At 41.3% G+C, this 144,179-nt stretch overlaps 4 protein-coding genes, 2 non-coding genes and 1 pseudogene across 6 annotated transcripts; 3 read left to right on the top strand and 4 right to left on the bottom strand.

The window, feature by feature from the left end:
- Positions 1 to 1,108: 1,108 nt before the first annotated feature.
- Positions 1,109 to 27,431, bottom strand: CWF19L1 (CWF19 like cell cycle control factor 1). The gene is made up of 14 exons (XM_090278403.1): positions 27,335 to 27,431; positions 24,159 to 24,243; positions 23,281 to 23,359; positions 21,967 to 22,068; positions 19,523 to 19,737; positions 17,465 to 17,583; positions 13,550 to 13,634; positions 11,880 to 12,020; positions 10,500 to 10,614; positions 9,677 to 9,756; positions 5,701 to 5,910; positions 4,769 to 4,888; positions 4,236 to 4,333; positions 1,109 to 1,497 (listed from the first exon to the last, which is right to left on the bottom strand). Exons 1-14 carry the CDS (start codon positions 27,355 to 27,357, stop codon positions 1,353 to 1,355), a joined length of 1,617 nt encoding a protein of 538 aa, XP_090134529.1. The 5' UTR covers positions 27,358 to 27,431; the 3' UTR covers positions 1,109 to 1,352.
- Positions 5,080 to 5,228, bottom strand: LOC150010495 (small nucleolar RNA SNORA12). The gene has a single exon (XR_016511583.1). It is a non-coding gene; the product is annotated as a small nucleolar RNA SNORA12 (small nucleolar RNA).
- A 3,336-nt stretch (positions 27,432 to 30,767) lies between the features above and the next one.
- On the bottom strand, positions 30,768 to 35,763 carry BLOC1S2 (biogenesis of lysosomal organelles complex 1 subunit 2). The gene is made up of 5 exons (XM_090279529.1): positions 35,674 to 35,763; positions 35,194 to 35,310; positions 33,398 to 33,517; positions 32,434 to 32,538; positions 30,768 to 31,106 (listed from the first exon to the last, which is right to left on the bottom strand). The coding sequence occupies exons 1-5, from the start codon at positions 35,726 to 35,728 to the stop codon at positions 31,075 to 31,077; spliced, it is 429 nt and encodes a 142-aa protein (XP_090135655.1). The 5' UTR covers positions 35,729 to 35,763; the 3' UTR covers positions 30,768 to 31,074.
- A 1,749-nt stretch (positions 35,764 to 37,512) lies between these two features.
- On the bottom strand, positions 37,513 to 70,165 carry PKD2L1 (polycystin 2 like 1, transient receptor potential cation channel). The gene is given in 18 exon segments (XM_090279530.1): positions 37,513 to 37,952; positions 38,258 to 38,290; positions 38,293 to 38,384; positions 38,595 to 38,713; positions 39,464 to 39,590; positions 40,524 to 40,645; positions 40,854 to 40,952; positions 41,777 to 41,897; positions 42,207 to 42,388; positions 42,573 to 42,743; positions 43,351 to 43,579; positions 43,750 to 43,974; positions 44,589 to 44,842; positions 45,306 to 45,433; positions 69,345 to 69,487; positions 69,573 to 69,580; positions 69,734 to 69,780; positions 69,931 to 70,165. Coding segments are annotated over 18 exon segments (2,511 nt in total). The 3' UTR covers positions 37,513 to 37,776.
- Positions 70,166 to 81,049: 10,884 nt separating this feature from the next.
- Positions 81,050 to 81,179, top strand: LOC150010498 (small nucleolar RNA SNORA33). The gene has a single exon (XR_016511580.1). It is a non-coding gene; the product is annotated as a small nucleolar RNA SNORA33 (small nucleolar RNA).
- A 17,369-nt stretch (positions 81,180 to 98,548) lies between these two features.
- On the top strand, positions 98,549 to 114,714 carry SCD (stearoyl-CoA desaturase). The gene is made up of 6 exons (XM_090278404.1): positions 98,549 to 98,969; positions 99,500 to 99,782; positions 103,677 to 103,807; positions 105,291 to 105,496; positions 107,199 to 107,431; positions 110,393 to 114,714. The coding sequence occupies exons 1-6, from the start codon at positions 98,943 to 98,945 to the stop codon at positions 110,590 to 110,592; spliced, it is 1,080 nt and encodes a 359-aa protein (XP_090134530.1). The 5' UTR covers positions 98,549 to 98,942; the 3' UTR covers positions 110,593 to 114,714.
- A 13,008-nt stretch (positions 114,715 to 127,722) lies between these two features.
- On the top strand, positions 127,723 to 127,866 carry LOC150010500 (U1 spliceosomal RNA; annotated as a pseudogene).
- The last annotated feature ends 16,313 nt before the right edge of the window (positions 127,867 to 144,179 follow it).

A 144,179-nucleotide genomic window follows, 5' to 3' on the forward strand; every position in this document is an offset into this window, starting at 1 on the left:
TGGTTTCCTATACTTGCTTGGTATTAATGGAGCTATAATATCAGACTTGAAGGTGATTGTAAATGGTACCTCCAAGAACTCATCTCTTAGAGCTGGGCAGACTGCAGTGATGATTGTGATGAGGATTGTACTAATAGTACAAAGTCCTCATTTGCTAGGTGAACAGCATAGCTAGCACTGCAGTGTCTGATCTCCATAGATGGGATCGAAATCTAAGTCCTTCTTGGAAGAGCCGGAGACACACTGAGGACCTGAGGATTCTGAAGACTGGCTGATCCTAAGTGGCCATCTTGCAGGAACCTGGTTGTTTCCCATAGTTTACTCTTTGGCATCCCCATTCGCCTGGACATTGCATTGTTTTTTAAAAATTCTGGGATGGTTGACCCCAAGCTCCATAATCTTTAAGTTTGCAGGTCTGCTTTTTCCTGTATAAAATGGAGGCAATAATACCTACCTCATAGATATTTTGTTACGATTAAGTGAAATAGGTCTGGGCCGTAAGCGCCCAATACATAGGAGCAATTATTTTTCTTTTGGCTTCCAAGATATGGCATTCTCCTGTGATGTCTCTCTGCTCCTCCATATACTTATTGGATCACTCTATTTCCAAGGTATTCATCGTCAGCTTAGGACTGGATTCACCCTATCTTGTTTTCATCCATTATCATCATTTTACCTGTGGCTACTACCCTGATGATCCCCAGAACCCTGTCACCAGTCCAGATCTTCATGAGTTTCACAATCCAATAGCACACTAAAACTCAACATATCTAAAGCAGAAATCTTAAATCGGCCCCTTTTCTTCCCAATTAGACTGTAAACTGGGACAATAAGAGACCATGTTGGGACGTGGCTACATTCCTAGAGCCTAAAAAAAGCCCTGGCACATAGGAGTTAAATATTTGCTAAAAGACTGAATGAGCTTTTTTGTATCAGTAAGTTGAGTTCTATATAAATGGCAAAGGCATTGGGCTCCCTTCTCCATCCTAGGTTGCTCAAGGGGAATGCACCTGTAAGATGCTTGGATAACAGCTGGGACTAAAGCTCTGGTTACACACATACATCATTTCGACGGTTATAGGTAACATAAAGATAATGCACCTCCCAATCATGGAAAAGTATCTAGATTTTATTTGATAATTTAAATGTTTTTGAAAATATTGATAAACAAAAGCTGTACTTGGAGTTGGATGACAAACATGCTTTTAACATAGGATTTTTATCCTAGACTGTGACTTTTTCTGAAAAATATTCAATTTTAGGCCTCTTGGTGCAGACAGGTTCCATGGGAATGTAGCAAAAAGAGGCAGGGAAACAGTCCCCATAGGAGACTGTAGTTTCTTTTAAAAACTTCATTCATCCACAGTGAAATCAAAGGGTTCAAAGTCTTTCCGGAAGCGGCGAGCCAGGGTCTCCTCCTCTTCCTTACTGATTTGGCACTGCCTCCAGTCTGACTTGTCAGGAATATTAAGGATGGCTTCACTTGCCAGGACTTCCCTGCAGAAAAAGCACAGAACAAGTCAAAATAGACAGTATTAGTTTGAAACCACGCCCACTGCTTTCCTCTCCAGCCAGAGCTCTCCTCAACATCACCCAAAGGCGGCATGCAAATTCCTGACTTTACTCATACCATTTCTCTTGCTCCGAGTACCATCTCTGCCATTCTATTAAAATCATACTCATTTTAAGTGACCAGCTCACGTTGTACTTCTTTGTTTCTTTTTTTTTAAAGATTTTATTTATTTGTTTTTAGGGAGAGGGGAAAGAAGGGAGAAAAGAGAGGGAGAAAATATTGATGGGTTGCCTCTCACATGCACCCAACTGGAGACCTGGCCGGCAAACGCTTTTGGTTTGTGGAGCGATGCCCAAGCCACTGAACCACACCAGTCAGGACCTACCTCTTTCTTAACCCCCGAAATCCCATTTACTTCTCTGAACAACTTGAAACTACATTTATTGGTACTTAGAGAAGCAACATGGCACAGAAGAATGAGGGCAGGCCCCAGTGCCAGAAATATCAGAGATGATTCCATTCCTAGCTCTGCTACTTGCAGTCTATGACTTGAACAGGTAACTGCAACTAAGTCTTGCCTATGAAATACAAAATAAGGGTTTTGTAAGATACGGAGATAACATAAAGCACCAAACTAGCTGTGATTACATCCTGCCTTAAACTATAGTTTTGTCATCCCAATTAGACCATGAGTTTGCTAAGGGCATGGTGCAGCTAGGCACCTAGTACCATAATCCACTCTGACTTTCTGCCTCTCCTTTTAGGGAATTCAGGGATACACAGGCACAGCAGCACAGGCTCAATATCAAAAAAAATAAAAAAACAAAAACAAAAAACTACATACAGACACATATACAAGCTAGCTTTTAATTGTCACTGCTTTATATTTATTTATTTTTACTTATTTTGCTATACTAGATATAACTCTTCACACATCTATATGGTTCATTTTCCACTTTGAAGTTACAATAAATAGAAGAGTTGAAAACAAATCACATGAGCCTTCTAAAGTCATAGGACCTGAGTGTAATGTCTAGCTGCCTGGGCAAACCTTGAACCTACTTCTTTGCCTGTAAAATGAAGAAAGAACTACCTTTCTTATCCAGCATGGGAAAAAAGTCTTTTCATATATTTCATTCACTATAAAATACTCTATAACAGTAACTTAGCACATTTTTAAAATTAACTATCATGAGCATAAAATCAGAAAACTCCTCTTTTGGAGGCTTATGTGCCTGAGTGTATCTGCCATCATGTGCCTATGTCATCGGTGTCCACATCCGCATCTGTTGCTAAGGCAACAGAAAAAAGATAATGTCAAATGTTTGAAGCTTTTAACAGTTATTTGTCATCTTTCTGAAAATGTAGACAACTACATCTACTAGACTTATCCAATGGTGGCAATGTATTGGAAGCTTTCCAAATTAGGCCAAAAAGGGCTCAAGATTGACTCAAAGCTCAGCTCTAACTGGGGGGGGGGGGGGGGCAGCTGTAAATTACAGGCACCAGCATCAGAGCATTTATTCTCCACATTTTTGACTTCCCTCAATACTCTCTCTTCTGGTCAGGAAATTCCTGTCTTCGGTCTTTGCCTAGTTCATACTGCTACTCCCTGTATGGTGTTATAGTTATGTTCTGCCTGATATGAGAAGAAATGAATACTCATCCAAACCTTTAGGACACTACAGAATAATGAGTTTAAGACCTCACATTTTGTGGTCCAACAGGCCAGGATTTGAGCCTGCCACTGTGTGACCATGAACAAGTTCCCTAACCACTCGAGAGCCATGCTGTAGGAGCCAGTACTTAGATACAGACCTTTAAATTTAAATTCAAATTAGTTTAACTTAAATTAAAAATTCAGTTCCTCACTCACATTAGCCACATTTCAAGTGTTCAGTGACCACTTGTGGCCAGTGAGTACTCCACAGGATAGTGCAGATTTATAGAGCATTTCCATCATTGTGGAAAGCTCTACTGGGTACTGCTCTAAAGCCTCATTTCCCATACTGGTAAACTGAGATGATAGTACCTACCTTACAGAGCTGGGAAGATTAAGTGAAGCAATGCATATAAAGTGCTTGGCATGGTGCCTGACACAGAGCTATGTTTAGTTAATGGCAGCACTCTATTCCCTCAAGTTAGAATTCTGACAGTCCAATGTTTGCCCTCTAAATCTCTCTCTCAGGCTCAACCTCAACCCTTTCATGAAGCCTTTCATCTATCTGACATAAGCTCTTCCTTCCCTGAATTCCCAAAATACATTGTTCCTCAAACTTTGTTGGGTACTTTTCACATTACTGTCATACATGTAAATATCTGACTTGCCCTAAAACTATTGCTTCCTTGGGGCAAGACCTGTTTCTTATTTGGCTTTTTATTTAACTGTCCATTCAGACCACTACTTTGTTCAGAGACGGTCTAGTGAAAATACATTTAAAATAAGAAAACTATGCCCTGGCTAGTGTGGCTCAGTCGGTTGGAGCCTCATCCTGTAAATCAAAAGGTCACAGGTTTGATTCCAGGTCAGGGTACATGCCGAAGTTGTGGGTTTGGTCCTCGGTCAGGGCACATACGAGAGGCTACGGTGATGTTTATCTCTCACATCAATGTTTCTTTCCCTCTCTTCCTCCCTCCCTCCCCTTCTCTCTAAAATCAATAAGCATGTCCTCAGGTGAGGATTAAATAATAAGTAAAAGTAAAATAAGAAAACTATACAAACCTTCCAAACTGCAAAGGAAAATTCTTTTTAATTCTGTGGAAAAGCTTCTCTCCTGTGTCAAGTTCAACATAAAAATATGCTGCTCCTGGCTGTGCAATCTAAAGTAAACAGAGTTGCATGAGGACATACAATAGTACTTGAAAAACCTAAAATCCATCTCTTAAAAGCTTTAATTTGGCAAGGAATTCAGTCTAGAAGCACAGAGGATGTAAGCAGCTATAGATCCACAAGCCACTCAGTGAAACTAGAGTTTAAAAAGCCAAACTGGAAGATACTACAAAGATCTTCCAAGCGGCACCCATCTTTCTAAATTCCTGCCTTATGAAGTTTCTAATTTCTTACTCTTCCCAGGAAAGTACAGAGGCATTGGTGTAATGCCATCTTTGTCTCCAATTTAATCAATATTCCAAGCTCTTGTTCCAAATTGTCACCTACTTAACATTTTTGGAATGCCTTGACAGTACCTCAGGCTCAACATGTCAGAAACCAGCTTTTTACTTCTCCCTGCACATCACCTTCCGCTCCCGTTTTACCTGCTTGATGTCAGAGTGCTCTGGGATCTCCAACAGTTCTATCTGTTGCTCCTGTGCCTGGGTAATGAAGGCATCTTTAATGTCATCCGTAGTGCAGCGGCTGAGTGGCACAGGAATGACCTGGGGTGGGGGTGGGCAAGATAAGAGAAATTCTTCATGCAGGTCCCAGAGAGGTCAAGCCTCCTGTAGTTTCTGAGAAAGAGCAAATCCATCACAGGGGTGAGAAGTACCCCTCAGCAGAGATTCTCCTCAGGCCAGACAGGTCCATGTCAGCCTGTCTGTAAGGACTTAAACTTATGAGATAGCCAGTCATGTGTGGGAGCCAATTTCCACATGCAGGAAAGGCTAGAGAGCGATCTCTATGTCAGCAAGCCTTTGCCAGCTCCTATATAATATATGTGGCAGAGTCAGGCCCATTTGAAAATTTAACAAATGCGCCAGAAAGAAAACCACCACAACTACAAACAAATTAACCATAACAATCTCCAAATGACTGAGTGGCTAGCCCCACGCAGGCTCTGAGACTATTTCCTACCAATGAGCAGTCACGTTGGGCTTCACACAGAATACCCAATCTCTTCAAAACTCTACCTATCAAGGCCCAAATCTTTCTTAGAACCTCCCTCAACCACCCATTCCTCTTCTAGAACAAGGCGCTTACTGTGTGTGTAGTTCACTTATACTGACAATGCACCTCCCTGTGAAATCTCTGGAGCTACCACTAGACTCCTTAACCTTTTAAATGAACATTATTTAAATATTAATGTGACAATTCATGTTAAAGTTTTAAGTATAAAGTATTTAGATTTTTACTGGAATCAAACACTTAACTATTAATCAAATTAATTATTAAAATTAACATTATTTAAATACTTATCAATAGCTAGGTCCCCATAGGGCCCTTTCCAAGTTCATGGGCAGAGACCACCTACCTGGAGTTGGAGATGATGGCTCCTATAATTTCTCTCAAATAGAATACACCGTTTCCCCCGACTCTTAAAAAACCTCCTTAATGTAGCCTTATATTTCTCCACCTCTTCCACCACCTCTGCTGAAAGCTCCACCACTGACTGGTAGTGTCCAATGGGCAGGATAAGGACATGGTCATCAGATAAGCCTCCTTTGGCCAAGGCAAGGTAGCACTGAAGATGAAGCACACAGAAGCAAGACATCAATACTGCCTGTATGAGCCTTTGGGGAGAAAAGCCTGTACAAAGAACAAGACTGAGGGGTGTGGAAAAGAGCTAAGAGGCTATTAATAGAAATTTTCCAACTCTTTAAAAATCTGATTTTAGAGATAATAACAACAATGTTCTCAAGTACCTGCTGAAGAATGAGATTAGATGCAGCAAATTTCTATGTAAGCATCAAATGAACTGGGAGCAAATGAGAAGCACAAAAACAGGCTTTCAGCTTCCAACACACCAGAGCCGAAGGCGGCCAGAACAACAAATAGAGCCTATCACCTTCAGCCACAGAAAGATACCACTTCTGATTTCAAAATGAATACTGTCCCTAAAGTAACATCCAATCTAACCCCAAACACACCCCCAGGCTCACAAAAAGGACTAAGGTGCCGTGATTAGCATCCAATGTCTCTACAGCCTTAAGCTGCTGACTAACCTCTACAAAGTGAAAGCAAACATATAATGGGGTAGAAAGGAGGAGAAACCTCAAACTCAAGCATAACCAAAAAGTTAGAAAGCTATGGCTGGTTCCAACAATGAATGCTGGCAGCTAAACAGCAACTAAAAATATTTCTGTCAAAACCAAAACATGTGAGACTGCCCTGTACTCAAGCATCCTTTGAAGGAAAAAACCCTGTGAGTAGAGAAAAGCCAATGTATACCAATGCATGCAAATGAAGGTATCGGAGCTTTAGAAAGAACAATCCAAAGTTCACTTTCAGTGTGGTGGGTTCAAAGTTAAGGCTGAGGGAAAGAGTCATTTATTTTTCATTTACACTGAGAAAGCCCAATAGAATGACAACATGGGTAGCAGAAACAAACTAAAGCATGACCCTCCTTGATCTACTCGGCACAGAGGATTGAGCACATCTACAAAGTTACTCTTCCAGATGACTAAAGTTCATTAAAACCTTATAAGCACTAAAAGCATTTTCTTAAATTTTTAAAAAAGATTTTATTTATTTTTTAGAGAGGGAGGAAAGGGAAAAAAACATCAATGTGTGGTTGCCTCTCGCGTGCCCCCAGCTGGGGACCTGGCCTGCAACCCAGGCATGTGCCCTGACTGGGAATTGAACCAGTGACTCTTTGGTTCACAGGCCAGCGCTCAACCTGCTAAGCCACACCAGCCAGGGCATCTTAATTTTTACAATAACCATTTTTGATTGTTTCTTTAAAAGCTTACTCTAGAAGCCTGAGACTTCTAGACTTTTCTTTACATCAGAAGGTCACCACCATAAACAGCAGTTTTTATATTCTGATGTGTATTGAGGCTATTGAAGCTTTCTAGTCTAGACTACTCAGCAATCGCCTTCCTCCCTTTCAAACTCTCACCTTCTCATTTGTCCTATACTTGAATTATCTCTAACTGTATCTCAAACGTATAAATAGGACCCGAATGAATGCTTCAACCATAGTAAAATGTATGGACTCTGAAGGAGTTATTCTGAACTCTTAGCAGCCTTCCCCTCCTTTTACCAATTTGTGGCCATGGGTCATTAGCATAGTTCTATGTATGTCCCTTGAGGAATGCATGGCAAAAACAAGAGTAAGCAGGAGGCGGACAGTAATGAGATTAAGTAGAATGGATGTAGAGAATGGACTCCAAACCCTTTGCCAGACACCAGAGATCACCAGAGGTTCCCAAGAGGTTTCCACCAGACAAAGGACAGTGTGAGTGAGTGTAGAGTTGATTACTAGGTAGGTGCTAAAATCTTCATGTGGCCTCCTACTTGGGGTGCTGGGCTGGGCCACAGTCAGACCTAGGATGCTTTTTGCCCCTCTAGCTTCAGGCCTAGATGAGAAACAAACAGGTTTCCTCCATTATCCCTTAGGCTCACGCCCTGGGCAATAGAAAGGTGACTGGAAAGGAAAGATCATTTGTCCCTGAGGCCAAGAGCACAAATCTCTTTTCCCCTGCATGGCATTTTGAACCTATTGAAGCTTCCAAAAGAGAAAGTAGTCTCAAGCCTGCCTTACCATTCAATGTACGAGGAAGAGAGGAATGGCATAAACTAATCCAAAGAGGAAAACAAGGGCCAAAAGAAATAATCCAAAAAGGGAATTCCTGTAAAAGCAAGAGCTTTTCAAGTTTTCTCTTCCTCAAACTGAAGAGTTCATCCACAGATTCCATGGTCCAACTGTGTCAGCCCATCAGCATTCCCCCAAGAGATAGGAGCGTGCCAATAACAATGACATAAAAATTAAATGTAAAAGACTGGGACTATTCAATCTCAAACCGCAAACGCAGGAAAGGGATGTGACTTAAAGTGTAAGATGAAATTGAGATTCTAGTCGGTCAGTGTGTAGAAGGCCACAATAAAAGACCCTCAGATTGTCAGGGTAAATTGAGGAAAAGGTCACATTCAGAAACAAAAATTAGAATAAATCAATAAAAAACAGATGAAAGTATCTGTCTGCAGAAGCAACACACACTAAGAAATGGTTGTAAACATTTCCCTCAGGAGCATGGACAAACAGCTGATTCTATTCATGAGTGACAAGGGGATAACTGTGACCTGAAAATTAAGCTTATTCATTCTAAGTAAATGAAAAGGGATCTAAGTCTATATGGATCCCAGTGGAATGAGGTCAAAAACTAGTGTTATTCAATACCAAACGGAGCCCTGCCCAAGGAAAAATATCTGGGGAAATCTGAAATAGAATGACTACTGTGAGACACAATACTTCATCACAGCCTAATAAGTAAGATCATCCTCAAGATCACCCAGTTCTCATAGTCTGAGTCAGTGCTTACCAAGCAACCTCATAATTACTACTTAGGTTCCCAGATACCCACACCAGGAATGTGGATATGGGATTCCTGTCATTAGGAAGCTATATCCTCTCCTACTAGGCAACACTGAGAATTTATTGCTTTTTAGTAGTATAGAATAAAAATGTAGAGTTCAAAAAGTATCTAAAAGCATCTCCTTAGGAGATCCACACCTATTTATCAGAGAGGGAGGAAGGTGGGGAACCATCTTGTGAAACTGGCACTATAAAGCCATAGGAGAACTGCTATAATCAAAGACAGACAATAACAAATATTGGCAAGTGTGTGGAAAAACAGGAACCCTTGTACACTGCTGGTGGGAATATAAGATGGTACGGTCATTTTGGAAAATAGTTTGGCAGTTTCTTAAAAGGTTAAGCATAAATTCCACTCCTAGGTTTCTCTTCCAAAGAAATGAATATGAACACAAAGACATGCAGGCAAATGTTCAGAGCAACATTAATTCCTAATAGCCATAAAGTGGAAACAACCCAAATGTCCAAGTATTGACAAATATGTAGACAAAATGTAGTATGTATCTATACAATGGCATACTATTTAACAATAAAAAGGAATAGAATACTGATAGATGCTACAACATGGATAAGCCTCAAGAATATTATGCTAAGAAGCAAGACACAAAGATCACATATTCTATGAATTCACTTACATGAACTGTCCAGAAAAAGTACACCCATGGAAACAGAAAGTAGAATAGTGGTTGCCTGGGGCTGAGGGTGGAAATGGGGATTAACTATAAATGGGCATGTGGAATCTTATTGGAGTGACAGACATGTTCTAAAACTGTATGTGATGGTTGCACAGCTTGGTAAACTTACTGTTGAACAGTACACTTAAAATGGGTAAGTTTCAATGTATTTTGACTCAATAAAGTCATAGAAAACAAATGGGTGTCTCCTCTGTAAAAGATACATGAAAGTAACTTACATGTGTGCCAATGTTAACCACCAAGTGCTTCTCCACTTCAGGGCTGGCAAGGCAAAACCAGCAGGGTCCTAGAGGCTGAGCTTCATGTGGAAGAAAGCCAAATGTCACTATGGTCCAAACACTCCAGCATATAACCACCCTTTTCTGACCTTTATATCCTGCAAAGACTGATCTACAGCACTGCTGCAATGGTCTGGGCCTGTTGTGTTCCCACTATGACTCCTACTCCATCACCACTATCAAAGAAACTGAACCTCTATTAGAAAAATTCTGAATTGGTAACCATTGCACAAGTAGGTGATCCATAAGTGATAACCACCTATTGACTAAAGTAGCATGTAACTGGCAACAGGTTGTAATGAAAGAACACTGAACTGGGTGTCAGGAACCCCAATTTTAGTCCCAGCTTTGCCACTAGCTAGCCATGTGTCCCTGGGCAATAAGTTTTCCCAAGGTCAGCGTCTTCACCTTTGAAATGAAGGGGGTAGATAAAAAGGATCTCAATGAAATAGCCTCAAAGTCATTTCTGCCATTTTGATTATCCTATTATTTTATAAACAAACATTAGTTTTTGTAGGCTCTTTACCTCACATTTTACAGACATAAGTGAAAGGGGTTGTTCCCATAATTCTCATAGGAATAGTCTCAAACAGTCTCCAAGTCAGGCCGTCTTTGTATTATTTCATTTTTACTATGGGTCCCAATGACTCATTGTACAATTCCCACTGCCAAAAGAGGCTCTCTTGGTGATGCTGCTTCCCAAACACGAATCGAAATAACAGTTCTTGCTCACATAGGAAACCTCTGGAACCGAGGTACTTACGAGGTTTGCGAGGCTGCTTTGGGTGAGGAGAAGTCTTGTTATCTCTGCCTGTGGATGACCGCTTCCTTCCCTGCCTTTCATTTAAATCAAAGAAAAACTGACAGGTTGACTCTTCCTGAAATTGCCAAAGACAGAAGTGTAGATGTTACTAAACTAACCTCTAGACAAGTACAAAACAGTTCTATACAAAGGAACATTCCTGCCACGTAATGTCTATCTTTTCTCCCAGTCCTTTCTGCTTATTGTAGAGAAGATACCTGGACTCTCAGTCATATTTCTCAACACTTATCCAAACTGCCACCAAATTCATCTCTTTGGAAAAGCAAGTTAAAGTCCAAGTTATACAGCAATTCTTACCTAAAACAACAATGTGAACTTATCCAAATTCCTTTCCTTTTCTCTCTCACTGCAGTTCTATACTTCACAGGTCAAAGAACTCTAATTGAGATTTAATTAAAAATAAAAGAAGATTGATCATAAAGAAAAAAAAGTCTGAGAAAGCATACTAATTTTTCCCTCATTTGATATTCCTTGCTGTAGTGAAGGGAAAGTTTCAGGAAAGTTTGCTATTTAAAAGTTTCCTCAGTGTGAATCTTATTTACCTACTAGCACTCATTATAAAATCACAGATTACACTGTTACCAACAGTTGTTGGATCCATGACTGGAAAGTTAAGAATAGAGGATCAACTTTGGATTAAAAAAAAAAAAAAAAAAAAGACAAACTATAAAACTGTTAAGCCCAACTACAATTAAAAAAACAAAACAAAACCACCATGGGAGAAACTGAAGTGGTAAAGGGGGGAAAGAAGGGGAAGGGTCTAGTTGGGAACTAGTACAAATGACCCATGGACGTGGACAACAGGGTGGGGAATGACTGTGGGAGAAAGGGGGGGTGGGGTAGGGGAGAGGAATGGGGGAAAAATGGGACAACTGTAATAGAAAAATATTTTTTTAAAAAAGAAAGAAAAATAAAGCACACATGCAAAATAAAAAAGAAAAGAAAAAAGAAAGCACAAGCATTTAAAAAAGAAATTTAGTATTAAACCTATAGGATGTAGGATCAGTATGTAAGAAATGACTAAATGCAAGTAGACCTGTTTTATTTTAAACTATTGCACCAGTGGGAAATATCACCTCACACCTCAACTGTGATTTTGATTTTCAATAATAGAACACCTATAAACTAAAATAAAAAGAAACAAACAAAAAACAAGACACTGAGCTTACTTAAAATCTAAGGCTTTCTAAATACTACCATGATTTCCTAAGGGGGGAAAAAATTAAGAGTCTGAGGATTAAACTCATCTCACGAATTAAAACTATAACACGTGTAGGGGCAATGCTGCCCAGAAAATGCCACCTCTCAATCAGAACATACCTCAGGGGCAGGAATTTGTCTTTCCAGGGATGCTTCCTTCCCAGATTTTCTGTAAGGGTTTTCAGTGACATCTGTAGGCTGCTTTACCAGTTCTACAGTATCCATTAGTTTCATGGGAACAATACTAAATGCATAAAGATACTACGAAGAAAAACAATATAGTAACATTAATGGAAAAAGTTTATCCAAATGCAATTGATCTATTTTATTGCAAAGATTTCACAGAGGCTTTTGAAACTAAGGAAAATTAAAAGAGCAGCAACTGGCCTATCTGTGGCTCGGAGAATGCCTAGTAAATCAAATGCCAATTCAGTTACCTCTGCAGGGTTAACCAAGGGCTGACAAGTAATAAGCAACTAATCAAAGTCCCCATCCTTACACTAAACAACCATCACTCCAAAGCCCAGTAGGAACTTCTCCATAACCTCTGAAAACAAACCGCTCCGTCTCTGAGTCCTGTATCTTGTGTACTTAACAGAATTCTGGCACTGCCACTCTTTTTTCTAAATTGACAACTTCGTGTTTCCCTCTGACATTATACAATTTCTGCTGTATATGCTGATAAATTTTCTTAGGGACTAGCAGCAAAGAGTTAAGTAGTCATATGAATATCTAGAATCTCAGACTGATTGTGAAGTAATTGAGAACTTTCGATGAGATATAAATAGATGCTTAACCTCACTACTCATCACAGAAATGCAACTAATTAAGAATGATACAACGTCTTCACCTATCACTTTAACAAAAATTTGACACTACCCAGTGAGAATGTGGAGAAAAAACCAACGGAACAAAATTTTTAGATGAATTTAACAATGCTTCTCAAATTTTAAAATGAGCATATTCTCTGATTGAAGCATGAGTTGCTTAGGGCTGAGGCTAACACATCCCTGAGAGTAAAGCAATATGAAATACTATGAGTAATATTCAGCCTTTAAAAGGCAGTAAAAAAAATTTAGAAATCTAAACTTGCTAAGAATGCATTGGGCTTAAAAGCTTAATATATTATGGAAAAGATAAAATATGTATTTGCTTATCTTTTGCATGTACACTGTTTATGGCATGTTATAGTGAAATAAATCTCCAGATTATTTATCTATTTTGCCACTTGACTGATTGTCCTGATCTTAGCTGTCTCAATCCACAATATCCTGCTTGTGGCCCTACAAAAACAGAGACTATCTCAGTGAAGTAAGAAAAATAATGTGCCTTTCTGGTAATAAGTCTCTTTCATTCACCTGCACTGTTTTCCAATACAAAAATAGATTCCAGGTATGTATTACTAAGATTTCTCAAAGCCAAGAAAGGCTTAGGTGAATTCTTGGGAGGATTTTATTATTTCTGCTCAATAAAGTTGCTAAAAGAAGAAAAGCCAACTCATGAATACCTACAGAGACAACCAGACGGATATGGGGAGAAAGAAACGACATTCACTTGAAATTTTGTCTTTGTTCCACTGGGCCTATTTTTCCAAACGCTTCTCTAAAATCTCCTACAAAGAACCCAAGAAAACCTAACCTTTTATTACCATATTTTTACAGAGCAGTTACTGAGGTGCTGAGGCACTGCAGTTGGGGAGAAGAGAAGACCTGAATGCCAAACTGGGAAAGAGAAACATTTATCAGGCAGACAATGATGATTAACCTACCCCTAAATATTCAAATCTTTACCTTTTTCTTTTCTGGATTTCCAACATTTGCCAAAGCTATGAACCTGGTGGCATGCTGTGCATTTTCTTGCAGAACGATGTGGTTTCTATAATATATTTGAGAGACAACAGGTTACCATCAAACTTAACTTAACTTTTGATTTACAATTATAAAATATGTAGACTCCATGAGGCCATGAAAAGTGTCCTGGGTCCATCACTACCTGTAACATAATTTCAGATGTTACCTGTCCATCTAATAGAATAGTCATCCCTACCTCCCAGGGCTGTTGTTAGGGAAAATAACATCATGAAATCTGAAAAACATAAAAACTCCAACTTCTGGTTTTAAAAGAGTTGTAAAATTGGTGAAATGTTGGTAGTTGCTAAAGTTAGATGATGGGTACAGGAAGGTTCATTATACTGTTCTCTCTTCTTTTTTGTAATAAAAAGTTGTAATAATAAAAACCAAAAAGAAATTAGTTTTAAGTGGGAAAAAAACATAGTTCAAATAGTAATATATACGATTTAATTTTTTTAGGAAAAAATATAAAAGTACATGAGCGTCTATTTTCATAGAAAAAATATGGGAATTGCATATGCCAAAATATTTTTGAGCTTTCCTATGTTTATAAGTATTCTACATTATGCAATTTAGAATTTAGAATTTTTAAAAGGCATGTGTCCTGACTGGGAATCAAACCAGCGACATTTTGGTTTGCAGGCCAGTGCTCAATCCACTGAGCCATACCAGCCAGGGCTTATTTGTAATTTTTTAAAAACAATAGCTTTATTTATTTATTTATTTATTTTTAGTGAGGTGACCATTCATACAAATGCCAATGCTTAAGAGTTCTTTCTTCATACCTCAGAAATTTCCTGAATCTATCACAAAATATAATTTCATTTTAAAAAATCTAGTATACCATTTTATATAAATAAATACACGAATACACGTTTTATATTCACATTATTGAAATAAATAAATCACAATACAGTCTGTGACAACTTGTTTTTTTAAAGAGAGTTAAGTACATTCATATTTGGTAAATGGAAATGATGTCGGTATAAGGTGACCATCAAGCTGTTTCATATGCAACTTTCCCCAACTTTTAAAAATGACTGGGACAAGTTTACTCATAATTAAACGGAAGCTTCAACAATACATAAAGATACTAAGGAATAAAGACATTAAGGAATATCCTGAGAAGTGTCTTTCTTTAGTGCAAGCAATGACCAGTGCAGTGACCTCAAGAACTGCTAACACTTTACACTATTAAGCCATCCAGGTGTAGTAAGGAAAATAATGGCACCCCCCCCCACACACTCCCCGCCAAATGTCCAAATCCTAATCCCATAACCTGTGAATGTTAGCTTATACAGCAAAGGGAAATTAGGATGACAGATTGAGTCACTTGTTAACCAACTGACCTTAAGACAGGGAGATGGTCCTGGATTACCTTAGTAGACCCAACATAACCACAAGGGTCCTTAACAGTGAAAGAAGGAAGCAGCCAGTCAGAGCAAAATGGCTATAGAAGAAGGTAGGAAGGATTCAACCAGAGTTTCTGGCTTTAAGATGGAGCAAAGGGGCCATGAGCCAAGGGAAGTAGGTAGGTGGCTTCTAGATGCTGAAAAAGGCAAGGAAACTGCCTCTCCCCTAGAACCTCCAGAAACAAACACAACTGGGCCAACATTTTTACCTTAGCCCAATGATTTCTCTTTCACATTAGAGAAATAACAAGTTTTCAACATCTCACTTCCTATCTTTAGGTCTTTAGATCACAAACTTCTGACCTACAGAACTGCATGATAATAAAATTGTATTGTTTTAAGCTATAGTTTGTGATAATTTGTTATAGTAGCAATAGAAAACTAATATCACAGGGAAATTGCAAGTACAGATAAAAAAGTTGGGAAGATGTTTCCCTCATTATTTGAAAATAAAAATGGTTGATGCAGAATGCTACCTCAGATGTTTTTAATCATAACTAGCTCCTCAAAGAAGGAAGCATAAGACTCACAATACAGGGATACAAAGCATGGACTGACGTTATTCTAGGTGCAAACATTAGTGGAGATTTAACTGTATTTTTATTATGATAACTAAATGGGTTTTTGGTATAGCTCTGGTTGAAAATTTATACAGGATTTTTTGTTTCTTTAAACAGCTTTATTAAGACCTAATTCAAATACTATACAACTCACCAATTTCAAGTAAATGATTCAATAGTTTTTAGCATATTCACAAAGCTATGCAACCATCACCACAATCTAATTTTAGAACATTTTCATTATGAAAAAATGGAAAACTCTACCTATTAGCAGTGACTCACCATTTCCCTCCAACTAGTCCCTGGCAACCACTTATCTACTCTCTCTATGGATTTGCCTATTCTGGACATTACACATCAATGGAATCATATAATATGTGGTCTTCTGTGTCTGGCTTCTTTCATTTAGAATAATGTTTTCGAAGTTCACTCATGTTGTAGCATATATCAATTTTCCATTCCTTTTTCTTCCTGAACAATACTCCATTAGTATGGATATTCTTCTTTTTACTTATCCATTCATCAGCTGAAGGATATTTGGGTTGTTTCCACTTTTTGGCTGCCATGAATAATTACAAATAATGCTGTTATAATCATTTGTGTATAACTTGTGTTTTCATTTTGCTTGGAAAAGGAGTGGCATTGCTGGGCATATGGTAACTCTACGTTTAACCTTTTATAAAAATGCTTAACAGTTCTTCATTTTACATTCCCACCAGCAACGTACAAGGGTTCCAATTCCCCCATGTTGCCTTGCCAATCCTTGTTTGTTTGTTTTTTAATATTGGTTTGGAGAATTTATTTATTTATTTATTTTTAAACAATTTTGTTTGTTTGTTTTGAGAGAGAAACATCACTGTGTGGTTGCCTCTCATGCACCCCCAACTGGGGACCTGACGTGCAACCTAGTCATGTGCCCTGACTGGGGACTGAACCAGTGACACTTGGTTTGCAGGCCAACGCTCAATCCACTGAGCCACAGCAGCCAGGGCCAACCCTTGTTATTATTTGCCTTCTTCATTACAGCCATCATAGTGGATATGAAGTGGTACCTCCTTGTGGTTTTGATTTGGATTACCCTGAGTTCTTCAGAGAAATGTGTATTAAAATCCTTAAAATTTGAATAGCTTTTTAGTGGCTTGTTCCCATAACCTTTGTTTTTAGTGCATGGTTTTAGAGAACAAGATTTTCTGGATACACATATGGAAATAATAACAGAAAAAAACCTGTATTACCTATGGTTATATCTTATACTGTGGTACTATGGGGAAAGGGCAGGTTATTTTCTTCTTTTTGATCACCTATATTTTTTGAACTTTCAATAAAACATATATTACTTTTGTGTAAAAAAATTTTTATAAGTTATTTTAGGGTTTATCCATGCCTTATACAGTGAAGATAATTCAGAGTTATCTTTATTTAACTCTATCACTTATAAGTCACCGGCTTTATTTTCTCTGCAATACATCCTTTAAAAACTCCACTTTCAAATTCAAACTATAAAAATAATTAATTGATACAAGTTCTTGATTCTCAAACTGAAATACTTCTAAAGTGATTATACTGAGATTAAGATTATACAAAGATTACCTTTTGACCTGATCAAAACAGGAGTAACTGTGTTACATCAGGCTACAATGATTAAACAGCATTGTTACTTCAGACCCTCAAACCTTTAAAAGGCTCTATATAGTATAATACCATATATTTCAAATTAGGAAAAATAAGCTCAGAGAAGTTGAATGATTTGAGTCACTCATATCAGTCCCCAATTAACTAAAAGGAACCAAGATGCTATTATGGCTGAAATGACTATGAGAAGTTAACGCAGAAGGTCCAATGCAAATTCTTCAAAAAGCCAAAAAGAATAAAATGCTACTCACCGATATGGAAGCCTCTCATAATATGTCTTTTCCAAAGCAGCAAAATGGTATCTTGGTTTCAAGCCTGTGGCAAGACTGGAGACCAAAGCAGAGCCACATTTTTTGGTATCTACTTCTCCCTAGTAAACAGAAACTCAGTCATCTTAACAGATCTCAAGAGTAACCAAGAAATGCAAAAAATAACAAGACACTTTGAAATGTGTTTGAAATCTATATGTGGATACAAATGTAGGCAGAATTTGCATAGTAGGTTCCATACTATGGCAGTCAGAGAATCTCAAACATACAAGGGAAACTGGGCTATTATGACATAGAAATAGGAACAACTGCCAGAGCCAGAGGTTACAATGTAAGTCCTCTATACTAATAGCCAAAACAGGGTTTATTAAACCTATTAAAATCTTTTTTGGAAAGCTCTTTCTGAAGCCCAGAGACTGTGCTTCTATAATCTGCTTTGTTGTGCACCTATAGTTCTGACAGTTGTGCACCTACAGTTCTGACAGTGCAGATAGTCAATGCACAAAATAGAACCTAAAGCTAGCTTTCAGAGCCCCTGGAACCTACTGAGTACTTGGTATTGGACATTCAGGGACTTTATCACATAAGCACGCGATCCTTTATTTTGCTTCTGTTAAAGGTGTGGTTTGTGGAAGGGCACACCACGCCTTTGTTATAAAGTTTGCCAAAAGTTAGGCTTATTTCCAGAACATTCCTTGCTTCCACTAACAACAAATTATGTGATTTTTCATCCATAATGTTCATTATGAAACTAAGAGAGGTTATTAGCTGGAAATCAATTACCAAAGTTAACTTTCCACTAAGTAAAACAAGAACTCCCTTCTGTCTCAGCTTGCCTCCTTCAGGTTTCTGCTGAAGGGCAAGGAATTAGCCTTAGGTTAGTTGTGGTATCTTAGGTACTGGTGAACTATACTGATTTTTTCACCCTATATATACCTTATATGGTTATTTAAAAACTTTAATCAAAATCTTTTTAGCACCCCCAAAATGAAGGCGGCTCTTTCCTCTCATCCTTACTTAGAGTATCACATGTGTCTTTCTGCCTTCCATCATCAGCTTAGTAGTCCTCTGGACCTTCCCTACCTTTGCTCTATCTTCTCTGTGCTGCAATCAGCACTGTCCCTTGTATTCTAAGTGAAGAATAACCCTGGATTTGTGGAAGGGGAAGAGAACCTTGTCTTTTTTCCTTTCAACATCCTTCCTGACAATGCCTTTTTTGGTCATTGACACACTGTGCTAAAGTGGCCGAGAGGGTTCTACAAGACGCTTTTCCGGATCAACACTGATAACTCTGCATCTATCAGTCGGTATTTGCCTCTGAATGTATTCTTACATTTCCCTTCACTGAAGCTCAGCTGATGATTCCCACCCTCGCACACCACCTTTCCAGATCTTCCTTAGGCTTATTTCCACAAATACAGTATTGCCCAACTCACGATAGTTGTTACTCAGCAGCTTGGTATACACCCTCTTCTAGAATGCTTATAGAAATATTAAAATCAAATGCTATGGTGAGCTCCAATGCATCCCAACATTACAGCTTTCACATTAAAGAAGGACCAAGTTTTCAACACCTCACTTCCTATCTTTAGGTCTTTAGATCACTATCTTTGATCCCAGAATGATTCCATCTAAAAAAATTTTTTGATAGCCAAAAAGCTATAATCTGTAATGGATGTAAAGAAAATATCACTGCAGAGCGGCCACTTGCTATAAACCTTTTCACTGAAAATTAGTGAACCCTCAAAACATATTAAGAGGAAGCTTGAGCAAGGGCACCTGAAGCAGAGAATATAATTTAAGGAACCATTAATTTATAATTAAGATTTCAGCAATCACAGCTGTGAACGAAGCTTTCATAAGATTGATGTTTGCTTTGATCAGTTAATGTAGCTTAAAGTATCTTGGGAAAAAAATGCACAAAGAAATTTATGAAAGGTCCTGAGAGCTGAAATACTTAATATAAAGAGCAAAAAAAAAACTCAAATTAAGCCAGTGCAATTTGCTTATAGAAATTCCAACTGAACAAGCACTACTCACAGAAGAATTCCCAAAGTTTCCCACATACTTGGGCCACGGGGATGTGAGCAAGATATCAACACCCTTAAACTGGGGTGTTGAACACAGCATTGTTCTCAGAGAAGACACATCCTTGGGACTAAAACTGTAACCTGGGACTGGCTCACTTAAGGACTCGGTTCCACTGAGGTACACAATCTGCAGCCCCGAGCTTCCAGTAAAGACACCTTTCCGACCTGGGTTCAAAGAAAAATGGACAAGTTTCAGTCAAACTGCAAAATGAAATGTCATTACAGTGAAGAATATCTCTCCCCACGCCAGGACTCTGCTACCTCCCTGCCTTTCTACAGGTCTGAATGAGTGTAAACTCCTGTAGTCCCCTTCTGGCTGCTAGGTCTAAATGTTGGATGGCTACAACAGTAAGAACAGCCCTTACGTGGAGACTGCAGGAGCCCACTGGCCAGTCTGTTTGCCCCAGGAGCTAGTGAAAAAAGCTGGAAAGCACTGATTAAGAGAAAAGCCTTCTGCCTTCTAGAGGAGATTCTACACCTAGATATAGGAAGAGGCAATTAAAGGAAATAAGTGCAGCTCGGGGGAAGCTATAGTCTAGAATAGGCGTACTCTTCATGCAGGCAGCAGCCACCAACTGAAGGAGAACATTTAAAAGAGCAGCTGTTTGGGAAAAATTAGAGACCCTACCCTCTTCTAAATTTATTCCTGGCTTGTGCCTTCAAGACCTTGCTCCATCAATTTTTACCTTCCTTTTATCTACTGAGTCTCTTCTTTGCAACCAGCTCTTTCCACTCAGGAAATAGAATATTAAACATACTAATTAATATACATACTAACAAATAAAGGCACATACTGGTTAATAAACATACATACTAATTAAGGAACACACATATTAACTCATGATGAAACGTCTTCCTCTTCAGTTTCAAATTTTTCAAGAGTAGTCTGTCCTAAGGGCTTTACCTCTCAATCAGTTCCTTAACCCACTGCAATCTAATAATGTCCCTCCCCCATCATTCTCTTAAAGGTCACTAATCACCACTGGTTTCTACTTAGAAAACTATTCTCTCTTAACTTAGTCTATGAACTAGATAGTATCCTTACCTCTCCCAACGCTCCTCAAATGCCTTTTACCTGTTTCTGCCTGCCTTCTATGGGAAGATATACACCCCCCACCACAAGATTCTATCATCTTCCTGCTTCCCTTCTTATAGTTCTTACTTAACAATTTGATCTCCTTATCAGCTTTATTTCTCATCTTTATGGGACCAGCTCCCAAAAAGCAATACTCTTCAACACCAATGTATTTATATACTCTACCAAGATCACCTCCCACTATATGCTGGATGTTCTGCCAGCACTTCAAGCTCAGTATTACATATTCACTATTAAGTTCATTGTTTGCTCCTCCTCCTGGATCCCAAAATAATCTCTTTTCACAGAAATAACCCAGATACCTCAGTTGCTCTTTCCACTCCTGGCACTAAATTCGTATGATAAGTGGCTGCCACAAATATCTACAGCAGTGGTCTTAATCGAAATCTAATAGCTACAGTGAGAACTACAATAAGTTAGGCTTACATTAGGAGCTACAGCAAAGAGATTTCAAAATGTGTATCTCACAACTGTGGTTAAAAACAACAAATTAAAATTTTTCCCTCAATTTTTTGCCTAAAAATCCCAATATGATTGAAATAAGATGAGAATGCTTACAGGAGGGCCATAGTCAGATGACGAGAATCAAATAAAGGCCAAGATGGATGAGGATGGGGAGAGAGAGGAAGAGCATTTACAACAAAGAAAATGTAGAAGCTTTCCAGGGAAATGAGAGACCACAAAAGAGGAAATATGAAGAGCAGTGGAGCTGAATGATCCAAGGAAAAAAGTGAGCTGAATGATCCAAGAGGCTACAGGTGAAAACAAAATGGCCAAACACTGAGAAAAACCACTAAAAGAGATTCAGGGTGGGTGAGAGGGAACAACTTTAACCTGGAATTAAAAGACTAGACCTGGAACCAGAAAAAGGACAAAGAAAGTGAAAAACCTAAGGATCAGCACTAGAAACTTCAGTTTGCAAAAGCGTAGTGAGACCTAGAGCTATAGCTAGTTAAGGAACCTAATAAGTAAGCCGTATGTTATATGGTGAGACCACGTACATAAATCTTTTAAAACATAATTTATACCTTAAATACTCTCTACACACTGTAGTCAAGATAACTTATTCCTGTTTGGCTGAAAGAATAGGTATTTGGTTGTGGGAACATGAGGAGACTGGAGGGAGGAAGGACAGACCACAAAGGGAAAGAATGCTCTAGTCCTAGGGGTATAGACAGACTTTGGAAGGAATCCTCCTGACCACCATTCTCTCAGGTAGTAATGGCAGAAGAATCCAGCCACAAATTTCCTAGGAGACTTTTTTACATTCATTACAAACACCAAAAAGATCAACTTACCTAGATAAGTAATGTTTTCAGCTAATTCACACCCATCAGCATCTTGGAAATATTTTACTGTTTCCTGGTTATTGGCACCCAGCACATATGTCTGAATAGGAGCTAATGAGAGAAGCAGACATGACACCACAGAGTTACCAGATCTGCTTTGGAACTGGAGAAATGCTTTCCCATAGGAAAAATAATCATAGTAAAAGTTAGAATATGATCACCAGCTGGGATATCCTACACCCAACCTTGTGGCCTGATTATTAAATGGTATCACCAAGATGATGAAGTGACATCTTAAAAAGGATGGTTAATGTATAATTAGGAAAACATACGACCCTAAAAGGCTAATAAAAGAACACTAATACTGGAAAAATGGAAGAACATATGAGGTCTGTCCAGAAGGTATCCAGCCATGTATTATGAAAGAGAGACATTTAAGAAGATAAAGATACAAGAAACATTGTACATAGGAGAATGACACCGCAGTCCCCTTAAAGTAGCCACCTAGGGACCTCACACAGTTCTCCCAATTGCCATCAGCTGACTTGTCATATTTTCCTGAATCTCATCAATGGTCTGAAATCTCTTTCCTTTCGAAGGTGATTTTAGTTTTGGGAAAAACCAGAAATCGCAGGGCACCAAATCTGAGCTGTAGCAGGGCTGAGTCACCTGGATGATTGGATATTTTGCAAAAAAAATAAACAAACAACAACAAAAAAAACTGCATGAAATGTGATGCATGAGCGGGTGCACCTGTCATGATGAAGCTGCCAATCACCAGTTGCCCATAACTGTGGCCTTCTGAATCATCCGAATAGTTTCCATGGAGGAATATTGAAGCTTAACACAAAATCTGATGCAGATTCATTGCTCTACTCACTCAGTTATTTTGAATACAATGGCCACAGAGTTCACATGTTCACTCAAGTGTCTACCGCCCCCATTTACTAGTACAGTGAAGTCATCATTGTTCAGACATGCACATTCCAGTCCACTCTCCTTGGCTGCCAGGTTACATGGATGTTGCAAAAACCATTCTTGTTATATTAACAATGGCTGGGCTTTTTCTGGACAGACCTCATATATGATTGCATTTATTTAATTTCTGCCTACTTAAAAGAGAATTGAGTTTTCTGGAACTAATTCCAACCACATGCAAAATATGAACATTTAGATGCATCTGCATCCTTCCCAGCTTAATGCGGAGCTCAAAGGGAAATTCTTAAATAACTAACGCTTGTGAAAAACAACCCAGAAAAAAAAAAAAGTGTAGTCTTAAAACTTTATTAGAAATCATTTGTTAAATAAAAATAATTTCTATACCTTTTTTGATGCCATTTTTATACTCCTCCCATTCAGCATCTGGAGTAGAGCCAAAGAAATTTCCTACACACAACAGCAGCTAAAATGAGTTTTTTAAACAGATATATGAGATTTATTTATATCAAATAGTACATAATTGATAGTAACATTATTCAGCTAATTATCCTAATGGTCTCAAATCATGTTTTTTCCTTAATCAATCTGCATAATTCTTCAGTAAAAATTGTACAAATTACTAAATTTTGTCTCACTGTCAAATTCAAGTTGGGGATGGGGAAGAGTGGGGGGTCCAAGGAAAGATGGAGAAATCAACCTTGAAGAATCCCCATGTGAAATATAAACTTTAAATATTAGATACCTTGAGAAATACAGGGCATTAAAAAAAACACATTTTCTGCCTATTGTCTTTACTCAGCTGTTAACCCAATAAACATAGTATCCCCATACTTAGAATACTCTTCTGTACTCTAGGAGTTTACAGTCTAGGTGGCAACCACACATAACATTTAAGGTTCTTTGGTTTGTGAAGCATTTGCTCATGTCATCAGACTTAATCTACACCGTACACTCACAAAACACATTTGTGCTTCCCAAATCCAGTGGTCAGAATCACTTAGGGATGTTCTGTTAGTCTGTTTTCACATTGGTGTACAGTATTAAAGTAACAAGATTGAAATTTTAAAAGTATAAAAACGTGATTACATCTCCCTTACCCCACCCACTACTCTGCAGCTACTAAGTTGCTATGCTCACAAAAGGTACACAATCCAACAAAAAAAAAGTTATATGTTCAATCAAGAAATAAATAAAAGAGCTCGAGTTTTATTTTAGTAAGTTGACAGTAAAATTAAATTTAGGAAAAAAAGGAAACATCTTACGTCAAAGTTCCCACTTTTCTTCTGAATTGCTCGAACTCTATTGAATAAAACATCAAACTTTCCTTCAACATCTCCACAAGCCAAGCTGCAAACAAGAGATAAACACTAAGGCAATCCAGAAACATGAACAGGCCTGCCAGGTCTTCCTGGATCACAAAGATATATGAGCCAGTCTCTGAGGTTACCTGAGAGGTTCAGCACATGTGACCTATTACTGACCACTGGGCAACTTCACCTAAAGGTTTCACCAACACCTTCAGCTAATTGTATCTAAAACTTACCTTATTGTTTCCGCCAAACTGAACCAGCTTCTTCTCCTCACTTCCCAAGTTTTGTGGATGAGTCTATCACCAACATGATCAGAGAGTGAAAACTCTCCCCTCCAGTGACCAAGTCCTATCAATCCCTTTTTCCAAACATCGCACGCATGCATTCTGTCCTTGTTATTTCCACTGTCATTATCTTAGTACAGGGCTTCAATCATCCACTCAACAAACACATACTGAACTCCTACAATATGCTAAGTGCAATATGCCAAGTACTATGCTAAGAACATGTTAGGAGTATGTACGAAGAAGAGGAAGACAGTTCAAGTCTCACAGAATTTACAGTCAGGGAAGGGGAGATATTCTGATAGTCATAAATTTATACAGGGTGGGGCAAAAGTATGTTTATAGTTGTTTGCATGGAAAATAATTAACAAATAGTAATGTAAGAATAAACTCTGTGTTTTGCACACTCAAAACTGTAAACCTACTTTTAAAAAGAGCTATAATAAGAGGTATTGTGTAAAGTGTTATTGGGCAGGGAGGTAGAAAGTGAAAAGAGCTAAAGTTCATGAGGCAGGCTGGCCCTAAGTTGTGAAGTAACTTGCTCTATCATCTGAGTTTTAATAATTCTAATTTCCACTTATATCATTTTATTAATGTCTTTTAACTCATCTTGAACCATTTCTTATTGTTTTGTCATTACGTCTTTCTGGTGTACCTTTATTGTCCATTAATGAACATTTTCAAGCTGGATAGTGACATGAGCATCTCTGTTTTAGAAAGATCACTTTAGCAACAGAGTGAAAGGTGGTCTGAAGGAACAACTGACTATAAGCAAAGTTATCAGTGAAAAGGACAATGTCAAATGAAGATGGGGAAGAGAAAAACACATGGGAAATTTAGAATTCTGAAGACCTGAATATAAATTGGAGTGGAAAAGTAGGATGGGAAAGGAAGGAGGAGGAATGAAGGATAGCTGCAAGGCTGAGTGAATGAGAGTCCTGTGATATGGCAGGGCCAGCACGAGAAATATAAGAGTCTGGCATTGGATACAAAATAGAGAATACGCTTACATCTCCTCTAATGCCTTCTCTTCTTCCTATTCATCCTACATAAAGCCAACAGTTTAATGGTGTTACTAAAAAAAACTTAAAACTAAGCCCTGGCTGGTGTGGCTCAGTGGATTGAGTGCCTGCCTGTAAACCAAAGGGTTGCCAGTTCAATTCCCAGTCAGGGCACATGCCTGGGTTGCAGGCCAGGTCCCCAGTTGGGCATGCGTGAGAGGCAACTACACATTGATGTTTCTCTCTTTTTCCCTCCCTTCAGCTCTCCCTAAAAATAAATAAATAAAATCTTTAAAAAAAAAAAACAAAAACATTAAAATTAAGAGAACTCCACTGCATGTAGAACCACAGCCTTCCACAAGTCCCCTGATCTCTCTTCCCGGTGCTTCTCCAAGTTTCCCTAACAGAAACCTTCCCTACTGTCAATCTGACTACTTTCTGCCTCTGCCATTCCCTGGAGTAGTTACTTCTCCTAACAGTCCCACCCTACCCATCCTGCGTCTAAATTTTTCCCATGCTTCAAATCCTGGCACATCTCTCAAGCCTTCCTGACCAGGTCAGAAAGTCACTCTCAAAACTTCAGAAACCCATTTCGCATTTCAGAGCAAGCTCTGCAATAACTTACTAGGCATTTATTATCTTCTGAGCACAGCCTCTTCTAGGAAGCCCTCCAGTCCCTAACAGTCACCAATTTCTGGTTCTCCCACAGAATCCGGCACTTCCTCTATCATAGTAGTTGTCCCAAGGAATTATAACTCATTCTGGAAGAGCCATGGTTCAGTTTGTACATCACAGGACACCTCAAAATTCATCATCTCTTCATCTGGGCCCTTTTCCAGTGTTTCCTCGTCCACTGAAGAAGAAATCCGGGGCCCTGGCAGTGCCGGCTCCTTACAACTGAAACATCTCCAAGCACTGTTGATTTCACCTCCTTAACAAACCATGAATCCCTGCACTCTTCTGCTGCCATCACTATCTAACCCTAGCTGTCCTCTATTTGGCTATAATTTGTTCTCCACATTGAAGCCAAAATCACTCTCCAAAACGAAAAGTTGATCATGCCAAGATGGTCTTAAACATTTCAATACCTTTTTTCTTTAGAATAAAGACAAAAAATGTTACTTAAGGCTCAGTCCTCACTCTCAACATTTCCCCCATTAAGCCGAACACTCCTACTATACATCCACCTAGCACTGTGAACCTTTTCTTCCTGATCTTTATCACTACTGTAACTTTACACATATCTGAGTTCTCTGATTACTGTTTCTCTTCACTATAAGCTCTACTAAGGCCGGAATTACACCTGTGCAACTTCTAGCACACTGCAATTGTTCAATACTTGTTGAATGAATGGATGAATGGAAGTCCTCTCTTCACGGTCCCAGCACTTCCCCTCCCAAAAATCTCCCTCCAAAAAGTGTGTGTCAGGGCAGAGGCCCTATCCATCCATCTTGTTCCCCTCTGCCCGGGGCTCATCAACCAGCCCTACGCCTCGAAATTCTGCTTACGTAAATGCAGTGCGGGGAAAAAAGAAGGGTAAATGATGCGTGAGAGTAGAGGCCAACATGACGTGACAAGGAAGAGGCCTAACGCTGACAGCTTCCGCTTCTCTCAGCGAGTATCACCAGGAGTTCTCGCTCGGAAGCGAAAACGGCCGGGGAAAGAGGCCTGGCCAGGCCAGGCGAAGATGTGATCAGAGAGCACACCCCGCAAAGGTGAGAACCGAGCTCACAAGCCTCCGCCCCGCTCCCACCTGCGCCTTTCCACCCTCCCTTCCCGTCTTGAGAAAAAACCCGGCGGGAAGACGGGCGCGCACAGAAGCTCCCGATTCAGGGTCACTCACAGGCGCAACGGCTTCTCAGCCATTGGTCCCCAAAACACGGCTGGGACCACCACTGAAAACCAGGACGCCGCACCAGCGCTCCTCCGGGAAATGCGTCCGCAGCACAATGAAGACGTCAGCGCGTCGTAGCCAATGAAGGTTCGGTTACCTACGGAACGGGCCGAGGGACAAAGCCTCTCGGAGGTAGTTTCTTCCGAGGAGGAATTACGAGAGGAAAGAAGGAAGAAGGGGAAGCGACAAAAAGGAATCCTATTTTGACTTTTTATTTCAGGGCCACTGAAGTGACTGAGCTGCGAGAAAGTTGCGGGCACAAAGTTGGGCCTAACCGATCCTGAAACCTAACATGCTTTTCATAGGTTTTGAACCTGTCAAAATATTTAAAGAAGAATGGTTATTGCCTTCAAGGTGCGCAATCACTTTCTGAGTCATTTGAAAGTAAGCTGCAGACATCGAGAATACCTCTGAATACATGTCCTAATAATAAGGACCATCCTCCTAACATAACCATGACACCATTAACACACCTAAGAAAATTAACATTAATTCAGTAATATTGTTACAGAGCGGGATTCCCAAATTCCCCACAGCCTGCGGTTTGGGGATGGGGAATGGGACTGAGTGTAGCACAGCAATTTTCCTGAGAGATACTTAGTTTCTTAATATGTAAATAGCTATGGAGATGGGAGGGGCTTTGACCATAGAATAATGATGAAAAGCTTAGAGCGCTGTGTATAATTCTACAAGTGGCCACGACTGGTCACCACACACTGACTGCGTCAACAGGCCAAGGTCAGGCATTTAAAAATATGGCGGCAGCCATTAAGAGAGGGCCGCACCAGTTGAAAGAGAGCAAAAGCACCTCACCACTGTCCTTAAGGTTGGGTGGGTAAACAGGTGACATGTGGTTCTGGATTAAGAGCTGGAGGACACCGTGACACAGGAAAAACCTCCCCAATCAGGCACGAATGATTGGGAGCGGCAGGTAAAGCAAAGCTCAGCTGTGTCTGGGGACTACAAAGCCACGTTTCCCTCTATTTTCCTTAAGGGAAACGATACCTCTGACTTTTCTATTCTAAAACTAGCCCGGTTTGGCAGGGGGAGGCAGAACTATGTGTTTCGGGGTGTTTAAAAGGAAGTAAGACTTAATAGCAGAAATCTGCCATTAATCTAAATCTATATAACCTTTAAATAAACAATTCCTTTTCACCAAACTCTGGTATTGGGAGTTATGCTTTTAGGCGGTGGGCAATCGAGCGCCTCATAACTGGACAGCCCATGGGTTCTATTTCAATATCACCTTACATCTATATTTCAAGTACTCCCTTTGCTGCCCCCACCCCCCAAACCCAATTTATTTTATATCTTTACTTTTTGGAGAGTTCAGGCCAGTTGGCAGAAAAGTATTCACAGAAATGGAAACAAAGGTGAGAGTTCCTAAGTTCCTGACAACTGAGGGGCATGGAAAACTCACCAAGGGCAGAGAAGCAATTCAAAATTAACTAAAACTTAAAATAAGTTTAAAGGAAAACTAAAGTTCTGTTTTCCTCACAACTTATGCAATGCTTTTTTTGGAAATATCATGTTCCCTGCCTCATAAATATTGATGCCCTGCTTTGCTGGCAAACTAAGCATGTGTTTTTCCACTTTGAGGTAATACAACACAGCCCAGGAGTGGAAATCAAGATTGAACCTTTAGGAAGAATAGAAGAGACAGGTAATAATTTCAGCAAGAAGAAACAACAGTAAGATGAAAATTCATCCATGGAATTCTATATTATCTTTAAAACTTTCCTGCAAATCTGTAACTATTCTAAAGTAGAAAGTTTATGAAAAGAAAACTCATCCATGAGAATTAAGGTAGATCAAAAGAGCTAAACACAATGTGTCAGGGTAACAAAAAAAGAACTTGAAAAAAAGCAAAAGAACAAGACTTGTATGCATGTCAATTGTCTTTAGAATACAATTATTCTCAAGTGCACATGGAATGTTCTCCAGAATAGGTCATATGTTAGGCCACAAAACAAGTCTCACAAATTCAAGAAAATAGAAACTATATCAAGTATCTTTTTCCAACCACAATGGTGTGAAACTAGAATTCAATTCCAGGAGGAAATCTGGGAAATTTATGACTATGGAAATTAAACAACACACCCATGAACAACCAATGTACCAAAAAAGAAATAAAATAGAAAATGAAAAAATATCTTGAGACAAATGAAAATGGAAACTTGTGGATGTAGCAAAAGCGGTTCTAAGAGGAAAGTTTACAGCTATAAATGTCTACATTAAGAAAAAACAGAAGAACTGTACGCACAACAAATGGGCATGGACTAAGGGGGGCGGACAACAAGGGCGGGGGGGGGTCACTGGGTGGAGTGGAGCAGAGGGAAAAGAAATTGGGACAAATGTAACAGCATAATCAATAAAATATTTTTTAAAAAAGAAAGAAAAAATATCTCGGGTCGTAAGAACTCCAAAACCAAGGGAATGGTATCTCTGTAACCGAAGTCATACACTCTCAAGGCAGTCTTATTTCTGAACTGAAGGAAGTATTATTAACAGAGGACTTTTATTCAATGGTAGATAAAACTACAAAAATTTCTAAAATAATTATCAAAAACAAATCAATAATTTAAATATTATAACAGAAAATATCAAGGAACATTACACCCCTGGGAACTAGAAAAAGAGCAAACTAATCCTGAAGTCAGAAGAAGGCAGGGAATAATAAAGATTAGAGCAGATATAAATGAGATAATCAAGAGGAACAGAGGATAAACAGTGGTGGTCTGGAGCAGAGACAGTGGGAAATGACAGAAACAAAGTTAACTGTTTTAGAGATAGAACTGGGGACCTTAAGCACCTTCCTAGCTGCTAACACCCAACTGTGGGTAAGGTTGCTTGCCTTCTAAACTAAACTGGTCAGTCAGTGTCTTCCATCTGCTGATGTCTTTAGTTTGCAAGGAAGATGATCAGGGCCCCAGGAGCCCACTGACACTGCAGACACAAGTAGAAAGATATTTTATAAAATGCTTTCTTTTATGAGTGGCGGTCCCACCTCCCCACCTCACACACACACCTTGTCTTGGTCTTTATCACATTTCCAAAAGGGAGTACATATCAAGATGCCATCTATTCTCAAATATCTGACTTTAACCAAGAAGGGACAGGAGGGGCCCATCACATATACCCAGCTATCACAATATGCCTTTCACTGTTTCTGCCCAGTCTAGAAGACAGCCTGAAATAACTTAGATTTTCTATTATCTGCAATGTTATGGAAAAGTAAACTACTGACTCTCACAATATGATAAACTGTAAAGAACTTTGTTTTGTTTTCCTTTTTTAATCGAGAATCTTGTTAGCAATACATTAGCATCAATAGAAAAACAACCATTTACACAGTAACTCAAAATCCAGCCACTTAAGAAAATAATGTAGAGAAAATAAGCCTTCTCATTTATTCAACTGAAAAGTCCATGTTTATCCTGAACTTTGAGAGGCTCTGTCCTAAATGGATAATTAAGCACTCAAGTAAAAGGTAAGAGGTTATAAGTGTGAGTTTCCGAGGGATAATGCTCCAAGAGAAATTCAGGAGTAGCCACAATTCTCCAGTTTAACTCCAATGGTGGGATGTTTCTGGGATGGCCAACATGGTTTCCTTTTGAGGAGTTTTGACAATTCATCAGCCTCAGATTCAGGTCTTATAAAATATTCTTCCACATTAAAAAAGACTTTTTTCATCGCTTCTCCAGCTTCTTGTACTTGGCTTCTGTTGGGGGCGGGGGGAGGAAGTTGTATTTAAAACTGGCTCTTACAAAAATATTCTTTCGCTGGCATTTCCAAACAAATTCAAAAATGTCTATTACATTTTTAAAAAATGTATTAGCTTCAATTTCATCAGCTGTCCAAGCTGTGTCTAAATTGTAGGCACACCATAAATGTTAACCACCACATTAGCTAAGCACAGATATTTGGATATCTATCCAAATTGCATTGACAGGCACAGCTTCAGGTAAGAAGTGAAACATACACACACATAGAATACAGAACCTAACACAAGTTTACTATGTTCTAACCCTGCTCAGCGCCACCAGGAGGAGTAAGCAGAGCTACTGGCCCTTGAGCCACCAGAAGCACAGGAAATTGCCTCTCTAGGCACTGTGCCAGGCACCCTCTGGGAGCCAGACTGGAACTCTCAGGGAGTGTAAATGTATGTTTCACCTTTTATTTCCTTATCCCTGGAAAGCAATTTTGAAAGATATAAAGGTTGAAAAGACCATCAAATGCGCCTCTTAGTGAAATGGTTCCCCTTTTTCTTTAAAACCTTGAAAGCACCTTGGTACAATGCCTTCTACATATTAAAGTTCACAGTGACCATTCAATAAATTAAATTGTAGTCAATGAAACTGTTAATCACCACCCACATCAAATCTCAGTCTGCTACAAACCACTCTCTTAAAGTAGTCAACAACTGTCAATGATGAAAATAAAATAATCTATACATTATATTTAGGATAAAAACAACTTTGTTATTTTTAGTCATGGATATAAGAGTCAGAACCAGTTAGCAAGCCATCAAAACTAAAAGTACAGTTTCTCCCTTAAAGAAAAGTAATCCTTCAAGAAACCCCATGATTGACTATTCTGTTTTTTAAGACATTTGTAGCTATATTATTAGAGATGCTTTGACCTGCTAAACTACAATCAAGAGCTTAAGCTTTGTCATCAAGCAGACCTGGTTTGGAACACAGCTCTTCCACATACTAGCTTTGTATCCGTATGCAAGTTATTCAACCTCTTCAACCACAGTTTCCTCCTCTGTAAAATGGGGATTAAAATTACGTACTTACCTCATATGTTATTGGGAGGATAAAAAACATAATGTAGGTAAAGCACTAAGAACAGTGCCTGATACATCAAGCACTTAGAAAACTTTTTTTTTTATTACTGCTACTAATAAAAGATTATTCTCACTGGGTTTTTGTGAAGATTAAAATAGATCATTGTAGGTACATCATAAATGCTAACTATTATATTAGCTAAGGTCACACTGGCAGGTACTCTGATTAAATTAAGACAGAAATAAAAATGGTTACCCAGTTTTTTTGAATATGCATCCAACTTGTAGGCTGCCTGCTCAAGAGCTGCTACCTGCTCCTCAATAACATTGATTTGATCCAAATAAGGCTGCAGTTCAGCATCTTTAAAAACAAAAACAGACCAACATGTTTATATGGCCTCAAAGAGTTGAATAGAGAATAGTGAAAAAGTAAGAATGCTAGTTTCTCTCCATCTCTGCCTAAGACACACAAGGTGGGATGTCATGATTCTTCTGATCATTAGCAGGACAAACACTTTAGAAGACAGGCATGACTATGACCCAGACAAAGCAATTCTCTCTCATCCATTAACTTTGTCTCTTTTCAATTCCTTGTACCTCAAGCAATCTTTCCATTAATGATTCTATTTCTTGGTCCCAAGACCAAGAGACAGGAAACACAAATATAAGTTAATAGAAAAATATATTCCACCACTCTAAATTAGCATTTTCCATTTATAGATATTTTGGTTTTTTTGTTTATAGAGTTGTCCTTTTTTTTCTTTTTTAATTTATCGATTGGGGGGGGGTAACAGAGGGAAAGAAAGGGGTTTGCTGTTCCATTTATTGATGCATTCATTAGTTGATTCTTGTATGTGCCCTGATCAGGGATTGAACTTGCAACCTTGGCGTATTGGGACAATGCTCTAATCAACTGAGCTACCTGGCCAGGGTCTAGAGTAGTCCCTATGGATTTCATTGTTAAATCAGAATTTGGCCACTCTTTCTCTCTCCCACCCCTTCTAGAAATAAACTGATTAAATCAAGATTCAGAAGCAGAAATAACTATATCATCAAAACATGCTGCTCTTCAGAATAGAAAAAAAATCACCTTAACTTTGTAATTCACTTCTAGAAAATGAGCTCCCTGAGAACAGGGGCCATGTTCCCTCCCCTTCTCCATGGCCCCAAGGACAAAAGAACATTTATTACAAACATGTTTAATTATAAAAATTACTTACATTTCTGGTTTAAGTCCTTTAAGTTTCTACTAATGTTTATAGCAATATCTTTCATTTCAAGATACTTCAGGCTGGTTAATTTATTCATGTTTTCCAGAAGCTTATAGTCTTCACTGGTGGCTTTAAAACAAAAAGAAGAAATGATGCCTTTAATATTTGTCTTATATCATAAAAATGTGGAGTTCAAGGCAGGATCTAGGAAATGTCAAAAAGCAAGCCACTTTTGATCTATGACATTTATATTCAGCCTGTGTATTCTGAGTGTCTAAGTAGAAACTCAGGCAACAATCAGTAAAGTATTTAGACCAAGTATGGTCAAGAAACTTACGGATCTAGGTTAGATCCTAAGAAAAAGGAAGTGAAATAGTCTTGGTATTTCTACAGTGTGAAAACATGTAAATTGGGGGACTGCATCATAAATACATATAAAATCAACTAGGACCTCCCCACACCAGCCAGAGCCCTGAATACCCACTTTAACAAGTTCTATAAATTCTGCTTCTATAATGTTCTTGCACCCAAGCTCTCCTTTCCATTCCTTTTAACAACACTGTCACAGACCATCATTACTTTGCATCTGAAATGCCATTCATTAGTCTCTGTCTCTTTCCTCCATACCTATATGTCCTACCACCAAATTAGTCTCTTTAAAACAGACACTCAAATACTAGCCAGATTGTGTAAATGAGTGAAGCAAGTCAGGTGTTTGCATATTAAACACATATGATAACCCACTTCCACTTCTTGGAATATGTGGTCCTCTTAGTCTATCATTTACTTTACCAATTTTGATAGAGATATTAGTGCAGAAAACCCATTTCTGTACCAGCACTAAAAACACAACATAAGAACAGTGGTAAATGGCAACTGACACTAGGTCTCTCAGTAAAAGGGAGAAACGGGGAATGGTAGGGACAAACTGCATAGCACTAGTCCATTTAAAAGAGCAGCTGCTCAGTTCTAATCAATCATAGCCTCATAAGAGTGGGGGACTAGTATTGCCAAATCTTTAGAATTTTTAAAGAAAAGGCAAAAATCTAGACTTTGTTATTTGGCTTCTCTTGCTCAGAGATAGACGGATAAATAGATAATCAGACTGATACAAGATTCACAAGTCCCTCTATTATGCATCAAGCCTCTTCTCTTAGATTGTCTTCCAAATCTAGCTCACAGCAATTTCTGTGGAAGTAAAACAATATAACTGCTTATGAGAGGCCGCACTAGACCAGACTTCGCTTTTTGGACCCTCCTCCACATATAGATCATGCATTCACCTGGAAATACACCACGAACCAAAAACTTAATCATTTCCCAAGGAGTGAGTCACCAAATCCTCAGACCAACCTAATAAGTCCCTAAATCTGCAGGTCACTCTGCATCCCCCAGTCCCTCTTCTCTTCGCTCCAGTAAATACCGCAGTTTTGGCCAAACAAACTACTCACTTATACCACTTCACTAGTCTTTTTGGCCAATCATTCCCTTCACAACTCGGCTCAAAATACACCTCCTCCAAGGAAGCGCTTCTTGATAAATTCTTTTGTTTTCCCAACATTAGTCTGCAATACGGAGGCCTGAGGAGTTGTATTGTTTTCTTACGTGTTTCTGAAGGTAATTCATAAACTTCTCCAGGGAAGAATGGGCCTCCTTCCTTCCCATTCATGATGGCCCCAAACTTCCAACAGACATATTTCTGGGCAGGTGGGGTTAGGGAGCACCCCCCAGGTTTCCCCAAGCCAAACCACAGCTCCAGCGAGGAATACACTGCATTACCCGAATCAGCCCAGACCCCGCCTCACCCGTCAGTTCCCCAGTCAGGTAAGTTGCCATTTTGGAGAACATGTCCCGGCAGAGCTCGTTGATGTCAGCCTCAGCCGGCTCCTTTGCTTCCTCAGCTGTTTCCACGGCGGCATCGTCTGGATCAGAGGAGAATGAATAAGTGTCCCGCCCCACACCAGGTCCTAATCCAGGCACAGCATCTGCTCCCACAACCCTCCACCTGTCTTCATTCGATCAAGTCGGCTAAATCCTCCATGTACCATAATTTCAAGTCCCTCACTTCGTCCTTGCCCCACCTGACACATCAACTCGGCTCACGCCTACCGGCTTAGGCTCACACCCGATTGCGCGGCCAAACCATCTCACTCGCCGGGACAGAACAAACACACACACACAGGTACGTCATGCCCGCTCCCGCCAGGTAAGCCCTGGCATCGGGGGTCCCTACCCGAAGCCCCAGGCCTCCCTCTAGATACTTCATCCCCATCCAGTCAGCGTACCTCTAACCGGCTCCTCTCTTTGGCTCGCCGGGACACTTTCGGCCGCCGCCGCCATACTCCGCTCCGAGCTGCTTCCGGTTCTGCGATGCGTGCGCGTGCGCACCGGGAACGCGCGCGAGCAGAGGGCTCCTCTCGGCCCTCCCGAAGCCTTGGGTTCTCAGCGCTTCCTCTTTAAGTCTTGCCGCTCAATACTGAGTGATAAAGTGTAAGCAAGGAGGCGAAATTGAAGCTAAGAAAGGCTATTGTCAGTCGCCCCACTGGCAAGAGTCACGACGTCTGGAACTGATGGTGCGCTCATCCCTGCGGCCACTCCCTAGGGCAGGGGTCCCCAACCTCAGACCTGCCTGACCATTATCGGTCTGGGCCTGTTAGGAACGGCGAGTTCAGCAGAGGGTGAGCTTGAATAATTCCAAAACCATCCGCCCTCCTCCTCTGTGGAAAAATTGTCTTCCGCGAAACCGGTCCGTGGTGCCCAAAAGGTTGGGGACCCCTGTCCTACAGGGAGTTACTAGTCTAGTAAGACTCACCACCTTTCTGGGGTTGGTCTGCTGACCAAAGACACTGGAGACAGGTCATCTCCTCCCCAGAGACTCCGCACCCAAGCTTAGTCACCAAAGACTGCTCAGAGAATCCATGCTTTTTGAAAATACTCATTCAGGCTTAGGGAAACCAGGCATTGATCCTTGAGCCGAGAACTCTCCCTTCCCAGTGTCCTGGATTAACACCGACTCTGGCCCCTATTTCTTACGTTGTAGGCTGGCACCTATTTCTATTCCGCTCATTAGATCGTAACTTTTTCAGGGCTGAGGATACACTGGTTATCTTAACTGCATTTAGCTGTTTCACAAGTCTCCTAGGTGTATAAAGTGTACTTCATGGGTTGGGAGAACAGGGGTGGATGAAGGGAATGGATGAGAAAAAGCAACTGGGAAGCAATGGAAGGTGCATAATGAGGAAGGGATAAAGATCACAGAAGAAGGGGAAGGGAATATATAGCAGGTCTTGGGATGCAGAACTGTACATCCAAAGTCTGGTATAGAAGTTTTTGGTCTTATCCCTCCCTGGTTATTCTCCACCTGTACCCTCTCACCCTCCCACACACACCAGCTGTCCCCCACCCCAGAGTAAGGGGGCTACCTTACTCTCTTCATCCTGAGGACCAGACTTCCTTAGTCATTGTCTCTAGTCCCCAATGGTACAATAATAGTGCCCACTAGTTCAAACCATTCCTATGAGCCAGAAGTTTTATTTCAGGACTTATAGGGTAGCCCAGCTCCTTCACATTGTCACTGCCTCCACTCCAGACCTTCCAGCAGAGATGAGCTTTCCCAAGTTCCAACACAAGAATAGTTCACAGTTTCACCTCTCCCCCTTACAATTCCAGAAGCAAGTGCAAAGTCCTGATTTTCCTAAAGATTTTTATTGATAATCACCCGAAGAATAGAGTCAGAACCCAACACACTTTAGTCCAAAGATCTATGAATCTTGAAGTCATTTCTTTGCCTGATTCTCCTCAGGCTCCATCTTTGTCCTGGTTTACAGCCCCATCAGTTTCCAGCGTTGTGCAGAATGCTGAGAGCATGCTCCTTCACTGAGCCTTCAGATTGGAGAGGTTGTCGCTCCAACTCTGCAATATTGTAATCTCCCTACATGAGAAAGTCTCCTCTCCTATATGGCTTCCCCTTCTCTTCTACAGGAAAACTCTATGGGGAAGACAAGAATCCAATAGGTTCTAGCAGCAGATCTCTAGATGTACAAAGAATAAGATTCACTAGCAAATAGGAAAACATTTAGATATTGCTACTTGGCTTCTACTTCTTTTCACAAATCATGGCTATCCAAATGCTTGGGGAAGTCATTACCCTCCCTTCCTTTATTCTATTTGTTATTGTTTGTTTAATTACTACAGCAGAGATCAAAAGCACAGGGAATGAGAGGCCCATGGGAGATATTATTTCACAGAGCTACACAGAGCTACATTGCTACACACAGAAACACTGAGTCACAAGCCTAAGCATAATGCTCAGTTATACACAAAAACATTGGCTCAAAGGGCCAAACACAGGGTAGTACTCAGCGGCGGCAGTGGTGGGAACTGATGCTCTAGAAATGGAGGACACATGCAGAGGGGACCTCTGGGGAGGCAGTGAGAGAGAAGCCTGCTGTCTCATGCTTTAGGACTCCTTCTCAATTACTGTTCTGCCCACCGTGGACTCCCTAGGGGGCTGGAGTCACAGCTGGAGCTGGCTGCAGGTGCTTCCAAATGCCTGTTTCCCCTGCTGGAAGAAAAAGGGGCAGACAGCATATTAGAAAGAGGACTTTGTGTCCTACTTCCCTTTCATCTGGATCTAATTGTCCAAGTCCAGACCATCTCTTAGAGGCCAAGGCAGCCCTCAGGCTAGAGCAACCACCGTTAGGCATTCCTACCACCCCACCCCCCTTGCCTTATACACGGTTGTGAAGAGTGTGTTGTCACAATAGCCTGAAAACAGATTTATCAAAAATGTTTTTCCTCCACCCATTGAGTGGAGCAGATGGTAGAGTTCAGCTGCTGGGGGCCAAGAGGACTCAGGTGAAGAGCCACTCACCATGCCTGGGGAAGGAGCCAGCTGCCCTTCCTCTCCAGCATTTTTAGTTTTGAGCTCACAGCATCAACCTGGGCCATGACTCCTTCCAGGACAGTCTCCAGCTGAAGAACTCTCCTTGTGAGCCTGTGCAGGATTTGAGAAAGACCAAAGAAGCAGAAAGATGTGTTTGGGGGACCAAGTGTCCGCAGGGGGAAGTGGACAGAATGGTGTGTGTCTGAATGGGAGCAAGGAAGGTAAGACACAGCCTTTAGGGAGAATTAAAGGGGGATAGAGTTCTAAAGATGCTCAAGGTAGGATATTTAAATTCATCCCTGGGCCCCCGCTTGCACTTACATATAGAATTCTTCTCCTGAAACCCAGCCTCCTGCTCCAGTAGCCTCCTGACCCGACTTGCCTGGTGGACTCTTCACAATGGATCGGCTCAGGTTCTCAATCTCGGCTTTGAGGATCACCTGACCAGGAAGTCAGAAATCAGAGAGGAGAAGATGACTCTGGGAAGCCATCAGCTCTGATTCTAATGGGCTCTCAGGAACAAGCCTTGGGCACTAGTTCTTGCTCTCAAACTCTGGAGACAATGGGATCAGAGTAGTGGTACTAGTTATGAAGCTGAACCAACCTTTGGGAGGTAATGACCTCCCCAAAACAAAACACAAGCTCCTTGAGGCCTTCATTAACAAGGTGTTCGCTAGAGGCCAACTCAGTTTGGGAGAGGACAGACTATATCAGAATTCTTTACACTGTCTCTCCTGCCTTGGACTTTCTGGTCTACACTAGATAGGGATGAAGCAGTCATAAAGGGGCAACTAAGGATCAGAGTTTGAAAATCCCAAGGAGAAGGAATTGTCAGGGATTCTTTAGCAATTGATCCTTTCCCCCCTAAAGACTGTTTTAGAGCAATGGTTCTCAATCTTGGCTATGCATTGGAATCACCTGGGAAATTTTTTAAAGTACTGATTTCTGGCCCTGCCAAATCCCACCCCGCACAGAGATTCTGGTCTAGGGTATGTGGCCTGAGTATGAGGATTTATAAAAGCTCATAGGTATTCTAATGTGCAGCAATTTGAGAACACTGTTTTAGAGAGTTCTTTCCTGCCCATCTATTGGAGGGTTTTCAGTTTGGGTTTGTGTTCTGGACATACAGACAGGGAGGGGAGGGTGAGCAATTTCCTTATGCTACCTCTCCACCAACTAGCTGGGCTCACCCTCTCTTCTTCCAGCTCCTGCCGCATTTGTTCCTGCTCTTTCTCATCTAGGACACAATTTCCATCTTGGTCAAACCTGGTGAAGGCAGCTGTGAGTTCAGTGATCTCGTGCTCTGCGTGCCCCAGTCTGAGGAGAACAAGATGAGGAAATAACTTCTGACATGCTGTGGCTGTGATCTCTTGATTATGGGCACCCTACTCTTTCAACCAGATTCTGACAAGAGTCTCATTTTCTGGGGAAGAAGGGGACCACATAGGAGAGCCAGGATCTCTAGGGTCTGGTAATTTTACCCCCCAAGAAATAACTTGAATCTATTTCTTTCATCCCCGTCTCCTGCTGACTAGGTTCGGGCCCTTGTGATGTCCTACAGGGATTACTGCAAACTCTCTTTACCTCTAAATAACCTGCTCTCCCCTCAGCTTCCCTTTTACTCCCTACCTGAAATCTATTTTCTATAATGCAGCTAGAGTAATTAATCTTTTTAAAGTGCAGGTATAAATATATAATACCCCTTCTCTGCTTAAAATGTCTCCTGGTCACCCTATTTATTGGATAGAGTAGTGGTGTTCGAGGCTTTTCCCACTGTGGCCCTTGCCCATTTCTATGGCCTTATCTCTCACTATGTGTCACCTTTCATTGGATACCTTAGCAATAATCAACTACTTACTACTCAGCGTCTGACTTACAGCTGGTGCTTACAATATATTTCTTCAGTGTTTGTTAATATGTTTAACTGGGAAGCTGAAAGAAATGGATCAGGGGTTGGGGGGAGCATAGAACCAAGATCAGAATTTTGTGGGAGTGAAAGCTATATACGAAGACTGGGGGATTGTATTACATTAGTCCTAAGAGTTGGTTCAACAAGGTCCAGAACATTATAGAACATGGTCAGAGACCTTTAAATCAGGGGCATGATTCTGAAGGACAGGAGCAGAGACCTAAAGGCCAAGGTCAGAGGTCCATAGGCCAAGATCAGAGGCTTACAGGCAAAGGATGTATGGTTGAGGATCAAGGACTTATAGACCAAAGTCAGAGAAAGTTGGATCTCTGATTGCTCACTCCCTTAAGGTCTTGGTGAAATCCTCAAACTGGATATCTTGCTCCCCACCCTGCAGGACCTTCTGCACATCCGAAACCTTTTCCTTCCTGAGACGCAGCCTCAGGAGGGTCTTGTTGTAGCCCTGGAAGGGGAAAGGAAATGGACACAAGTTCCCATGGCTTCCCCATCATCCCTTGCTCCCACCCACCCACAGGATGCCAGGCTTTCAGGGATAAATTGAAGGCACACAAGGGCACAGGCCTCTACACTAGTCAGGAACAGACCACGACACAGAGCTTTGGACCTAGGCCCTGGTGCAGATGTGCAGCTCAAGGAGATTGAGTAGTTACCTGTTTCAGGAGGTCAGAAATCTGTAGCTCATCCTTCTGTCCAGCCAACTCCTCTTTGACCTCTGAATATGTGTCATTGATGATGGCAAGGAACATGTTCTAGAGGATAAAGCAGGGATGTGAGTCCTCACCCCCAGACCCACTAACAGCATTGAGCCCACTGACCCTACTACTGTTCTAAAGGGGTCTAAGCTTTCAGCCTCAGCTCTGCATCCCACTAACCCCTACATCTCAGGGTCCCCAGAGCCCAGCCTTTCAGCACAGTCCTGTTAGTGATGGATCATGCTTACTCATCAACCTAGTTTCCTCACTCAATTGCTGTAGTAACCTCATCAGAAAAGTGCCCCAACATATGTCACAGACCCCCTTCATATAAGGACCCACCAAGTACCGAAGCCAGAGATTTTTTCAGTTCATTAATACAGTAGCGCTCTCTTTATCATCTATCCCTAATCTGTAATCTATATCCCCATCCATTGATCAAATAAAGAAATCTGCTGCTCTGTTAATAAAAATGAAACCCAGATCTTTCATGGTTGTCAGGAAGAGATAATAAATACAAAGCAGTGGTAGTTAAAGTAGTCATTTATCCCCAGAGGAAGGGAAGGTTTGGAAAACAGTCATAGAAGCTTCCAGGGCAGCCACTTCTCATGAGGCATTTTTCTCTCCCTTTCCATCCTTGGATGACAGGGGTTTGATGTTAGTGAGGGAGACTGCAGGTCCCCTTATACTATGCAAGATATCTGACTGCTGACCACACTGGCCAACCACATTAGCCAGCTCTAAAAAGATCCACCCTCACACACACACTCCCCATCCTTGATCTGAGAAACCTGTAATCCTGAATGAAAAACCCCACCCTGAAGGCCCTCTACGTCTCCTCCCTCAGGTTCCAAATCCTCATCTCTCAGAAGGGTCCTTACCAGGAGCACAAAGAAGACGAAAAAGATGTAGGTAACAAAGTAGGCAGGTCCCAGGATGCGGTTGGCATTGTCGATAGCATTGTAGTCAAAATCCCCAAGGATGATCCGGAACTGAGTGAAACTGAGAGAACAGGGACTGGGCTTTACCCAGGGTCTAACCATAACCCTGTCCCCAACCCACACCCTCATCCCACTTTCCTAACTGCTTTTTGGTGGACTCAGAAAGACCCCTCACTGCACCTCCAACCCAATCTGATAGAGACAGAGCAAGGTGCACAGATACTTGAGCATATACATCAGGGCCTCCAAAGACTGTCACACAGATGCTTTAAGCACAGATGTGCACATACGAATATACCCCAAGGATACATACACCCGTGGAGCTGGAGGGGAAGGGGCCAGGGAGGAGTGAAAGGGACAGCACACACACATGCACTTGATAAAAGTGCTAAAGTTTTCCACTTGGGTCCCAAAGAGCAGGTAGCCGAGCTGGGCGTAGGTGAAAAAAACAATGAAGAACATGACAGCGAAGCCCAGGATGTCCTTGGCACAGCGGGCCAGCGTGGAGGAGAGCTGAGTCATGGTTTTGTTGAAGCTGATGTACTTGAATATCTGGCAGGACCATGTTGAATCAGGCGATTAAGGAAGAAAAGAGAAAAGCTTTAAACAATCTACTCCAGGGGACTATGGAAGCCACAGGAATTGCTAAACAAGACTAAGGAAAATGAGACAAGTTTTGAGGAAGGGAGAATGAGTGCCCCAAGGTGAAGCTAGGAGTGAGGAAGGCCCAGGGTACCTTGATCCAGGCAAAGAAGAGGTTAACAGCATTCATGTTGTTGTACTGTGTCTGCCAGAAGGCGAGGAACTCGAAGTCAGCATATGTGTTTGGCTGCTGCAGGAGCTTCCCCATCAGCCGATTCACCTCAAGGGTTCGGAATATGTGGAAGCCCACAGCCAAAATGGAGAGCTGTCATCACAGGGGTTGAGGGGGATCCCAAAGGAAGTTCAACAATGAAGTCACGGGCGCATAGGTAAGACAAGTGGGAAACAAAACATCCTTCGCTGCTGAGTCATTGACTATCCCAGGTTCAAATGAAACTGGATGGGATTATTGGGGAATGCCCAAGAGAAGGTTCTGGGGCCAGTGGTAAATACCTAGGTTGTAAAGGGCCATAGAGAACTGGAGCCAAGTAATTTTATTTCCCCCACCACTTCCCAGCCTTTGTCAGGAAACTAATGTGGCCTGTTGATAGGAAGGAGACAAAGATAAAGAGGCAGGATATTTTAATACAAGAGAAAAGGCAGGAGCTTCAAGGGGATACATCATAAAGGCAAGAGACAGAAGATGAACAGAGTATCAAGTACATAAAGAAAGGAGCAGAACCTGGATCACAAACTAGAGGGAGAAGGGATGTGGAAGTCAAGGCTTTCCCAGGGCTGAGCCAGGGCAATATCAGCCTCTTGCTTAGAGAGTCGTTACACAAGGACTTGACCAGATGTCATAAGGAAGACTTGGGATTCCAAAAGGTATAACTTGGAGCTCCTCCCAATATGTCCCAAATCCAAGTCCTCACCAAGATGACCACCAGGTCCAGAATGTTCCAGATGCTGCTGAGGTAGCGAAGTCGGTGGATATGGAGCTCCAGGATCTCCTCCACCACATAGTAGAAGATGAAGATGCAGAAGATGATCTCACAGCCAACAATAAAGAAGTCCCAGTTGCTGACATAACGAATCAGCTTAACCGTGCGGATTTGCCAGGATGGGATGGCACCTCCTGTAGCTGGAAACTCCACCACCAGTCTGTGGGAGGAGGGGGAGATGTTTGGTGGGGCCTGAGCTGGGACAGTTCCTCCCATCCCCTCGTCTCTCTATCCCCACCACAGGGTACATGTTTAGGAAAGGGTCTCAAGCAAAGGAGAAGGGAACCAAGAACCACAGATGGAGGGTTGCAGTAGGGAAAGGGGACCCACCTCAGAACACAGAAAAGATTGATGTTGGCATTGTAGACTGAGAAGTCGATGAAAACCACCCGAGTGCCCCTGTCTAGCCACAGGGCCTCCTGAAGTTCCCGGAGTGCCTCTGCACCACCCTGTCGGGATCCCGGAAGGTCCAGGTAGTAGCCCCCTCCACTGTAGCTTGTGAGCTGGCCCCAGTGAGAGGAGCCCCCCAGCTCATCCTGTGAGTGGTATGTCCACCTGCCAAGGAAGAAGCCATCTGAGCAGAGGTCTGAGCCAACCTACGCTAACCTCCCAAAGCACCTGGCCCGTACAACCCAGAAAAGACCCTTTCTGCTCTTGTGGTTGTGCACTGGGCTGTGCAACCCTGTGACTGTTCTGATCACAAAGTTTCTGCCCTGGGCCCTTATTTCTTCCCCTTTCCTTCCTGTCCTAGCCATCCTTTTCCCCTTTCTTGTCTAACGTCATCCACACTTGATCCCTTGCTGCTCTCCCTATCAGTTCCAAAGGTTAGACATCCAACCGTGACTCATGGCAGTGGCAATGCTTCATCAATTCCCCATGCCCCCAAGGGACTTCTGGGCAAGAAAAATGCTTTCTCTGGCAGGACTGCCTCCAGAGTAGGCTAAATGTGACTGTGGCCTGTGTGTGAAAACAAGTCTTGAGGCTATGGCTCTGTCTGGAGTGTACCTCCCCTGTTCCTGAATGACCCAGACCACCCCATTTCCCTTGAAGACCCCTGAAGCTCTACCTCTACTTCTTCCTAAGGCTCCATACATGTGGCTTCCAAACTTTGGGATGGTGTCAGGCTCAGAGGGGCAAGCTCTGTGACATTATTGGGGGGACTCACTCACGCTGTGCCATTGAGGAGCCCAAAGGGGAACTGCTCTTCCTTGTCTGGAGAGTAGACGTCATAGCAGCTCAGAATGTCCTCGCGGAAGTCCTCATGCACCACACAAGAGTCATTGCGGACCCTCAGCTGTCGCAGCCTTGGAACCCCCAGCAGCAGGTTCTCATAGTAGATGAAGGAGTGGGAGCCATGGCCCAGGCTCTGATTGTTGTACCATTTGGTCCAATACAAACTGTCCAGTAGTGGGCCCTGGGCAAACTAGATCACAAGCAGTGGTTGGGCCTGACCCAGCCTCCTCCAGACCCCTACCCTTAGAATGACCTTTACCCTTACTCCCTGCCCAACACCCCCTAGCTTGTCTTCAGGTTGCTTCCGTTGAACTCCTCAGCTGACCCATGAACTTTGACCAGATCTTGACCTACTCTGGCCTTACTCTTTATTTAAAACATATTTAGTTCTGCCCTACTTCTGACTTCTAGTACTGGTTTAACTACTGGCTTGACACTCTGATAATCATCCTGATCTCTCACCTACCTCCACCTTAACTCTAGTGTGACCCATTAGTTCTTTCCTGACCCTTTGACTCAGCCTAATCCTGGAATGATCTGGTCTCTGAATATGGCCTGATCCACTGTCCAGCATCCCTGAGTCCTGGCCTGTGGCCTCATCCTTCAGGCTATTGAGAAGGACAGGGGAGAGGTAGAGGTGATCTCATACTCACATTCCAGAAGTCTGTCATGCTGCTGATGGCCTGGAAAGAGACTCTAGTGTCTGATGAGGTATGTAAGAAGAGCTCAGACATCACTTTGGTGTAGTAATAGGCACTGGAGCTTGTCATTCCGTAGGTCACTAGAAACCAACCCAAGAGGCTGTCTTGTTCATTGTTCCCATCTCCATTCTCCAGGGGGGGGGTGGGAGGAAGTACCATTGCCCTGGGGCTAGAGATGCTACCCTAGATGGGAGCCCATTGAACCTACCTTCTAGAGTTGACTAGGGAGGTCGATGGTGGCATTGGGGAAACCAGGGACTGAATGAAGGAAGAGTTGTGGCTACAAGATCACCTCCTTTCCTCCCAACTCACCTCAGAAAGATAGAACTCCACTTAGTAATTGTCTCAACACTCTTATTCTGAAAATACACTTTTCTCTTTCTGAACCAGCTTAACTTCTTAGTTCTTACTCTCTGGAGCCAAGAAAGTTTCATCTTCTGCATCAGATAGTACTTCCTTTTATTTGTCTTATATTTATACCCTTGGGAAGTGCCTCCAAATTCTAGAGTACTCCAAGGCCTTGGCCACACACGTTACAGCAGAGATGTGGTCTCCTGGACCCTGGAGTCAGTGATTCTGTAGCCACGGGAGTAGGAGGTAAACATGGTACCTCTGGTTCCAGTGCATCCTGATGGGCACACTTGACTCCTGAGAGAGGGACTCAAAGCATCCCCAGATCAAAGAAGACCTGGCCTTTACCCTGAAGAACTGGATCTCCCTCAATCATCCTAAAACAGACACCCAAGTCTAAAGTAGGGCTGTCAAGGGAAGGTATAAGTTTTCTAGTTAAAAGGCAAAATTTGATTATAAGCCATTCAATTTAGATTCATCTGACATTTTCTTATGTTTCAACTCAGATTATGCATTTTGATGAGAAATATCAAAGGCAGTAATATCTAATGTTAATTTTGACTCCTGTTAAGGCAGTGTCTTCCAGCTTTCTTCAATGTAAAATTATTATTTTCTCTTTGTAATTAATACATACTCTGTGGGGAAATACTTTGAAACTATGTAAATATCCTGTAACTCATCAATCTTCAACCTACTAATTTTAGCATCCATTGATGGCTTTTGCCTTATGGGCGTCAAGTTGGGATTTGCTCATTTTATCATCCCTTCTGCATTTATTGGCATTCTCTTTAGGAAGAGCTTCCCTTGTTCCTCATTTATTTATTCATTTATGTTTATCAGTATAAACTCATGGATTATTTTCTTCTGTAGTTTATAATTTGCTAATATTATGATTTATTTTGTTACTAAATATTTTAGCTAGGTCATGAAAGATGAAGAAAGACTAAAGAATTGTTGTAGATTAAAAAGAGATGAAAGAAACATGAAAATAAATGCAATATGTGCATTTAATTAGAATTATATCCTGGGCCATAATTTTTTTATTTTGCTATAAAAGCTATTAGTGGAATAATTGGTGAAATTGTTATAAGGTCTGTTCATTAGATGGCAGTACTAAGTCCATAATAATTTTCTGACTTTGATAAAAGAATGTCCTTGTTTTCAAAAAATACACATTAAAGTATAGGAGTAAGAGGCATTTTGTCTGCAATTTACTCACAACCAGTTGTATATGTGTGTAGATAGAGAGAGAGAGAGAGAATGGTAAAGGAAAATCAAGCATGGTAAAATGTTCATATCTGGGAAGTCTGGGTGAATGTATATAAGAATTCTTTGTATGACTCTTGCAACTTTTCTTTAAGTCTACAAGTCCATCAAAAAATTTCAGTAGGGTGTGTTGGCCTCTTATAAGTAATTCCCTTTCAGAATTTTTCTTTTCAAATCTTGGGCTATATTTTTCCCACCACCTCATTTGTAAAGGGAATTACTTGGAGGAACAAGGGGCCATTGTGGCCTGATATTAGACACAAGCAACATCATACTTTTCCAAGGGGAAAACCAGCAAAGAAGAAAGCTTGTTACCTCAATTTCCCCATTCCATTCAATGAAGTCCAGGAAACGACTTTACTTCTCTTTAAACCAGATCTGTGGTTACCTATCCTAAGTATCTGAAAGACTCAGATCCAACTTTTCTGGTTCTGGAAAATGGTCAGGAAAACAAATTTCTGTCTGCTAAGAGCCCATTCCATTACACAGTTAGAGGCATTTTCCTAATGACATAGGCTGATTAAATTGTTGCACTTTTGGATGTCCACTAGATGGTACTCATTGCCATATCTTTTTCTCTTCTCTAATTCCCCAAATCTGTTACTGCTCAGAATGAACATTGCTCTGAACTGGCTGTCAACCCTGTATGGAGGCATAACATCTCTGAAAATTATCCATGACAGTAAAGACTATATATCATGAGAAAAATGGTTTCACCTGGTCAAATGCCCACTGACGCTCAGAACAGCTATTGTATGCTTGACATACCTATTTTATTTAATCCTACAGCAATCCTATATATTAGAGGCTATTAATATTATTCCATTTTCCAGTCTCCGCGAATTGAACTTCCTGACCACCAGTGCTTTTGATTTTGAAGCAGACCACTCACAAACATCCATTTCAACTCTGAGAGTGCCAGCAAAGGACTGAGGATCACATGGAGGGGGTTCCTGCAATGGACAGTGGCTGGCCTTCCTGGTTCCTTCCTTTAGAGCAGTGGAATTGCTCTTTGTGGTTCAAAATGGGACACTAGGCCAGAGAATGCATAGGACGGGAAGGAGTCAGAATCTGAGTCAGCATATGAGATGTCAGTATGTCAGTGTGTAAGTATATTTCTACCTTTTTATGTATTGAGGGCCTCATTCCAGGAAATTTTCAGACACTGGACAATAACTGCATGAGGATGCCATGAAGGAGATTCAGAGACCAGGCGATGGTTTCACCATCCAATACAGAACATCTTTTTTTTCTTCTATTGGACAGAAATTAAGTTCTAGACACACCAAAACATGCCTTTTAACCTTTGCCTCACATCATATTTACAGTTGCTGAATAATAACAATTATTTACTACTTATTGATACTTCTTATTCACCGGGCTTTGCATACATTGTCTCCCATAATCCTGGGAGAAAAAAAACCTCTCATAAAGTAGGAGCTACTATTAGCATTTTGTGGAGATAACTGAGCTACGGAATGTTATTAAATAACTTTTCCAAAGATCGTATAGCAAGCAGGTAGAATTTTATTTCAAACTCAGGTCTGCCTTACTCCAAAGACCATGAATTTAGCCATCGCTCTACATTACATTAATATATCACTTTGAGTAGGGACTCTGATGCTCCTTCAAAAAAATCAATCCAAATGGTCAGAATTATGCAAGTTTATAAGGTGTTCTTATAAGAAAACTCTATTTGAAGAATTTAATATCTGAATTGCAAAAGCGCTTGGTAAACTCAAAAGAGCACCATTTTAAAAGAAGTTTCAATTTGTTCATTCTGGATGTAAGTGGATAATTGTATAGAAATCTGTATCAAGAATCATATTCAGACACAGATGAGTCCCCAAAAGAAAAGAATCACACACATAAAAGTGTTACCTGGGTTATTTATAAAATAAAAAAATTGCAAACAAAACCTATATGTCCTACAGAGAGGCAATAGTTAAGTAAATTGTGATATCATTGAGCCACTTAATGGAATATGATACAGCCATTGAAATGGTAATAAAAACTATTCAAAATTGTTTCAGCACTATCATTACAATTTAATATTTTTTCAAATACTAGGAATATAAAAACTTGAAGGGAAAATGAACTTTTTAATGAAGGAGTAGTTTAATAAATAGCTTTTGTTTCTCTTCATTCCCCTGAAGTTCACTTAATTCTCTAATAATAATATAAAAATGAGCCCTGGCTGGTTTGGCTCAGTGGATTGACCGTTGGCCTGCGAGCTAAGTGTCGCTGGTTCGATCTTCCAGTCAGGGCACATCAGAGAAGGAAAACTCTGATTCCAAAAAACCTCCGCTGCCTTGCGGCATACCTCTTCAGGGGAAAGGCTAAGGGAGTAAACCCCGACAGAAAATCCGGAGCCGGAGTCCCTAAGGCGGTTTGACGTTGTAGTCAACACCAGCAACTCCTGCGGCGCACCTGAAGCCAAGCTGTATTGACTCCGTCTTTCCCTTGGACCCTTCAGCTGCGAAGAGAGGGGGCGTCTGCTGCATGGGCAACAGCAGACCCTCCATATCACCCTGCCCAGGCTCAGTAGCTTCAGCTTCACTGGAGAGGACACTCCAGCGTCATCGCAAGAGGTCGATTCAACACGGGAGGAGACAGATACCGTGTCACTCCCGAGTCGGACTGCACAACCATTCTCGGCGGTGCAGATAGACTCTTAAGAAGCTACACCATCGTCTCTCGAGACGGACGGCTGCCGACGAATATAAAAATAATAGAAGTTATTTTAAAAAATCTTTCTACTGATTTGTTTCCAAGTTACAGGCTGAAATGTCCAGGTGCTGGATGCTGTGCTGAACTTTGTGACTGCTTCCCTAAGATCATCTCTTGGTTAATCCCATGATTTTATTTGTGGTGTCACACCTCTGTGGATCATCTCATATATGATGCTAGAAGCTGAATCCAACCCTACCTAAATGCCCCTCCCTTGACACCATTACGAGTTCAGAGATGAGCATGTATGCAACCCATTTCAGACCAAGGAGTCATGAAGGGAGATTTCTGGAAGCTTTTAGGATCTTTTCTCTCATATTAGATATGAATGAGAAAGCCCCAGAGGATCAGCCTTAGATGAAGGTGATAGTGCAGCTGGTAGAGCTGAATAACAAACAGACCCGTCTTTTACGATGTCATTAAACCACTGAACTGATCAGCCCTGAACCCTGCCCTCCTTTGACTTTCATTACCTAAACTGGTCATTTTCAGCCTTTTTCATCTCATGGCACATAAGCTAATGACTAAAATACTGTGGCACACCAAAAAATATATATTTTGCTGATCTGACAAAAAATTAGCTATAATTTTGTTTCATTCACTCTGGACAGCTATTGTTGTGCTGGCTGTTGTCACTTTTTATTTGCCCGTCTAAGGGAAAAGAGGTCAGTGCCCCTGACTACATAGTCAGGTATTGCATGTTTTTAAATTTTCTTGTGGTCCACCAGTATGCTGTGGCACACCAGTTGAAAAGCACTGACATAAACAATAAATAGTTTATTTAAACAATAATATAGTTTAAGCTAGTTTTCACTAAGTTTTACTCCCTTGTAACATGGTTCTTAGTTTTATGAAAACCATGACATTTTCAGAAAGATTGCATTATTTCTAAGGGAAATGGAGCTTAAAAAGCTTCTGCTACTGTCTGAACACTTCTAGAGGGCAGTGGATCACTTTAGCATGTGTGCCAAAGTCTACATTAATTAAAGTTATCACCCTATATTAAATTATCACCCTATAATTAACATTATCATTATGTATTAAAGGAAACTTGGAGACCAAGCCAAATGATGATGATATAATATTATAGGAACATATCTACCATTAATTTCTCAAGGCTCGCCAAGCTTTATTTCTGGGTAAAGAAGATCTCTAGGATATAATGAAATATATATTCTAGAATATATACATATTGAATCTAGGTATGTATGTGTATATATGTGTTAATAAACTTTTAGATCCCTACTCCTAAAAATTGCCCTTATAGAATGAGGATTAATATGGATTTTAAGGGAGGCAGATATAAGAAGCAGACAAGAGAAATAGCTTCACTTTTTAACATTGCTTTTATCCATTGTATTTCATGTCTCTTATATGAAACCCAAGAAGGCCAATTCATCTCAGGGTTACCATCTCTCTAGTTTGTCTTTTCTCTTTTAATAAGGGTAAATGTGTGACCTGTGTTTTCTTCTTTGCTTTGGCTGCCAGGAGCCTCAGGCTTTGCTCTCATTGGCAATACTTATGTTTGTCTTAAGTTTTCTGGTGTAAGTTATCTTCCTCCACAATCTTTTCCACCTTCTTTTGCTATGTCTTTTTATTATAGTTTAATAGGCTATATTTTACTGTACTTGTGTTTTTTAATGTAAGTTGGCTCAGATCCCTTTACATAGGTGGGGCATAAATATATTGTTATTAAGGAAGTATGTCTATAATAGCTATTATTAGTCATCACCATCATGAGCTTGGATAATAACTTGATTTTATCCATTCCAGTGTTTATAGTAAGGATTGAATACTCTTGTCCTCTCTTTTGAACTGCTGGAAGACCTTCCCAGATCAGAGCAATAATAAGTCAGCGGTTGCTTTGTGCGTCTCCTTTCCCAGGTGATTTGGGCCATCATACGCTACCGAGCCCCTTCCCTGTTCCTAATTACTATTTAATGGAATGCAGAAGTTCTTTTCTAGCAGCCATCTCCTTAGGCAGGAATGAGATTTCTCTCAACCAACTGACAAAGAGCCTTCATAAGCTGGAGTGCTTCTGCCAGCAAGTGTACAATTCCCTCACATGTGTATACCATTCCTGTGAGGGAAACTCGGCCTTCAAGTTTTTGCCACTCAAAATCCAGTTAATTGCTCCTTCCTAAGCTTGACAAATCTGAGAAAAAGGATTGAGGATACTGCTTTAGAAACCTGGGGGTCTCTTTAACCCCCAACTGCAGCCCTGACAGCCATTCTGTGAATAGAACTTCCACTGTTCCACAGTCCTCCAGCTATTGAAGACCTGGAAGTTCCTTGGGCTTTACCAATTCTATAAATGTAAGGGCCTCTTCCTGAGCCCCTTTTATCATCCGGCTTGCTGAGAAGCTCTCCGAAACATCTCTACCTATTTCTTGGCACACGGTCCAGTTTGGCTTTGGTCATACAAATAATTTGGGTGATTCTACTTTCTAGTTGAATAAAATATAATGCTCTGAAACTGTCCCTTCTTAAGTCTCCCTGACAGTCTCTGATAATAGTTTCACAATAGCTTAGCTACACACTTTAATACCTACTTCTGGTGGAAAAGAATCAGGTCTCATCAGCTTCCCTATTAGGGAGGTTATAAATGCCTTGATTTCTCTGAGTTCCATTAATTTTTGCTGCTGTCAATCCAAACTATGGGCAAGATTTCTTATCCCTCTATCAGGCACAGGCTGCTAGTTATTCTTCAACACTTTTCCTCCCCTTTTTACAAAAGAATGTAATTTTATCAGAGAGCACATTTCTGCCCAACTAAAAACCATATTACCTAGCCTCCCTTTGTAGCTAGGTATAGTGATCCTTTGAGTAAATTCCGTCCAATGAAATATGAGTGGAGCGATATGCTTCCACTTACTATTCAGGTCCTTAAAAGGAAGGAACGTGCTTTCCCATCTTTTTTCCTACTTCCTGATAGCTGGTGTATGGACGTAAGAGCAGGACCTGGAGCATGAACTAGAAGCCATTTGTTGAGGATGGCAAAGCAATAAGGTAGAAGGAGCCTGATTGTGGAGCCTCATGTTAGTTCAGGACTTCTTATACCTGGATCTCAGATTACTATGTGAAAGAGAAATAAAATTCTATTTTATCACCATTATTCTAAATATCACTGTTATTGCAGCTAAATCAATATCCCAACTGAAGCATTTCATATAAATATATTTGTTATTAGATGGGTATTTTGCAAAAGGCACTTTTCTAAGAAAATTAAAGGAGGCATTGAGGGAAAAAGAGTCAAAGCCAACAAACTGATAACACAAAATTCCTATTTTAAGAAAGGTCAAATCTAATCACAGATATCTTGCTTCAAACCATGTAGTGGGTACACAGAACCCTTTTCTTTTTCTTTGTAGGAAGTCCCCAGTTAAGAAATTTTTTGTTTATTTTCTTCTTCTTGACAGAAAGGCTACGAGGCAATGGACCAGAAAGGAAAGAAGAGTCCAAACCTGTGGGCAGGTGTAGGTGAGAAGAAAGCAAAGTGCCTAGGAGAAAGAAGAGAAGACAGGAGGTGCTGGAGGAGGCAGTCCAGAACACAGAAGTATCCAGCAAGAAGCATTGTTCTGATTCTGGCCTTTACCTCCAGCTGGCTGGCAGGTCCTTGCAGCTATTTTTACGGATGACTTATTTCCCTCAAAGTGCATCAAGATATCCTCCTACACTGACTTTATTCCATTGGCCTTAACATCTTGGGAGAACCTCCTACACTGGTTTTATTAGCATCAGTTAACATTTCATCTCATAGACAGCATTCATGTGACTTCACACAGCTTTCCTGTGTAAACTAACCAAAGCCTCCTCTCTAAAATTTATTTATATTTACCTATGCCTAAGAAATGGCTAAAATGATATATACCAAAGTATGAACAGTGGTTAATAGCAGTGACCATTAACATTCTCTAAATTATTTAGCTTAAAAAAAAGGATTATGTATTAGTTAAAATTTTAATTAAAGATATTCCAGGGTTTGGGGGGAAGAGGTAGAATTACTTTTTAGTGGAATGAGGATATATTCTCTTTTGTATTTTTCCCTATGGCAAAGTCCCAATGCCTGCTAACTCATCCAACCCCTGCTTCCTTCAGGCTGAGAGCAAATAATTTAAAAACAAACAAGCAAGCAAATGACAATGACTTTAGGCCTCTCTGGCGATGACTTTGGGCTGCCTCATACTTGACTTGTTGTCTCCCTGATCATTTTGTCCCTCACATCTTGCCATGGTCCCAGAGCACCCCTCCACCATAGCATTCATCACACTGCATGTCACTGGTTTAACATGTCGGCCTCCATTGCTCCTTGAAGGCTTTGTGTCACATGCATTTCATAGCCTCTAATAGTTGGCTTAGGGCCTGACACATAGTGGGACTTCATAAATGTTTGAATGAATAACTCTGTGAATACTCAAAATCTTGTGTTTAGTTTGAACCTTTTGCTAATAAACTCTTATAATCTCATCTGTCCTTTTCTTCCATGCTGTGAAATAATCTGATTTGACCAGATCAGACTCATTCTCAAAGCCAGTGGTTCTCAGAACATTTTGTCCTCGGAACACCTTTGTAACTCTTAAAAATTATTGAGTGCTCCAAAAACATTTTGTTTATTTGGGCGATAGCTATCAATAATTACCTTATAGAAATTAAAACTAAGAAAAATTTAAGTATTTATTTATGCATTTAAAAATACTAATGATAATAAATCCAATACACGTAAACATAAATAATGTTTTTATGAAATTCAACTATATTTTCTAAAACAAAACAAAACAAGTAGGTGAAAAAACTAACATTGTTTTTATTTTTGCAAGTCTCTTTAATGTCTGGCTTAATAGAAGAAACTTAGATTTTCATCTCTGCTTTTGCAATGTGTTGAAATATGTTGTTTTGGTTGAAGTATATGAAGAAATAATGACCTGTGAAAATATGTAGTTGGGAAAGGGAAAGTCTCACACACTACCTAAAACAGTATCAGGAAGCTCCAGGGGCCCTTGGAACATACCTTTGAGAACCATTGCACCATGCCTTATTTCTGGAACTAGAAACTCTGCCCAGTCCTGGAATAAGCCTGAACTTAAAAACCTAGTCTTTCTGCTGCCACCACCCAATCACATAAAGAGATCTCTAGGGAACACAATTTTTGTTGACTTAGATCTGACACTTGTTTTTGACTAACTTTTGGCATCTAAATCCAAAAATGATGCAGTTTTTCTCTATCACATCAACTTTTTAAAGTACGGGATACCCTCCCTTTGTCCCAAAAATCATACGAAATGTACATACTAAGGAAAATAAAGAAAAACTTACCTGAATATACTATTTATTTATAGTTATTTTATTCATATAAAGGCTATACATTATTATTGTAAGTCAAATTGTGTACAAGTAGTAAAGTTCTGCTACCAGACATACATATTAAGGTGTTTTATCTTTTCAAAGAACAGGCTAGGAAATGCCAAAATGAGACACTTGAAACAGTCTCCCTCAGTTGGCAAAGCTTTAACAAATTGCTTCATGAGACCCAGTTTTATGTGCAGAGCTGGGAATAGAATGTTCTTTCTCTCAACAAGTGGCTCATGTAGAATGTTTGGATCACCAGAGTTGAGGACAGATCTTGGAGGCCAATTCGATTCCACCCAATGCTTCTCATGAGCTCTGCTCTTCCACATACACAGAAAACTGGGATACTTGGTGTATCTGCATTGCTGACCAAGAAGGAAGCAGACCATTTTAAGGTCAACACAGATGAGCCAATTGTGTTTGTGATATTGCAACAGATCAATGACTCTCTTTATGTCTTCATATTCTTCACAAAAACAAACTGAATGGCCAATTGGGACTGCACCAAATAAATTGCCATTGTGGACGAGGACACACTTCAAATCCCACTTTGAGCCATCGATGAACAGTTGCCATTCAGTTGCATTTTAGATTGGAATTCCCAATTCCTCCATTAAACCATGTATGTGATGGCAACACACAAAGCCACCATCACTTCAAAAGTACTGCAGAAATGCAATGCACTTTCTCTTGATCGAAAGTAAGATGCCTTCACTCCTTTTTCAAGCAAGTCTTTCTTGTGCCGCCTTGATGCTAGGAGTTCTGAAGCCTTTTTGGATAGTCCCAAATCTCATGCCAAATTGTTTGACTCATGCTGATCAAATCCCTTATGGACTGAATCATATTCAATTTCAAAATCTTCATCGTTGCTCTCACTTAGTTCTTCACCATACTCCTGTTTTTCAAAAGAGGGTAGTTCAATGAAAACTGGCACTGGAATTTCAGCTGAATGAGGCACTGGGTGTATAGCTGATGGTAGACTAGGATACTCTATTTTACACTTATTTTTCTTGCTATATCCTGACGTTTTCACTATACAAAAGTAACAGTCACTTGAATGATCTCTGGGCTCTCGTCAAACCATAGGTATACCAAATGGCAATTTATCACGTGTTCCCTTCGTCCACATCTGTAAACTCTCAACACACTGGTTGCACATCTTGTGAGGGACCCAAGACTTGTCTTGATCACCAAGTTTTACTTTAAAATATGTAAAATAGCTTTGCCTAACAAATATGCTGACGTTTGTCCTTTGACTGGGAATGGTGAAACGGCCACAGATATAACAAAATGAATCAGGGTTGTTTAGGCACTCATGATGAGAAATAGCACAGGCAGACATGATCTGAAGGAAAGGAAATAAGTATGTATGTAAATAAAAAAAATTCTGCTAACTCCTTGTATACAGGCAAGAACTCAGACTATACTTCAGAATACAAGTCACTATATAGAGTGGCACACAACCTCTCACTACACTGTCTCACGTGTAACTGAATAGCCTAGACAAGTATGAACCTGTCGCTGGTCTCCAAGGTCGTCCCCCACCCCTCCTCACTCCCCACTCGAAGGAGGTTTGCTCTCAGCCAATAGGAGAGCTTTAGTGCTTCCCTCAATCCAGGCTGGATCCACCCTAGAGTGGTCGCATTAAGAAAAGCTGTACAGAAAAACGTGACGTGATAGAAGAAAACTAACTGCAGTTTTGAAATTACCATGCCTATTTAAGTCTAAAACAGCTGAAAACTCGAACTAAACAGGAATTATGTTAAAAATTGTCCCCCTGTGATATCAGGTGTCATTCCATATCAAGGTATACATTTTAAAAATATTAAAATGTAAAGTTTAACCCACTGGAAGACAGATCTGTTTGAAAGCATCTGGATAATGTTTATCAAGGATCAGAAAACTTAGCCCTCTAGAAGTGATTGTCAAAGATTAGGAATGACAATAAGATGACAAGTCAATGCCTTTCCTAGCATGCTCAGTTACCCATGGCCCATCCAGACACATAGAGTTACATAGTCCTTTTAGTACAAGGGTGAAGTGATCTGAGCCAGCTCAACCTTACTAATAGGGATTTAATGGATGGTACCATAGGCATAATTTCTATTTAATATTGACAGTATTTGAATTATTTTCAGAAGGAAGGATTAATGTGATTCCACTTGAATATCAGTTGGTGCTACTATGTTTTTATTCTCAGTCTGAGTGTGAAAAATGGGGTTGATTTTTGCTTCCTTAAATATCTGTGGGCTCTTGTATATTAGGTGGGTTACACTCTTATCTACTTTTCCATGGAAAATTGAGGAGATCGTAATGCCCAATCTATAAAGAAAATCTAAAGGGAGATAACGTTGTTGTATGTCACCATGAAGGGCATATTATTTTGTATTAGTGTAACGGTGGAATATTATGAATTTTAGCTACTTTTACCATTTAATCTTCAAGAAAAATATGGTGGCAGTTTATTAAAATTCCTATGTATCTTCATAATAGACATAGGTAAAACTTATGAACATTAGTTGATGTGGTTGAAATAAAAAAGTGATCAGAAATATCTGAAAAAATACAGACAACTCATTTCTAAGAACATAAAATGCTTGTACATCTGTATTTGTGAAATACCTAGCCTCCATTCTGGAACAAACAAAACACAGCTATTATATTATTATATTAGAAAAACAGGAATGCTTCTTGAATGTTTGTAATGTATATTTTGACAAATACACAGGAGATTTGTCATGATTTATTTAAACTATGTGTGAACTTAATATTATTTTCATTAATAAAGCTGAATGAATTTTTTAAAAAGTAATAGGGATTTAGGCCACATCAGCAGAGTTTAAACTGTATTTTCTGTAGCAGAATTTCCTACTGTCCCAGAGTTCCCAGGACCTGGATTGTCCAATGCTGAAGCGACAGCCTGACATTTAGTTTTCTCCCATGTGGGATTGTCACTGGTCTCTAGGATCACAGTGGTACATTTAAGTGCCAGATCTTGGAATCAGAGAAAGAGTTTTTACCATCAACTATGCTTTGATCAAGTACAGGACAGGCTGCATTAGCTAACGAAGTTTAGATAGTCTAGATTCTGTAGATGAGATGAGGTGGGGGGCACTGCCAGTTTAAGTGGCCAGAGAGAGAACATGCAGCTCCCTCTATTCATAAGACATGAGTCTGAGTACTGACTCTGAATGACTCTGAGAAAATCATATATACTCTGAACTTCTTGATTATAGGAAATTGCTCATGGGTAAGTTGGAAAAATATCTGACAGGCTACTGGGAAACATTGGATGCAAAACCTCTGAACACTATGAAATGTGGAACAAAGTAAGAGATTATGATAATACTGACCATAACATAAGGGGACAATTTTTTTTTTTTATTTTTTTATTTTTTGGTTTTTCAATTACAGTTGTCCCCTTTTCCCCTAATTTCTCTCCCCCACCCAACCCACCCCCTCTCCCGCAATCATATCCCTCCCCGTTGTCCATGTCCATGAGTCTTTTATACGGGTTCTTTGACTAATCCCTTCCCTTACTTATCTCCCTTCTCTCCCTCTCCCCTCCCCCCTATTGACTGCTATTCTACTCTTTGTTCTATTTAGTTCCTTTGTTTGTGTTGTTCTTTAGTTTCCTGTATTAGGTGATATCATATGGTATTTTTCTTTCTTTGCCTGGCTTATTTCACTAAGCATAATTCTCTCTAGTTCCATCCATGTTGTTGCAAATGGCAGGAGTTCCTTCTTTCTCTCTGCTACATAGTATTCCATTGTGTAAATGTACCACAGTTTTTTGATCCACTCATCTACAGATGGGCACTTAGGTTGTTTCCAGCACTTAGCTATTGTAAACAGTGCTGCAATGAACATAGGGGTGCATAAGTTCTTTTGAATTGGTGTTTCAAGATTCTTCGGGTATAATCCTAGTAGTGGAGTCGCTGGTTCAAAAGGCAGTTCCATTTTTAGTCTTTTGAGGTAATTCCATACTGTTCTCCATAGTGGCTGCACCAGTCTGCATTCCCACCAACAGTGCAGTAGGGTTCCCGTTTCTCCACATCCTCGCCAGCACTTGTTGCTTGTTGATTTGTTGATGATGGCCATTCTGACTGGTGTAAAGTGGTATCTCATTGTGGTTTTTATTTGCATCTCCCTGATGGCTAATGATGTTGAGCATTTTTTCATGTGTCTATGGACCTTCTGTATGTCCTCTTCGGAGAAGTGTTTGTTCAGGTCCCTTGCCCATTTTTTAATTGGGTTGTTTGTTTTCTTGATGTTTAGTCGTATCAGCAAGGGGACAATTTTTAACATAATTTCTGTTGAGTTCGAGTTTTCAGCTGTTTTAGACTTAAATAGGCATGGTGGTTTCAAAACTACAGTTAGTTTTCTTCTATCACATCACATTTTTCTGTACAGATTATCTTAATGCCACCGCTCTAGGCTGGATCCAGCCTGGATGGAGGGAAGCACTAGTGCTCTCCTACTGGCTGAGAAAAAACCTCCCTCAAGTGGGGACGGGTGGGAGTCGACCTTGGAGACCAGCAACAGGTTCATACTTGTCTAGGCTATTCAGTTACACATGAGACAGTGTGGTGAGAGGTTGTGTGCCGCTCTGTATAGTGAATCATATTCTGAAGTGTAGTCTGAGTCTTGTCTGTATACAAGGCGTTAGCAGAATTTATTTTTTTATTTACATACATATTTATTTCCTTTCCTTCAGATCATGTCTGCCTGTGCTATTTCTCATCATGAGTGCCTAAACAACCCTGATTCATTTTGTTATATCTGTGGCCGTTTCACCATTCCCAAAGGACAAACGTCAGCGGATTTGTTAGGCAAAGCTATTTTACATATTTTAAAGTAAAACTTGGTGATCAAGACAAGTTTTGGGCCCCTCACAAGATGCGCAACCAGTGTGTCGAGAGTTTATGGATGTGGACAAAGGGAACGCGTGATAAATTGCCATTTGGTATACCTATGGTTTGGCGAGAGCCCAGAAGATCATTCGAGTGACTGTTACTTTTGTATAGTGAAGACGTCAGGATAGAATAAGAAAAATAAATATAAAATAGAGTATCCTAGTCTGCCAACAGCTATACATTCAGTGCCTCATTCAGCTGAAATCCCAGTGCCAGCTTTCATTGAACTACCCTCTTTTGAAAAACAGGAGTATGTTGAAGAACTAAGTGAGAGAAACGATGAAGATTTTGAAATTGAACATGATTCAGTTCGTAAGGGATTTGATCAGCATAAGTTGAATGATTTGGCACGAGATTCGGGACTATCCAAAAAGGCTTCAGAACTCCTAGCATCAAGACTGCACAAGAAAAACTTGCTTGAAAAAGGAGTGAAGACATCCTACTTTCGATCAAGAGAAAGTGCATTTCTGCAGTATTTTGAAGTGATGGTGGCTTTGTGTATTGCCATCACATACATGGTTTAATGGAGGAATTGGGAATTCCAATCTAAAATGCAACTGAATGGCGACTGTTCATCAATAGCTCAAAGTGGGATTTGAAGTGTGTCCTCGTCCACAATGGCAATTTATTTGGTGCAGTCCCAATTGGCCATTCAGTTTGTTTTTGTGAAGAATATGAAGACATAAAGAGAGTCATTGATCTGTTGCAATATCACAAACACAATTGGCTCATCTGTGTTGACCTTAAAATGGTCTGCTTCCTTCTTGGTCAGCAATGCAGATACACCAAGTATCCCAGTTTTCTGTGTATGTGGAAGAGCAGAGCTCGTGAAAAGCATTGGGTGGAATCGAATTGGCCTCCAAGATCTGTCCTCAACTCTGGTGATCCAAACATTCTACATGAGCCACTTGTTGAGTGAAAGAACATTCTATTCCTACCTCTGCACATAAAACTGGGTCTTATGAAGCAATTTGTTAAAGCTTTGCCAACTGGAGGAGATTGTTTCAAGTGTCTCATTTTGGCATTTCCTAGCCTGTTGTTTGAAAAGATAAAACACCTTAATATGTATGTCTGGTAGCAGAACTTTACTACTTGTACACAATTTGACTTACAATAATAATATATAGCCTTTATGTGAATAAAATAACTATAAATAAACAGTATATTCAGGTAAGTTTTTCTTTATTTTCCTTAGTATGTACATTTCGTATAATTTTTGGGACAAAGGGAGGATATCCTGTACCTTAAAAAGTTAATGTGATAGAGAAAAACTGCATCATTTTTGGATTTAGATGCCAAAAGTTAGTCAAAAACAAGTGTCAGATCTAACTCAACAAAAATTGTGTTCCCCAGTGTATTTATTGAAAGCCCAATATGCTAGGCACTATACTAAGTATCTTATTTGTTTTCCATCAGTCTCACAAAGGCAGAGATTTTTCTCATTTGGTATATAAGGAAATAAAGATTTCCAGAGTATCTTGACCTATCTTGCCAAAGGCATGTGACTGATAACTACTTGTACTATCATATAAACTAAGTCATCTTTCTCCATCACCATTGTGCCTTCACTAATGTCATAGTTCTATGTGACCAATTATTTTCTGCCACCATTATGTGGCCATACCACATAAGAAATAGGAGCTCACCCACAATTTCCTGAACTTCCAATATTTCTGTTCTACTCCTTTGTCAATTTCTCAGTTGAGAAAGACAACTTCTATGGAGGGTCCTCAAAAATTAAACATAGAGCTACCTTTCTGCTCAGTGAAAGAAAACATCAGCAATATGAAAAAGGAACCAACCACCTGGGAACACATATTTACCAATGGTACCTCAGACAAGGGTTTGATCTCCAAAATATATAAAGAACTTATACAACTCAACACCAAGAAGACAGACAATCCAATTAAACAATGGGCAAAGGACCTGAACAGACACGTCTCCAAGGAGGACATAGAGAGGGCCCATAGGCATATGAAACAATGCTCAACATCTCTAGCCATCAGAGAGATGCGAATTAAAACCACAACGAGATACCACCTCACAGCAGTCAGAATGGGAGTCATTAACAAATCAACAAACAAGTGCTGGCAAAGATGTGGAGAAAAGGGAACCCTAGTGCACTGTTGGTGGGAATGCAGACTGGTGCACCCACTGTGGAAAACAGTATGGAATTTCCTCAAAATTCTAAAAATGGAACTGCCTTTTGATCCAGCAATTCCATTGCTAAGATTATCTGTGAAGAATTCTGAAACAGCAATTCAGAAGAACCTTTGCACCCCTATGTTCATAACAGCACTGTTTACAATAGCCAAGTGCTAGAAACAGTGTAAGAGCCCATCTGTAGATGAGTGGATCAAAAAACTGTGGTACATTTACACAATGGAATACTATGTAGTAGAAAGAAAGAAGAAACTCCTACTTTTTGTGATAACATGGATGGAACTGGAAAGTATTATGCTTAGTGAAATAAGCCAGTCTGCGAAAGACAAACACCATAGGATCTCACCTAATACAGGAACTTAATGAACAATACAAATGAGCAAAATAGAACCAGAGGCATGTAAACAAGGAACAGACTGACAGTGACCAGAAGGGTTGGGGGATGGAGGAAAGAAGAGGGTCTAGTCTAGGAACTAGTACAAATGATCCATGGACATGGACAACTGGGTGGGGATTGACTGAGGGAGAGCAATGGGGGTGGGACGGGAATGGTACAACTGTAATAGAGAAACAATAAAATAATAATAATAATAGAACTACCATATGATCCAGCAATTCCACTTCTGGATAGTTATTCTAAGAAAATAAAATTACTACTTGAAATGATATCTGCACCCTTATGTTCACTGCAGCATTATTTACAATAACTAAGACCTGGAAACAACCTATGTATCCATAAACACACAAATGCATGAAGAAAATATGCTGTATATAAGTGTAATTGAGTATTATTCGGTCATCAAAAAAGGAAGTCCTGCCATTTTCAACAACAGGGCTGGACCCTGAGGGCATTAGGCTAAGTAAAATAAGTCAGACAGAGAAAGACAGATATTGTATAATTTCACTTAGATGTGGAACCTAAAAGAACACCAGACTCACAGATACAGAGAACAGATTGGTGGTTGTCAGAGGCTGGGGGTGATGGCGTTGGGTGAAATAGTGAAGATGGACAAAAGATACAAACTTCCAGTTATAAAATAAATAAGTCCTAGAGATGTAATGTACAGCATAGTGGCTGTAGTTACAATGCTGTATTATATATTTGAAAGTTGCTAAGAGAGTAAATTTTTTAAAAAGATTTTGTTTATTTAGTTTTTAGAGAAAGGGGAAAGGAGGGAGAAAGAAAGGAAAAGAAACATAGGTATGTGAAAAAACATCAATCAACCTCTCACATGCCCCCAAATGTGGACTGGCCCGCAGCCCAGGATGTGCCCTGTGGGAATTGAACTGGCAACCTTTCGGTCTGTAGGTCAGTGCTCAGTCCACTGAGCCACACCAGCCAGGGAAAGTGCTGGAAACAGCCTAGTGCCCATCAGTGGATAAGTGGATCAAAAAACTGGTACATTCACACAATGGAATACTGTGCAGCAGAAAGGAAGAAGGAACTCCTACCTTTTGCGACAACATGGATAGTTAACATCTATCATCACGCATATTGTAATTATGTGTGCTGATAGATGTTAACTTCTTATGGTAATCATTTTCCAATATACACACATATTAAATCATATTTGTACACTTAAAACTAATATGATATTATTTGTCAGTTACATCTCAATTTTTTTTTAAAAGAAAGATATCTTCTGGATCTCTAAGCTTACTTCAACCTCTCTTGTTAATGCAAGATTCCACAATCTATGGACAGAACCTTAAAATCCACTAAAAGAAAGCATTGTGATCAGACGCAGGCATTTCCTTACAACCAGTGATGAGTAAAGAGCATCCTGTTGATGTTAACTGGCATGTAGGTACAAGTTATCAAAGACTAAGGGTCTCTGCCCCCTCCCCAACTCCATGGTGACCAGACCCAGCCTTGTCCTGGCTCAGAGCTACTCCTATACAGGGCCAGTCCCAGGTGCACCTATTGAGATAACAATACTGTCTCCTAAAACAAACAGCTATTGTTTCCACACAAAGACCTTCAATGTTTCCTCCATCAACAAAAGGCTACAGCCATCCTGCCAAGAAGACAAAGGGCTGGAAGCTGTTTTATAAATATCATGTTGGTGAGAGGGGAGGGGTGGAGGCAGAAAGATAATTCTCCAGCACTTTCTCTGCCTAGGAACAGGAGCAACTCCACCCATGAGGGGCCATTCTGAATTACCGATCATTTCTCAACTATTTATAATGACAATAATAACAGCTTCCTAATCTGTGGACCAGAAAGAATAATATCTATCCCTTACAGGGCTGCTATCAGGATCAAATTAGATAATAGGTGTGAAAGCTCTCTGTAAGGTTTAAAGAGTTGCACAACTCATATGTTTATTATGAGAAGATTGATGGTTCACCATGTTGCCTGCATTTATTTTTTTAAAAAAGCTCTATTTTAGCCATATGAGACTCTAAACAGCCCTGGTGTCTAGGTTCACCCATTCCTAGAATATAGCATAAGGGAGAAAAAATGTGGGCAGTATGGCTGACCACTATAGTTCTCAAGGGCTCATCCCTCATGCAGGTGATGTCTAACTTCGCTGGCTATTCTTTTTAGCCCCAAGAACACAGGTCCTGAAAATGAACCCCCTGGTGGTTGGTCCCTGACCTAGGGTTAATGTTCCAGCCTTCATCCCCCAACTACTCCGTTGCCCCTCTTAAAACATATATTTCTTATGCAATTAACACAAAAATAAGTACACATAATAAATTAAAACATGAAAGAAGTGTCTATCCTCACTAGTGAACAGGACAAATAAATTAAGGCAAGTTGTACCATTTTATGTCTATTTAATAATTAAAATTATGAATGAGAATAACCAATGTTGGTGAGGTTGTGACAAAATTGGAGTAATCTTACAGTATGAGCAGCATAATGAATTTGTATGATCCCTTACAGAGGCAAAATGACAACACATAGAAAGTACTGAGAAGATATTTCTATCTTCTGGCCTCATAATCTCCCTCCCTAGAAATTTCCAAGGAAATAGTTCAACAAAATTGGGGGGGGGGGCAGCAAGAATAGAGATATTTACCAATAATAGGCAAATGTTGAAATAACAAGAGATATGTTTTAGTTAATTGTGGTGTGACTGTGATCATTAAAATGAAAATATAAAAACTACCTACAAACGTGAAGAAATGTTATGATATAATTGTAAATGAAAGTTTAACATATCATACAACTAGATAAAATATGTAAATATATGGATAAGGAGTGGTAATGTGAAAAATACACATAAAATATCTTTGGTGTTGTGGTGAGTTATAGGTGAATTGTATTTCAAGATGTTCTTTAATGTTTACATCAGCTTTTAAAAGCAGCAATACAAAGAAATAAAAGTAATCAGCTAGTTGAATTCTATCAAGATTCTGCTTCTGTTAGGGTAGGGCTGGGAGTTATCCTTGCTGAGATGTGGATGGCTGTTGAAAATTAAAGTGTAACACATCTTGAAGCAAAGAGGCTGTAGTAGACTCTAGTGGATAAAAGCCTCAGAGTTTGAGTCAAGCCAACAGTCACTAAATTGTTTTCCTGCTTCTGCCACTTATTTGCTGTGTGGCCTTTTGCAAGGTATTTGACATTTCTAAACATTTCCTGAGTTGTAAAACAGGAGTGATAACAGAACCAATTTCATGGACTCATCGGGAGTAATGGATGAGATCATGTAGACAGTATAGTATTAGTCACATTGAAAAATTATTCAATAAAGGTTTGTTGTTTGTGCCATTAATAATGATGATGGTTGTGGTTGTGGTGGTAAACTGAGGTTTTCCAGAGAAAATGCCTTAACTTAAAGGTCTAATGTCAGAAGTGAATGCTGCTCAAATGACACTGTCCCTATATGTGGAGCTAATTAAAAACCTTGAAAGGTATTTTTAAAATAGACTTTACCTTTTAGAATGGTTTTGATTCAAGGCAAAATTTAGTGGAAGGTACAGCGATTTCCTAAATATGCTTTGCCCCTATATAACACAGCCTCCTCTAATATTCAAACCCCACACCAGAGGGGGTACATTTGTTATTACTGATGAACCTACATTGGCACATCATTATCACCTGAAGTCCATAGTTTACACCAGGGTTCACTCTTAATGTTGAATATTCTATGGGTTTTGACAAAAGTTCAACATGTATAGTGTCATCCAAGTAGCCGCCCTGCAGACTTGCATCTCTATCCTCAGGTAGAAGAGTTTCCTCAGCATGCTTTGTTAGCATACAACTAACAAAGTTAGGTGGGTCTAGTTAAGTGCTTCTTAACCTTTTCTGCATTATTGCCCAACCCAGGAGCCTCTTTATACATTTTATTTTTATTTTCATTAATTTTTAGAAATTTAATCTTTATTGTATTTTTTCCCCATTACCATTTAGTCCCCTTACATCCCCCTCCCCCCAGCTATCACCACGCTGTTGTTCATGTCCAGGAGTCCTTTTTCCCTTTTGGCTCAATTCCTCCACCCCCTAACCTCCCCCACTAGCTGTCATTACACGTTTTCTTTTCAATCATCCCCACTCCAATTAAATGTTAATGGCACATATGTATTCTATATTTGCTTATGTACTGTGGCCCTTTAGAGGGCCAAAAACTATTGTAAAACCTGTCTTTTGCCCTTGAAGAAACTGCTTTTGCCCCCTATATCAGCCTCACTAGAATGCATAGTTTACTTGCAGATGGCCAGAGTTCAGGGAAGCTGACAGGGTGATAAGATGCCAGCGATGTGAGGTCAGGACCTTGGAGAGCACCAAAGTAGCCCTACTGTGACCATGGCAAAGGCTAGATGTTGTCTGAAGATCTGCCAGAAAAAAGGAAAAGGCCTGCAGAGGAGCAGGGCTAGGAAACTAGTGCTAGTAGTCTTTTACTGAATGTTATAGGGACTATCAGATGTGAAAGCCTCCGATTTCTTTTTCACAAGTTCTTGAGAGGGCTGGCACTTTGTGGACCTGGAATTCTCAAAGTCAAAGAAAGTGAATGACACATCTTCAGGTAACTTAATGGTTTCAAGGTCTTTACTAAGAGACCAACTCCATAGGAGTTGGAGGTTTTCAGAGGCTTAGCAGTATCAAGTTAATTCTCCATCACTCTCCATTACTTGTTGGGTTCGTGACACTGCAGTATAGCTGTATAGTGTCTGTTGTGAGTTGAAAATAATAGGTATTATTTATCATGTGCTAGGCACTGGACTAAGCATATTAGTGGGCTATTGTATTTAACCTTTACTGCAATGTTGTCAGGTGGGTATGATAACTATCCAAGGTTAAGAGAGGTTAGCAAATTTGCCCCAGATCACACAGCAGACAACTGGAAGTGCCAGACCTTGAATGCATTAGGGCTTCAGAGAGTAACATGGAAGTAGATGGCTCAAGAGAGAAAACTCTAAAAGGAGAAGGCAAGCCCCTGAAAGGCCCAAGAATCAGTCACCTCTGTATACCTCAGTCCAAAGTATGGCACAGAGGACGAGGCTCTATAGATGGATGGAAATAGAGCTACCCAGCAGTTGGCTGGCTTCCCCATAAAATAGTGAGATCCCCACGGATACTCCCCAGAATAGGGTCCATTTGACACTTGATAGAACACTATAAGAGGGATCATAGAGAATGGATTTTTGCATCCTTAAACTTGAGGACCTTTAACTCTTAAGGATTCTGTAATTATTGGACTGAATATATGACTCAGACTTTGGGAAATCACAGACAACCTAGCATTCAGCAGTGCATTGAGATCTCAAAAAGTGGAGAACATGGGTAGATAGGACCTCTGGGCTTTCAGAACCCATGCTTCCACCCCTTCCAAGCCATTACAGAGGAATCAGAAGTGGTTCACCATAACTCTGAGGAGCTAGAAACCTCCCAATCTTGCTCCAAAGGCTAATCTGGAAATATAGACATTCAAATCATTTATAGAGAATGTCTCTGCCTGTGAGTTTCAGCTGCTGTCATGGGATCTGAAAAAAAAGAGGAACACTCCTTCCTAGAAGATGGTGAAAACAAAAAATTAGTATGTTAGCAAATCAATTTCTCACAATCATTTGCTGAAAAGAATCAAATGGGCCCCACAAAATGTACACTGCGTTGCATGATCTCTTCTCAGTTCATGCTGATGGCCCATGGTAAACATCCAGAACTGCCCCCTCTTTTCCCACGGAGTGAGTCCCAACAGAGTACAGCCAGATGCAAGTGCTTTCTGCTCAACTTTCCTAGAGGGAAAACACATATGCAGGTGCCTCACAAAAATAACACAATTTTCCATCAACACTTACATCTGATAACATTATCAGACTGTCAGATTCCACTTTCAAAAGAGTCATGCATCCTAAAAAGAACAGAGCCTTCTATGGGGCGTAAGTCCACCTAGTAAGGGAGACACCTTAATGGTATGACCCAGGCTGCAGCTTTGCATCAACACACACATACAATACACTTCTATGAAACTAGCCAAACCACACCTGTTGTGCAAGCTTTTAAAGAGGGAATTACCTGAGTATAAAGCACCCTTATCTATCCATAGGCCTTATAGAATCTGTTAGGTCCAACTTTATTATTATCTACACTTCTTTGCTTCTATCTTTTTGTGGTTCACCATTCTACCTTTTTCACTTGCTTCTCTCAACATAGAGACCAAATCTTCCAAGTTTGTGTCTATAGCTAGAGCTTCACATGTTCCCTCAATGCCTGCAGCATGGAGGTCCCTCACATGGGACAACCTTCACTGCATTGACCATCACCACATCATTTGCATCTCCAACTCTTTTTTGGGGGGAACTGAGCCCTGAGACCTGCTGAATCTTTTTTTTTTCCTGCCCCTGAAGAAATATAGAACAGACATAGTATAATAACTATGTGAAACCTACCAAAGTATATTTTTCCAAACAGAAAGGAGTGGCCTTCCACTCTACAGAATGGGAAAAACTTCCACTTGCCAAAAGAAAACAGTGACTGCTGAGTATGTGTCAGGAACCTGAATTTAAAAACTGAGTTCCCCTTGTAACTCTGGACAAAGCAACTTCTATTAACAGCTTTTTAACAATCTGCCTTCTTCTCCCAAACTATCTTAAGCTGAAAAGGCAACAAATAGAATTTTATTATTGATATCAAGATCCCAGGACACAGCCTGTTCACACAGATGGGTGCTGTTTCCACAGATGTTGCCTGCAGAAATATGTGCACAGATGTTGTACACACAGATGCTTCTGACAGCTGTTACTGTACACAGAGACAGATGTTACTCACAGAGACAGATGTCCACCAGGAACACGATGTACACCAAAAGCTCCCGCAGGGTGGTCTTGACATAAAGTTCCCGGTTCTCAGCTGTGTTCTCAGTCAGAGTTGTTCCCCAAAGTCCTAAGGGGTGTTGGAGAGGTGCCGAGGATCTCCAATAGCAGGGTCCCTCCCAGTTATTCCCACCCATCAGGCCCTTAATTTTACTCCCATTTCCACTCCAGCCCCTTTCCTCACCCATCACCCTATCCCTTGGCTGAATCTAGCTACTCTGCCCATGGCTGCTCTCCTCTATCCAAGTCCCTGAAGACAGGCATGGATAAGAGGCACTTGTCCCAGGTGGGACAGTCTAGAGTATCATCACATCCATGTCTCTCCTCAAACTAGCTCCCAGATACCCTTCTGGGAGACATAGACTGGCTTCTGTGTTCCAGGGCACACAGCTCTACCACAGGCAATTCACAAACCTCAAAGAGACATTGAGATTCCTCCTCTTCTTCAAGTCAGATACCCTCCCCCACTGCCAAAAAGAAGCTTTTGGTGACCCCTTCTCCTGACTCCAGTATCCTAGGAGAACCCTCCCCTCACCAGCTACCTCTGATGCCTCGGCAAATCTGGAGGCAGCAGCTGGACACCTGGATCCTGTGTGCCCTCTCCTGAGGTCTTTCTTCAGGCTTCTTGGGCTGGGGCTGCGGGGGGACCGAACTGGAGATGGTGCAGATCCTCACAGTCCCATGTGTGTCGGGGGGGCCACTGTAGGTGGGGTTGTCCCAGCCTTCGCTCCCCAGATTTTGCAGCTCCTGTCCCTCAGGACTTTCCACAGTACTCATGGGGAATAAGATGGGGGACCTGACACCTCAGGTATCCACTCTCACCTGGAGAAAGAGGGAGCAAAGGCCCAGCCCAGCCTAGACAGCAGAGGACAAAGGGAGTCTGGGACAGCTGGTCTTGCACAGCCTCCTGCCTTTTGTAGGGGGAACCTGTGCCCACTTGGGGGAGGGAACAGATGAGGAGGAGCGGGGTGGGGAAGGACCATCGATTCTGTCAGGGGCTCTCTTTCTCTCCCTCCTGCTGCATGTCCCAGGTGAGAAAAAGGAAGGGACGGGATAGAACTGTGAGGCAGGGGTTTGACCAGGGAAAAGGGGGAGAAAAGGGGAAATGAGAAAGAACTGGAGACTGGGGGTGGAAGGAAGGAGAGGTGGAAGAGGTGAGTGCTGTGAGGAGAGGAGAGTTGCTTGCAGAAGGGGCCTGATGGAGGAATGGTCCTGAGTCAAGTGAGACCATACAGGTGATGAAAGAGCAAAGGGAGGAGCCGGAAGGAGAGGTGGCTGGCAGACTCCACTGCCCATCTGAGCTCATTTCCACTAAAAGCTCCTGAAAGGGCCGACATAGATTGGGGTGGGGACCAAGGCCAGGGACGGGAGGCTGAAAAGTGCTGCTTCCCTACCAGGCTCAGACAATGGTGTCTGGGCTGCTTTACTGTCCCACACTGAGCTGTCCTCTGGTAGGATGCAGAAGGGGAACTCTCCTCCCTCACTGCACCCCATAGCTGGGGGTAACAGATAGTGTCAGGAGAACCTCCTGTTTCAGAAACCTAAGGGACAGCGTCTCTGACTGCTGATGAGGTGGGGAGAAGATCTGCAGTTTCAGACTGTATCCTTTTTTCTGAGGTCTTGGTATAATTCCCATTTCCCAGCTATGTTCACAGCTTGGAGTGAGCTATACCAATAATAAGGTGCTCCTTAAGGGTGTAGGGCTCAACCTGGGGAAAAGGCAAAGCCCTGATTGGAAAAATACTCAAAACAGCCAAGGGCAAGGACAGGGTGATTTGGGACTCCTTAAGGGGAGTGGATTTCTGGACCCAGCTCAGCTGACAACCTTATCCTATGGCTCTGCTTAGTACTGGACCTGGAATTACAAACATGAAAACAAAACAGAAATATGAGAGGTATTAGGACTGCTCTGCTTTCTTTCTAGTGTCAGGTCTTTGCATTGAAGCCCTGGCATGAACCCTCGGGCACACCTCTGACTATGCCCAGCTCTGGCCTCTGATCACCTGCCCTGGCTCACGAATCTGCATGTGCTGTGGCCCAGAACGGGGCTGGCCCCACAAGGGCAGGTGGTTACCTCCACCCTGATGGCTGGAGCAGCAGCTGCCCTTTCTCCATCTCCTGGCTTCCCATTTGGGCTACACTCCTCAACAGCACACTGGCCCAGAGCCTTCCAGCTTCACACTCAGTAAAACATCAGGCTGGTGGAAGTCCCCAGTCTTAAATGTCATCCCCATAAAGAAATCTTGATGCCAGACATCTCAGGGCTGGGCTCAGCTCCTTGATAAATAAGCGTGCCCTAACATCTGAAACAGTGCTGAGAAAGCAGTGGCTGTCCTACCACCGGGTCTGCTGTATGGATCACCTGCCCCAGCCCAGACACTGTTAAGGGAACTAACTCTGTCTGGGCTGGAGCTCAGACTTCTCTGTGAGTCTTCCTAGATGGAGGAGTTCCCATTTCTCCATTTTACTGGCTAGTGAGAGACATTCCATGGTGCTTGTTTCCTTTGAAAAGACAATAAATAAGGAACTGTGCCAGTTTTGATCATTTTGTGTAAAATCAGCTGATTTTGTGCCTCTTACCCACAAGCTTTCCAACAATTGCAAAAGGACCCCTGGCTTTCAAAACTGAACATTGGGACAGGGGTGATGAACAGGGTGAGGAAACTAGCCATATAGTCCACAGAAATGAAGAGAGGAATGGGAGATGGTTTCTGATATCTTCGAGGTACTTTTGTATTCTGAAGGAGATCTGTGATCAGGGGGCCTTTGGATGAACTCATCATATGACAGGTTCATCATATGACAGGTCCCATACTCCTGAGAGCTGGTGACCAGAGCTGGACTGCTTTTATTTATGGTCACTCACAGCATTGCTTTTCTCTGCTCAGTATTGAGCAGTCTCCATGTGTGTGGATCAACCCACAATGCCCCTGGGAGCACAGGTTATATAATATAGCTTGAGAAATGTTCTCAAAAGGTCCTCTTTATTTTTAGCATGTTTAGTCTTACTCAAGAAGTTTTTAATGTTGTAATCAAGTGGGATCTCCTGATGATTTTGTGTCCAGCAGTTCTCAAACTTCTACTGGCACTTGACTTTTCTTGTGTGGCCATACCCTATTAAAGAGGACAACTAATTTTAGGGGAGTCCCAGGGCTCAGGCTGCCTCTTACCAGTTCAGCAAAACCCAAGAGGCTTGAAACCAAAATTCCTGAGTGTAACTCTTGGCTCAGCACTTTATTGACTGTATGTTTCTGACCAAGTCCCTTTTGAGGCTTAGTTTACCCCTCTGCAAAGTGTTGATAATAAGGCCTTCCCTGCTGACCTTAAGGACTGATTCAGGATTAAAACAGTAGAATACAGAAGTCTTTATAAACAGTATATTATAAAGTACAAAGCAAATTTATCTTACCATAGCACCCTTCCTTGTGCATTCCACCCACGCACAGCAATTCATATTTATGGTCTATACCTTCATCCAGGACTCCATTGTTATTTTCCCAGAGGCACAAGAGCCCCAGGACTCTGCATCAATTCCCATTCCATTTCAGCTGACACCAATGACATGGAATGAGGGCATTTCAGCAAGAGAGCATTATAAAGTCCTGGCATGAAAGTACCTCCAAGAAGAGTTTTATAACCACATAACAAGCCTTGTTGCCTATCAAAACCAAAGGACCTCTTAATCATGATGGCTCTAGCCTACTTGGTACATTGGTCACAGTGCTTCAGTGGGATAAATTTTCTGGTCACGTGCTATTCTAGCTCAGACACCAAGGAGAGGATTACCCAGTTTCCACCACTAGTGCACTCCCTTGTCACACAACGCCCATCCCAGGCAGATTCTTCAATGCTATTCAGATCTACTAGGCCCTGACCAAAAGCCCAGAGGTATTAAAGTCTGTAGGATGAAAATCTGTGGTTCATTTCCCTATAGGTTCTCCATAAAAGTTCCCCTAGGATAAGTCACCTCCCATATTCCAGAGCAGCGGTTCTCAACCTGTGGGTCGCGACTCCTTTGGGGGTCAAACGACCCTTTCACAGGGGTCGCCTAAGACTGTCGGAAAACACATATATAGTTACATATTGTTTTTGTGATTAATCGCTATGCTTTAATTATGTTCAGTTTGTAACAATGAAAATACATCTTGCATATCAGATATTTACACTATGATTCATAACAGTAGCAAAATTATAGTTATGAAATAGCAACGAAAATAATTTTATGGTTAGGGGTCACCACAACATGAGGAACTGTATTAAAGGGTCATGGCATTAGGAAGGTTGAGAACCACTGTTCTAGAGGAAGGAATCTTGGGGCGACTTACAATCCAGACTCTACAGGGAGAAGCAAGTAGCAAACCACTTTCTGTATTCCACATAGTGACTCTCAAGTATTCTCACCCCAATAAACATAAAAAACAGGACACACTCTATAAGTAATAGAGGCTCACTATGGCAATAATTCTCAATGAAAGACATTGGAAATCACTGATCTATAAGAAAGAGCCCTACATATAAGAGCTTAACCTTCACTAATATACTATCAGAGTCATTTGCATAGCAAAAATTCTGAAATTTGGGTAGTCCAAGTTCTCAGCAACAAACATAGTGGACCAAGCAAGCAGACCTGAGTAGGCTAAGCCCTAGAGAGTTCTCTCCTACCTATCTTTATGTAACAAATGCCACAACACTGCACCAGGGGCATCCACAAGCCCTCACTTCTCAATACGCCAGAATGGACAAGCCAGATCCATTGGAAGGCTTGGGTGTATGAAGTCTTATTGCAGTTATCCCAGCCCAGGAAGCCAAGAAAATGGCATTTTGTTCTATTTCATCAGGGGCTTCAAAGGGGGACTGTAGGTAACCCACCCTCCCCTAATCAAAATGACTCACAATAGTTTTCTACTTCCTCCCCTAATTTCACAAGTCTTGTTAGAATACTATTTGCATTTTCCATCTCTCCAAAGGGAACCTTTTTGAATTATACCCTCAGCTTTCCTCCCATTCCTAGAAGACCCTCCTGGACATCTATGTCTATTTATCTATGCCTTCTGCAGAAGATTGGACAGATAGATAGAAGGAGCCAGTTGAACTCAGATGGTGGGAAACTGAAGATGCCATCAACAAAAATGAGGAAGTTGGTCTTCAGTTGCCTGGAAGTTTGGGTCTGAGGCCATGACAACATCCCGTTGCTGAGTGCAGTCCAGACTGGCGTGCTCACATGGTCCTGAAGTAATCCATCAGCAAAGCTGCAGCTGTGGCAATCTGTCTGTAGCTCATGCTGAGTATTAAGTCAGGCCACCTGCTGGAGCGCATGGAGTGGGAGTGGGGATGGAAAGAGCACCATGTGAGTTTGAGACACCAGGCTAAAAAGAAAGCGGGAAGGGAGGAAAAGAGATGCATGACAGACAGGCTTGGGGATGAGGACCTGAGGTGACACAATTCTTCTTTCCCTCAGAGCCACTCACCAGATTTCACATGAGGCATGGCTGACTGAATGAGCCTGTGCAAAAAGGACATTAGAGCACCAGGGCAGATTCCTCTGCTGTTCACTCTTCGGCATCATGTCAGGGTCTCAGGACAATCACGCAAGACGCCTCCTTGTCCCAGCCTCTGAGAGCCCCATTACAGGAGTCCTCATTCCACAGATATTGTGCGCCAACTATATGATTGGAACTATGCTTACCTCAAGAGATGAAGCCTCAAAAAAACCATCAGAAACTTACATTCTGCTGAAGAGTGGCACTAAACAACTACACAAATAATTTATAATAATAAAGAGTTCTGCAAGGGAGAAGGACAAGGTGCTATGAGGATGTACAGCAGGACACCTGAGTTTCTGAGGCTAACGAGTGACAAAATAATCATTTCTACCTCCCTTCCCCCTTCTTGTCCCTGCAGCAAACAAGGTTTTCTGACATTCAAAACTGTTTTACTGCTGATATGCACAAGGAAACAGACTGAATTAAAAAGCCAAACAAGAGAAAGTTACGACACTGCAAAAAGTGCTAAGGCTTGTCTCATGGTCACTGGAATGTGAGTTGAGCTAAGCTTGAACTCTTGCATTAGATTCTTTTTTTAAAAAAAAGAAATATGTATTTATTTAGAAAGAGGGAAGGGGAGGGAGAAAGAGAGAGTGAGAAATATCAATGTGAAAGAGAAACATTAATGGGCTGCCTCTCCAACCGAGGGGCCAAACACACAATCCAGGCGTGTGTCCCAGCCAAGAATTAAACTGGCAACCTTTCACTTTGCAGGGCGAAGCCCAACCAACTGTGCCACACTGGCCAGGGCAGCACTAGATTCTTTTTTTAATAAGTGGAATACAACCACATTTTCACTCCTGAAATTAGTTATCTCCCCAATATCTGGAAAAGAGATAGAAATTTATAAGAGAGCTAGAGGAGGTGGTGGAACTCCATATTGATTTAAAATTTCCTGGTTTTACATATGTACTTATCTCCAAACTCACATTTTACACATTAAATATATACAACCTCTGTATGTCAATCATACCTCAATAAAGGTAAACCATACTTCAGAAAAAAATTTTAATTTCATGAACAAAAATTCAGGACCAAGAGCTTTATTTTTTTATTCCATCAGACCTTTAATCCTTAATCTAGAAATTTATCCTGATATTTCCAACAGCATAATTGATAGCAGTGTTTTAAAAAGCTAAAAAAGAAGAAGTTCAAGTATGCAACAATAGGAAAAAATTAAATAAATTAGGATACATTCACATGATGGGTTATTGTGCAGAAATTAAAATTTTAAAATTATATTTAATGTCATGAGAAAATGCTCACCACGAGTTATGTGAAAAATTCTGGCATATACATCTACAGAATTCAAATTTTATGTGTATATTATACTTAGATGCATAGAAAAAGAGAAGCTACTAGTAATGTAATTACAGATGCTTTTTATTTTGTTAGTTTTTTTCCTATGGTTATGAGTACTTTTATATTCAGAAAAATAATTATTTTTTAAAAACCAGGAGTCAGTAGCTATATTCACAAAGACTTGAGGTTCAGTTTTATCTCAGACTCAGAGAATTTCCTGGCTGGTTACTTTCACCACACTAGGTCCCCATGACAGCAAGAAATCATTATTGTTCATTCCTTGACATGTAAGTCATTTATGCAATAGATTCACTTATCACCTGCTTGCTCCAAGACTTTGTACTAATTGCTACTTTCTTGGAGGTTACATTTGGGGAAGAATATGGATGAAATATGTAAACAGTATGAAAACAGCTACAATGAGAAATACCGTATCTAACAGAGGTTCAGAGGAAGGAAGATGATTGAGTTTGGAAATGGAACAGTCAAGAAAGGAATTTTTGGCCCTGGCTGGTGTGGTTCAGTGATTGAGTGCAGGCCTGCAAACTGAAGGGTTGCCGGTTTGATTCCCAGCCAAGGCACATGCCTGGGTTGTGGGCCAGGTCCCCAGTTGGGGCCATGCTAGAGGAAACCAATCAATGTTTCTCTTCCTCTCTTTCTCCCTCCCTTCCACTCTCTAAAAATAAATAAATAAATAATTTAAAAGGAAAGGAATTTTGAAGGGAATGGAATTGAGATGGACTTTGAAGGATGGATAATATTTTAGAGACAAATAAAGTATAGCTGCCATTTATTACCCACCCCCAAGCCAAACATTGCATTATCTCAGTCAATTCTCACACCATCCTATAGGGTAGATTTTTATTATTTCCATTTACAAGTGTAGAAACTGAGAACCAGAGAGATAACTTAGGGTGAAGTCAGACTTCCCAGTCAGGTCTGTCTGATTACACTGATAATGACTTCCTGTGTGTCATCTATGCAGGGACAGCAGCGTGTGCAAAGGCAGGCTGGTGGGAACATTGCGTGCTCTTTTGGAAGAAAAATCCCACTTTGGCTAGAGAATAGGTAAGCCTGGAAACAGGGTTAGAAGCAAATGTGGAAGGCCTCAAATGTCAGACATTTAATTCGTTAGGCAAAAGAAAGACAAAGACGTTTTCTACAGAGAATAATAAAATCAAAGTAATATTTTATGAAAAATAGTCTAACAATAGAATGGGCTGGTTTGGGAGGAAATTGAAAGCAAGGAAATAAGTTAGCAGATTATTGTGCCAGTTCAGGGACAGGTAATGACTGTCAGAATTACGGTGGGGAAACAAAAATAGAAATGAATGGAAAGATATATGAGATGCCTTGTGGGCAAAACCTGCTGAGATGAGCACCTGATCAGACATGTGGTGCAAGGGAGAGAAAGCAAAGGTAGATAGATCTAAGGCCTCAAATCTGGACAACTGGAAGCATGGTGATGCTATTAAAAGGAGGTGGGAGAAAAGGATCAAAATAAGCAGGATTCAGAAGGAAGGTGATAAGTTCAGCTTTAGGTATCTTTGAGTGTCAAGTGTTAATGGAACACTCGGATGATGAGCAAGAGCTTGAGAGATTAGTAAAGACTGGCGAGAGTGAGGTAGACTGGGGATCATGTGGCTAGAAGTATTTATTGGGGCCACAGGAACTGTTGAGATTGCCAAAGGGCTGAATAAAGACAGAAAAGAACTTCAGGAATTGGGAGCAGGCAGAGAAGCTAGAAAGGGAGAGAAAGAGTCGTAATAGGAAGAGAAGCAAGGATTTTCAAGACACAAAATCAGAGGAGTGGTTTAAGAAGTCGGTGGCAATTGTTAGTATCAAGTAGTGCTAAAAGGTCAAGAGTTCTGATAAAAGACTTTGGATGTTTAGACTAGAATCTCTCAGGTGACCTTGGAAAGTAAGAAGGGCTGATTTGGAGAAGTAGGGGTGTAGAGATTAACGCGTGGGTAGAAGTGGTTCCACTGAACTGTGTAAGTAATTTATTAAATATTTATTGAATAACTACTATGTGGCTTTCTTGCATATCTGTTTGGGGATGTCCCAAGAAACTTAAACCAACCTTTCTCATCTTCATGTTCTAAAAGCCTCAGTGTATTTCAACTCTTCTTTTAGTGCAGATTTTTAAAAACAGCTTTATTAAGATATAATTCACATACCATACAATTCACCCATTTAAAGTGTACAATTCAACGGTTTTCAGTATATTCACAAATATATACAATGATGGTGCTGACTTTAAATGAGGAAGACTTTGGATGTAAAGTTTGGAATAAATTCCTATAATTTATGCTGTAAATGAGGGAGAAAGAGTACCCTGAACACCAGAACACATCCTCCACTGGCACCCTCTTGAGCAGAATCACAGAACTGAATGGGAGCAGCAAAGGTGCTTTGCCCGTAAGGCCACCAGGTGGCAGCAAGACCACCCTTATCCAGTCTTCAGTCAATTAAAAAAGGTGAACTTTTTTGGAGGTCTGTGTGCTCAGAGGATTTTCATCCTAAGGACCGTTTGTATTCCCAGTTCCTTCCTGTTACTTAATCTTTTCTTCTGGGTAACTAAAGATTCGTGTCTGGCCCTGCTAAAAGATCTTAAGCCGTGATATTTATCATTCTGGAGACCTACCTAGTTGCCTTTCTGTGTAATAAGCAGACACCAAGACTGAATAATGGTGCAAAGGTTTTAGTCAGGGAAACATCTGTGACAGAAAATAGGAAAGGAGACAAGTAAGGCAGGGAGGACTGTCAGACCATGATATAAACCTGATCAAAGGATAGAAGGTAGGAAGGTCTGGTGGATTTTTACAATGTAGTTAGCCTAAGAAAATTTTGCCAAGACCTTCAGGCAGCCAAAACAAACCATCAGGGGAATTCTGTGTCTCCCAGGAAGGTGTCTACCTTAGTATCCCTGCTCAATTACTGATTGGGATGCTCCTAGGATGTGGAAGTTCCCAGGCTGCCTGCCTCTAAGTGTGGCCCAGGTGAATGCTGTTGATCAATTATTCCATTGGTAGTTGGAGATCTGTGAGGCCCATTCTTGTGGCCTCCATGCCTTCTAGTGGAGAAGGGGTAGCCTCAGCCCTCAGGAGTCTCTACCAGGCTCCATCTGTATTCCCCAACACTGAGGGGGACACAATTTAATCTCTACTTCTCACCTCATGTGCTGATTTCACTCTCCTCTCCCCACCCCTCCCCGAGTGACCAAAGAATAGGCTTCACCCATCCCAACTGACTCTGATTCTTCCTGCTCTTCTGGATGAACACAGGTATGCACATCTTCCCAAGCAAGCCCTACCTTTTGATACAACTCTGCCTTTGGCTCCTTCTTGCTTATAAGCCCTGAAATGTGAAGGACATAATGGGATTAGCTGGGCATTGACTTTAGCCCTGACCCGCAGATCTAGGTGACAGCCTACTCCGACAGGAAGCCGGCCATGCCCCAGGCCCCATCCCTTGCCTGGAGTCCCACTACCTCAAATGACCCTCCCTTGGTACCATGCTATGGCCTCAGCCAAAGCCAAGTACATGATAGGGCAGCCATAGCTTTACCAGGTGGTCCAAAGAGGTAGCTCTTGGGGGTGAGGAAGAAGAAGTTGTCATTTGTCTGGGGAAAACAGAGGTTTGGTAAGGACAGTGTAGGGGAGAAGACTGCTGGGTACCCTGCATGACAGGGGCTGACTGGGTCAATAGCCCCTGTGGGTCTCCCTGATGTTCCAGGGGCTGAGGGCCCTGCTGTCTCTCCTCTTTCCACCTGGCTGGCTCTCAGCTGAAGGAAAGGCTTGGGAGGGATGGGGTGAATGTAGTTGGCTCTGGGCTGCTGCTTGAAAGGAGGACATGGGGAAACCAAGGATTCTGCAAGAGCATGTCTGGGCCAGATTAACATTGCAAATCCAGCATCTCCTGGGGAAATAGAAGGAACTAAATCTGAACTTTAAAAGGGAATCCAGCCAACCCCTGATTCGGGAACAGAAGACAGCCTGGAAATCCACCATGATGACCTTAATTTACACCTTAGATATCATTATTATACATCTTGGATGAAGCTAAGGGCAAATGTGGGATTTTCCCTTTCTTCTCTTGGGCAAGGAGAGATGAAGAAAGGTGGAGGTAGGTGGTGAGTGGAGTAGAAGGAAGATACCCCTAGGTGGCCCAAGGGGCCTTCCAGACTGGAACTTACCCAAGGACCAGGACCCTAGGTTCCAGGGCTTATGGAAGCTGGATGGGACCGTGGGAGCAGTGGTCAGCAGCAGGAAGACAGGGGAGGATCAGGACCCCTCAACCTCCTTCCCACTGTCTAGTTAGCATGTTTGTTTCTGTGCTTGGAAAGAACAACTTGCTAGACAAAACCTATGAAGTACCTAACACACACCTAGCAGATGTACCTGATACATCTCCACCATATCACCCCCTACCCCAATAAACCCAGGTTGGCACAACTTTTCTGAGCCTTGTAAAAGAAGGGTAAATATGTGGATAAATAGTAATAGATTGTCAAAGCACATAAGTGCACATAAGTAGACATTTTTAAAATGCCAGCTAGGGCTGGTGGCTTAGTTGGTTGGAATGTTGTCCTGTACACCAAAAGGTTATGAGTTTGATTCCCGGTCAGGCACATACCTAGGTTGTGGGTTCAGTCCCTGTTTGGGATGCATATTTGTGGCAACCGATCAATGTTTCTCTCTCACATCAATGTCTCTCTTTCCCTCTCTCCACCCCCAACCTTCTCTCCCTTCCTCTCTCAAATCAGTAAGAACATATCCTTAGATAAGAATTTTTTAAAAAAGAAGCCAAGTGAAAGCCAGCCAATGAGTCTGCTTACATGAATGTGTTCCTGCAGAAATTTAGAGAAAGCTGGCAACAGTAAAGCCATGTTACAAGCCTTAAAGACATTGAAGTCTTTTAGATCCCTGTAGATTGCTAAAAGGAAAAGGGGAAAAAAAACCAAATGAGTGTGTTTCAAGCCCATTCTCTCCCTCTAACTAACTCTAGGGGCCTCTCTATAAGGAAGGGCCCCTCTCCCTTCCCCGAACCCACACCCCACTTAATGTGGTATGTTTACCCTCTGCCGTCATCAGATACATCAGATACTATCCCGCTCTGTTGGCCATTGTGCTTTGTCCTGTTTCTCAGAGATCTGTGAGCTCCCCAGGGGTGGGCCCAGAACTCTGGCTCCATTCTCCCTCCCACAGGGTTGGGAGGGAATTAATTGACTTTCCCCTGGGCACATGGAGGGCTCAGTCAACACTCAATCCCCAGGCGGATACATTGGCTCAGAGGGTTAGAATGGGAGAGCAGCAAACAGTTGGCCAGGAAAGGCTAGAGGAGTTGGGGAGGGGAGGGCGGGGATAAGGGGGGAGTGTTGAGACACAGAAAGAAGTTTGGCTTCTAACACAGCCAGCTGCCCTCTGGACCTTGCAACCCTGCTGAGCCCCACTCAGCTGTTGCATGAGTACAAAGTAGGAGGGACATCAGCTGGGGAAGAGGTTACTGTCAGGCAAAGGGAAGGCCAGCAGAGAGTGGGCTGATTGCACTCACCAGAGGCAGGAAGCTAGCTGGCTGCAGAAAGGTTGCCTGGGGTGGAGGGGGGAGAGTTCTGGCCAGGGCCTGCTTGTAGGGAGGGAAAGAGGGGAGGAAAGGAGCAAAGTGAGGAGAAGAAGGGCTAGGGATTGGCTAAGGTCTCATACCTTTCAGATACGGGAGAGAGGGAGGCCCTGGTTTGAACTTCTGTAAGACAGTTGTGACCTCCCTCGGGACACTCTTAGCAACCACAGAAAGCAAAGAGGGTATAGCTCGCTCTGACCACAAAGGCAAGGCTGGGGCAAACCTCTCCTCTCCCCACTTTGGCTCCAAGGTACACTCAGGGCAAGAAAGACTTTCAGCTCATTTGTTTCTTGGAGGCCCTGGCCTGGATCTTCTTGTCCTCTTTATATGTCCATCCTTGGCTGAATATTCTGGGGTGGGGCTGCCTCCCAGGCTGGGGAAAGATTCCCTGTGGGAGGTTGGGCCACCCCAGAGATCTCCAGCCTCGTCCTGGCCCTAAGACTTTGGTTTCCAGATCTCACCTGCCCAGACCATCAGTCCCTGGGCCATAGACTCTACCTCAAGATATTAACTGTTCTCACTAATATCACACACACACACACACGCATGTTTTGCGCTTGACAGGGGAGAGCCTTGGGGAGCAGTGCTGGAGAAACGTAGGTCATAGCTCTCCAGACAGTGTGGTAACATAGGGAGCTGGCTGACCAAGTGCACTGGCCTCTTCTCAAGCATGGTCACTCAGCAGAAAACCTGCCACACCTTCTCTCTGGCCTGGGGCCCAGGAGGAGCCATATTTGAGGGTCCTGGTCAATGGCGTATTAATTTAGTCTCTTCCCTTCCTCTGGGCCTCTAAACTTGTCAACTGCCATTCTCCACATCTACATCACAACAGCCTCTGGGGATTTAGCACTGCCATCTCCTCCTGGAAGTCTTCCCTGATTCTCCCAAGTTGGTCTTCTCCACTATGCTGAACCACCAAAAGTCAGGCCCTCCTTAGCTCTTACCGCTGTGCCTGGGTCCACATGGTGTTCCATAAACATTTGCTGAAGGAGTAAACCAATATACTCATGGAGATGTGGGGACCACATCCTCTGTTTTACTCAATATTCTCAAGAAGCCAGTGGTGCCCAGATAGGATCCAGAAGGGCAAAACCAGCCCAGTTCCCTCTCCTCTGAGCAGGAGGACAGGAAATCAATCACACTAGCTTAGACCATGAGACAGGGAAGAGGCCACAGTCACAGAGGGTCCTGCCCCTTTCTCTTGACACAGAAAACTGGTTGGGACACTGGCCTAGACTTGGGAGCTGGCTTCCCTCCCTTGTTCACATTGCCCTTTTTCTCACAGGGAAGCCTGAGGCAGGGCCCTGAGGACAGTTTGCATAGTTCTGTCTTTTTGCCCTTATACCACGGTGATAGTGACAGTGGAGGGACAGATACATAGGGCTGGCTGGATTATAACTTCTCTTGGGGTGCTTGTTTAATTGAACAAGGTGGCACTTTAATCTCAGGATCTGGAGGAACTGAAGTAATAACAGCTTGAGGAACATTTCATCCGGTATCTGTCAGTTATGGGGGAGGAGATGAGCCTAGTTTCTGTCACTCATGGGGCAGGACCTTAGTTCGAGGTATGGTATGTACACGCAAAGTTTGGCTTAGAGCTGTGTTAAAAAGTGTAGGAGAACGAGGAAAGAGTAGGGAAGGAAGGACAGAGCTTGGAGGGCAGCTGGGGCAGGAGGCAGTCCTGAGGTCCCTGAGTACTTTTGGGGCTCACAGCCAGTCCTTCTGTAAGCTTTACCTCCCCAGGCTCAGAGCCTTAGGGTTGTTGCTGGCTTCTCCTTACAGGGAGCACAGGGGACAAAAGGAAGGGCATATTAAGGGGGCGGGCTAGGTAGCATGAAGATCTGTGAACATCCTACTCCTCTTTTGACATCTGGCTGGACATAGTCAAAGACCCTCAAGGTAGGTGTTACACAAAGACCAGCTCCTACCACTGAGCTGTAACTCCATCTCCCTCTTTCATGCCATAATCCCAGGCATGTATCCCCAAGCTCTCTCTTCCCAAACATGTCAAGAGAAAAGGGAAGTCGCAACTCTGCCCGCAGCTGGGTCTGTATGTTATAAGTAGGCATTCATGAGAATCCCATGGTTTCCTGGGATAAAGGTCATTTGTGTGCAAAAAGCCTATCACAGGGCCCCTCCTCCTTTCTTTAAGGCCCCAGGAGACCAGAGCTACATAGATTGACTGCCCACATATGAAGGCAGTACATGATAAGTGAACTCAGCTCACCCCCATTTCACAAAAGAGAAACTGAGAGACAAAGCATTAAAAGAGCAAATCAGAGACTACAGTTGGAAGAGAAAGAAACAGGCTTCAGAATCTTGTTATTTTCCATTGTCTCAAGTGTCAGTTTATTTCCCGAGCACGGTCGGCTACTGTGTCACCCCTTGCCTACTATGACATAAGGGAAGAAATTGAAATCTACAAAGGGTATGACTTTTGTTGGCCACAAAACAATGCAGCATCAGTATCATAATGCCCAGGATTCTGCGGTCTTCAACATGAATCCAGGAAGCAGAGTGTGCCCATACATTTAAAACCCTTGCCTAGGTCAGGTCAGAGTCAATGAAGGGGAACACTTTTTTCTTTTATTAATCCTCACCAAGGGACATATTCACTGATTCCAGTGAAAGAAAAATAGCTATCAGCCGCCACATGTGCCCTGACCAGAGATGACCAGGGATTGAACATGCAACCTGCCCCCCTTCCCCCCTACCCCCACCTTCCTCTACCTTCCCCCTGACCAGGGATCAGCTGAGAATTGAACCTGAAACCAAGATATGGACCCTGACTAGGAATCGAATCCTCAACCCTCTGGTGTAGAGGGCAACACTCCAACCAAGCAAGCCACGGGGGCAGGACAATAAAAGTGAACATCTTGATAGACATGGTAGATGGTTTTTCAGGCAAAAGTGACTCACAGACACAGCAGATGAGAAAGAGAGAAGTAACAATACCCCGCAACTCTGCTTCCATCCAAAAGGTCTGGGAGTGGGCCGCCCTCCCCACCCCCTCTGCCTGGCTGACTCCCTTTCAGAGAGGTCCCTGCATCCTAGGGAAGTCCAGGGCACTGTCACTGGGGTGCTTAGAGTGGGAAATCCAAATCATGCTTGGAGAAGCGAGATCATTCATGAGAAGCCTCCACATTCCAGAGGCGTAGAACTCTCTCTCACCTCTCTTCTTGGCCGTGACCAGCTTGGGGTCACATGCTTTCTTTGTGGGTAGAAGGAAATTTGGACAGAACAATCAACACAACTGCCTCCTTAGAAGTGGGAAGAGGTGGCGAATTCTTCAAACTGTCTTCCCTTCTGTCAGGTGTCCCAGTGAAACAAAGGTCAGATCAATGCAGCAGTGCAGGTGAAAGGGATAGAGGTCAGCTACCACAACTTGGCTGGTGAGCAAAATCAAATAAGAGCTAGGCCACAGAATTCCTCAGAAAGACCCTCACCCCTTGCAGAGGTCAGGATGGGATGAGAGGCCAGTGGGCCCCTCTGGCAAGCTGTGCCTTAACATTGTCCCCAGCAAGCCAACTCTAGAAATCAGCCACACCTGAGGGATACTCTGGGCCCAGCCCTGGAAACATCCAGGAGGGCATGTCCTGATGACCGTATCTGTGCCCTCAGGGGAACCAGAAAAGTCACAGCCAAGTCAGAACTCAGCTAGGAGAATTGGTAGGCACAGACTGAAGCACCAGCCTTATAGGGCAAGTAGGCAGCAATTATTTTTTGTTTTTTAAAGAAAGAAAAGAAATGAACTCTGGGTTCCTCTTGAGCAAAGATGATGCCTAGAATCTCCAAAGTTTCTGTATTTAGTAAAACAATTTACTCTAAATCCTTTTATCCTTTTTTCCCTTCACCTTATATTATGTATCTGTTTATTTTAGTTGTCCATCGCCCCAGAATGTAACCTCCAACAAGGTGAGAACATGGGGCTCATTCACCAGTGTTCCCAGCTCCCAGAACAGTGCCTGCTCTATAGTAGGGGATTAATATTTATTGCAATAAATTAAGCAAATTTTAGGAGTCCCTTTCCTGGGCTTATACTCTGGTTTCCATGCAATAAAATGGGCAGGTAAAAAAATAAAAAATAAAAAATCTGCAGATTGTAAGTGTTTAGTTTGATGAATCTTGACAATTGTATATACTCAGGTAACCAATATCCAAAACAAAATATAGAACATTTCAATCACCAAAATCTCCCCTCATGTCCCTTTCCAAATCAAATCGTCCCGTCTTAGGCAACCATGTTCTGACTCTCTCATTTCTGTTACTGGATTTCACATAAAGGGAATCAGTCAATATGTACTTTTGGCGTCTAACTTCTTTGGTGAGCGTATTTTTGAGAATCATGCATGTTGTTGTATGTGTTTGTAGTTCATTTTCTTTGATTCTGAGTATCTATTGTATGACTATGCCACCAGTCGTTTATTCGTTCCTTTATTTGTGAACTTTTGGAATGTTTCCTACTTGAGGCTAGAGTAACTTTTAGCTGCGATGAGTTTTCTTGGACAAGTCTTTTTGTGTACATACATTTTAATTTCACTTAAGGAAATTCCTGGGAGTGGAATCACTGGATCTTAGGATAGATGAATATTTAATGTTTTAAGAAACTGCCAAACTATTTCCAGAGTAATTGTACCATCTTATGCTTCCACCAGCAATGTAGGAAAGTTTCAATTGTTCCACGTGACCATCAACACTTAAGTGATCTGTCTTTTTAAATGCAGTCATTCTAGTGTGTAGTGGTATCTCATTGTAGTTTTTGTTTTAATAGCTTTATTGAGATGTAATTTACCTACCAAATAATTTATCAATTTAAATTTTACAATTCAATGGCTTTTAGTATAGTCCCAAAGTTGTGCATTCATTACCACAATCAATTTATTTTATTTTTAAATTATTTAAATTATATTTTATTGATTATTCTATTACAGTTGTCCTGATTTTTCCCTCTTTGCTCCTCTAAACCAGCACCCCCACTCCCCTCAGGCAGTCCCCACACCATCGTTCATTTCCATGGGTCATGTGTAGGTTCTTTGTCAACTCCATTTCCTATACTGTACTTTACATCCCCATGGCTATTCTGTAACTACTTATTTGTATTTCTTAATCCTCTCACCTCTTTACCCATTCCTCCACACCCCACTTCCATCTGGCAGCCATCAAAACGCTCTCTGTATCCATGATCCGGTCTCTGTTCTTGTTTGCATAGTTTGTTTTTTAGATTCAATTATTGATAGATATGTGTTTATTGCCATTTTATTGTTCATAGTTTTGATCTTCTTTTTCTTAAATAAGTCCCTTTTACATTTCATATAATAATGGTTTGGTGATATTGAACTCCTTTAGTTTTTTCTTGTCTGGGAAGCTCTTTATCTGCCTTTCAATTCTAAATGATAGCTTTGCTGGGTAGAGCATTCTTGGATGTAGGTCTCTGCTTTCCATGACTAAATATTTCTTGCCAATCCCTTCTAGCCTGCAAAGCTTCTTTTGAGAAATCAGCTGAAAGTCTTTTGGGGACTCCTTCATAGGTAACTAACTGCTTTTCTCTTGCTGCTCTTAAGATGCTCTCTTTATCTTTAACCTTTGGCATTTTAATTATGATGTGTCTCAGTGTGGTCCTCTTGGGTCTAGCTTGTTTGAGACTCTTTGTGCTTCCTGGACTTGTATGTCAATTTCCTTTGCCAAATTTGGGAAGTTTTCCTTCATTATTTTTTCACACAAGTTTCAATTTCTTGCTCTTCATCTTCTTCTTCTGGCACCCCTATGATTCGGATGTTAGCACATTTGAAGTTGTCCCAGAGGTTCCTAAGCCTCTCCTTGTTTTTTCAATTTTTGTTTCTTTATTCTGTACTGGTCGACTGCTTATTTCTTCCTTATGTTTCATATCATTGATTTGGACCCGTTTTTCTTCCCTTCACCATTGGTTTCATATGGATTTTCCTTAATTTCGCTTACCATAGCCTTCATTTCTTCCTTTCTGCTTTTGTCGTACTCTAGCATATTTGTCAAGTCTGTGAGCATCTTTATCACCAGTGTTTTGAACTCTTCCTCTATAGGTTGGCTATCTCCTTATCTGATAGGCTGGATATATCCTCATCACATAGTTCTCCCAGTGGAACCTTGATCTGTTTCCTCTTTTGGGCCATACTTCTCTGTCTCCTCAACTTGACAGGCTCCTATGTTTGCCTCTGTGTCTTAGGTAGAGCTGTCACCACCTGTTACATTGTAAGGGACAGAGACTTTGTCAGTGCGGGGTAACCCGTTTCATCATGTTGTGGTGCTGTATGGGGGGAAGGGGTCTGAGAGGGAACAATGCTGCTTGCTCAGCACTTGTCCCTTTTCCAGGCACTTCTCCCATTTCCCATATAGAACTGGCACCTCTTTAGCTGTTGCCCTGGCCACCATTTCCAGAGTGGGTGGGTCTGTGGATGTTCTAGGACCATAGGGGTCATCTAAACAAATGAGCTCTGCTGAGAGACTGGCAGTTTCTTCCTCTGCCCCAACCCCCACTGTTTTTCACAGTTAGAAGCAATTAGACTTTATTTTCCCTGGCTCTAGAACCATGAGCTGCGTGGTCTGATCTGGTGTTGGGAGTGATCCCTGGGTGTCCCTCCATACTTTTTTAAATGTGTGACTGTGCTTTCCCCCAATTGGCCACAGCTGCTGTCACCACTGCCGCCTCCACACCGCATCCTCTCCACCCCGTCTGGATGAGTATTTTTCCTTTATATCTTTGTTTGTTGGACTTCCATGCAGTTCCATTTTCTGGAACTTCTGGTTGTCTCCAGTTTTGAGATAGTTGTATTCCTTCTTAGTTGTTGAGGGAGATGCAGCATGTCTTCCTATGCCTCCATCTTGGCTGAAAACCTGAGTACACCCTCCTCTTGTAGTTAAGCCTTGATTGCTGTTGGCAGGTCAATGAAAGTGATTCATGTAGGCCGGTCAGTTGCAAGGACTGGCTGTGACCACCAACCACCAATCTCCACTCTCTGTGGAGGATCAGCTGTGCAGGAGCAGGGTGATAGTGCTCTGATGCGATCTGTAGCTGTCCACTGGGTGTGCAGGCTCTCAAGTTTCCTGGGTGGGGCAGGCCAAGGTCAGCCACCACCTGTGTTTTTCACAGTGTCACCCTGGCTGAGCTATAAAACAATCTGAGATGACTGTTACTTGTTCTGGGCTTGGAAATTCCCAGGGGAAGCCAAGCTGTGAATCAAGTCTGGCTACTGCTAGGGCTGGGCCTCGGGCCACTTAGCAAGAGGTACAGGGGCTAAGGGGTTACTGAAGTTGGCTGTTGCTTGCTTGATAGGATTTAGGAAGTTGTGAAGCATGAGCCAAGACTGGTCATTCATATGGAAAAGTCAAGATTAATAGTTTGGGTGGGGCTGTAAGTTGAGTGGGACAGAGTCTCAGGGGATCTCCAGGGCAGGGCAAACAGTGTTAGCTAGGTTGATGGAGTCTCAGATATGATACCACCTGCCAGCTCTGTTGCTCTTTTGGGGGAGGGCTCAGGAAATGGACAATGGCCTCTGTCTGCCTTTCTGTCTGGGAGAAAGCTGTTCCCCTGCTCCTGTTTTGATGCCAGACACTTCAGTTTCTCCCCGTATGCTACTGGTGCCTTTTAAGTTGCTACCCTGATGCTGGTGTTCAGAAAGAGTGAGTCTGAGTAAGTCTGTGTGTGGGTTCTTTAAGGAGAACTGCATGATGATCCAGAAGTTTATTCCACTGACTCAATCCCCATTGGTTTTGGCAGCCAGAAGTTATGGGGACTTATCTTCCTGGCACTGGAACCCTGGGCGGCGGGGCCTGGTGTGGGACTAGGACTCTCCTCACTCCTGAGATATCCCTTCTGAATTTTTGTCCACCGCATGTGGATGTGGGGCCAGTCCATTCCGCATCTCCACCCCCTTACCAGTCTGGATGGATGTGGTTTTTTTTAATTCCATAATTGTCAGACTTCCATTTAACTTGATTTCTGATGGTTCTGAATGATGGTTGTTCTACATTTTAGTTCTAATTTTGATGTGGCTGTGTGAGGAGGTAAGCTGTGTTTACCTATGCCACTATCTTTACTGAAAGTCTATCATAGTCAACTTTAGAACATCTGCATTACCCCAAAAAGAAACTCTGCAGTCCTCACACCCCTCACCTCCTCCACTAACCCCTGAAAACCTTAGACAGTCATTAATCTACTTTACATTTCCATAGATTTCCTTATCCTGGACATTTTATATAAATGGAATCATACAAAATGTGGTCCTTTGTGACTGGTTTCCTTCACTTAGCATTATATCTTCAAGACTTGTTTATCTCATGGCATGTACCAGCACTTCATTCTTTTTCATTGCTGAATAATATTTCTTTGTAAAGTCTTATTTCATTTCACATCTTATTTATTCCTTAGCCAATTGATGGGCATTTGGTTGTTTCCACTTTTTGGCTATTATAAATGATGCTTCTATAAATGTGTGTGTACAGCCCTGGCTGATGTGCCTCAATTGATTAGGCATCATCCTGCAAACCAAAAAGTCAGCTGTTCGATTCCTGGTCAGGGTACATGCCTGGGTTGCAGGTTTGGTCCCTGGTCAGGGAGTGTTTGGAAGGCAACCGATTGATGTTTCTCTCTCACATTGATGTTTCTTTCCCTCTTTTTTTTCCCCTTTATTTCTCTCTCAAAATAAATAAGTAAATGAATAAATAAATAAATAAAGTTTAAAAAATAAGTGTGTGTGTGTACAAGTTTTTGCGTGGACATATGTTATCATTCTCTTAGGTATATACCTGGGAGTGGAATTGCTGGATCATATAATAACTCCATGTTCAACCTTTTGAGGTGCTGCCAAACTGTTCTCAAAAGTGGTTGCACCATGTCACATTCCCACCAGCAGTGAATGAAGTTTCCGATTTCTCAATATTCTCAACAATTGTTATTAGCTGTCTTTTTTAATATAGCTATCCTAATGCATATGAAGTATCTCATTTTGGTTTTGACTTGCATTTCTTTGATGATGAACAATGTTGAGCTTTTTTCATGTGCTTATAGGTCATTTGTGAGTATTCTTTGGAGAAGTATCTATTCAATTTTTAATCAGGTTATTTGTCTTTTTACTATTGAGTTATAGGAGTTCTTCATATGTTCTAGGTATGTCTCTTATTAGATGTATGATATGCAAACATTTTCTCTTATTTTGTGGGTTGTCTTTTCACTTTCTTGATAATGTCCAATCTATTTTTTTTCTTGTTGCTTATGCTTTGGGTGTCACATCTGAGACTAATGATGAGCAATTTTTATGTGCTTATTGGCCATTTCTATATCTTTTTTGTGAAATATCTGTTCAAATCTTTTGCCATTTTTAAGTGAGTTGTTTATGTTTTTATGTGCTGTGACTCTGTTCCCCTTCTTTGGCTCGTGTATTTATTTTCAGAATAGTTCCTTCAGATAGCAGAAAATTTGAAACTTCAGGAAGTCTAATGTATCCACTTTTTTTTCATATGGTTATTGCTTTCATGTTCTGTCCAAAAAGTCTACCCCAAGGTTGCAAAGATATTTTACTTTGGTTTAATATAGAAGCTTTATGATTATAAATCTTACATTTAGCTCTATGACCCCTCTCAAATTAATTTTTGTGTATAGAGTGAGCTAGAGGTTGAGGTTTATTCATTGTATATGGATATAAGTTGTTCCAAAAAATATTTGTTAAAGAGACTTTTCCCTCCAAATTGTATTGATTTGGGATCTTTATAAAATATCAGTTAACTGTGTATGTGTTGTTGTATTTCTGAAATTCCTAATTGTTTCATTAATCTAGTTCTGTTCACTTTTGCTAAAACCACTATTCTAACTTTGTAGTAAATCCTAAAATAAAAGAGTTTAATCCCTCCAACTTTGTTTTTGTTTTTCAAGACTATTTTGTCTATCTAAACCCTTTGCATTTCCACTTAAATTTTAGAATCAGCTTGTCTATTTCCTCAAAGAAATCTGTTAGATTGTTATAGGGAGTAAAATCATCTATAGATTAGCAATGAGTTCTCCTATCCATAAACATGGTATGTCTTCCTTTCTTTAAGAATTTAAAAATTTCTCTCAGCAATGTTTTGTAGTTTTCAGAGTAGATATCATGCATGTTTTGTTACATTTATTACTTTGCATTTGATATTTTTTGATGTATTGCAAACAGTATATTTTAAATTTCATTCTCCAACTACTCTGTAGTAATGTATAGAATAGAATAATTTTTTATATTGGCTTTGTATCCTTGAGCTTTCTAAATTCACTTATCAATTTTGGCAACAGGGTCCTGTCTCAAGGAGCTTAAACTTTGACAGAAGAAATAAGATACATAAAGGTAATTATTTTGTAAGAATTACCATAAAAAAAATGGAGTAAGTTCTCTGGAGGCCCTAGGTGAATAGAGAGCATATTTTAGCAAAGGTGAAAATCAGGGGATGTTTTAAGAGAAGGACAGAGCTTTAGTTTGGCCTTGAAGAATAAGTAATATTTTGACAGACAGAGAGAGGGAGGAAAAAGTTGGGAAAATGGAGAATGTTTAGAAATCAGTAAAAGAGCAGTTTGACAAAGATATAAGTTATACCAAGCAGGTAGTGAGAATTAAAGTTGAAACAGAAAGTTCAGGGTCAAATCATAGAGCACTTTGAATACTATAATTGCAATTTACTATGTGTCCAATAGTGTAGTAATCAACTTGATACATTATTTAATATTTACAACAATTTTGGTTTTTTTATGGGTAATTTTTAAAATGTTTAAAACATTTGCTTTGGCTGGTGTGACTCAGCAGACTGAGTGCCATCCTGTGAACAAAAGGGTCACAAGTTCAATTCCCAGTCAGGGCACATGCCTGGGTTGTGGGTTGGGTCCCCAGTTGAGGGCACACGAGAAGCAACTACACATTGATGTGTCTCTCCCTTCCCCTGTCTCTAAAAATAAATAAATAAAATCTTAAAAGTTTTTTTAATGTTTAAAAAGTTTTTAATTACAGTTGGCATGCAATATTATATTAGTTTCAGGTGTACAGCATAGTGATTAGACATTTATATAACTTACAAAGTGATCACCCATCTGACACCATACATAATTGCGATGTTATTGACTCTATTCCCTATGCTGTACTTTACATCCCCATGACTGTCACAACAATTTTGCAAAACAAATATTATTATCCTCATATTACTAATGAGAAAATTGGAGCTCACAGAACAAAGTAAACTGACCAAGGTTAGAAAGTATCTCATTAAATTTCAGAAACAGGATCTCAGCGTAACAGTTCTTTTCTTTTCTCCCCTTTACAATGTTTTTTTACATAGTTGTGATTACATAAATATATAAGTTTTTGTCCTACCTTGTTAACATTATAGCATGACCCCTTTCCTATGTCATTAGAAATGCTTCTTACACAATATTTTTATTGATGCTGGCTGCATAAAACTGTAGCATAGGTTATAGTCTTTATAATATTACATATTATAACATTACCTTTAATATTGTAAATAATGCTATGGCAAATATGTTTGTGTATCAATTTACCCTCCTACCAAAACGTGAATATTCTCAAGTCTTTGGTAGCAACAAATTATATATCATTATTATTTTGTATTGAATAATGAGTAAAGTTTAACATGTTTTCAGTGTTTGTTTGCCATCTATATGAATTCTCTTATGAGTGCCCATTAAGTTCCTTTGCTCCTTTATCATTTCGAGTTTCAGCTAAATTTAATCAGTCTGTATGAGCATGTTAACTTTTTGCTGTGATCATTGTCGGGGCAACTTGTTTTTTTCCCCTGCCCCTTGACTAAGAAACAAACTTAGAATCCAAGTCAGTGTGTTGGTTTGACTATTGTCACTTGAGAACCATAGTATGACCAGGGCCTCAGGAGTGGAGGTGATCTCTGCCCCAAGGGGAAACAAATTCCCAGTTATGAAAACAGAATAAATATATTCTCATATAATTAATTTGAGGTAGCTTTTTTCCCCCCAACATGAATATCTCTATTTTTTTATACTAATAAAGGAGAAGGGAGTAGTAGCTGAAATAGACACAAACATTGTATCATTCCATTCTAAATTATGTATTCATCAGGTTCATGTCAAAAGTGTGACAATTGCCCTGGCCAGTAGCTCAGTTGGTAGGAGCATTGTCCCATACACCAAAAGGTTGTAGGTTTGATCTCCCTTCAGGGCACATACCTAGATGGTGGGGTTCAATCACTCATCAGGGAGCATACAGGAGGAAACTGATATATATTTCTCTCTCACATCAATGTCTCTGTCTCTCTCTCTCTCCCCCACCCCTTCCACTCTCTTTAATATCGATAAACATCCTCGGGTGAGGATTAAAAAAACAAACAGTAACAATTTCCCAAGGGTATAGCTGAGAAACAATTACCATTTTGGCAAACTATTGCAGTGAAATACCCTTCTGGGTCTATTATGTTACCTGGCTGTGCTGGCTACAACAGCCTCAGGATTTTCACACTCAGAGCACCAGGATACCCAGAGAAGTGTGGGTCAACCAGAGAACTTTTCCAAGCATAGGTTTGCATTCCTGACTCTGTCTTTTTTGTTTGTTTGTTTGTTTATTTATTTTATTTTTTAGAAAGAGGGTAAAGGGAAAGAGAGGGAAACATCACTGTGTGGTTGCCTCTCACTCGCGCCCCTAACTGGGGACCTGATGTGCAACCTGGTAATGTGCCCTGGTAATGTGAGCCAGCAACACTTGGCTCACAGGCTGACGCTCAATCCACTGAGCCACAGCAGCCAGGGCCCTGACTCTGTATTGAATATGAACAATTCCTTGCCTATAATAACCAGGTCCAGAAACACTTGGGATGGGCTAAATGATCAGGGAGATGGTTTTCTGTGACTTCTTGCTATTGACACCTTATTTATGTAAGATGGCTAAAGAGGGTCTGTTTCTCCTTGTTCTCTTGAGTTCAAGAATCAAAATAAAGTTTAGAAACTGCCATGGTATGGTGTGCCTCTTTTCATAGGGGAAGGTTTATAGCTCGAATCTCCACCTCCAAGCGTATTTTGTGCTTTCCTCTTATATACTAAAATATCTATCATCTTATATGTAAACTCTATGGTATACAAATATTGATCATATACTTATTTATAACTACTAATTTGCCATTGACCTAATACTTTTTCATACCAAAGCTCATGCTTTTCCCATAATATTACTTCTATCATGCAACCCTATTTTGTGGGCAGTAGCAAGTTACTGAGGGCTTTAAAGTAATGGGTGACACATTCATAGCCATGTGACTTGCCCTGGATGAACTTAAGGGAGGAAAACCAAGTTAGGGAACTAGTCACTTTCCTATCACAGTTATCAACAATTAGATGGGCTCTGACCATTTCTCCCTGAAACTCTATTCCTGGTCCAGACATTCCCGAGACTCCCAAAATTGCCTCACAAGGTAACATCTTCTCTTCATAGTGGAATGAATTACCCCATTTCTACATTTTTGTCTTGGTAGGCCTTCCCTTTCTCTGGCAGAAAATAAATTATTACTAGCACCTGGCTCAAGTGCTCATGCCAGCACTAGGTAATACAGTAATCCCTCTCTATATCGCGGTTCACTTATCGCAGCCTCACTGTATTGTGGGATTTTTAAAAATATTATATTTAATTATTTATCACGGATTTTACACTATATCACAGGATTTCGCGGTACTGTATATGTATGTTGTTAAAGTTACGTAGGTTTAAGAGTGTAGAATATGTTTAAGAACATAAGTAGTGTTTATAAAAGTGTGGAAAAGGTTAATAAGGGAGTGGGAAAGGTTAACAAGGGACTGGGAACAGTTTATAAGTGTGTGGGAAGGGTTTATAAAGCCTTAAAATATATATCGTCGGCAGCCGTCCGTCTTGAGAGACGATGGTGCAGCTTCTTAAGAGTCTATCTGCACCGCCGAGAATGGCTGTGCAGTCCAACTCGGGAGTGACACGGTATCTGTCTCCTCCCATGTTGAATCGACATCTTGCGATGACGCTGGAGTATCCTCTCCAGTGAAGCTGAAGCTACAGAGCCTGGGCAGGGTGATATGGAGGGTCTGCTGTTGCCCATGCAGCAGACTCCCCCTCTCTTCGCAGCTGAAGGATCCAAGGGAAAGACGGAGTCAATACAGCTTGGCTTCAGGTGCGCCGCAGGAGTTGCCGGTGTTGACTACAATGTCAAACCGCCTTAGGGACTCCGGCTCCGGATTTTCTGTCGGGGTTTACTCCCTTAGCCTTTCCCCTGAAGAGGTATGCTGCAAGGCAGCGGAGGTTTTTTGGAATCAGAGTTTTCCTTCTCTGATGTGCCCTGACTGGAAGATCGAACCAGCGACACTTAGCTCGCAGGTCGACGCTCAATCCACTGAGCCAAACCAGTATATAAATACTAAAATAAATGTAAGGTTCCTACTTCACGGATTTTCACCTGTTGCAAGGGGCGAGCGGGGGGGTCTAGAACATAATACCCGCAATAAGTGAGGGAATACTCTACTGCAGTAATATCTATCAGAGTTTAAGTAGTGAGCAGAGCAGTTTCCAGGGAACCTTGATGTTTCATATTGTTCCCTGATAAGTCCACGGTCTGGAGAAAACAAGGTCAAATACACTGAGGCAGTTAAAGAGAAAGAAAGCTGGTCACCTTCAGTCACGATTAAAAGTATACCCCAAAGGAAACCCTGAATCTTATCCCTTGAAGAGTAACCCTGTAGTTGGTAGAGGAATTAGGCCAATCTGACATGCAGAGAGAGCTGGAAGAGGAATATACTTCTGCATATGCCAAGCATTTCGGAGCCATGGAAAGACAAGATGTCCATATCTGAAAACGTCTCACCCAAGCCAGGTGGCTTAGTTGGTTGGAGCGTCATCCCATATACCAAAAGACTGAGAGTTTGATTCTTGGTTACATACCTAGGTTACAGATTCAATCCCTGGTCGGTGTGCGTGCATAAGGGAGGCAACTGGTCAAAGTTTCTGATGTTTCTCATTGCAATGTTTCTCACTCTCACCCTTCCTCTCTCTCTAAAATCAATACACCTATCCTGAGGTGAAGATTTCAAAAGAAGAAAACATCTAGTCTCATTCAAAAGTTCTGCACTGGACTGGGAGCCAGGACTGGAATGGAGGTACCTGGTGACTGACCAGAGTTGGCCTGACCCTGACACCAGTGGCCAACAAGGAACCCCTTAGTCCTCCTCCCAAGCAATCCCAAGTGCCTGTCTTCCTGAGAAGCCAATCGTTGGCACACAAGTCCTTATTTTCTTCTCTTTCCCCAGGAAGTATCCTGGATAGTGTTTGGGGAGGCACAGGTGTGAAAGGAGGCTGGAAGAATGCATAGCCTGCCTTGTTCTCAGCTTACTCTCATGGTAAGTCTCCCACAGGCCAAGAAAAGAGGGGGAAGGAGGGGTATGAGGAACAGGTCAATGAGGTCAGAGTATCTCAAGAACACAGGGTTCTGCACAGGGAATAAGAGTTTGGACTCTAGCATCACATTTCTTCTTTTCTTTTCTTTTTTTTTAATTTCTTTTTTTATTGTTCTATTACAGTTGCCCCAATTTCCACACACACCCCTTTGCTCTCCACTGCCCTGCCTCCCACCCCCACCCCAGCATCACACTTCTGAGCTCAGCTCCTAGCTCCACCACTTACTGGCTGCTGTGACCATAGGCAAGTTATTTAACGTCTCCATATCTCACTTTTCTCATCTTTAAAAGGGAATGAGTAATGGACTACATACCTCACAAGGTCACAGTAAGGATTAAATAAAATGATTCTTGTGAGTTGGCTTGCAGTAATAATTCCACACCTGTCAGCTATTCTTGTTCCACATAGCCCTTTTTCCTGCTTCTGGGTGAAAACACATGTCTGTGCTTCCTGCCTTTTTTCCATGAAGATTTCAAAATTACATGACCATCTGAAGAATCTCCAAAACATCCCGTAAACGTTCTGGAGGCGTGGGTACAGGGATGGGATGGCTCACTGCTGCCTGGAGGTGACCAACCCTGCTGGGTGGGCCTATTGGCTGAACATCGTGCGCGCGTGCAGGTCCACACATATGTGAATGGGCGTGCGTCGGCTCGACCGCCAGCCCCGAGGCTTGGCGAGTTCAGCGTCCCGGGTTAGCTTCGCAGTGGGCGGGGCAGAGCCATTGTTCCGCAGCTGACCGAGTCCAGCGCTTGCTAGAGAGGGCAGCGGGCTTCACCAGCCCCCATGCGACCCCGACCCCAGGTTTAAACCCTTGTCTTCCCTCCCGCGCGTCTCTGGGAAGGGGAAGGAAAGCAGGATGGAGTTGTGCCTACTGGTCTCCCCCGTGGCTTCTCTACTGTTTCCTATGAAACTTCCCCAGTGCCCATCCAATCGCTTAGTGCCGGGGACCAGCCCCGGGCTGGTACCCACCCCCCGTTCCCAGACTGGGTCCTCCCCATCTTCCGGAGAGAAAGCTCCCGGGTGCCTCCAAGGCCGCAGGGTGCCGGACAGAGGCCCAGCGGCCGGTGGAAGGGAAGCTGAGGAGAAAGGATGGGAGGGGGAGCGAGGAGCTCGCGGCAGAGGGAACAGCAGATTGCGCCGAGCCAATGGCAACGGCAGGACGAGGTGGCACCAAATTCCCTTTGGCCAATGACGCTCCAGAGTTTACAGAAGCCCATTAGCATTTCCCCAGGGGCAGGAGCTGCAGCGGCTGAACCGCGGTGTGTCTGCCGCATCCAGTTTTTGCTTGTCCGGCCCCCAGTACGCCTCGTCTCTGTCCCCTCCCCTCTCCGCTCATGCGGAGCTCCCACGGCGGGCCAGCTCCGTGCACTTTGCCCCTGTTGGCTGCGAATAAAAGGGGTGTGAGGAAATACAGGACACGGCCATCCCCCTGCCAGCTCTAGCCTTTAAATCCCCAGCCTTGGGAGATCCACGCACAGTGGGTTGGGTCTGGACACAGATCCAGAGCGCACGGAGATAGAAGGATTGGGAGCGCAACACCGCCTATCGCTGCGTGAAGGCGGGCTCAGCCACCTAAGTCTCTGCTGTCCCGAACTCCGCTCCGCAGTCTCAGCCCTGGGAAAGTGAGCCCAGCATCAGAGAGCCCAGATGCCGGCCCACTTGCTGCAAGATGAGGTGAGTTTCCTAGCATTGACTCCCAGACCGCGGGGTTGCCGGCCCAGGCTGGGCTATTGGTGATGGAAGAGTCGAGATGTCCGCGGAGGACACAGCCATATTTTGCGAGTTGTTCTGCCTTCATTTATTGGGAATGTGGGCTGTTATTTGGAGACTTGGTTCCCGAACTTTAGTTTCTTAAGCTTGAAAGAAAAACCGAGTCATGCGGACACCCTTATTGTGGGTATGTATGTATCCCCTGCGGGTGTTCCTTCGTCTGTCCGAAGGAGTCAGTGTTTTACTCCTTCCTATTCATGTACCCCTTCACCTTGAGGTTTCATCCCCCTCCCCCTCTATCTGCACAGTTCCTGTGGACTTCATTTTCTTCCATCTAGGATAGATTCCGCCTTCAGTTAACCTGGGTTTTGGGACAGGGTCTGGGCCAATACTTCAGCCTTCCCCCAGCTTGATTAGAGAGTGAAGTGGCCCCTGCTACCTCCACGTGTAGACAGACTCCTCTCTCCCGAATCTCCACCTTCTCTCCCTTCCAGATCTCTAGCTCCTACACAACCACCACCACCATCACAGAGCCCCCCTCCAGGGTCCTGCAGAATGGAGAAGGCAAGCTAGAGAAGAATCCCATATATGCGGAAGAAGACATCCGCCCTGAAATGAAAGATGACATCTATGACCCAAGCTACAAGGATAAGGAGGGCCCGAAGCCCAAGCTTGAGTATGTTTGGAGGAACATCATCCTTATGACTCTGCTACACTTGGGAGCCCTGTATGGGATCATATTGGTCCCCACATGCAAGGTCTACACCTGGCTCTGGGGTAAGAGTTTTTCTTGTCCTGCTAACCCAGTATTCGAGACTCTCCACTCTTTAATAAGGTTGCTCTGGCTGATGTGGTTCAGAGGCTTGAGTGCCGGCCTGTGACCCCAAAGATCACTAGTTCTATTCCCAATCAGGGCACATACCTGGGTTGTGGGCCAGGTCCCCAGTTAGGGGCATGTGAGAGGCAACTGATCCATCATTTTATCTCTTACATGTCGATATTCTTTCCCTCTTTCTCTTTCCCTTCCCCTCTCTCTTAAAATAACGAAAGAAAGAAAGAAAGAAAGAAGAAGTAGGAGCTTACATGGAACAGAAGCCCCAGCACCTCTGGGCCCAAGTTTTCCCAATGATTTCTAAGAGACTCTGTGGACTGGGAACAGAGCCTAGGGGGACTGGGAGGCAGGAGTGGCAATGCCAGGGGTCCTTTCATATGGGTGTTGGGGAGGGAGCCCTGAGACCATGTGCTGCAGGCTTTGAAGTGAGTAGACCTGTGCCAGAGAGTCAGCTTCCCCTGAAAGAGCTTTTCTGTTTCGAGCCATTTGTTTGGCTGATTGTCCCAACCACAAAAGAATCAAGGTCCCAACCTGGGAGGCATGGGAACATGGGATGAGCACGGTGTGGGGCAGCAAGAGAAACTGCTCAGGAAGAGAGTAGAAGAGGAGGAACAGAGAGGTAGTTACCCACAAAATTATTTGCCCTGACTCTTGGCCCACCAGCCTCCTTTGTGAGAGAAAAGATGAAGGCTTCTGTAGGACCCAAGTTAAACAGATGTGGTGCTCTGTGACTCCATGTAGGTCTATCTCCAGGGAACTGTATGCGCCACTCAGCGAAATGTCCTTTGATTAAAATAATGTTGAGGAATTGTTTCGTGTCCCACTCCCCATCTAGCCTACTCCTGCCCCTGTCTCCTAATGCCCTGCAGTCTGTCTCTCCTTGCCAGGACAGCCAGAGCAGGCCAGAAAAGTGCCCTAAGCAGCCTTAGCCTTGAGGCTGCTGCAGTGAGGGAGACGGCTCCCAGTTCTGTTCCTGACCTGCCCTTAGCTCAGATTTTTCAGGGAACCATGGGTATGAGCTGATAGCAGGCCCTGCCCCCTGGATACACACATGTGCTTTGCAGGCATTTTTCACCTCTGCCACCGTAAGCCTGAGTTGGGGAGGGGAGAGCAGTGAACTCTAAAGACCCAGGGGCCCCACATTGCCACCCTCTAAGGGTGGCGAGCCAGAATTGTCTTCAGGAAACAACATTAGGGTTTCCAGAGTAATCTCAGGTATGGGGTATTTGCTGACAGCTGCACTCCTTGAGGGTAGTTATGTAGAAGGGCTGGTAGGCCATGTTTTAGCTGATACTCTTAGGACCTCTTACATCTAAAGGTGGCAGGATCTGACCCCTAGACCTTCACATTGGGAAATCCTCTCAGTGCCTCAGATAGTGCCCCTCTCTCAGGATCTCATTCTTTCTGGGTACAAATTTTTCAGGGTCAGGAAGGTTACAGGTGTGTCATTGCTGGAGCTGGCCAGGTAAAGGAAATCAGTTCAACTGCAGATCAGGAAGGGCTCTCCTATTTGTGAGGGGACAGAGGCATCCATTCCCTCGCCCCTCTGAGAACGCAGCCGAACTTCAGTTGCAGCATGAGGATTCCCCTGGGAAACTGGACTCCTCACTCCACCTCTCCTCCCCAGGAGAGGAGTCCTCACAAGTAGTTTTGTTGCCTGTAAGCCCCTTCAGCCTCAGCGCTCTCTGCAGGTCTGGTTTAGTCCAGATTTTGACTGGACTGCTTTTGCTTGCTCCCTGCAACCTGGGCTACTGGTGCAGGGGGCAGAGTGCTATCCCCAAACCAAGGCTGTGCCCACTGCCTTTTTGTGCTCTGCCCATGGGTATACACTGTGCCTCTGGACAGAGAAATGCAGCACCGACTGGATGGTGACCTTTTGTACTCCTTTCCCTGGGACCTGTGCTGGATGACTTAGCTGACTGAATGACTCTCTGATAGGGGGATATCAGAACTCCTCTGTCAGAGTTTAGAAGCTTGGCCTTGCCTTTTCTTTTATTCCCAAGGACAGTGTTAAATTAGCAACTGGTTGTGATTACAGCATTTCTCATGACTGAGCAATTCGGAGAACCTCTCAGAAGGGCCCTCAGGGGCAGGCTGAAGGGATATCTCTGGCAGCACTGAGGGTCAAGGGGCAAAACTTCTGGTCTCTTCGGGCCAAAGCTATGAGATTTTGTTTAACCATCAGTTTGGACATTACTAGAGAATGAATCTGTAACTGATGTAAGACCTAGTTGATAGACTTAGAGGGGTTGATAGGGAAGGCACCAGAGTGCCTGGGTTCTTTTCTCAATTCCCCTGTTAGTAATAGTCTTATGTGCTTTCTGAGTTAACTTGCCAGGGTCATCTGTGGCATGAAACATCCCCAGTAAGCTTCCTTGGTTCTGAGCCAAAGGCTTCTGCTTTTGTGCCCAAAGCCATTTTTCTTCCTCCTTGTTGATTTGTGGGGCTGTGGCTCAAACTGTCATTTTTCCAAATGCAGATGCAGGCAGATATTGCATCTGGGATGATAACTGCCACATGGCTTGAGGCCCGCAAATCACCTGGGGCCCTAACTTCAACGCAGAGGGCTTAGCGACAAAACTTTCCATGGACTAGACTCTGGCTCCATGCCTGTCCTTGGGATCCTGTAGGAGGAATAGGATAGGCTGCAGGAAGATAGGGTAGGGGAGAGAAGGGGGCTGTTTAGGAAACTGCTATCTATGGCTGGAGAACACAGGACAATTTGTTACAATGTGTGGTGTCTCCAACTGCAACTAAATTCTGTGGTCACTGAGGATCCATTGTTTCTAGCTGTTTCCCTGGGAATGAAACATTGTCAACAGTCAACTGCTCTACCAAGGCCTTGCTCAACCCCTGCCTCCTAGAGCTACTGAACAGAGGAAGATGGGTACACCCAGCAAGCAGCCCATTTCCCAGTAGAGATTATAGCTGGCACCTCTTGCGGACAGTGTTGGGGGGGGCTCCGCTGACAGTTTTGAGCACATCCCACCATTGTCTAAATTTAGCCCTGCCAGAGAGAATATGGGCTGACAGGGACATGGCAAAGGAGAGACGCAGGAACTATGTGCATACCCTGGGGAGCTGGATGGGATAGCTGGAACATGAACACTTGTTGACAGAAATCCCAGTTTGAAACCATGGCTCCATTTCTTACTAGACTTGTGACCATAGATAACCACAACCTCTCTGAGAGTTTTTCTTCAACTGTAAAGTGAGGATATTAAAGCCATTCAAAGAATCCAGAAAATCATAGAATACAAAATCCTTGGTTAAGCTTAAGACACTACAGATATGACATACGTACAGGGCAGGTTTTCCCTGATATTGCCACACTGCCCACTAAACTGCTGAAATGTTTTTTTACCAGTTGATAAATAGCCATAGTTCTGAGTCCTGAAGTGTCCTCTAGAACTCAGAACCCTTTGAATTGGGTTCACACTTGCTTATGGGTCTTAAGCGCTGCAGGAGTAATCTATGGTCCTGAAAATTTGGAGGAAGCTTAGCTGAAGGTCAAAGGAGATATGGGACTTGGGATAATGTTCCCCATGACTGAGAGTGACCGAGTGGTCAGGTAGTAAGCTGTCTTCTCTGTCCTGCCTTTCTGAAGCTCCTAGGACTCCTTAGCTTATTCCAATTCCTAGGTGGAGAGGATGAGCGGTGATGGCATTTTTCAAGTAATAAAACCAGGGAGACCTAAGAGAACAAGGTGTCCCTGCACTTCAGGGAGAAGCAAATCCTCACCCAAAGCCTCTGAAGACAGAGACCACAAACAGAACCAAACAGAACCGCCTATGAGTGGTTTTCCAGGTTACTGACCTCCCACTGTTTCTACCTGGTAGGGTTTTTCTACTATCTAATCAGTGCCCTGGGCATAACAGCAGGAGCCCATCGCCTGTGGAGTCACCGGAGTTATAAAGCTCGGCTGCCCCTGCGGCTCTTCCTGATCATCGCCAACACGATGGCATTCCAGGTAGGAAGCCAGCTCCACTCAGCTCTTTCGTCCTCTGTGTTAATGATCGGGGGTGGAACAGAGGAGATCCGCACCTGGAGAGAAGCAACACCTGGACAACTACTGCACTCTCTCTCTCTCTTATGGTCACCTGAAGTGTGGCCTCAATTCTTAAGTCCATGAAGCATAAGCACACTTCTGAGTCACCAGGAAAGGGACATTGGAGATAAACAGGAAATACTCTGTTTATCCTAAGGTTCCTCTGTTATCACACAGTCTGACTGTTGGGGTCCTTCAGCCTAAGGGGCTACAATGCATAAACCTTAGTTTATGATGCTGGTTTCCTGGGCAGACATTGGACAACAGAGTCACCATTTTAGGTGAATATCTTAGGTCTTAGGACTCCACCATGATGGGACTGAAGTACATGTTTCACGGACTCATGGATTCTGTTGTTTTAGGTAATGAGAGCAAATACTTTCATAGCACTGCGTATGTGCTTGGCGCTGCTGTAAGCACTTTACATAGATTACTACATTATATTCTTTTAGGAGGTATGTATTATTATTCCTACTTTACAGATGAGAAAATTGCATCACTGAGAGATTAGAGAGACCAACATTATGGTCCTATCTTGGGCTGCCAGGCTGGCTAAGTCAAGTATGGAGGTTTATTGAGGCAGAAAGTTCATAGCAAAAATAGAATGAAGGAAATTGGGGAAAAGGAACTCATAGCTATTAAGTGGTAGCAATGGGCAAAGGATAGTATTTGATGTAGGGCTTATCTTGGAGCACAGGGGAAAAAAGAGGCAACCAAATTTGTCCCCTTCTTCATGGCAGTACACCAGGTACTTCCCACATTTACATCATCATCTGTGCCATAGTACTTTATACCTTGAGGGCTCCTAATATTGGAAAGAAGATGAGGAAGAGATATTGGCACATCCTTTAAGGGATGGAAAGAGTCCCAGAGGAGCCCAGAGGTCATTTGGGAATGTGGCCAAGCTCATGATTTATATGCCTGGCCTTGATGAGTTGTGAGCTATCTCTTGCCAAGGCATCATAATGGAGCTCCCTGCAGCTTCATCCATTGACCAGGACCCTGGGGCGCAAGGCCGACTGCCTTGTTCTCCAGGCCCAGGAATTAGGCACCACATGAAGACCATTTCCAACATTTCTTGCTTTGAGAATTGCAATGTTCTCTCCTAATGAAACTATCAGAGCTGTGTGTGATCCACCTCCATTCTGCCCACTGTAAAACCTTCATGAAGCACTCAGTCCTCTTCATGTAGTCCTGGAAACTTAAGGTGCTTTTCCACTTAACCTTCAGCGGCAAGTTGGGGGAAAAGAAGAGGCAACTCTATGACCCTTGTTTGGAGACCCAGCTTTTGGGTATTTTGTGAGATTGGACTGAGAGCCATGGGCTCTTAGAGACATCTCTTCATTGGGATTCCCTAAGAGGGTATCTCTCCTCAGGCCTACATTCTTCTTCTCTGTCCCTCCAGAATGATGCTTATGAATGGGCCCGAGATCACCGTGTTCATCACAAGTTTTCAGAAACCGACGCTGATCCCCACAACGCCCGACGTGGCTTTTTCTTCTCTCACGTGGGTTGGCTGCTTGTGCGCAAACACCCAGCTGTCAAAGAAAAGGGTGGTTTGCTAGACTTGTCTGACCTAAAAGCTGAGAAGCTGCTGATGTTCCAGAGGAGGTGAGTGGAGTGGTGATAGAGTTGGGCACCTGGTGTTTGGGGACCCCCTCTTTTTTCTCCTATGACTTATAAACATAAACTGAGGAATTTACTGGTTTTGTATATTCAGAATTGTAATTTACAACCCTAATTTTTAACAGCCCCCAGGTCCACAGCCATAGACTATTGTTCTTTCTGCACTATCTTAATTAAACCAATTAAATTCAACAAATGTGTATTGACCTAGGAAGTCATAGATACAAAGACAACTGTGTCCTAGTCCTTCAAGGAGTTTGTAGCCTATTGGGGAGCAAAAGGATAAGCCAAGTATCTGAATAACTATGATACATGGCAAAATATTTTCTGTACCAATAAGAGACACAAAGGAGAGGGAGATTGCAAAGGGAAGGGTTTATGAAGAAAGTAGCTTTGGAATCCACTGATGAGTAGAGATTTCTCAGTTGTTGGGGGAGGGAGGACAATGCAACCAAACAGCATGAGCTAACGCCTGAGGCATGTTCCAGCAACAGAGTCCTTTTGCTTGAAGTATAGGGTGTGGTACAATTAACACTAGAGCGGGAGACCGGTGCCATTCTTGTAGTCTTAAAAGCAGACAGGATTTAATTCAACAGGCAATAGGAAACCATTAAAAGTTTTTAAGCAGGAATGTGTCATGGTCAGAGATATGCTTCAGAAAGATCACTCTCATGGCAGGTGAGAAACCATTGAGCCAAAGAAGTGAGAGGCAGGACCACAAGTTAGGTGCAGTGAGGATCCATGCTAGGGAAGCAGTGGTAAGAATGGAAAGAAGTTGGATGCAGGAATATTAATGATATAACAGCATAAGGCTTGACAGCTGAAGAGATGTAGGAAATCAAGTCAATGGCCTGGTCTACACTTGAGAGGTTGAATAATGAGGCAGGGCCCCAGAGAGGATCGCCTGTAGGCAGGAATGTGTCATGGTCAGAGATATGCTTCAGAAAGATCACTCTCATGGCAGGTGAGAAACCATTGAGCCAAAGAAGTGAGAGGCAGGACCACAAGTTAGGTGCAGTGAGGATCCATGCTAGGGAAGCAGTGGTAAGAATGGAAAGAAGTTGGATGCAGGAATATTAATGATATAACAGCATAAGGCTTGACAGCTGAAGAGATGTAGGAAATCAAGTCAATGGCCTGGTCTACACTTGAGAGGTTGAATAATGAGGCAGGGCCCCAGAGAGGATCGCCTGTAGGCATCAAGGATACTGAGGGAAGAGGAAGGATTAGAGGATGGCTGGCAAGATGCTAAACATGGACTCTGCAAAGAGCAGAAAGAGAGAGGTGCCCAAAGGCAGAATGGAAAGACAGCCTAGGCAGGAGAACTCAGTGTATTCATTTGGAATCTGGACCTTGCCTGTTTGTCCACATGGAATTACACTATAGATTTAAAAAAAAAAAAGGCAATGAATTTCAAGGTCAGGAGACCAGCATTCCAATCCTTGTTCCACTGGTTCCTAGTGGTGCAATCCTAGAAAAGTCATTTAACCCCTCATTACCTCATCTAAAAAGTAAGATAATAACACTATATTCTCATAAAATTTCCCACCCAATCCTTCCTGCTCTGTTTTCTGCCACACTGTCCTGACAATGTAGAAGGAAAGAGACAGCCCAACCCAGTGATAATGGAAATCAGGTAGGTCTAAGTCCTCTCTCCACTGACTCTGTGTATGGTCTTTCAATGTAGGTATTACAAGCCTGCTGTCCTGGTGATGTGCTTCATCCTGCCCACACTCGTGCCCTGGTATTTCTGGGGTGAAACTTTCCAACACAGCTTGTGTGTTGCCACTTTCTTGCGTTACGCCATTGTGCTCAATGCCACCTGGCTGGTGAATAGTGCTGCCCACCTCTACGGATATCGCCCTTATGACAAGAACATTAACCCCCGAGAGAATATTTTGGTTTCACTGGGAGCTGTGGGTAAGTCAGCTGTGCACAGCAAGACCACATCTAGTGGTCTGTTGTTTAGGATATTAGGCTGGGAACCAGGAAAACCAGATTAACTTGTTCTATGACCTCTTTTTTACTCTAAAATGAAGGGGCAATATATTAGAAACTCTTGAGAGTTAGGCAACAAGTCTTATATAAAAAGGAAAGGGTGAAAAATATTAATGTCTTTGATTCCAGTTCTAAAACAATCCCTAAATGCTGTGTATAATGAGCCCCTTTGGGTTTTCCTTTTTCCAATCACCTGTGGGCTGGACTGCAGTCTTGTTTGGGGCAGGGAATGTATCAGTAGAACAGTAGGGTCCTCTGGGTGGCTAGTTTGCATAGGGGTTTATATTTAAATATGCCATATAAAATGTTGACTTAATATTTGTAATTTAATTCAATAAACTTATCTTTGGACTGTATCCAGATAGGCCATTCTTGCCATGTATGCCATGCCTTATTGTTTGGTGATGCCAACAGGAAAGACATCAAAGCAACTGTCGGTGGCCTTTTCCCACCACCTACTATTTTTGTCTCCTGTCCTTGTTTTTTTTCTTTCTTCTGCTTTATTCTGTGCTAAAAATACCCCCTCCCCCCAATATGGCTTAGGGAACCTGCAATAAAGCAGTTAGTTTGTTCACAAGTGCCTGCTTGCTGATCTAATGCTGGCTATTCTTGAATTTCTTTCTCTCTATAATTTGAGTCCTAAGAGCCACAGTCTAGGACAGCAGAGTTCTGCCATCTGTCTCCTTTTTTATTTTTTCTGTCACTCTTTTCAACTAAATATAGACCTTTACTAAGGGCTGGAATTAGCTTTCCTTAAGCAAACCCAGTGGCCTCTTCTTCCTCACCAGTGATCAGTACTATTGGTCACCAACTATGTCTAGGCAACCTCACTGTTCCACATGTTTATGCACATCATGGACTAACATTCACTTTTTTCTTTCTAAAATTTTCCTTTATATTCTCTACCCTGACCATCTTTACAATCTGCATTGTTTTGTTTTGTTTTGTTTCCATTTCTTTTTAACTTTCATGCCTCTCCCTCCTCCTTTCAGGCACCTTCAACCACAGTTGATGTCCTTACTCTGAACCACCTTTGAAATAAATCACCTCGGCCATATAAACCTGAGATTTTAATAGAAATGGAAGTTTCTGGAATGAAATTTGTCCTGTACCGCAAATGGATCTATAGTGAGCCTCCCCAAGAGCAGCCTCTTTTTGACCCTTGATTCCAAGTGGCTCCAGTATCTTACCTTGTCTTATTTATTTCTCCATACCTGCTGCTGCCCTCCCTTATCACCACACCCTTTGTTTTCCTCTAGCTCTGCTTCCTGCCTTTCTAATCTTTTCTTCTTGAATTACCTCCCCCACAGTCACATGCTCATCTTCTCTCTGCCAAAGCCTGCCTCCCTTGAGCCTTTCTTGGGCTGTATCTTGCTGTCCCAGTTGCAAAGTCTTGTCCTTCTACCCCTTGACCCTCCTTCTCTTCCCGCACCCTGAGCCCCCTTGGCTATGTTTGTGTCTGATTCAGTTTTAAATCTGATAAGTATAGGCCTGGTTAGTGCTTGACACAGAGCCTGGCTGCAAAGCCATTTATGGAAATTTGCAATCCTTTATTAGTACCTTTAGCCTTTGGATCATTCTGCCCTCCTACACAGTTCACACTGTAGATAATCCAGTGTCACAGAGAGAGGATATACTTTGAGATGCCCTGAATGGTGTCATTTACTTTGTAGAACTGCCTTTACTTGCTTGTTATTAATATCATTACTACTCTACTGAGGTTTGCTTTTTTTTTTTTTTCTTCAAAGAGCTCAATATGCTCTTTTATTAACTATTCTTTACCTGGGCCTCATAAGGGTCAGTATTGTTATTGTTGAATACGGTTCAGAAAGAAGAGTTCTGCCAAAGGGTAGAGAACTCTCTGTGGAGTTTCCAAAGTTTTATCCATTACACAAATTATCATGAATCGAGAATTTCTTTGTTTTTCCTCCATCCAGCAAAGTGAACTGCTCATCACAGAATTTCAGAAGTTAGAGAGATAAAGAAGCATTTTGGTTCTGACTCCCACAGAGAGCTTCTGTTTTATCTGCATCAACACTACAGCAGGGTCAAAGTTCAAAGAATTCCAAGGCAGAGAGTTTACTGAACCAGTGGTGGCTGAGGACACTTGAGCTCCTGGGCCAGGCCTCCTTTCTTCTGACTTTTGGCTATTGCTGCCCAATTCTGTTGGTCTCTCACACTCTTGGACGTTGTATCAGTGCAGGTGTATTCCTTTGCTCTCTTTTGTAAGAAACACAGCAGAAGTTCTTTATTCTGGACTCTCCTTTCCACCCTAACACATGCAAATACACACAGAGCCTTGAGGATCTCAGACCAATATTTGGTAAAGCTCTGGACGTTTCCAATCTAAAATCCATTTCTAGTGGTAGCAGTTTCTTTTTGGTCATCTTAACCTCTGAACCTGCCTGCCAGTCCTTTTCACACAGCAGCTCCCCAAAAGCTAGGGGTGACCAATGTCTTCCCATTCATTTCTTAAGAAGCCTCTGTGGCCCTGGCTGGTGTGGCTCAGCACACTGAGTGTCGGTCTGTGAACCAAAGGGTCACCAGTTCGATTTCCAGTCAGGGCACATGCCTGGGTTGCAGGCCAGGTCTCCAGTTGGGGATGCGCAAGAGGCAACCACACATTGATGTTTCTCTCCTTTTCTTCCTGCCTTCCTTCCCCTCCCTCTAAAGATAGGTAAATAAAATCTTTAAAAGATAGAGAGAGGCCTCTTTGGGGATCTGTTTGGTTCAGAGTACAAGGGACTGGTTTTATTCATTCATTCAACAACAGCAAATTTCTACTAGGTTTGAGGGTACTCTGCTAAGTAACTGGTGTTCTAAGATCAGGAAGATGGCAATTCACAGTAGAGCTCCACAACTCTTTCTTTGTTTTTGTTCCAGGTGAGGGATTCCACAACTACCATCACTCCTTTCCCTATGACTACTCTACCAGTGAGTACCGCTGGCACATCAACTTCACCACATTCTTCATCGATTGCATGGCTGCCCTAGGTCTGGCTTATGACCGGAAGAAAGTCTCCATGCAGGCTGTCTTGGCCAAGATTAAAAGAACTGGAGATGGAAGCTACAAGAGTGGCTGAGTTTTGGGTCCCTGGGGTTCCTTTTCCAAAAGCCAGCCAGGCAGAGGTTTAATGTTCTGTTTATTAACTACTGAATAATGCTACCAGGATGCTAAAGATGATGATGTTAACCCATTCCAGTACAGTATTCTTTAAAAATTCAAAAGTATTGAAAGCCAACAACTCTGCCTTCATGATGCTGAGCTGATATTCTTCTTTCTTCTCTTCTCTTCCCTCACTTCTAGACCCATTGCTCTTTCCTTTGCTTTGTTCCTGTCGTCTTCCTGTCTCTTCCCTCTGCCTCCCAGAAAAGCAACTGGTGGGGCATTGGTGAGTGTCCAGTTTACCAAGTCTAGACAACCTTTCTGTCATTCATAACTAGTGGTTTTGCCCCAGATAACTCTTTCCTTGAGCTGTCCTGGGGCCTCAAGGTAGGTGGCTCAAGCTTGATTTGACAAAATCTTCTGGGAAGACCCCTATTCATTATCTTCATTCCAGACTTCTGCCAGGTGGAATGGAAAAACCACTTTATTTGGCACAAGGCTTCTAAAGCAGGTAAATTGTCAGGGGAGAGAGTTAGCAAGCATGGTATGATTGATAAGTAAGGATGGGGTGAGGTGGGAAACAAGGCAAGACGCTCCTGATGTGATCAAGCATACAGCTGCCTCCCAAACGAGGACATCGAGCCCCACCACACAGCACGCTTCCTTTCTCTCCTGACTCTGAGTAGGAAATGGCCATGGAGCCTGGCAATGCTAGAACACAAGCCAATCCTAGTGTATCAATAGAGTCTAGGCTGGGGATAAAAAAGAAGCATTTAGTTGGTAGTAAAAGCAGTCTTTGATGGACAAATTTTTTTCTTTAATAACAGGAAGATTTCTTATTTCATATATCAGGAAGTCTTAAGGTCAGTTGTTTCCAGAATTGGTGAATCCAACAGCTCATGGAATCATCAAAATTTTAACCTTCTGCTCTGCCATCTGACCATGGGGATATTGGTCAGCCCCTTCATGGTAATAAGGTGGCTGCAGCATTTCCAGACATTCGAAAACGGATGGATTTTTAGGAAATAGGTCAAACAAAAAAGATATGTATAAAGATATACTTTGCTCAAAATATTAAATAATTCACTTAGAGTATTTACCTCTGAAAGAGGGGTGCTTAAAGAAGAGGAGGAATAAGGTCGGTTGTCTGCTTTCCTCCTCACCCCACCCCCCATCGTTGGACAGGAGATGAAGAGGCTGAGAAACAGGATCTGCAGGCAGTTTCTGAGAGATAACTTGACAGAAGAAGGGCTTTCAGAACACATTGTCTGGGGATTTGGATTCGGTCAGAAGGTTACTGAGTAAGTTACTGGGTGTCCTGCTATGAAAACTGGTTATCCAAACAAGTTAGTTATTAGTAGGTTCATTCATTGACTCCTATTTCTGCTTGGAATTAGTGAAAACTAGAAGGTTTCTCACCACAGTTTCAGACCATTTCACTTATTTCTTTGTTAACATCTATCTAGGTCAGCGGTTTTCAACCTTTTTCATCTCATGGCACACAAACTAATTTCTAAAACTCTGTGGCACACCAAAAGATATTTTTTGCCAATCTGACAAAAAAAGAAAAAAAAGATATAATTTGATTCATTTACACCAGAACGACTATTGTTGTCTTAGCTGTTGTCATTTTTTTATTTGACAATCTAAGGGAAAAGAGGTCAGTGACCCTGACTAAATAGGCAGAAATTGCATGTTTTAAAAATTCTTGTGGCACGCCAGTTGAAAATCGCTGATCTAATCTAAACTATAGGATGGCCTAGGGGCAAGAAGATAGATAGAAGTCTCAATACCCTGATTGTCAATTCCTGGCTCTACCCTATCTGTCCATTTTTCCTACTGGTTCTATCTGTTCCCTGATGTTTTCTTTTCTCGCTGGACAGGCAGCCTCCTCTGTGTACTCAGAGGCAGTGATGATTATTGGTATCCAGGCAGACAGAATACTCAGGGTCACCGAACCACTGTTTCTCTTTACAAAGTTGAGCTAGCTGCCACTTTTGCTTGGCCTCCAGAGTCTCTCCACCTACACTTCTGTGTTCCCCTGCCACACTGATGACTCAAGACAAGGCTGGCAAACCCTACTAGAAATATCCCTGGCTTAGGCACTCTCTTATGAGGGACAGCCAAGCCAAATGCTTGCATCATGCCAGTGAGCCAGCCATGGAGCAAAAGAGTTTGTTTTTAGTCTCCTCTGTCTGGGTCAGAACCAGGGAGCATGCTGGATGTCCCCTGGCTTGCTCATTCACCTGGCCCAGCTTTCGTCTGTGCTCCCAGCAGACTGCAATGCTGATAAAATTAGGAGGGAGCCTAGTCTTCACTGGGAAGCACAAGAAACAAAGGCAAGTTCCAAAGTGCCTCATTTGAAAGGAGGCCCTGTTTGTTCCCTGGAGCCAGGGTACACTGCAAAGCTTTAGCTGAATCTTGGGGTCTGGGATGCCATGAACTTTGCTGAACAGCATCTCTATTCAGCAAACTAACCAGCACCCCCCACAACACAGCCGAGGGTAGACAATAGTGTAGAAGAGATCTGAAAAAAAAAAAAAATCAGTGTTTTGAGAAACTTGGACCACTCCTGTCCCTGTACCTCAGTCGTCAGTACAGAAGCCTGGCTTTTTTCTACCAAGATGGGAAATGTACAATAGCAAATGCTCTGTCCACTGGTGAATCCTAATGGCAGAAGGGAGAAGGGTCCTTCTTATATTAACTGGATGGATGCTATGGGGGTAAGCCTGGACTAAAGCATCTTTGTCTTTTGAGCCATTCCTCTCAGTAGAAAAGGATCTAATGGAAGATGACTGTAGTTTTGATCTGCTGGCCTACGCACCTACCTACCCCTTGGAAATGTCTGTTGGATAGTTTTAATTCCAAAGGTCATCAGATGCCTGCTTTATAATTTATGGTCAAAAACAACTTTATCTTTCGATTCTAATTAGGTTCCATAGATTTGATCCACACCATGACCTACTACACAAGGCTGGGTGGGGTCCTCAGGTTGAGGGCCCGAGTGTGTCTGTGGATGTGTAGGTTTCAAGATTCTAAAGGTGAATTCAAATGATGCATTAATAATCCAGAGATCAGATCTGATCAAGTCTGAGTTTCTAACAGCCCTTGCTTTGTGGGTGTACTGACAACTTATTTGGGTGCCTTACATCTTTTCTAATCAGTGTTGCATATGAGCCTGCTCTCACTCCCTCCGCGCCCCTCTGTGGAGTTCCTTTGCACCTGAGAGCCTCCAGAAGTGGCTGGTAGAAAAGGGGGCCTGGCTGGGGAATTATCAGTACAGCTGTTTGCAGGATTCCCTTCTGGGTTTCATTTTGGAAACTTTTCTTAGGGCTGTGTTTATTAAGTGCCCACATTTGATGGAGAGTGGAAGCAATTTGAATGTATTTGATTTATACTTTTTTTTTAGGTTAAAAGACAGTTGTAGCATTTAAAATGGAAACTTTTTCTCCTTGGTTTGCTAGTATCCTGAGTGTATTCTCTCTAAGTGTAGCTTAAATGGGTCAGCATGAAAGGTTACAGAAAGCAAGATGTCAATGTTATCTGGGTGGTGAAGGCCAAGGCCTCTCCTACCACTGTGCCACTGACTTGCTATGTGACCCTGGGCAAGTCACTTAACTATAATGTGCCTCAGTTTTCCTTCTGTTAAAATGGGGATAATAATACTGACCTACCTCAAAGGGCAGTTTGAGGTGTGACTAATGCTTTTTATAAAGCATTTTGGGATCCTTCAGCAGAGGAATTCTCTTAAGTCCTAAGTATTTTTATAGTAGCAGTATCCACCATGAATTTGTGTCCACCATGAACCATGTGACCCAGATGCTCTCATTAATCTATGGTTCTCTCTGAGAGATTGAACAAATCCATTGGATAAGTGGTGGATAACTAGCCAGACAAAATTTGAGGATGCATAAACGTGTTGCCATGGAAACATAGATAAGATACCTTTTCCTTGATTGGGTGGGACTTTTCCTTTTTTATGTGGGATAGTAATTTGTGACCTAAGAATAACTTTGGAATAATTTCTATTAATAACTCTGAAGCTAGTTATACTTATCTGAGATTGTGTTTGTTCATAATAAAAGTGAAGTGAATCTGATTACACTGTCTAGGAGTTTTTCTTTTGGCTGTGATTCAGCCTCCTGCGATTTATCTCTATGGCCCACAACAATATCTAGGTTCTATTCCTATACCTTTAAGAGTAAAAAACGGAAGTAAAGCTGCAATGATTGACTCATTCCCCAGTAACCTGTCCTGTCCTTCCTAAGGGTAACTTCAGGTTAAATTCAGCCTTGGCAGCAGAAAACCAGGAGTCTGCTGCTATTAAACAAAACACATTAACACCAGCTGACACTTTGGCCCTGGGGAAGTGCCAGGTCTCTTGTGTGTCACATGGTCACATGGACTCAAGAGGAAGTTAGCAGCAGGAAAAATACTCCAGGAAGGCAGTTTTTTAAATCTTGCACTCTAGGCTGGGCAGTCTAGGTCACTCCTCTGAAATGTAGTCCTACTCTGAAATAAGGTAGCTTCCTGGAAATGCTGATTAATAACAGCAGGAAGAAAGGAAAAACAATCCAAGGGAAGATTTGTAAATTCTGGAATAGAAAGGGCTTCATAATCATAGGGTGGAAAGGCTTTAGCTTTTACTATTTTATCTGGGAATAATCCTCTTGTGGAAAAGAGAAGGCGGGCTTTTTACAATTTGAAGAAGCTCCATCCTCCAATAGGAGTCAATTTGACAATACCTCAGTTTCTAAGAGTTTCCTAGAACCAACTCCCCTCATTTTCTAATTTAAGGTTGCCCTCACCTTGTACGAGAAGCAAGATTCTCGAAGTAATTAGGCACACCCAAAATCAAGTCCATGTTCATTGATGCCTTGCCAGACCTTAATAATTTAAGTTGATGATGATATTTTCCTCATCAATATCTGGCATTCCACCCCTTCCCTGTTTCCCTGTTTTGCTTAAAATGTTCAGACTGGACTTTTTTTTTTTTTTTTTTAGTTCTATGATTGCACTGTTCCTTCCAAGTCTGTTTTATTTCCCATTAACTGGCATACAAGTTAAGCAATTTATCCTCACTGAGCTCTGCTACTTTCTTTTCATTTCCTCCTGCATTTTTACCTAGCTATCTTCCCTCTGATTAAACATATTTCTATGCTTCCTCCAAACAATCTGTATCTTTCATGTTTGTATTTTATTCCTATCTGCAAAATTTCCAAGAAGGAAGAAGGAAAGGGAGCGCTCTTAGAACTTGATTAATATGTTCAGTTGAGTTCAAGATTGAGATGAAAAGGGAACTGAGTATGAATTTACCTTTAATGGTAAGTTGTAAAGAGTGAGCACTTAGGGAACAAAGTAATGAACTCTTGTTTTTGACATGTTTTGTATGGAAAAATAAAGAAGTTAAGGTTCCAATTAATAATCAAAATTTAACCATGGGGTGAAGGATAAAAAGTAATTTAATAAAACAATGAGAAAGAGCGAAGAAATAAAATTCCTGATACCCAATGGCCATCAATATTTTCCCTCGTCCCTAGAGGTCCTTAAAAAGATAGTTCTAGAAAAATAAGTAAATAAATAAATAAATAAAAATAAAAAGTCTGCTTCCTGGCTGGTGTGGCTCAGTGGATTGAGTGCCAGCCTGTGGACTGAAAGGTTGCCAGTTCTTTTCCCAGTCAGAGCACATGTGTGGGTTTTGGGCCAGGTCCTCAGTTGGGGGCGTGCAAGAGGCAACCAATGGATGTTTCTCTCCCTCTCTTTCTCCTCCCCACCTAAAAATAAATACAATATATTTTTTTTAAGTCTGCCAGGGCATAAAAAGAAATGAAAGGCATCAGATTGAAAAGGAAGAAGTAAAACTATCTCTGTATGCAGATAACATGATTTTTTATATTAAAAAACCTGCCCTGGCTGGTGTGGCTCAGTTGATGAGTACCAGCCATCTCCTAAACTCTAGGGGATCCCACAAGACTTGCAACCAGGGGAGGAATGGGCAGCTGCAGCAGTCCCTGGCTGACCACCTGAACCTCACTCCAAGGCCCCCTTTGCTCTGACCCCAGTGAGCTAACAGCAACCCTGCCTTGGCTCACTTTTTTCCTATAATGGTTCTAGGCAGCCAAAGCAGCCCCACTTAGCCTCTCTCCTGCTGCTGCTTCTATCCTAAGCCCATCCTTGTTTCACTGTCCCCAGCTTTAATATATGTACTCTCAAAATAAAAAAAGTATGAGAAAAAAAATTCCCTATGTTTTAATGTTTTTACCATATTGTAAATAGCTGATTTTCTAACCCAAATATAATCAAAAGACACACTCCTTACTCTCTTACTTATATAGTGATGTGGTCTCTATTAAACTGCAAGGAGACAAAGACACCAGCCACATGAGAAAATGCAAGCTAGAGAGTTTAGGATGATATTATTGCTATACCAAATTCCTCGGGGGGGTGGGGTGATATGTATATCATGTTCTACATTAGTTAAAGGGGTTAAGGCCACTGCATAAACAAATCTAACAAACTTTCAATGCAGAAAATCCAAGTTCTGAGTGCAACAGACCTATGGACACAATTATAACAATAACATTCACTATAGGCGGGCATTGTGCTGAGTGCCTGCCAGTCTGTTATCACACTGTATTGGAAACAGGTGATATTATTACCCCAGTTTTATTGATGAGATAACTGAGTTTATTTGGAAAGAAAGTAAGCTGTGAGAGAGTGAGTAATGGTGCTACGATCCAGCTCCAGAACTATGTTATTAACTATTCTCAATATTGGGTGTGGAATAGATAACAAACTAGATAAGCCCAGAACCCACAAGCCTGGTAATATTTAAAAGTTATTTATTTATTTATTTATTTTTAGAAAGAGGGGAAGGGAGGGAGAGAAACATCCATGTGCAAGACATACATCAATCAGTTGCCTCTCCAATGCCCCCACCTGGGGATCTGGCCCACAACCCAGGCATGTGCCAAGACTAGGAATCGAACTGGTGACCTTTTGACTCCCAGGCTGGAGCTCAATCCACTGAGCCTCACCAGCCAGGAATAGCTGGCTGGTGATATTTAAATATACTCAGAGGCAATAGCCAAGTTCTGGAAACAGCCTAAGTGCCCATCAGTAAATGAATGGATCAAAAAACTGTGGTACATTCACACAATGGAATACTATGCAGCAAAAAGAAAGAAAGAACTCCTACCCTTCCCAACAGCATGGATAGAACTGGAGAGTATCATGAGAAGTGAAATAAACCAGGTGGTGAAAGACAAAAACCATATGATCTCACCTATAAGTGGAACCTAATGAACAAAACAAACAAATGAGCAAAATAGAATCAGAGACGTGGAAGTAAGGAGCAAACTAACAGTGACCAGATGGGAGTGGGGAGGGGAATAAGGGAGAAAAGAGAGGGAAGGGTCTAGTAGAGGAAGGAGTATATAAAGGACTCATGGGCATGGATAGCAGGGTGGAGATTGACTTGGGTGGGGCGGGGCAGGGGAGAGCAATGGGGGAAATTGGGACAACTGTAATTGAACAACAATTAAATAAAATAAAGGTAATAAAAAAATAAAAATAAAATGAATATACTCAGAGGCAAAGTCTTGTTGTAATGTCAGTGAGCTAATTTATGCAAAGTCAAACTGTAGACGCCTTCTCTGTTCCAGAAGAATCCAACTCCACCTGATGACCCATTTTAACATTCAACCACGCCTGAGTTTTAGGCTCTCCACTCAAACCATAGAAACATCCCTGACATTTCCTCTGTAGTTTTCCGAACAATAACTCCACCCTCTTGTCAGGTTTGGAGATCCTTAAGGGCATCTTTTTCTTTAGAAATGTCTCCTGCACCTAGACAATCGGTGCTTGATAAAATTATTAAAAGATCTCTTGTTTTAAATTCTCTCTGCCACAAACTGTGAAATGTCACAGGGCGTGGTAGTGGTGACCTGTAGTTAACTTTCTATGCTGCAAGCAAAGCGCTGATTCTTGTACACTGACTTCGGGGCAAATGCCACAGGCCTTAATTGCAGGCTCCAGAGAACTGAGATTCTATACTGGGGTTGCTAGAGGCAGAGCCTTCCCCTTTTCAGGACCCAGGCCTGTCCCTCCCCCACCCAGTCCTGCCCAGTCTGCTACACCCAAGCCACAGAGAGCTCACAAAGGCCAAGTGTCTGCTGTGCTGACTCACCATGGTTCCCGGCCCAGGGCTAAGATGGTCTTAGAGGGGCCAAAGCAGTCCTCTCTTCCTGGCCATTTCCCATAGGAGCAGTGAGAAGCCAGGGCGATGCCAGGCTTTAAAGGAAGAGACTGAAAGTGAAAGGCAGCCGAGGGCATAGAATTCCTCATCACGGCAGTTCTATTCCTTTCTTAGAGAATTCTCAACAGCAGCAAGGATTCACCCTTTAGTCTTTTTGTTATATATAAATTGAAGAAAAATTACATAACATAAAATGAACCATTTTAAAGCGACATTTAGATTATTCACAATATTCTGCAACCACTGCCTCTATCTAGTTCTAAGACCATTTTTAATTCCCAAAGAAGACTTTGTATTTGTTCACCAGTCATTCTCCATTTTCTTCTTTTCCCTCAGGCCCTGACAACCACCAGTCTGCTTTCGATGGATTTACTTATTCAAGATCTTTTATATAAATAAATCCTATACTATATGCTCTTCTGTGTCTGGCTTCCTTCTCTTAGCATAATGCTTTGGAGGTTCATCCTCATTTTAGCATATATTAGTACTTCATTCCTTTTTATTGCCAAATAATATTTTATTGTATTTGTTTCTCTATTCAGCTGTTGATGAACACAAGTTGTTTCCACCTTTTGGCTGTTGTGACTAGTGTTGCTATAAATACTGGTGTGTATTTGGGTACCTGTTTTCAATTCATTTGGATATATACCTAGGAGTGGAGTTGCTGGGTCAAATGGTAATTCTAATGTTTGGCTTTTTGTGGAACCACCTAACTTTTCTACAGTGGCTGGAGCATTTTACATTTCCCCCAGCAGTGTGTGAAGGTCATCCTTTATTCTTGAACCCATTCATTCCTTTCCTCTCCTGTACTTCCAGATCCCACAGACTTCCCATTCTCTTAGAGTAGAAGGTAGAAGGTGCACCTCTAGTAGAAAGACTAACATCAGGCAAAGCTAAGCAGCAGAACGCTTCTGGCCCTACCCTCTGCCTCCACTCTTGCCTTTTCCACAAATAGGACTCCTTGACCAGGAACAGGCTGGACAGGCTCCTATCTCCCAGTGGCACACCCACTACAGCCATTAATGTTAAACCATAAAATTACCCTCCTAGTGCCCTCCAGCACCTCGTCCTTGCACAGAACATGCCATTAAACCCTCTTAAATGGTCAAGGCTAAGTGCAGAAAGGAGGCAGTTCCATGTGGAAGCTGCCAGCCCCGGCTCAAACCTGCGGGTGGGTGTTTAACTCCCAACTCAAGCTTAAGATCTGCGAAGATGCAACCGCTAGCCTGGTCCTGCCCAGCCCCCTCTGCTACAGGGCTTGCCTGTCTGGGCCTGGCTGGTAGCAAGCATGAATGGAGAGGAAGAGCCTCCCTCTCCACCCCCCTCTCACAGGGGTTACTGCCGGTCACAGAGCTATTTACATTTACAACAGCCCCACAGCGCCTGACCTAGCCGGAGCCAATCAGAAGCCCCCAAGCTTGTCTGACTCCGTCTGCTCCAATCAGGAGGTGCTATGCTTACAGCCTCTCTCTCTTTGAATCAAAGCTCGGCTATAGCCTCTTCTGGGGAGGGGAACCTGACTCATAACTCTGCTCTCCTAGATGTATCTTATCGTCCTAGTCTCTGGAATGGGGAAAATGCTGAAATATCTACCTTCCAGTCGAGGATACATCTGCTCTATAGACCTCTAGGGGAGTTTCGCATCGGAGTAGAGAACACTGTTCCTTCCAAGCACACACCCGCGCTTCTCTGCTATGAAGAAATGTAGAGAGATTTTGGCCTCCCTCCCTGCTGAGCCCCTCTCTTACTCTGGATTATCTTTACGAGCTCTTAATGCACAACTGCCTTTGAGGTGAGACCTTTGTAACCAGGAGAGGCCAGTAGACAGGGTTATTTTCTATTCTGTCTGCAAGAGTGCAAACACCCATCACTAAGAGGCGAGAGAGCAATGAACCAGCAAGATTGGATTGCCACAGGACAGCAGAAGCAGGAACGTGTGTCCAGGAACGTCCATGGCTGATGTAACCTGAGCAGGAAAGTGGAGTGGGAAAGCGGGAGGGGAAAGGAGAAAGGGAGCCTTGAAAGCCTGCCTGGAAAGTTAAGACTTGGCGTCTGTAAGCGATAGGGAGTCAGGTATTTTTCAAGCAAGAGAAGGAAAAAATTGTTCTCTTCCGTGTTTTAGAAAGTTAACTGTGGTGGCAACATAAAGAGCAAATCAAAGGAGGACCCAGAATAGGACTGGAAGATCAGTTAGGAGGTCCTGGGACCTAAAATCTAAGATGGTAATGGTGGAAATGGAAAAGAAGGGCACAAGCTGTGAAGCATTTTGGACTAAAAGCAGTAACACTTCATTGATTGGATATGTGAGATGAGGGAGGTGAGGAGTCAAAGATGACTTTAAGGTTTTCAGCCTGAGTGGCTGGAAGGAAGGGTAGCACCTCGGCTAACTGAAATAAGTAGTAAAATTTAAAAATTAATAAGAGAAGCAGGATTTGGAAAGGTAATAACAGTTCATTTTTTAACATGTAGAGTTTGAGTTGCAAGAAGAATATCCACATAGAAATAATACCCAATAAACAGGGAATAAGGATTGTGATGTTCAGAAAAGAAATAGAGATCCAAAGAGTATAGTGAAACTAGGCAGAAAATCTGTCACTTAGGAAGGGATTACAGAAGGTTGAAAGACAGAATCTTAGGAAGTAACAACACTTACCAGGAAGAAAGAGGACACAGAGTTAGCAAAACAAAGTATCATGTGAAAAAACAAAACAAAAGTACAATAGTATAATTAAAGTAGAAAAATAATTCCAGGAAAAAGATATTGGTTAATAAATTATGAAACATTCATTTAATGGACTACTTGCAGACATTAAAATTATATTGTAAAGCTATACTAACTGCCATTAAAAGATGTTCAACACATCTTGTTAGGAGGCGCATTCAGGTTAAAAAATAGTATGTACAAAATTATTCTATTAAAAATTCACATATGTGACTGCAAAAAGGCATGAGAGAACTTTTAAGGTGAGGGAGCTATTCTATATCTTGATTGGGGTAGTAGTTACAGAGCCTATACAGTTACCCCAAATGCTCAAACCATAATGTCTTAAAAAGCAGGGCAGCAGGGGGAAATGTTGATGGTACCTACTTTATAGGGTTGTTCTGGGAATTAAATGACACTAGAGAGTACGGTGCCTGGTATATAAGAAGGGTTCAATCAGTGGGGAAAGTTGACCCAGGACCACTGCATGGAGCAGGTGAGCCTGGAAGCAAGACCTGGAAAGATCATATCTGGCCTGCAAAACCAAAACCAAAACCAAAACCAAACAAACAAACAAACAAAAAACTGGCGTGGGTCCAGACAAAAAAGAAAGTTGAATAACTGAGTACTTTTAGGCTGAAAAAGGGAAGGTTTGTGTGGGGAGTAGCTGACTTAAAATATGCCATAGTAGAGGAAATAAACCTATTCCTATTGATCCTGAGGGAATGAGAGCATGGATGGGGGGGAAACAGGGAGGTATGGCCAATTTCAAGTCAAAATAACTTGAGCTTTTATGATATCTTGGCAAGAGTAAGCCATTCTTCCCCAGAACTGTTCAACCTGTCCCAGATGCTGTGAGGAAGTTCCTGTGTCATGAGGTAATAGACTAGGTTACTTTTTAGGTTCCACCTAATTTTAAGATTATTATTTCAAGTACATTAAAGCCCTTTATAAGAGGTGATAGGAGTTAAGTTTTATATTCAGTCTATGGAATAAATGTTTTCAATGTATCTATATTCTATCTCTTCATGATTTCAAAACATATATTTAAGCTCTCTTTATGACCAGGACTAGATGAGCTTAAAATGATCACATCTGGCTGATGACCACTAACTGAACTTCTAACTAGGCCTCTGGTAGAATGTAATTATTTAATAAAAGTTTATATTATACTTCATATCTGTAACACTCATTTTGGTATTTTATGGTACAGTAGAGAAACTGTTAAAGTAGGAGTCAACGGGACCTAGTTTCAAGTAGTGCTTCTATTACTTTCTAGATGCACAACTTTTAGAGACGCATTTAACAGAGAGGTTTTCAACATGTGATCGATCCATGGACCCTTGAAAAATCCCCTCAAAATATTTATTCCAAAGATAAAAGTTGAGCTTTCAAGAAAAATTAGGATTTTGGAAATCCTGCCTGTGTCACTGAGTTTGACAACTTCCCAATAATTAAAGACATCTGATAAAATCAGTGGTGATATTAACGAATTGATGTTTTGATATTGTAGAATGAAATGTGGAAGATTAGCATAATTCAGTGAACCAATATTTTCCAAATGACCAAAGCACAGTGTTACAAAATCATTTATGAATGAAAGGTACATTCAAAATGCAAGAGAGACCAGTGGATTCTAATGTAACATAATATAAAAACTGCATTAATCTGGCTTCAGATTCTACATTGCAACTAACCTTTAGGAAACTACTACTTGTTGTATTTTAGTGTAGTATCAAGAAGAATATCCACTATTATCTTTTAAAAGGCTATTAAACCACTCTTCCCTTTTCCAACTATATATCTGTGTGAGATTAGATTTTCTTCATATACTTTAATCAAATAACATATGGCGGCAATAGCTATGAAAATTTAGTGATCTCCTATTAAGTCAGACATTCAAGAGATTAGTAAAAATATAAAACAATAACATTACTCTCACTAAACTATTTTATTATCAAAAATAGTTATTTTTCATAAAATTTTATGTTATGCTAATATGCAATAGGTCTATTATTTCAAACAAATAAATATTTAAAATATTTATGTTTTAATTTCTAATATGGTAACTTTAATAGATATAACCCGCATAAAGAAAAACTCTTCAGGGTCCTCAAATTTTTATAACAGCTTATTGAGATACAATTCGCACACCATAAAATCTACCCATTTGAATGTATAGTTCAATGGTTTGTAGTATATTCACAGAGTTGTTCAACCATCATCTCAATTTTAGGGCATTTCATTACTTCGAAAAGAACACCCTCCTCTTACCAATTACTCCTTATATACTTCCAGTGTCATCCCTCCCAAACTAGTCCTACTCACTATTTTATTTTCTGTCTCTCTAGATTTCCCTATTCAAATAAATGGAATCATACAATATGCAGTTCTTTGTGACTTGCTTTTTAACATGATGTTTTCAAGGTTTATCCATGTTGTAGCATATATAAATATTTCATTCTTCTAATTGCTGAATAATGTTCTATTACATGGATATATCACATTTTGTTTATCCATCCATCAGTTGATGAATATTTGGGTTGTTTCTACTTTTTTGGCTATTGTCAATAATACTGCTATCAACATTCATGTATCAATTTTTGTGTGTATATATACTTCAGTTCTCTTGGATATATATCTAGGGGAATTGCTGGGGCATATGGTAACTCAATGTTTAACCTTTGAGAAACTGCCAGTTTTCAAATGCAGCAGCATTTTACATTTTTTACCAGCAGAGGGTTTCAATTTCTCTACTTCCTTACCAACACTTGTTAGTGTCTTTTCCATGTGGATGTCCAGGGTATCTCATTATGGTTTTGATCAGTGAAGGGGTTCAGAACACACCTCTCCAAGATATGCTACTTGGCATGTGGATTATTTTGAGCTGACGGTAATAATCAAAGCCCTGCAGGCTCAAGAGAAACTTTTACCTCTCCCTGAAAGAACTTAAGTTTGGAGCCTTGCCTATAACAAGAGTTATCACCAGAAATAACTTTTTATGACCAATCTATAAGGCTCATGGCAAACATCTGCTCTTCTTACTGTGCTGCAAATGACCTTCCTTCCCTCAGAAGCCCCAGCTCCTGACTTCATTAATGAGTTCAGGATGTATATACCTCATTTTTCCTTCTTGTCTCTGAACCTCTCATGTATATGGAGTCTGACTTTTTAAAAGTATATTGTATTGATTATGCTATTACAGTTGTATGCTCATACAGTTGTCCCAACTTTTCCCCCTTTGACCCCCTCTACCCAGTACCCCCATTCTCTCCAGTAATTCTACCCTTAGTTCATGTCCATGGGTTGTGCGTGTAAGTTCTTTGGCTTCTCCATTTCCTATGCTATTCTTAACTTACCCTTGACCTAATTTTTTTTTTTTAATTCTTGTTTCTTCTTTTTGTTCAGGTTGAATGTTTATCTCTTCCTTATGTTCCAAATCATTTGAATCCTGGCTTCCTTCCCTTCTCTGTTGGTTTCCTGTGGGTTATTCTTTATTTCACTTAGTGTAACCTTCATTTCTTCCTTTATTTTTTTCTATACTCAAGGAGTTTTCTGAGCATCCTGATAACCAGTGTTTTGAACTCTGCAACTGATAGGAGGGCTATCTCTGTTTCACTTAATTCTTTTTCTAATTCTTTTTCTGGGGTTTCGTTCTGTTCTTTCATTTGGGCCATATTTCTTTATCTCCTCAATTTGGTAGCCTCCTTGTGTTTATTTCTGTGTACATATTAGGTAGAGCTGCTTTTACTCCCTCTCTTAGTAGAGTGGCCTACAGAGAAAAGGCACCTATCAATTGCGTGGGGCAGAGCCTTAGGTAATTGCCAGGGTAGGGCAACCTGCTTCACTACTTTGTGGCTATGTGGTGAGGGCTTGGAGAGGGGGCAGTGCTCCTGCCTGGCTTCTGGCAGTTCGCCTGGTGCCCACCCCATTTCCAGTCACTTGATTCCCTTCCTATGTGCAACTCGTGCCCTTCCAGCTGCTGCCTTGGTGGTGGATCCTGGAGCTGGTGGGTTTGTGTAGGCTCTAAGACCATGCTGACTCTTTAAGTGGAGAAAATCTGGTAGTTTCTTCTGCCACCCCAACCCCTACTGGTTTTTAAAGCCAGAGGTAATGGGGGTTTATCTTACTGGTGCGGGGAAACCTGGGCTGTACCGTCTGGCCTGGGGCTGGGATTGCTCACTCCCAAGGTGTCCCTCCCATCTGCTCTGTTGCTGCTGCTGCCACCATACCACCTCTCTGCCTTTCTCTGTGACTCTGCCCCTCCTGCTCATCTGGATGAATGTGTCTTCTTTCAATCCTTGGTTTTTGGGCTTCCATACAGCTCGATCTTCTGATGGTTCTGGGTATTATTAGGTCTGAGATCTGGCTGTAATTCTTTCTATGGTTGCATGAGGAACCAAAGTATATCTATCTACACCTCCATCTTGACCAGGAGTTCTGCCTCTCTTATGTATGTGGGGGTTCCCACATGTGTGTACGTAATTAAATTTGGTTATTCTTTCTTGTTAATCCATCTCATGTCAAGTTAGTTATTAGACCAGCCAGAATAACCTACAAGGGTAGAATAAAATTTCTTCCTCCCACACATGAGTATTTCTCTAATGATTAATGATGTTGAACATCTTTTTATGGACTTATTGGCCATTTGCATATCTTCTTTGGAGAAATGTCTATTCAAATCCTTTGCCCACTTGAAAATCAAATATTTTTTAACTTATTGAATTACAAGAGTTCTTTGTAATTCTCAATACTAGTCCCTTATCAGACATATAATTTGCAAATATTTTTCTCATTCTGTGGGCTGTCTTTTTACTTTCTTGATAGTATCTTTTGAAGCACAAATTTTAAAATTTTTGATGAAGTACAATTTATCTGTTTTTCTGTTGTTGCTTATGCTTTTGATGTCATATCTAAGAAATCATTGCCTTATCCAAAGACAGTCACAAAGATTTACACTTAAGTTTTCTTCTAAGATTTTTAATAGTTTAGTTCTTGCATTTAGGTCTTTGATCCATTTTGATTTAATCTTTGAATATGGTGGGAGGTACTTCAATTATCAAAAGAGTGTAAAGGGCTCCTGAGAGCAAAATGTTTGAGAATCAGTGATTTACTTTTCTGAGCCTCATTTTCTCATTTTTAAATTGGTGGCTGTAATTAGTCAAAAGTACTTGCCAAAAGCAGATGGACTCTGAGGCCATTCCTGCTTCTAAAGGAGGAGAAGCTAGAGAAAGAAGAAGTAAAAAGTACATTTACAATCAAGTGGAATGTAATAAAGAAGAAATGTATTCACACAGAAATGATTAGATATGATTAAATTAAAACACTATTCAAATATGTTATCATTACTGCCATCATTTCCTATGCACCAACCTGTTGAAAGGTCCTTAATGTCTTCCTCTTGATTCTCTACTGTCACAGCATTTTCCTCATACCAGAAATATTGCATATCTTCAGTAAATATTTACTGATGAATTGATTGATCCAGAAATAATTTTGCCTTTGTCCTCTGGGAGGTAGAAAAAGAAGCATTTTTCTCTCTCCTTTCTTTTAATAAACATAACTATTAATCTGCACTAGGTTCATTTTTAGTCTAAAAGAATTCTAATGCCATAACAATCTCACTCATCAATGTTTCAAATTCTAGGAACAGCATTCTTGTTATTATTTGACATATGAGCAGCATTTAATGTCTGTTATTTAACTGCTGTTTATTTGCTCTTTATAACTCTGTTTGATTGTGACATTTTCTCCCCACCGCCACGCATTTCACTTATTTATTTATTTTTTAATTACAGTTGATATTCAATATTACTTTATATTAGTTTCAGGTGCAAAAACATTTGCTTATTCATTTATTTTTTTATTTAGCAGTCATTCCCCAGACACTCCCCACTGTTACTTACTAAACTTACAGTTAGCAAGACTTATAGCCTTTTTTTAATTTGAACTTTTAAGCTACTCTTCCCCATGCTATGTTTGTGAAATTAACATTTTTAACATAAGCATGGGACTTTAAAAGTATTCCTGGTAAATTTTATTTATTTGTTATTTCTAAATTTGGAAACTGTTGAGAGCTTTTTGAATTACAATTTCTTCTTCCAAGATATTAAATATCTCTTCTAACTTCGTGTAATTGAAAATAGGATCTACTAACCTGGCAGGGGAGATACCATGATCACAGAGGTGGTTTTCCCAGGGTGAGACTTATCCATTGCACTCTGCATGTGCTGACCCTTCTGATTTCCCCAAAAGTGGGAAACTTGACTGCATAATTTGTTTAGTAGGACCAAAAGTAAAATAAAATAATAGGATAAGCACACCTTATCTATCATAAATAAGAGGGTTGACCAGGTCAGAGCCAAGGACAATGTGAAAGATTTTGTTTTGTGTTCAACTGGGTGAAAATGAGACATTCTTCTCCTATGAGTACTGTGCAATGAATAGATGAGCACACTTGATATACCAGGGTCACCCTATCTTTGTCCTCCAAATAGTTCTCTTATTTATGTCATGGGCCAGTTTTAAAATCAGAACCAGCATAATTGTTAGTTAAAGAGAAAGAAAAAACACACAGGTAGTATCCTGTACAAAATAATAACCACAGCTAATAGTACCTCTACCTTTTATTCTTGGTGAAGGCAACCCAATGAGTTAAAAGGGTAACAAAATAGTCTGTTAGCCAAGTGTTGGAGACTTGACAAATATAAGTATCTGCCAAAAGCAGATGGACCATGAGGCCATCCTTGCTTCTAAGGAGAACCTAAAGAAAGGAGTATAAGCTGCATTTAGAATCAAGGGTTTTGGAGTCAAGATATGGAACGTAAGGAAAAGGAAATACATTAGGAGAGACCATCTTGTTTTAATATTTGTAACTTCAGTAGATAGTCTTTAAATTGACTAGGAAGAAGTTATCTACTAATAATGGATTTAAAAAATGACCCAGAGCTCCAACAGAATTCTGGCAGTCAGATCCCAGACTTAAGCAGTCTCTCTCTTTCCTCTCTTGGTAGCCTGGTCTCAGGGTTGAGGTGGTGGCGATGTGCAGGGGAGGTTGGTGAAATAGGAGAGAAGACAATGTTTAGGTGGGTGGGAGCTGTGTCTCAATGAAGTCTATTCACTTGAAAAGTCTCTTGTAGTTTCTTTGCATTTTGTTTCTATTTTAAACCTAAGTTATACTTGTATGTCGTTTAAAGAGTCAAATAGTTTTATAAAGCTTATTTTGAAAACAGCAGTACTCCATCCACTTCTTGTCACCATTTTCTGCTTCTCAGAGGTAACCATTTTCAACTCTTTTTAGCTGATTCTTTTTGGTATTCTTTTTGGCATCTCTGTGTCTCTAAATGACATGCTAATATCGCTACTTACTGCTTTTAAAAATGTTTACACATTATTTATTGACTTCCCACTATGAAAGATGAGTTTTTCACCTTCTTCACTATCACCACCACCACACACTCACTCATTCACATGGGCATGGACATGTTTCACTTCCCCTGACCTCCCAATAGAATTGTGTTGTAATTTTTGATCACATCGATATTCAGTGTTTATATTGCTCTCACTATGTAAATATTGTTCACACATAGACATGTAATGGATCTGTGATTTCACTTTTGCACAACTTTTTGTTTTCTCTGGATCTAAAATGTCTTTTTTGTTTGTTTTGTTTTCTGTGTACCTATCATTAATTCAACCCATCCTCAACAAGTTGTCTATATCTCTTCTCAATACATTTAGTCACATTGGGTATTCTATCAATTTCATCTTCTGGAAGAAATCTTTCTTGGAACCTTCTAACTTGCTCCAACCTGCAATTGTTGCTAAGCCTGCTGCACAGCTCTTATCCTGGGAATTCTCTTCAACATCATTCTAGAGATGCCCTTTTCTTCTCTCCCAGGTTGGATTCCCTGCTCCTGGATCCTTTGTGTTCCTCTTTCCTCATTTCTCCTTATTTTAAAAAGTCCATTCTCTGTTAGTTTAATTGAAAAAAACTGTTTTTATGTTATTCTCTTTGTTCTCAGTTTTCCAAAATACCATGATGATGTCCCTTGGTATGGATCCATTTTCATCCAGTATCAAGGACTTTTGGTGCATTTTTTCAATCTTAAATGCTTGTCCCTCTGAAAATTTGGGGGTGGAGATGATTAATTTCTTCCTTCATTTTCATTTTTTTTTTTTGTTCTCTCTCACTCTAATCTCCAGAATCGATCCTCCATGCTTTTAAATATTGTTCTTTTATTTTCCATGTCTTTTTCTTTTTATTGGTTTTCTAGATGGCTTCCTCAACTTCATCTTACAAACTTTTTATTGAACTTTAAAGATCTGCTATCATACTTTTATTTCCAGAAGTTCTTTTAGAATTTTTCTTTTTATTGCATCTTGTTCCATGAATGCAATATTTTCTCTTATTCTTTTAAGAATATTAATTATAGTTCAAGGAAATATTTTGATCCTCTTGTCTTAAGGATTTTTTTTGTGTGTGTGTACTTGACATCTATTCCCACAGATAACTAAGGCAGCTATTACTCATCTATCTGTTTTCCAGCTTTCAAAATTTCATCGTGGTGTCTTCTCCCACTTTTTTTGTCCTCGTTGGATTATGCCTCTTAAAAAAATCCTTCTATTGTTGTTTTACTAAGGTTTGAGAAGGGAGCAAATGCATGTGTTCAAAATGTCTTCATTATATTAAAAAAAATAATAACTTCATTATCTGGAAACTCTCCTGTAGTTTCTCAGAACTTATTTATCCCACACATATTTATGCAGTATCTCATATACGTCATGTATTATTTAAACACTTGGGATACAACAATGACTAAAACAGATTATTTCACACTTTTGGAGTTTATATTCTAGTGTGTGCATAGAGGGAGAGATAATAAAAATTAAATCTAAAGGTGTCGATTACATATTAGGTATTATATAGATAAGGTAAAAAATGTAGCAGGAAATCGATAATTAGAAGTAATGGGCCGGGGGTGGACTCTGGTACTTAATAGAGTAATCAAGATAGGTGGCATTGAGAAAGTAAAATTTGAGCAAAGACTTGAAGGAATTGCAATATAAATATGTATATTCCTAAGAGGATGTGTTCTATATTTTTTCTTTTTCTGACAAGCTTTATTCTCTTTTTATCTTAGATTGAAAGTAGACCAATGCCTTCTCTTTATTTTGTATCCTCACTGCACTTGGCATATAAGTCTACAAAGGACCCAACATCACTGGCTGCCTTTGTGCCTGGAGAGCTATTTGAACTTAAGGGCTGATTTGCTATATTCTTTCAGGTAAGATACCATTTCCAAATCTCAGGTTCTCCATTTGTACATGGGAATAATGGTAGACTGCTGGACCTCATTCTCTTCCTGGAAACTAAGTACCCATGAGCTTCTGTTAGTAAAAGAAAACTATAGCAAAAATCATGGTATTATCATGGCATTTCCAATGATAACTGAGTGACACAACCCACATTTTTTTGGCAGGGAAAAAATATTCAACTTATCATGGACTTTATATTTACTTTGGAGTCATCGGCGGCAGCCGTCCGTCTCGAGAGACGATGGTGTAGCTTCTTAGGAGTCTATCTGCACCACCGAGAATGGTTGTGCAGTCCGACTCGGGAGTGACACGGTATCTGTCTCCTCCTGTGTTGAATCGACATCTTGTGCTGACGCTGGAGTGTCCTCTCCAGTGAAGCTGAAGCTACAGAGCCTGGGCAGGGTGATATGGAGGGTCTGCTGTTGCCCATGCAGCAGACCCCCCCTCTCTTCGCAGCTGAAGGGTCCAAGGGAAAGACGGAGTCAATACAGCTTGGCTTCAGGTGCGCCGCAGGAGTTGCCGGTATTGACTACAACGTCAAACCGCCTTAGGGACTCCGGCTCCGGATTTTCTGTCGGGGTTTACTCCCTTAGCCTTTCCCCTGAAGAGGTATGCCGCAAGGCAGCGGAGGTTTTTTGGAGTCAGAGTTTTCCTTCTCTGATGTGCCCTGACTGGAAGATCGAACCAGCGACACTTAGCTCGCAGGCCGTGTATTGAAATAAACTGGTTTGATTCTACCATTCCCACTCACCCACCCCTCAAGCCCCAACTCACATTCTTGCAGGCTGGCTTCATGATCAGATGGCTAAGTAATAATGTGTTTTCTTCAGGATCACAATCAAAGGAACTAACTTTAAGTGAGTGCCGATATTTCCAGCACTATGCTGGTGCTTTACTTGTTGATACTGTTAGGCAGAAGATTAGAAGAGGGAGGAGGGGTGGGAGGGGGTACATAGTACTTGAGGAAAAAGCCTCCAGCCACATACCTGGTACCTGTTTTCACTAGATAACAAGAGGTGGTCTGGAGTGAAATAAAAATCTGAGTTAACAGACCTCCACCCATACTTATGCTTAGGAGGTCATGCCCTCCCTTGGAAGAGTGTGCACCACCTTCTCCACCAAACTGTTATGCAATCCCCTCACCCCACCCCACAAATTATATAATTCCTCAAGACAAAGAGACCAAGCACCTATGCCTTTCTCACCCACCTTGGCTAGGTCTGTTCTTTTCCATGAGAATGTATCACCAATAAACTTTGCTTACATACTAATAGGTTTGCTGATCTGTAATTCTTTATTGTGTCAGCAAGAAGAACCGAGCCTCCCACAACAATACAACAGCCTGAAGATACATAAGTTACTAGCCCTATTGCCAAATAAGGATCCTAAATCTTGAGGAATTTAATGACTTGTCTAAAGTCGCACTGCTAGTAAGTGACACAACCAGAATTCAACCCACATCAGTCTGACTCCCAAGCACAATTTCTATCTGCACCACATTGACTTCCTAGGAAAGTCTCCCAGAATTGCATTTCAGAACATTTTATGATTCATCAAACATGGAGATACTAAACTGAAGTTTTTGAAATGTGAACAAATTGAGCTTAAGAAAACAACATCTTATTTTATTTAGTAGATGTATTAGTATGGGCTCTTGAGAGAAAGAATGAGTGACACAGTTATACAAAAGGGTATCTATCATCTCTATTATCTATTCTCTCTCTCTCCCCTGCCTGATCTATTGATCTACAAATAGATAGATAGATTTATTATGAAAAATTAGCTCATGCGATTATGGAGACTGGAAGCCAAAATCTGCAAAAATCAAGATCTGCTGTCAGTGACTAGAGACCCCAAATAGCAGATGGTAAAATTCCCATCTGAGTCAGAGTCCAAAGGCAGGAGAAGAACTATGTCCCAACTGAAAGACATCCAGGCAGAGAAAAATTCTTTCTTATTCAGCTTTTTATTCTGTTTACACTTTCAACTGATTGGATGAGGCCCACCCATATTGGGGAGGTCAATCTGCTTTTACTCAGTCTCCTAATTCAAAACACCCTCACAGACACACCTAGAATAATAGTTAACTATATATGTGGGCACCTTGTGGCCCAGTCAGGTTGGTACATAAAATTAACCATTATAGCGGCTGATAAATTTAAGGAATTTGTTTCTATATGAGAATCTATTGGTAAAGAAGTCGTCGTCGGCAGCCGTCCGTCTCGAGAGACGATGGTGTAGCTTCTTAAGAGTCTATCTGCACCGCCGAGAATGGCTGTGCAGTCCGACTCGGGAGTGACACGGTATATGTCTCCTCCCGTGTTGAATCGACATCTTGCGATGACGCTGGAGTGTCCTCTCCAGTGGAGCTGAAGCTACAGAGCCTGGGCAGGGTGATATGGAGGGTCTGCTGTTGCCCATGCAGCAGACCCCCCCTCTCTTCGCAGCTGAAGGGTCCAAGGGAAAGACGGAGTCGATACAGCTTGGGTTCAGGTGCGCCGCAGGAGTTGCCGGTGTTGACTACAACGTCAAACCGCCTTAGGGACTCCGGCTCCGGATTTTCTGTCGGGGTTTACTCCCTTAGCCTTTCCCCTGAAGAGGTATGCCGCAAGGCAGCGGAGGTAAAGAAGTAGAAATGTGTTTTTTTATACATGGTGTAAATATTTTATTTGTTGCATTGATATATCTGTTGAATATTATCTGTTCCTTACAAATTTTTTTTAAAAGGGTTGAGAAATTCATTAGCAGAAGCACAAATATCTACTAAGAGTACCTGGAATGAGGTTAGTGGGCTGAGGACAATTTTGATCCCTTCCTGTAATTTTGAGTATGGGAGAGAGAACTGAAGGACTAGCTGCCAGGATTCCTGTGCTGAGCCATTCCCAATACTGCAGAGGCCATCTTTCTGAGGCAGAAAAAGCACTTCCCTCCAAGTGGCATCACCCTGAGGGGAAACAGTAGCCCCTCCCACAAGAATTACTCTGCCCCACCCTGTGGACCTTAAGCTGGGCTGCTGAGGAGTACAGCTGGAGGTTATCTCAGTGATTAAGTTTAACAACTAAGGAAGATCAGGGAGCTCTGAGACTTTAGGACTTTCCCCAGCCTTGATGTGCAGCCTGGTTCTTTCTGCACACAAACAGGTCCAGGAGAGGGACCCAAAAGCTGTGGATTGCTGATAGCTCTAAACAGGTTGCCCAGGGCTTGTCATAGGCAGCATGTGACATAGAGATACACCACAGTCTATAGATATACCTACACAGAAACAAACACAAAGAGGTACCCTAAGTGGGAAGACAAGGAAATGGGCCCTGAATGAAAAAACAAGAGAATCCTCCAGAAGAATAACTAAATGAAAGGGAGGCAAGTAATTTATCAGATATAAAGTTTATAGTAATGATTATAAGGATACCTGACAGCATGAAAAAAGACATAGAAGCAATAAAAAGAACCAGTTGGAAATTTAAAAAATGCAATATCTGAAATAAATAATACATTGGAAAGAATAAACAATAGGTTAGATGAAGCAAAGGACTGAATCAGTGATTTGGAAGATAAAGTAGAAAAAAACACCCAAACAGAGCAACAAAAAGAAAAAAGAATTAAAAAGAATGAGGAGAGCTTAAGAAACTTTTGGAACAACATGAAGCATAGCAACATCTTCATCATGAGAGTACCAGAAGGAAAAGGGAGTGAGAAAGGGGTTGAAAACCTATTTGAAGAAATAATGATCAAAAACTTCCTGGTGTGGTGAAGAAAAATGACACATGAGTCCAGCAGGTGCAGAGTCCCAAACAAGATGGACCCAGAGAGGCCTACACCAAGATACATCATAATTAAAATGGCAAAGCTTAAAGACAAGGAGAGAATCCTAAAAGCCTACAAGGGATCTCCAATTACACTATCACCTGATTTCTCAGCAGAAACATTTCAGGCCAGAAAGGAGTGGTGTGAAATATTCAAGGTGATGAAAAGCAAGGACCTGCAACCAAGGCTACTTTACCCAGCAAGGCTATCATTTGAAATTGAAGAGAAATAAAGAGCTTCCCAGATAAGGACTGCAACAAATGTTAAAGGGTTTGCTTTAAGAAGAAAAAGAAAAATAGGAAAACAGTTTTAAAATAAAATGACAATAAATACATATCTATCAATAATCACCTTAAATGTAAATGGTTTAAATGCTACATCCAAAATACATAGGGTAGCTGAAAAAAACAAAGCTCAGATATATGCTGTCTCCAAGAGACCCACCTCAGATCAAAAGATACATACAGACTAAAAGTAAAGAGATGGAAGAAGATATTTCATGCAAATGGAAAGGAAAAAGAAGCTGGGGTAGCAATACTTATATCCGACAAAATAAAATTTAAAACATAGGCTATAGTAAGAGACACAGAAGGATACTACATAATGATAAAGGGAACAATCCAAAAGAGGATATAACCCTAGTAAACATTTATGCACCCACCATAGAAGAACCTAAATATGTAAAGCAAATCTTGATGGACATAAAGGGAGAGATCAACAGAAATACAGTCATTGTAGGAAATTTTAACACCCTGTTGACTTCAATGGATAGATCTTCCAGACAGATAAGAAGATAGTGGCTTTAAATGACACACTAAATCAAATTAATTTAATTGATATCTTCAGAGCATTTCACCCCCAAACAGCAGACTATTCATACTTTTCAAGTGCACATGGAATGTTTTCTAGGATAGACAACATGTTAGGACACAAAACAAGACTGAATAAATTTAAAAAGATTGAAATAACCTCAAGCATTTTCTCTGACCACAATACTATGAAAGTAGAAATCAATAACAAGAAGAACACTGAAAAATACACAAAGACATGGAAGCTAAATGACATGTTATTAAAAAATGAGATCAAGGAAGAAATAAAAATCAACACCAAAAACAATTCAATTGAAAAATGAGAAAAGGACCCGAATAGACACTTCTTCAAAGAGGACATACAGATGGCCAATAAACATATAAAAAGATGCTCAATGTCACTAATTATCAGAGAAATGCAAATTGAAACCACAATGAGTTATCACCTCATACCTGTCAGAATGGTTATCATCAATAAATCAACAAGTGTTGGCAAGAATGTGGAAAAAGGGGAACCCTTTTGCACCATTGGTGGAAATGCAGACTGGTGCAACCACTGTGGGAAGCAAAATGGAGATACCTCAAAAAATTAAAAATGGATCTGCCTTTTTACTCAGCCATCCCATTTCTAGGAATATATCCGAGGGAACCCAAAACACTAATTTGAAATGAACTATGTTCATTGCAGCATCACTTACAATCACCAAGATATGGAAGCAGCCCAAGTATCCATCAGTAGATGAGCAGATAAAACAACTGTGGGATGTTTACACTATGGAATACTACTCAGATGTAAAAAAAGAATATCTCTTACCCTTTGTGACAGCATGGATGGACCTGGAGAACATTATGCTAAGTAAAATACGCCAGTCAGTTTGTTCATATGTGGAATCTAATGAAGAACCTGAACTAAAAAACAAAATAGAGACAGACTCATAGATAAAGCCAGGATGACAGATATGGTGGGGAGGGGAGCTTAGGGGGTGAGAGATTGAGCAAAAAGGAAAAAAGACTCATGGACATGAACAACAGTGTGGTGATTGTGGAGGGGGGTTATAAAGGGGTTCAATGGTAATGCAAAAATACAATAAAAAAAAACAAATAGTATTTTTAATTCCAAGGATTTTTATTTTACCTACTGATACATTAAATTATTGATATGTTAAAACAAGTAGTATAATTCTAACTTAAAACTGCCAGGTTCAAGTTTCTTACGTTTATCTCTTATTACTAGATTTAAATTCAATTTAATTAAGTTTGTCTTTCCCACTGGTCTAACATGTGGGTATCATGACATTATGAATATGCAGAGTCTACCTTTAACTTAGCTTCATAGCTTGAAAGAGTCAGACCAGCGAGCCCCTTCTTTGCCTCATCATCATCAATCTAATTTGGGTGAAGGTACTGGGGAAAGTACAAGCCTAGAACTCTTCCATGTTAATAATCTTATTTTTTGTCTGTAATGTACCCAATTAAAAAACAAAGTCCTTTAAATGGGAACATCTCTGGGACATTCATGCTTTTATAAGCATATATATATGTGCATGCACATTATTTTATTTTTATACATTATTTATAATATATTCCATTTTCTTTTGAAAATGACTGGGAGTTTTATATAGATAATTAGCCAGTGTCTGAGAGGTAGATGGGTAGACAGAAATAAAGACAGCTAGTAAAGCTAAAGTTTTATTAGTTAGTAGTTTAGTAATTTTATCAGAAATTTTTATCTAGAATCTCAAATATAGTAATGTAAAACATAAGGAAAATATGATCCAATACATATATTTCCAAAATACATTTATTTCTAAAAAAGAAGTATACATTCTATATTTGTAATAGTTATTTGACCATGACAATAATAGAGTTTTCAGCTAAATAGAACTTCCTGAAGAACAGAATTATAACTATTATTTATGTTTACTTAATTGCATGAAGTTGATTTATTTGATTCACATTGATAAAATGCTTCCAAAAGATGTGACATTGTGCAAGGCATTGGAAATTCGAAGATAAATTAGACATGGGTCTTATCCTCAAAGAAAAAAAGTCTGGTTAGAAAGTCAGAGAAAGCGAGAGGAATAATCACTACTTTCCTATAGTTATTAGACTCCCCCCATCTTTTTTGTTGTTGTTGTTATTGTTAGCTATTGCCCCTTTTAATGAGACCAGAGCTTCTCACCTAGATCCCACAGGACAGCCTACATTTATTCCCACTTTGGGGGTCTCCTGACTGACCTGGAGAAGCAGCTTGATAAGGTGGGATTAATTTTATGGTCTTTAGAGTCCAACAGCCCGGGTTGACTCCAAGCTCTAGCATTTGCTTCTGGCAGAGTATTCTTGAGCAAGTTATTTAACTTCCCTTTGCTTCAATTTATCTGTTACATGAGGATGACAATAACACACATTTCATAAGTTTATGAGGATTACATGAGTGTTTACATGTAAACACTTATAGCTCAAGTGTTTAGAACAATGTCTGGCACATAGTCAATGCTTGATAAGTATTAGTAATTAGCTATTATTGTAGCATAAATGTTGTCCTTTGTTTTCGACTGTGTTGCAAACACATTTATCTTGAAACTTTTTAATTGAAGGTTTTGATTTAATCAAAGAAAGTTTTGTAGGAAAGGTAAATTTAGGAGACCTTTAAAGGCTGGAAATGAGATACCCCAAAATAAGGATTAACATAATAAATCAATGGTCAGGAGGTAAGAACAGGAAAACTGGACAGAGTGAGTGTTCAGGAGATTTTATAAGAACAGATGAAATAGAAGAGAATATCAAGAGTTGACAGAAGAACCCAAAATCAGCTAACTGAAAATACCTAGACTTTTAAGAAAGGAAAGCAAGCTATTAATGATTTAAAGGAACAGTGTATGGTCAGAGAAGAAGAGGGGAAAAAGGAATCCACCTCATAGTTAGTGACACAGCATCAACATCTTTGTGATTTTGCCCAATATCTTATGTAGAGCTAATCTGAGCTGACTTGAATAATACTTGCCCAAGAGCCTGCAGAGTTTTCTGTCGAACATTTTGACAGTTGCCAGATGGGAAGGGGTTTGGGGAAGGGTGAAAAAGGTTAAGAGATTAAGGGATTCGAATGGGTTGTTACAGAATAGTCATGGGAATGTAAAGTACAGCATAGGGAATTTAGTCAATAATATTGTAATAACTATGTATGGTGTCAGGCAGGTGCAAGATTGATTAGGGTGATCACTTAGTGAGTTACATAATGTCTAATCCCTGGGGGTACACCTGAAACAAATATAATAATGTACGTCAACTGTAATGGAAAAATTAAAACATGATTTAATCTGAAAAATAAAAGAGTTCTCTGTTCACTACCAACTGATATCTAAACTCTTAAGCATGGTATTCCAGCCCTACCATAAAATGGGCCCAACTAACTTTTTAAAAAGTTTTATGCACTATTTAAGATAGGCAGACTATATTTAAAATAGCACAACAAAATACCCATTTACCCCGCATTAAATTTAAGATATAGAACATGATCAACTAAGTTGAATACCTTATATAAACTTCCTTGATCATATCTCATTCCCTATTCTTCTGCACAAGCATTATATATATCCCTAAATAATACATAATAATATCTTACAGTATTTTAATCTTTATTAAAAAGATAACATAGGAACTCTCTTGCAGCCTTGGTTTTTCTTTCCCATTCAATATTATATTTATAATATTCACCATGTTGACATACCTATAGTTATTTATTATTATTCATTATATATAATATTAATGTAATATATAACATATATACCTAATAGTATAGTTGTTCATTATTCATTATTAATATATCTATAGCTATCCATCTTTTCTCCTGCTGACGGACATCAAATTTGTGTCCAGCTTTTTGCTATGAATATTCTATATCTGTCTCCTTGTATACATAAGAGAGTTTCTCTGGAATTAGAATATATGGATCACAAATTATGAGTATGTTTGACTTTATTAGACATTGATAAATTGTTCTCCAAAATGGTTGCACCAACTTACAGTCTCATCAGCAACACAGACAAGTTTCCACAGCTCCCCTTACTCACCAACATTTGCGAGTGTTGGGCCTACTTTCCAACTTACTTTTGTAGCTTTAATTCCCACTGCTCTCCTTCATGAACCTTTGATTCCAATCAAATTGTAGTACTCACTGATCCCTGAATGTATCCTGTAATTAATTTCCCTTCTCCCTCATGTATTTATTGGGTAGATACACTGTGTCAGAAACCCGGCTAATGTGTTAAGAAAACAAACAACAGAATATATTTGTCAAAATGAAAATCTGTACAAATTACAGTATGCAGTAAGGCACAAGGAGCACACAAATGACCTTTGTTTGGGGCAGGAAGGAAAAAAGAGTGGGGAGAGGGTCAGAGAAAGCTTCGCAGGAGAGTTAGTTTGATCATGTTTACTCAGGCAGCTACCTCTGTCTGGAAGATCTTGTTCTATTCATGGCCAGCTCAAAGGCCAACTCCCCACAAAATGTCCCATTTGCCCCAGGAAAGTACTGTGCTTTGCACTTTTCTTATAACCTATATTACATTGTCTTATATTGTAAAATATATATATTACCCCCTCTAATAAATTACAAACTCATTAGTGAAAGGTGTTGCCTTGTAAGACATCCTTATATCTCCCACACAGTGTAGAATGTTGCTGACACACACTGTGTATTCTGTAAATGCTAGCTGAATGAAAGATTAGAACAAAGAAGTGGGGGCTACATCATCTGACTTTCATTCTCCCAGATGCTTGACCCTTCAAACATTTTAAGTAATTGCTAGCTCAGACTGCTTTTTGCTATTGTGAAAGTAACAGGAAGATTTTTTTTTTAAGTTATCATCCCTAACCCAAGCTGGTGGAACTCAGTGGATTGGGTGCTGGCCTACAAACCAAAAGGTCACAGGTTCGATTCCCAGTCAGGGCACATGCCTGGGTTGCAGGCCAGGTCCTCATTTGGGGTTGTGCAAGAAGCAACTGATTGAGGTATCTCTTGCATGTTGAGGTTTCTCTCCCTCTTTCTCCTTCCCCTTCCCTCTCTCTAGAAATAAATAAAATCTTTAAATAAATAAATAAATAATAAAGTTGTCTGACCTGTTTTTTTGATGTAAAAAAACATGTTATGTAATCTTACAAAATCTGGCCAATCAAGAGGGTTGTCTGTTTCTTGCTTCTTTAATAAACTCTACATTGTTATTTCAAAATATCTTGCCAACATTAATTTATTACCACTGTACCCATCAGCACAATGAAAAATATTTGCATATCTCTTTGGTATAGTGATAGAGAAATGAGGTCAGAAGCAATTCAGGGCTTGGGATCTGGTGGCTTTTATAATTTTATATAATGAGTCTTCCTCTTTATTTTCCAACTGAGCTCCCACTCCATATTGAAATAGGAAGTTTGATTATGCTCCAGGATTTTGTGAGAAACACATACTAGTTATTAACTAACAGGCCTGTATGAAATATTTGTATTCATAGCTTTTTATACATATACATTTAATGATACTATTAATGGAAATGAAATCAGAAAGTTATATAAACTTAGGTGAAAATATTTTCATGTTGGCTTACTAAAAACTAACTTGTGACCTTCCCAGATTTTAGGTTAAGAGAGACAGAGCAGGTAGCAAAGATATACCTTACATTCTTTGGTGTCACCTGAGCCACACTAGTCATGTAGATATATCTGTGGAAGCTGGGTTTGGAATCAAAATTTACTAACAGGTCTACCCTAAGAGCACTTATGAAAAATCACAATATATTTTGCATATCATAGTAAAAATCTTTAGATTTTCTTCATAAGGGAAATCCATTTGCATCTAGTCTTAGGACCAAGATGGGAGATTCCGGGGAAAAAATGTCACGGAGACATTTGCAATAACAACTGCAATATCATTCATTCATTCATTCATTTGTTCGTTCATTCATTGGAAGATGGGGAGAGAGAGAGAGACATTGATTTGTTTTTCCATTGCATTCATTGGTTGATTCTTGTATGTTCCCTAACCAGGGATTGAACTCGTAACCTTGGCATATTGATACAACACTAACCAACTGAGCTACCTCACCAGGGCATATTTTTTATTTTTTAAAAACATTCCACATAAAGAGCTATTTCTGCAATGATTTAGTTACCACAAGAGTGAGTGAGAAACACACAGGAACTCAGTCTTTTCATTCTGGTGATGGAGGATCCATATACACAATCTATGAATATTTTTCCAAACATCAAGATGAGTATAACACTTCTGTCAGTTGCTGGACTGATATGAAGAAAGTGAGCCTCTTTACAACATTTTATTGAATAGGCGGCTTTATAAGGCTGGAGCGTGGGATAAAGGGGATAAAGGTGAGTCTCTCTAGCCAGGTATGGGTTCAAAGGTTGAGTGGTGAGAGGCTGGTGCCAGCCAGAGGGCAGAGTGATTACTTAGGGCAGGAACGAATGGAGCTGCCTCTTCTCCTTCCGTCAGTCAGTCTTCCTTTCCATTTTGTGAGACATAAGCTTCTCTATCAGTGCTCAACATGTTTATCCCACTCCACCTTTTGTCTGCAAAGAAATAGACACCAGCCAGATGCCTCATAGCCCTGTTCTTGGTATAACACTGAAAGATTTACCTTCAATTATCTTTAGTTTTGGAATTTATACTTCTTTCTCCTAACCGAGGTAACTAAATGAGTAATTCAAATAAAATTAAAAAAAAGTATTGGTCAAGCTTTTTCAATGCCAGTAAAAGATATCTCTTCCTAGCTCTTGTATTCATCCAACAAAGCTAATAAATTTTTTAAAATCCTATCTATTTTTGTAATACTGTAAAGCCACAGCTGACGTAAGCCCAGATTAAGATAAAGTATCAAATTCAACCTCAGAATGACTGGGCTATGCCACAATTTCGACGTTAACATAGAAAAGTTCTCTTCAGCTGAGCATCCTTACTTCCAAACACTCCAAAAATTTTTAATTCTAGAATTTAGAACAGGAAGGGAACTTTGTCTTTGTGACTATCTCTCAGTCTTGCTCCCCATGAGTCTTGTGTCCAAAAATATCCCTTTTATGTGAAGTGGGACTCGGGTGCAGCCAGAATTTTTTGTCTTTCACCTCTTTGTAATCAGAGAAAACACAACTGGCTGAGATTGTTGTCAGTATGTGGGTGTGGCTGGAAAAAAGTACCCTCTGTGACCAATAGTCCTTTCTTCACTGTACTCTGCTTTCATACTGTTTCTCATGAATAAAACATATTCACATGACATTCTGTACTTTTCTGCCCTTATTCAGTTTATGCAGATAGCCACTTCCTTTGGGCAGCAGGAGAGAAGGGTCAGCTCTGTGTAGCTAGAGATTAAGAAAGAACTACAGAATTTGCTTAAAAGTGCATGATGGGACCCTCTTAGAAATTGGATGACAGTCAAAGTCCTGGACTCCATGTCCATAACTTAGCCTGCTTTCTTCCCATAAAAAGCTTCGTTTATTTTCAGGACAAAAGAAATTCCCAATAACTTTCTTTTTCTGGGAACAAATGTCTATGTACCCTGTCTTCAGGAAGAAAGGAGAGAAGAAAAGGAGAGAGAGAGAGAAAGAACCAGAGTAGTTTCAAATTCTAACTTTTTACAAAAATACAGTCTTGGACCAGTTTGAAAATATAAGCCTTCAGTAGAGTGAACATAGCTTTGTTTTTGTAGAACAAGGTAAATCATTTGGAAGGTCACATACAAGAGCAGTTAGGTTCAATATTAATATAGTTAAGACAGCAACATGCTCCTCCTGAAACGTTAGAGGGAGTTGTAGCTCATCTAACGAGGTCAGGCCATCTCCTGTCGCTGGCCTTTGGGTTCTCTGAAGCAGCTACTTGGGACGTGGTTTTTCCATAGAGGAATTATCCCTGTGCTAATGTGGCTTATGGAATGTTTACAAGCAGTTTGAAACACTGCGATGAAAGGTACAGATGGGATCAGAGGGCTTTGAAACCGTATTTCCCTAATATATCTTCTTTAAAACTATAAGGCAGAAACAAAGGTTACCAGAATGATTTCAGCAGGTTTGCCCCTCACCTTTGCAGAACTACTACAAGAGCACAAAGGAAGGCCCATGTATTGTTTACATATTTAAAATTTACAAACCAAGCTAACAGACGGTTAAGATAAAGATATAGCCTTTCCTTTTGCTTTGGCAGGAATGCCTTCATATTCTAGAAGGCTAGATTTGGATTTAGAATTCTCAAACAGCTCAGAGTCCCACACCAGAGACTGTGGGAAAAGCTGGCTCCAGCCCCTAGCCTCTAGCACTCACCTATCCCTTCCCCAGCTCAGTCCCATGCTGGGAGGGTCCTCATGCTCATCCAGGTGAACTTTCTAACTCACGTGTCTCAGTTCCAGTCACACACCCTTTCCACAGCCACTCCTGGGGTCTGGCCATGTGTGCACAGGCAGCACCAGCTGCCCTTGGAGGACAGACCCAAGGAGAAGACCCACAAGGGCTCTGGAAATGGGTTTGGGAGCCATTTGGGCAAAAAATGCTGGGATTCAGGTCCCCAGAGCCTCATCTAGATGGGGGTACACACCGATTTGGGTGGACAGGGCAGGGGGTCCTCTGCCCATGTCCATGTGTATACTAACTTTCTAGCACTTCCCTCAATAACCCTACATTATGTT

The sequence above is a fragment of the Furipterus horrens genome, unplaced genomic scaffold (assembly GCF_987537825.1).
Source record: "Furipterus horrens unplaced genomic scaffold, mFurHor1.1.pri manual_scaffold_5, whole genome shotgun sequence".
In the NCBI taxonomy this organism is placed as follows: domain Eukaryota; kingdom Metazoa; phylum Chordata; class Mammalia; order Chiroptera; family Furipteridae; genus Furipterus; species Furipterus horrens.

What these genes read in the sequence shown, in the direction of transcription:
- BLOC1S2 (XM_090279529.1), bottom strand. Translation starts at nt 35,728, where the DNA reads ATGGCGGCGGCGGCCGAAAGTGTCCCGGCGAGCCAAAGAGAGGAGCCG. An exon ending in AAAGGACTTAAACCAGAAAT is followed by an intron (nt 32,539 to 33,397) that starts GTAAGTAATTTT and finishes TTGTTTTTAAAG; the next exon opens with ATGCTGAACTGCAGCCTTAT. An exon ending in TGCATATTCAAAAAAACTGG is followed by an intron (nt 31,107 to 32,433) that starts GTAACCATTTTT and finishes CGCCCCCAACAG; the next exon opens with AAGCCAAGTACAAGAAGCTG.
- CWF19L1 (XM_090278403.1), bottom strand. Translation starts at nt 27,357, where the DNA reads ATGGCTGAGAAGCCGTTGCGCCT. An exon ending in GCTGAGAAGCCGTTGCGCCT is followed by an intron (nt 24,244 to 27,334) that starts GTGAGTGACCCT and finishes TCTTGTTTGCAG; the next exon opens with CTTGGCTTGTGGAGATGTTG. An exon ending in AAAGCAGCCTCGCAAACCTC is followed by an intron (nt 9,757 to 10,499) that starts GTAAGTACCTCG and finishes TTCCACATGAAG; the next exon opens with CTCAGCCTCTAGGACCCTGC.
- SCD (XM_090278404.1), top strand. Translation starts at nt 98,943, where the DNA reads ATGCCGGCCCACTTGCTGCAAGATGAG. An exon ending in CCCACTTGCTGCAAGATGAG is followed by an intron (nt 98,970 to 99,499) that starts GTGAGTTTCCTA and finishes TCTCCCTTCCAG; the next exon opens with ATCTCTAGCTCCTACACAAC. An exon ending in GGTTTCACTGGGAGCTGTGG is followed by an intron (nt 107,432 to 110,392) that starts GTAAGTCAGCTG and finishes TTTTTGTTCCAG; the next exon opens with GTGAGGGATTCCACAACTAC.